The sequence below is a fragment of the Scomber japonicus genome, chromosome 12, assembly GCF_027409825.1.
Source record: "Scomber japonicus isolate fScoJap1 chromosome 12, fScoJap1.pri, whole genome shotgun sequence".
Classification (NCBI taxonomy): domain Eukaryota; kingdom Metazoa; phylum Chordata; class Actinopteri; order Scombriformes; family Scombridae; genus Scomber; species Scomber japonicus.
Genome location: NC_070589.1, coordinates 3,797,875 through 3,942,053, shown reverse-complemented (window position 1 = coordinate 3,942,053; position 144,179 = coordinate 3,797,875). Strand labels below are relative to the sequence as shown.

Genomic DNA, 144,179 nt, shown 5'->3' with positions numbered 1-144,179 from the left:
CGCCCCTGCTGCTGTAGAGATATAAATACATTCAACACACACTACTACTAAAAAGAAATGTTTAGACTCAACAAAAAAAATCAATATAACAGTTTCCATTAGTCTTTCTTAGTTGTGACAACTTAATTTGAAATTACATTGAACCAACAAACTATATTACTTTTCCTTTTCCGTCAAAGATTCTATTAAGTACTTACTGCTTACTTAATAACGGTTAGCCTAAAGGCAAGTTTTTAAGTTGATAACTCATACAAATTAAGTTACTCCAACTGGCTCTACCATATTATTATAAAGTACTTTTATTTTTTGTCTAGTTAATTACAATAATAATGCACGCAACTTTTTAAGTAGCAACAATATTAAAAAAATCTGTTGTTCCAATTAGATTTTCTTCAAGTTTTTTTTTCTTATTTTTTGTAGATTTCTTTTTGTAATGTAGTAGCTTTCAAGAAAGACAGTTCAACCACTGCTTTTGCAATCAACTTCTTTATTATTTTGAGCTACACTTGAGATGGCAAAAAACAAAATAAGAAAACAAACTTAAATTTCAACTGCTCCTCAGTGACAAAAGCATTATGTAATTCCCTATGTGTTATGTATTCCTTAAGCATCTTAAATAAGTGTGACCACCTCAAAATCGCTGTCTCCATAGACACATAACAGCAAAAGCCAAGTAGTAGCCATGTCATGGAACTTTGCAAGTGTTACGGCAAAAGACTGACTGCAAGTGACTAAAAGCTGCATAGTAACACAAGTATAATCGTCACAAGTAAGCCCACATCATTCATTTCAAAAACACATACAAAAATATTCTCTTTGGGCTAAAATATGGATATATTTCTTTAAACAAGACCTTTGTTTTGTCCACTGTCACGACAGGATTGAACAGCATAACATTAACTAACCTGACAGAAACATTCTAAGTTTTTGGTTGCTTCATCTGAAGAAAATTGGATGGATCTGAGATCTTTAGAAAATAGTGTTTTTCAGACGCATGACTTTAGCACTGCATCTCAGCCCACCCAGGCCAAGGAACAACTTTTGAAAAACTTCAAAAGTGTATTTAAGTTCCTTGCAGTAGCTGATGTTGAGGGCATAAATTAAGCCCATCAACAAGGCACAGGACCTTGGAATATCCTTCTCAACCAAACATTTGGTTCCTTCCACGACAATTGTTGTCATCCAGTGATCTGATCCAGGGGTAGACCTGTCTCCAACGATGGCAATTTTCATCACGTGACTTTCAAAGCTGGTTTCAAACTCTTCATTGTCCTTGTAAAGCAAAAAAAAAGAGGGAATTATTGTCTTCCATGATTTACAATTGACCTTCAGTTTGTTTGTACATCTTGATATTTTTCTTGATGCTTTCCAAGTTGCATAAAATAACTGAACCAGTAAACAGTCATTTAATTGTCTTTTCCTTTACATTGCCATTAACAGTCATTTACCATGCTGATGTGGTATGAAGTACATTTTACTTAAAGGGAAGAAATTCCAACTTAATTTTAACCTAAGGTCTCACAGACTGTGAGTATGAGATCAAATAAGCCACTGATAGCCACATGCTCACAACAGCACCATATTTCAGTATTACTAGTACTATAGTACAAATAGTGTCCCAGCCCAGTGTGTTTGACCCTGGGTTAAGATTATGCCGGAATCGAACTGGCAATGTGTAGCGCAGGAGCAATCTTCTGCCTCTGCGTTTACACTATGCTCAATAGGGATTTATCTCTATTTCATTACATTCATTACATTACTTACAGCAAACTCTTTGAACAAAAACAATCTTGGTGAATACATGGCAAACGTTCCGCACCGTGGCCATGACGTAACCTGTAGTGCCGTAGCAACCCAGTTTGTGTGGAGGTTTAAAATTTGCACAGTTTGCACTCAAAACCCATCTTTGAAAACAATGGGAAATTTTGCAAAATGTAAATCTGATTAGATTGTCCAAAGTCTTTTAAGATTACATCTTTACAATCACATGGCTATTACAAACACATGACTAAAATCTCTTTCTCCAGATTTTAAACAGGCAGACAAAATAAAAGAAATAGTTTGCTTACCTCTTTGATTCCTTTACAAAGGATTGATTGATTCCTTACACTTTGTTCTCAGTGGAACAACACAGCTATACAGTACAACAAAAACAAAAAATTAATTGTGGTTGTGACAGTGGGGTAACATAAGAATGTAGCTGGTGGTTACACAGTTAAACCGCAATCACATGACTACAATATCTTTCCCCAGATTTTAAACAGGCAGACAAAATAAAATAAATAGTTTGCTTACTTCTTTGATTCCTCTCACAGAAACATCAAACCACAATTTGGAACAACACAGCTTTACATGTGAATGAATAAATTGTGGCTGTGACAGTGGGTAACATTAGCATGTAGCTGGCGGCCGCATGCAATGAGCTAAATGTGAATAATCCTTTTCCCAATAGCTCTGTCTTGCTGGTCACACACTTTTATCTGAATGAAAGTCACCGAAACAAATGTTAACCCAATACTTCAGTAGAACTATTAGAATTAAATTTTACTCACCATGAAATGTTGCCTTTATCAAGGTTGTTCAGCCTCCTAACACACCGTCTCTACTCAGAACAAGTCCAGGCACCTTGTGTGGGTAGGAGAGGGAACTTAAACTTGTAATGTCAATGTTGAGAAAAATTCAGTTATCAAGCTAAGTTTTTTAAGTTACAACTTGAATGTTGTTTTAAACCCACCAACAATGAAATTTGAGTATAATTGATGTACAAAATGAATGTGATGTAATTACCAACATTATTATTTGAACACAACTTAATAACAACACAACTTAATAAAATAACACAACTTATAAAACTTAAACAAAATAAAGTTTGCAACTTAGAAGGTTTATCTAAATTAACTAATTACAATTTTTTACTTGCGTCCATGTATTAAATCAAGTGGTGTTAACAGGCCCTCTGAGTTACTTTTTAGAGTGTACTACAGTCTACAGTTAGCCAGTTAGCTGAGTTAGCAGCTGAGCTAGCAGCCGAGCTAGCAGCTCAGCTAGCGGCAGAAAGCTCTCAGACATAGCATCCATGTTTCTGGAAGAGGTGGTGACTTTGATTGACAGTTGACACTTGGTAGGGGGCGGGGTTTCAGCGAACTCGTCGGGCACTCCCACAGTGTTTGGGATTCGGTGAAAACGGTTGCTTTTTACACAACTTTGAAGCCTAATTTCATATATTTGGTGATTTTTTTAATCATTCAAATTTGGCAGGGTGGTTAACAACACACTTTTCTGTGGTATTTCAAACACAGAACACATATTTATTCTTACTTTACATGGACTTTAAATATTGTCTTTGATATGCATTTGCTTGTTGCTAGATAACAAGAACAGACTGTCTTTCCATAACTGTCAGACTTAATATTCTCTAAGAACATTTTTACATGTAAAATACTGCTATTAACTAAGGGATGTGTCTTGCTATTGGTCATTGCTCTTCAGAGCATGGCATGAGGAGAAAATCTCCATGTTTCCAGCTCATGCTGTTTACGACAGCATGAATGGGAATAGCTCAAATGCTATCATTTTCTCCCTTTGAAACGAAGCTAATGAAAGTGCAAACTTGCGTCACACACACAAAGATGTGATATCAAAAGCGCACCTGCGTTAGCATGGTTCTCACCCCCTGTGGCCCTTCTCATCAGTCTATGTGTTTGTGAGCGTGTGTGATGGTTTGCATTAAGAAGATTGCCGGTTTCACTGAGGTCATATGACACTGACCCATTATTACTGTCTTTACCTAATTAACCATGTTGGTGTGTCCATGTGTGTTAATCTAAAGATAAACTCTCTCTGTGTGTATTTGTATATATATATATGTGTGTGTGTGCGTGTGTGTATTTGTAGATTTAGGGTTTTAATTAACTTTTGCTGTCATCCATCCCCTGTCATCCGTGGACGGTTATTATTGTGACTCACACACATATTGTAAACGTATGCATGTGGAAACACAATGACTCATTCTTGCTCACACACATACACACATTTCTTTGTATAGGATATTGGGAAAACTGCACAAAAGATCATAAAAGATTATAATTTACGTATCAAGCTCATCATGATAAGCAAGCTGTCAGAAGCAAGTCTACATTTGTTCACACTTTAGCTTATGTAATGAAAGCATCATCTCCTCTCATTACCATCTAACACTTCTCTGATAAGAAGCTTGATCTCAAAGTTTTATTATATTTAAAGGGACAGTACATGGCACAGGTATTGATTGTACTCTACAAGGCCTGTACTCCATGATGTGTATGTTTGTATGTGCAGTTGTGTTTTTTAGGGTAGACAACTTAGTGATATCAGTTTGTAACATTTCTGCTTAAATATGAGGTGGATACAGAAGAAGGAGGAGGCTGAAGAAGGAGAGGGGTCAGTGGATAATAGGTGAAGGGGAATGGTATATGAAGCGTCAGCTGGGTGGTGGCTGAAATAATTTTAGATAGATTTTCTTTTCAAAGAAGGCAACAGAATCCTCAGGGAGGAGAAGTTGGAGGTTTGGACGAGGGCAGAGAACGCCTCAAAGAGATTGAAATGGTAGGAAGCAGAATGTAAAGGGGAGACATTGGACGTTGAGAAGGTCCTCCGAGAGTTTGCTGTTCCCTCTACCGTTGCTCGGTTATTAAGTCTCTCAGTGTGCAAAGAGTCAGATTGTCGAGAGGCAGATGGAGTTGACTGTGCAGGCCTGGAAGTGAGGGAAAAGAGAAGAGGACAGAGTGAAAAGAAGAATTATGGTAGCAGTTTCAGGGTGTGTACAAGAGGACTCAGTACAGGGCAGGCGAGGGGTGTGAGAACAGAGGCCAGTAGGGAGAAGATTAGTGACAATGGGTGAAGATAGTGTAGGAGGAAGATAGAACAAAGTAGTGATTGTAGACCAATTAAGAATAAGATTAATTGTGATGACTGCAAGGATGGCAGTATTAGATAAGGACTATGGCATCATTTGGGTTATTTTTTTTATCTCTGAACATTGTCCTTGCACTGTCCAGCCACCACATTCAAGAGGAGAGATGTGTGCCCAGAGCAATGAGCTTAATGAGCAGCAGCAGGTACAGCATGTGACTCATGTACTTTTTTTGCACTGGGTTTGACCTCTACATGCCTTTCTAGATGATCCACAGTCTGCTATTGCCTTCACCTTATTGGTGAAGGTTATTGGGACTGTGTAAGGAATACCTTAAGGCAGTGGTTCCCAAACTTTCTCTGCTGGGTCCCCCTTTGGTTGATGGGAAAATGTTTGGGCGTCAGGGAGTCGCTATCAATTTACGGGAGAGTTGGGATGTCTGGATTACATTCTGTATATAATATATTATATAATATAATATAACCCCCCCACCCAATTGCTCTGCACCCCACACTCTGGGAACCAATGCCTTAAGGCAATATTCAGGTATTGTGGTTTCAGCAGTGAAATAAATGACCTGAATGCAAGTTCCTCAACAATAACAAGTGTATGAAATTACCTGTGAACCTTGTGACATTCATCTGGCTCCACTCACATTCATCAACTTAGATATCTTTGCTTGCTTTGCTGTTTGTACCTCTCCATAGTTTTTTTTCCACTGTCTAATTTCAGGCTGTCAGTTTTAATGGATGTTTCTCTGTGGACAACATGCTCAGTATACTGTGTACACAGTGCAGCATATTAAAAAAAATCCTATCAGTATGAAGGATCAACATCATCAGTAATTACACAAAGAAACACACATCCACACCTAGTGCTGCATTGATTGAGTTTAAATGAGAACATAATGGCTGTAAACAGAAAATACCAATGTATCCTTATGAGTACATGACATATATGTTCATCAAATGAATCTCCAATGATTACACAGTGGGAGGAGCAGACCAAGCTTCCATCCAGCAGCTTCTTTGATTGTTTGATTGGCTGTCAATCTGCCCACTCTTGTGTGCCTTTGCCAAATGACTATTTTTCTTTTATGCTGCAAATGATGCTTGACAAATTCAACAAAATAGAATGCATGTACTAAATTAATTAAGTAAAAGGCAAGGCATGTTTATTTGTTTGGAACATTTCAACAAAAAGGCAATTCAAAATGATTTACATAAAATATAAAAGACATCAAGACAGGATATAAAATCAACAGATTGCAAAATTAATTAAAATATGATTAAAAATTGTTAAATAGGAAATTAAATTAACCTTCCTCCAGTGTCCAGGTGAAATCTGGCTGATTTAATTAATTAACTTTAATTAATTAAAAATATTGTGTTTTTCACCTGATTGCCGCATGGTCTCATGATTTCCTCTACATTACACCTTTTAAAATTTCTGATCACCACTTTCATTGAATTTTGAGTGGTGTAGTAAACCATTTTGCAACTTTGGTGTTCCCAGTCAAAAATAACTGCCATGGGAAATTAATTGGTAAGACTTTATGGTGTTCATCCATCAGATGGAAAACATGTCAATACACATACCCACACATCCATAACTACAACCCCCTCATCCAGCTCCACCTTCTCATGCATTCCCCCATGTGAATTACATAACCTATGAGGTGTTAGTTATGGGAAACTAGAATAGAATATCCTTTGTTGTCATTGTATAACAGGTGTCACAACGAGTTCGGGATCTCTTCCCATGGTGCAATAAAAAGTCAAAATAAATATTATACATAAAAACAATAAAATACTTTAAGAGCTAATTACACACACACACACACACACACACACACACACACACACACATACATACACAGTTTATTGCATATGTTACATGAGGTACATAGATGTTGGATACTGTTAGGTATACAAGGTGCTGAGGGTGGGGGTGGGTAGTTAATTGTTCAGGAGCCTGATAGCCCAGGGATAAAAGGTGTTTCTGAGCCAGTTTGTGCGGCTCCTCAGGGCCCTGTATCTTCTGCCAGAGGGCAGAAGTGTGAAGAGGCCTTGGCCGGGGTGAGATGGGTCAGACAGGATTTTCTTTGCCCTGTTAAACACCCGAGAGTCTGCAATGTCCTCCAGGTAGTGCAGGGGGTAGCCAATGATTTTTTGTGCCGACTTAATGACCCCTGCAGGGCTTTTCTGTCGTTGGCTGTGTAGCCAGCATACCACACCGTGATGCAATACGCCAGCATGCTTTCTATCGTGTAGTGATAGAAGGTCTGCAGCAGCTTTGCCTCCAGGTGGCATTTTTTCAGTAGTCTTAAAAAGTGCAGTCTATGCTGAGCCTTGCCCACAACCGTGTTGGTGTGCCATGTTAGGTCATCAGCCACATGCACACCAAGAAACCTGAATGAGGAGACTCTCTCCACACAGACACTGTCTATCTGTAGTGGGGCGGGGTCCACTCTCTTCCTATCCCCCCACGTGAACCACACCTTCCAGAATTAACAATGTATCATACCCTCTCACAAACCCCATATATAAAGCTTTATTTGTGCCTTGCTCTCATTTTACTCAGTGAACACAATGAGTAGGTGACTGATTAGGCGATTTTCTGTCAGTGCAGCTCTGGACCATATTTTTGAAGCAAATGATAATGGAGAGGAGATTGAAATTGAAGAAGAGATAGAGGATGTCTCGGAAATGGAAGACAACATCTATCCAAACTATTGTGAGACTGACCAACAGTCAACAGATGACTGGGAAAAAGGCCTTGAGGAAGAAGCCCATGACGTGACATTCCAGTGCAAGGATAGCAGCTTGCTCTGGTATGACCATCCCTGGAAACAGGAAGCAGAGTGAAAGTGGAAAACATAGTGACACTGACGATGACCCCGGGGCCAACATGGTATGCAACATCTCATATGGATAACACAAAGTCCAGCTTCTAATTTTTTTTTTTACCAGAGTCCATTGAGAAAACCACACTGGACATGACAAACTTGGAGGGGAGGTGTGTGTTTGGGGACAAGTGAAGGGAATTGGACCACCAAGCAGACCTCCAAGCCTAAATGGGTCTTTTGATTCTGGCAGGAGTGTATCAGTCAAACAATGAGGCTGCACCAAGTCTGTGGGATGTGGAGTCTAGGAGGTCTATTTTACAGGCTACTATGTCCTTACAACAGTTTGATGTCCTATATAGAGTTATCCAATCTGATAACAGAGATGGACGACCTGCCCGCTGGAGAACAAATTGACTGCCATCAACAACATTTGGGACATGTGGATGGAGCAACTGCCACTGATGTACAATCCAGGCCCTGAAGTAACAGTCGCCTAGTGCTCAGTGCCTTTCAGAGGGAATAAAGATCTGGGACCAGCTATGCCTGCAATATGCAGGTCTACACAGGGAAGCTTATTGATGGAGGACCAGAAAAAAAAAACAGGAAAGTTTGTTGTGCCGGATCTGACACATGGTGTCAAGGGGCATAATATCATGTGATAACTTTTTCACGTGTTTGGTCACCATGAAGGGGACTGTGAGAAAAAACAAGCCTGAACTTCCCTCTGCATGGTGTCGACCAGAGGGATAATCTGCTCTCACTGACGCTCACACACTTGTGTCATATGTTCCCGAGCAGAACAGAAATGTCATCTTGATGAGCACACTACACAAAGATGCCACTGTTAGCACCAGTGAGGACAGGAAGCCAAATATCATCCTGGACTACAACAGCAACAAAGGAGGAGTTTACTGCCTTGATAAGGTAATGTACATTTTCATCTTCTGCCACTTCTCTTCCTCCCAGGGTGTCTGGACAATAATTACACATAATTCTGGACATAATTCCCCGTGGGTTTGGACACCTTTTTATTAGTGCCGGTAATTCAAGAGGGATGTACCAAGTGGGAAGTGGTCAGAGGGAAGTTTAAGTTGCTTGTTTTAAATGTAAATATTTGTGTAAATTGTTTATGGGTATTTATCATTTGATAATGTATTTATATTTGGTAGTGGGTTTTATGTAAATATTCATTGTATACTTATGTGGGTGTGTGGAAGGATGTAAAAGATGGTACGATCATCAGTTAGTTTCAGGAGGGAACCGGGTGTATAGATATGAGTCATTCGGTTTGAATGAATAGGCTTACATTACTTCTAACTTTTTTCATGTCTATTATGTGTTCAGAGTAATTTAATCATGGACCTTATTGTATTCTAGTTATCTGATTATATTGTATAGTTCTTGGTCACATAAGTGAGCTTGTAGCTGGATTGCAAAATCCACAGTTAACTTAGTGATGAGTTATTCGGGATCATCATTGATAGCCTCAGTGCAGTCAGCCAGTCTAAGGTTTTCACACCTATAGTTTGATTGTTTGGTCCGCAGCAGGCTATAAATTGTTCCAATGTAGCGTACCGACTTTGGTACGGTTCAGTTCTATTTCATATCACTCTCTTCGAGGATGAGCTGTTTGAGGAGACAATGTAGCAAATTAATACCTTCACCCCCGAGCGCAATCAGAGCCTATCAATACAGCTGTGTCATCACCTGCTCACTCTCTTTTTCTCCTCCTGGAGTGCGTGAGTATTTGTTCAGACTGATACATGTTATGTGGCTTATGAATATAAGATATACTTATCTGCCTTCTTCCTACAGGAACTGCTTGTTGCTCGGAAGAGTGCGCAGATCTTTGGATTGTTATCTGGAATAGTGTGGCACTGCAGGGAGCCTCTTTTCCCATGAGGGAGCGAACACTACCTCACATGGCTGGGACTGCTGTTGTGGTCTTCGACCAGGTGAGTTGTGACTGTTGTTTTTCGAGCCAGGAGGTTTTACGCTACCTGAGGCTTTATTCCACACCTGTCACTGCTGAGTCCAAATGGCAGTCTTGGCTTGCCAGACCATGTCACAAGACAGCAATGGTGAGATTTTTCCCTCTGCAGTGAGCTGGACACAGAGTCGAGTGATTGGCCGCTCATGGGTAAGTGCCGCACGTGGAAGAGGAAGCATTCGGAGACGTAGATTGGACAGCTACAGCTGCAGGTGGAGGCTATGCAGAATACTCTGCAGGAGCTTGTACATGCTCGTCGTCCTTTAGGGCTGCATGACATGGGCAGGCCAGCTCCTGATGTCTGGGATAAGGATCCAGATGTGCTTTCCAATTCTTTCTTGCTGCTTTATTTGGAGGGCCTGCTGCAGGATTCAGCAGCCCCAGGTGATGAGATGGCTGAGATCCGTGTGGTGGACATGTTGCCGCGGGGCACCAGTGCACATGCCCAAGCCCTTGGCCAATCAATGGCCTCCATGGTCCAGGCTCGCCGCCAAGTCTGGCCTTTCATAATCCAATCTGTCCGACCAGGATTACATTGCTGTGCTGGCAGCTCCAGTGTTGCCAGGAGAGGTCTTTGGTCCACCCTGTGAGGCAGCCTTGGAACAGTCTTGAAGGGCAAGGGAGCTGACCTGCTCTGTGAGGGATGTGCCTTGCGTTGGGGTCGTGGGTCTTTTCCAGTCAGCTCTACAGCCTCCAGGGCGCTGAAGCCTGCCGCCCGGGTGTTCCCAATCAGGGGCAGCCCGGCTGGCCAGTGTTCATTTCACAGTGACCGCAGTGTAACCTCTCATCGTGGGGGCACCAGACCCCACGATGAGAAGGGAGCAATAACACCTGTCCCCAGTGGTGAGATGCACCAAGGGTTTTATTCAACCTACTTCTTGGTTCCAAAAAAGGATGGCAGCCTCTGTCCTATCTTGAACCTGAAGGGGTTCAACGGCTTCCTAAAATGCCTGCTTTGTCTGTGCATCCATCTTGTTTGAGGTTGGGAGAAGAGGGCTCTGCCATCTCTCTCCTGCCAAATACAGGAGTTCACCCAGTGGTTGTGTTGGTTTATTAAGGATCTTCTGTTATGGAGACCTTTTTCCTTTTCAGTGGAAAGTGGTTTTCTTTCACAGCTGGTGGTCTTCATCGGCCTTTGACTATTGTGCCACGAACCTGGAACCACGAACCTGAAGATTAATTTTCTTCATTAAAATGTGTTCTGATCTGTGAACTGGTTGTCCTGAGTGTTTTGTACCTCACTACACCTCCTCCCTGACCCTATTTGCTATACTGTTGACCCATACGGTGGCGTGTTGACCAGATATGAAATAGAATGGATGGTTACAGAGGTAACCGTGGTTCTATGAATGAAGGACAACACAGCAGCTTGCACTGTCATTCACAAGGCTATTTCAGTCGAGAAAAAGAGAGTGAGCAGATGATCGCACAGCTATATTGATAGGCTCTGATTAATGTTCAGTTAATAATAAAATGTTAATTTGCTACATTGTCTCCTGAAACAGCTCACCCTTGGAGAGAGTGACCCATACGGTGGCGTGTTGACCTTCATTCATAGAACCACGGTTACCTCTGTAACCATCCGTTTCACACACGCATTTTTCTAAACTAACCAAAATATGTAATGACTACTCCTCATAGGTCACTTTGGTGTTTATCTCCTTCATTTTCCTCTTTAGTCAACAACCTGCACAGAAAAAAAAATCACTGGACACAGTCTAATTTTTGCTGCAAGCCAAATTTCAGACAGAATATATATAAATATATAACATAAATAATAATAACTATATTTTTTTTGCAAATATGAAAAATAATCTGATGATGTTGGAGTTGCTGAAAACGCATTGCACGTCACTTCAGAAAGAAATATAAATGAAATATAAAATATATGAAATTAAATGTATAATTCTATCCACAAATCAGTTCCCCCATACCCATAATTCATTACAAGTAGATTGTTTTTACCTATTTGTTTCAGGTTGCTTTATCACCACCGGAACCGCACCAGAGTTCAGCAGCGGATTCAGACCCGTTAATTTGGTGCGGACCTGAGTGCGATTGTTGCTTTCTGACTGACGCAAACAAACTCAAACAAGGAGTCAAACGAACTACGGTTTGATAAAAGCGCACTAAATGCTGTTGATGTGAAAATGCCCTGAGCTGAACTTGTTTTGTCTTACAGGCCTCTGATCACTGTAGAAGACATGATAAGTGTCTGTAATTTTGCATATATTCTCTTCGGCATATTGTGCTATGTCCTGGCCATATTATTTGGTATCCCAGTGTTTGTGCAATTTATTTCCATTCTGTCCATTCATGTTGGTGTAAATCCAGAATGTGGCACCTCAGGTAGTACAGGACAGGTGACCTATTTTATGTTTCAGACTGTCCAAACAGATGAACCAACCAATCAAATAGAAGATCAGATAAAAATACTGATAGATTTTCAATAGAGCCTGCAAATCACAGCCATCAGAATTAATCGCACAATCTTACAAACACAACAGACAACGTGGTTGACTTACCCTTGACAGAATAGGAACTCTTTCAGCCAGCGACCTTCCTCTTATGAATGTTGTTTGGGCAAAATGGTTCATTTATTTCTGTTGCAAAACAAGTTAAAAAAAATTCCAGACTCTCTCATCAGTGGAGCAGGCCTTTATTTTGTTCTTATTGTTGTTGTGGTACTTTCAGGAAATGTGCTCTCCCTGTATCTGATGGAAGCTTCCAAGGTTGGTACATTATGTCTACCGCCTGACATGCTTACCTTTGTCACAGCCCAACACATGGCACCATGTAGAGATAGAGGAAATGGGAAGGGTGATGAAAGAAAGCATGAAAAAACAGTATATAGGAAGGTGGAAAATAATGGAAAGAAGGGAGCAAGAAAGAAAAAATAATTTCAGGCTTAAAACAGTGTGTGCCACAGCTGTGTGGTTATTCAAGCACCACCTCCTTCAAGAAGACAGCCCACAGGGGTGCTGCAGTAGTATGCTGGTTAATACACAGCCCACATTATTGCACTGTCTGCATTTTGAAAAAAACAAATCCTTACATATACAATACAAACGTCAGTCCTTTAGAGAACTGGAGGCCAGTAGGATGGACCAGCATCTCCACAAGTTAGACTTTCTAGCCTTGCAGAGACAAGAACTAATGCCATGTTCAAATCATATATGATGGATGCTAGAGATGAACCCTGTCTCCTAAAAACTTTATTTATATACTAAATTGTTTTTCCAAAGAACATTGCTTTGACAAATTCAGTCTTTTGGCTGCATAATGTTTATAGGCAATGCTTTTTTTAAATGAATGAAGCACTACATTTATAATCCAGACAGTAAATATTCAGACATTCTGTGTTATTCAGGTTATGTGTTTCATTATGTAGCATAATAGATACTACATTAAAGTGCCACATCTCTCATAATGCCCAAAGTTAATGGGGTCAGCCTGCCAATCAGCCATCCCAGAAATTCCCAGAGGCACCTGCAAACTGTTTTGAACTTTTTTGGTCTTACCACCTATCCAATATGCACCCACTAGTTTTGTATATTCACCTCTTCTGGCATCCTCTGCCCCTCCACCCCTCAGGGACAAATAAAGTGTTTTGAATTGAATTGAATTGAATCCTCTGCCCCTCCACCATGGCAAATGGTGCCAACCTCTCAGTCTTGCTTCTATCTCCCATCATCTCCCTGATGAACAGTTAGTAAACCTTTCACCAACATCCTCTAAGGCCAGACTCCCATTCCTTTGACTCCTAACATTCAAAACCCCCATGAAACTGCCATCTGACACTATAATCTCCTAAATTACAAGATGATGCTTTAGTGACTCTGTTTTTTGCTGTTATCACATAGTCTTCTCACCTAAGCAGCCCTGTTTCATGTAATGTTTCAGCTGTTTTTACATGGTGAATCTGCTCCATGGAGTTACATTCTGCTCAACACCTCCAGTTTACACACAGGCTTGAATACAACTGTAAAAGATCAACTGGCTTACTTTTATTGGAGAAAATATGAATATTATATAATATGAACCACAATCTGAAGCATTTTTTCCCCTATGATTTCACTGTGGATTTACTGATGTTTCTCCTTAACACATCACAGAGGAACTGGTATTTTTTTAAAGGTAGGTTCTGCTGAGTTATGATGTTGGTAGAGGTACAAATATTTAAGCAAAGTATGTCCCTTGGGGCCAAAGATTGGCCAAAGTGGTTCAAGTGAGGCATATTTAAATGTTCTGTGTATCTGTCATACATTCCTGTATGTATGAAGATGCTGGAATTTTTGGAAGCCACAGCTAGTATTACTCATGAATATGTGTCAGTGTGATGCCAGCGCAGGTCACGACTAACACTGCCTCTGGGATAAAAGACATATTGGAACTCAGTTGCCAGTCAAGACTTCCGATCGTCTTCTTCACCACTCAACTCCTGCTCTCTCTTCTTCTCTCTGCTTTTCTGTTATCTAACCAATCTGTTTCTGTTCTTACATGCTCTCCATCTTTTTCTTTCCTCTTCCTTTGCGTATTCTCTCCGGCTTTAACCCCTTTGCTTTTTTTTACTCTTCTCCTCTGGGCTTTCCCGTACTTAATCTCCTTCCATTTTTCCTTCAACTCTTCCCTTCTTTTACCCTATCAACCTGGTCTTACCTTGCCCTCTTTCATTTCTCCACACCATTTCATATCTCTTTACTTCCCTCTCTCATCGCCTCTCCTCCTCCTTCTCTTTCCTCCCACTGCTCGTGATCTTTTTCCCTCAGGAGCAAAAGAATAAATCATTTCCCTTATTTCCCCTGCCCAGTATGGGGAATATGAGGGGGAACTGTGTGATACCACCTCCCACCTCTTTTTGCTTATCCACCCACCCACCCACTCTGTTCCTCTCATCTCTCTTTTTCTGCCCCTCTTTCTGTGTGTCTCTCTAACAGATTGCTGGTAAACAGCATTACGCGAAGCTTTCCATCAGAGTGAGGAGTGGGCTGAAGGGGCATAGAACAGCGCGTTGTATATGTGCACATACTGTACAGGGGGGGGGGGGTGTTGGGGGGGCTTAGATGGCACTTAGTTGAGAGTCAAAGATAATTTTCTCTGAGGTACGGATGTCTAACATGATTCCCTGAATGACGCTTATGTTTTTAGAGTCAAGGATAATAACATGTAATTATCCAACTGTGATGTGTGTGATAATGTCTTACCATTAAACAGTGCTTTTAGGCTACACTTGTTTTTGTCAGAGAAACACTATACCATTAAGACCTGCAGGCTTACAGTAAAGAGCAGGGGTATTTAATTCAAATTCACTGAGGTCCATTTAGTGAAAATGTCCTTAAGTGAAGGTCCAGATCATCATAATGTTTGTGTTCTTTTTCATTGTAGTTCCATCAGCATCTGTGTCTAGTGGCTAGATTGTAGACTGTTACATAAATACAGTAGAATTTATTTATATATCAAATAAAGATGGCATTTTAAAATAAAGTGCATTACAGAAAGCCTTTGTCACAGTCTGTTCTGCTCTTCTCCTGCTGCTGGTAACTTTCCATTCACCACACCCCTGCTCTACTCCTGCTAATCAGCCACACCCACCTCATCAGTTATCTCTGTTCATCCAGGCTTCATCAGTAATCACCTGGACTCTCAGCTGCACCTCATCTGTAATCAAGCCAGCATATACAACCCCTGGCAAAAAGTATGGAATCACCAGTCTTGAAAGAGCACTCATTCAGACATTTTATTCTGTAGAACAAACTCAGATCAAAAACATGATACAATAATAAGGTCATTCCAAAGTGCAACTTGTTGGGTTTCAGAAACACTCAAAGAAATGAAGAAAAAACATTGTGGAAGTCAGTAAATGTTACTTTTATTAACCAAGCACAGGGAAAAAAATATGGAATCACTCAATTCTGAGGAAAAAAATATGGAATCATGAAAAACAGACCAAAAAAATAACATTCAAAATACATCACTAGTATTTAGTTGCACCACCTTTGGCTTTTATAACGGCTTGCAGTCTCTGAGGCATGGACTTGATGAGTGACAAACAGTATTCTTCATCAATTTGGTGCCAACTCTCTTTGATCGCAGTTGCCAGATCAGCTTTGCAGGTCGGAGCCTTCATGTGGACCATTTTTTTCAATTTCCACCACAGGTTTTCAATTGGGTTGAGATCTGGACTATTTGCAGGCCATGACATCGACTGAATGTGTCTTTCTCCAAGGAATGCCTTCACTGTTTTTGCCCTATGGCACGATGCATTGTCATCTTGGAAAATGATTTCATCATCCCCAAATATCTGTTCAATTGAAGGGATAAGAAAACTGTCCAAAATGTCAATGTAAACTTGTGCATTGATTGAAGACTTAACCACAGTGATCTCCCCAGTGCCTTTGCCTGACATGCAGCCCCATATCATCAAGGACTGTGGAAATTTGGTTGTTTTCTTCAGGCAGTCCTCTTCATAAATCTCATTGGAACGGCACCAAACAAAAGTTCCAGCATCATCACCGTGTCCAATGCAGATTCTTGACTCATCACTGAAGATTACTTTCATCCAGTCATCCACAGTCCATGATTGCCTCTCCTTAGCCCATTGCAGTCTTGTTCTTTTCTGTTTAGGTGTCAATAATGGTTTTCTTTTTGCTTTCCTGTAAGAAAATCCCATTTCTTTCAGGCGATTTCTTACGGTTCGGTCACACACATTGGCTCCAGCTTCCTCCCATTTATGCTTCATCTGTTTAGTTGTACTTTTTCGGTTTCAAGACAAATGGCCTTCAGTTCTTTGTCTAGACGCTTTGATGTCTTTCTTGGCCTACCAGTACGCTTGGCTTTAACAACCATTCCATGCTGTTTGTATTTGGTCCATATCTTGGATACAGCTGACTGTGAACAGCCCACATCTTTAGCAACCATGCGTGAAGAGTTACCTTCTTCGAGAAGTTTCACAATCCTCTCTTTGGTTTCAAGAGACATTTCTCTTATTGGAGCCATGGTTCTTGCCACTCCACTTGGTCCAGCAGCTCTCCAAGGTGTGATGACTGCACTGTTTTTAACTGCAGACTAACGAGCAGATCCAATCTGAGGCAGGTGTCCATTTAGGGAAAGAAAATTGACTGGGTGTGTCCTTATTTTCTACCTCCAATTTGAGTGATTCCATATTTTTTTCCTCAGAATTGAGTGATTCCATATTTTTTTCCCTGTGCTTGGTTAATAAAAGTAACATTTACTGACTTCCACAATGTTTTTTCTTCATTTCTTTGAGTGTTTCTGAAAGCCAACAAGTTGCACTTTGGAATGACCTTATTATTGTATCATGTTTTTGATCTGAGTTTGTTCTACAGAATAAAATGTCTGAATGAGTGCTCTTTCAAGACTGGTGATTCCATACTTTTTGCCAGGGGTTGTATATACTCTTGTGGTCCACTGACTCTTTGCACTCTGTTATTCACTTCAAACCAAGAGAGACATGCATGCATCTCTAGTGACATGCTAATGACAGTTGCGCTTAATCCACCAGAAAGAGCTACATGTGCTGCCTTATTCTGAACCAGTTACCCTTTCCTGATATTACCAGATGCAGTACTGGACCAAACTCCTGAACACTAATCAAGCTAAAGCAGCAACTCAGTCTGTCAAACTCAGACTTGCTAGTTCGGACTTGGCAAGTTAGATTTGGGAGTACAAACTTCTGAGGACAGGAGGAGGCAGTTTGAGTCATTCTGCAGTTGGAACAGAAGACACCAAGATGACAATGCCAGGATTCATTGGGCTCAAATAGTGAAAGAGTGGTTCAGGGAGCATGAGTCCCAGACCTTAACCCCATTGAGATGTGCTGGAGAAGGCTTTGCCCAATGGTCCGACTCTCCCATCATCAATACAAGATCTTGGTGAAAAATGAATGCAACACTAGGTGGAAATAAATCTTGTGACATTCCAGAAGCTTACTGAAACAATGCCACAGTGAATGCGTGCCGTAATCAAAGCTAAAGGCGCTACAATGAAACGTGTGTGTGTGTGACCTTTTTTTTCCGGCCAGGCAGTGTATATGCAATAAGAATCTCAACTGTTATCTAGCTTAATAGAAAAAACAAATTAAAGACTGACTGAAAATGAACATTTTAACACATTTATACTTGAAATGTGGTAACATCAGATCAACATTAATCCTCCAAAAGGAATCCTATAGCTAAATGCTACAGAGATATCAGTGATAGCCAGCAGTAAAACATACAGGTACATTATAACACGTACAACAATATAAATCAGCATGTTTCCTAAAATGCTTAACTACTGCTTTAATGTCCCTGCTATGGCTCACACTTTGCAGACAGAATTAAGTATTCATGAGCTGGCTGTCAGTTTCACTTGTCGTTTGTCTTCTTTATCTTTTAACACAGACCTGTGGTTCAACTAACTTCTTTGCTGTTCCTCCAGACAGCTGATACAGCACAAGACAACACGGCTTTGTTATGCTAAATAGTTTTCTCTGTGTGTTGTGTCAAAGCTGATAACACTACATCACCTGTCATTTCAAGAAACACAGCCACAAGTGGCACTTACCAGAGTTCAAAACCTATGAGACAAATAACTTGACAGCGAGGATGTTTTTATTATGTGCATTGTAAATGATCAAGAACATTTACACCTCAAAGGCAGAGCATGTCTGTGGGTTTTCTGCAGCTGCAGGTGTTGCTGAAATCTTACAATATGAAGGTTAGCCAAAGTGTTCAGCTTGATTTAAAGCTGTACTGCACACTGTTTTATTATCATCTACTTTGATGGAGTTGTTTTCAAGGATTTGCCTTTTATGTTGGACTACAGCCCACATGCGCTTCTCAAATCAGTTATAGATTATTCTAATATTATAGTTACTCTTTAAAGTCAGTGTAAAGTAAGAATAAATGTGTTCTGAGTTTGACATACCACATAGAAGTGTGTTGTTAACCACCCTGCCAAATTTGAATGATTAAAAAAATCACCGAATATATGAAATTAGGCTTCAAAGATGTGTAAAAATCAGCCTCTTTCTCTGCTACCAAATGCTGTGGGAGTGCCTGCCGAGTTTGCTGAAACCCCGCCCCCTACCAAGTGTCACCTGTCAATCAAAGTCACCTCTAACAGAAATATGGGCACTACTTCTGAGAGCTTTCAGCCGCTAGCTCAGCAGCTAACTGGCTAACTGTTGTAGTAGTAGTAGTAGTAGTAGTGTGTGAGCTGAATGTATTTCTACTTCTACAGCAGCAGGGGCGGGTTTATGCTAATCACCACTGTGTTATGTAATGCAGCAGTGATTTTCAGACCCGCCCACTAAATCCTGAACACAAATCTTGAAACACAGTTTGTGAAGCCTAGCTCCACAATTCAAATCTAAATGGTTGAAATGCTTTTTACACCTTTTTTAGAAATACATTTATGACCTATTTAATGTGTTTAGAAGAAAATGTCACTTTACACAGTCTTTGATCCCTGATCTTAATTTGGGGGACTATGATCATGCAATGTGTGTTTTTTTTCGGCTGTGTGCAAAGTTTGTTCACAGACAGAAACTTCAATAACAGAAACTATGCTCATGTGCAAAAGATTATTCTTGATTCTTGAACTGAAAAGATGGTCCTGGGTCCTGCACACATGCATGTTTCCTCTTGTTGCTGATTATAGAGGGTTAAACACACTTTTACTATAGGTTGATTCTACTTCCAATTTCCAGCTAATGAAAGCCATCGTTTCTCCTTCTATGACATGTCAAAATAGGATATAGAAATTGGTGACCTCTCCATTGACTCTACAAACCTGGGTTTGTTTGTTTTTTCAGTAATGTCTGCATATGTCTGAACACTGTCAGTGAGTAGCAGTGGTTTAGCAGTGTTTAACACATTTGTTTAAGGGAAGAAGTTTAAATCAATTGTGACTATGTCACCTATTGTAATTTAGATTCAGTAGTAAGTATCACAGGATATTTCACAATGTTTTGCATAATTAAAGCTCCTTACCATCTCATAAATGAACAAATATTACCAGTTGATGTAGATATATGAAAACAGACTGGAGCTAATTAGTGTGTTCACCATAACAAATTTGCCAATAAGTAACTTAAAAACTTTTCTGTAGTGTTGGTGATTTTTGGAGGTGGTAAAATAAAATAGGAATGTCCAGAGATGCGCAGCATAGCATGATGCCTAGTATTGACCAGTAATATCACTTTGATATAGGCCAATAGAATCATTTTTTAAAATGTGTAAATGAATAATATGAAGAATATGGTTGTTTTAAGTAGTTTTACCACACTGTCAGTCTTTTACGTGACATTAGATAAACATTGTTAATAAAATATACTGTATGTTTGCTAGTTTAAAGAGATTAATTTTGACAGTAACCACAGAGAACATTCCCACATGAGCAGCACTTGGCAACAGTGACAAGAAAAAACTCCCTTTTAACAAGAAGAAACCTCAGAGCCAGGCTCAAAGTGGGAGAACGTCTGCCTCGACCGGTTGGGGTAGAGAGGAGAGAGAAGGACATTGAAAATCAACATTGAAGTGAGATGCTCCGGGACTGGAATCTGTCATCCAGACGTCTACAGGTCCAGATTACCTGTGAGACGAGAAAAGCACAGACAACTCCGGGGAAGAAGTTTAGGTTATTGAATGCATTAATAGTACATGAATGTTAATGGATATAGATGGATGGATAGAGAGAGAGAGAGAGAAGGACGAGGAGATGGGAGTTCAGTGCATCATGGGAGTCCCCCGGCAGTCTAAGCCTATAGCAGCATAAACTAGGAGGTGGTCCAGGACAAGCCTGGCCGGCCCTAACTATAAGCTTTATCAAAAAGGAAAGTTTTAAGCCTACTCTTAAACATAGAGAGGGTGTCTGCCCCCTGGACCCAATCTGGGAGATGGTTCTATAGGAGAGGAACCTGATAACTGAAGGCTCTGCCTCCCATTCTACTTTTAGAGATACTAGGAACCACAAGTTAAGATATGATGGAGTCTGATCATTAAGAGCTTTGAAGGTAAGGAGAAGGATTTAGGATCTAGATTTTACAGGAAGCCAATGCAGTGAATCTAAAATAGGAGTAATATGATCTCTCTTTCTAGTTTTTTGTCAGAAGGTGTGCAGCTGCATTCTGAACCAGCTGGAGAGTCTTTAGAGACTTGTTAGGACAGCCTGATAATAATGAATTACAGTAGTCCAGCCTAGAAGTAACAAATGCATGGACTAGTTTTTCAGCATCATTTTGAGACAGGATATGTCTAATTTTTGCAATATTACGCAGATGAAAGAAGGCAGTCCTTGAAATTAGTTTTAAATGGGGGAATTAAAGGACAATCGTGCGATCATATATAACTCCTAGGTTCCTTACAGTGGTGCTGAAGGCCAGAGTAATGCCATCCAGAGTAATTATGTCATTATGTGTTTCTAAGGTCTTTGGGGCCAAGCACCATAACTAAAGCTTAATTATTTACTCAGCTGCAACAACAGCCACCAGGTCTCCCGCACTTCCGTGTTTTCGCCAAAGCCAATCACCGCCCGGATCAGCACGCATGACGTCACAGAGCCCTGTAACCCCATGGACACAGCACCCCCTGGCGGAGGCCAGGTAATATTGCATGGCAATAGTTCCTCATTCTACTCAGACTTCTCAGTATTTATACCAACACCATGAGACATCAGTTCTGCATCATACGTTATCCATCTCCACTATTTTGTAGTAAAGAATTCATAATTAATTTAACGTCACTTTGCTATCGCACACCGTTACACGCACTTCCACATAACAAACACTGAGTTGCACATTGCTAGTACATCCAGTCAATCATCATTTAAGCATCAACCTGCCATTAAACGCATCATGTCGTACGTTACTAATGCAGCTTATCGCAAATACTAACCGAAATTGCTCCGTATTGTCCACATTAAAAGCACCAGATCGCAAGCTACTAACACAACTTATCACAAATACAACTAACCTAATATTGCTTCTATATCATCTGTGTCATAAGCACCTAGCATCGGGATGACATCGCCCCCTGTTTTTTTCCTGCTTCAACCACAGCACTTCCCTGCGACCACACTTCAGGCACCGAAATGTCTGTGACCCATGCTGTTTCCTTAAATCCAACAGCAGCGCTTCGCTTAGTCATGGACATCAGGCACCGGGATGCCAATGACCCCTGCCGTTTACTCAATCCAACCTTGGCTCCTCGCCTAGTTCAACAGCAGGCAGCTTTTATCAGGGACATCCAGCTCCATTTGCCACAGCAGCATCCTTTAGTCGAGGCTCCTGGCACTGAGGGCTGCCAGCACTCAGCTTCAGTCAGAACATCCGCCTCTGGGAAACCAGCGTCCCTGCTGTCTCCTCATCGAGGTATCAGGATCACCCATATTCGCAGCTCCACTGATCCCTGCAGCTCATTTCTCCCGGGCAATGCCCCCGGGATGTCATTGCCCCCAAGCGCCACTGCCAAAACTTCAGCAGACAGAACCATACAAGCCAGTTTTGGGGGTTCCATAGTGGAGGTTCTCCGCCAAATGGCCAGCTGAGACCACCCCCTTTCACATGTTCAACGTAACCCACCTGTCGTTCTATCCCGTCACTACAACCATTTCATTATCAACGCCCCTTTCACATGTTCCACGCAACCTACCTGTCGTTCTGTCCGTAACTACGACCATTTCATTATCAATGCCCCTTTCACACATTCAACGTAACCTACATGTTGTCCTGACATCTTGTCACTATAACTATTTCATTATCAATGCCTCTTAGAGCCTCTCTTCATCTCTGAATTCAGACAAGTGCCTAATCATTCCCGGCTATACCAGCACTTTCTCCATGTATCATCGTTGCACCATTCTTAAGATCCGCTCAGTATTTGGTGGAGGTTTTTTGGGGTCCTCGCTGCCCAGGTGCTGCGGCGGACCTTCTACGAGCCTCCCCACAATGCAGTCGGCAACAGAAGAACTATGCTCATCAATCATTTTCTTAATAAATTGTTCAAGCACATCATGTTGTGGGTGTGGTGCTCGCTAGTGGAAACTCAACGAAATACTGGGTGAATGTTATGACCATCGGTTTAATTATTTCATCTTTGATTGTGAGAAATACGTTTTGTTTCTGCTGTTTTGGAGAAATAAACGTTCATGGCTCAAATCTTCTGCTAATAGTTGTTAACACCTTCTGCGGCTCAAATACACACTATGAGGATAATAATAAGACTGTGAAACAAGAGTTTACATCAGTAGGCATTTCCAGTGATGTCATGCGCTCCCAGAAGGGAACACCCTCCGCTCCCTCCCAATTGAATTTGTTTACAGGGAATGACAAACTCAAAACAGTAATAAATATGACAGGTGACTTTCTAAGAGATGCTGTCCACATCATTGTAAGTCCAATCAGTGTAATCAAAGCACTCTGTTAACACTTCACAAATGTACTCCAACCACATATACGCAGAGTCCAAACCACATGACAATATTTGGATGTCAAAGATACAAAACAATAGCAAAAAAAACTCTCCTTAATATTCAGTTCAGTTTAGTTTATTGTCATTCAAACATGTTAAACATGAAGGAACAAAATTTAAAATTATTTTAAAAATATTTTCCCGGTTCCAGCAGTGTACAGAATAATTAATATTTAAAAACAGAGAGGCAGAGAGAGCAGTGATTAAAATCCATGTTAATAATAACATCTGAAGAGGAGCGTTGCAGGTTGTGGGTGACTCTCAGTATTGTGTCAGTGGCCAACTTCCCATTAGCTGATGGAGGAATGTAAACCACTTGGACAATCACAGTAGAGAACACCCAGGGCAAATAGTAAAGTTGGCAACTTACAAAACGCAGCTCAATGTTTGGGTCACAAACCTGGCCAGGATGACACCACCAATCATTATTATAGAGGCAGACACCTTCACCCCTTTTTTGCCATGCCTCACTGAACCTCCATCCTGTGTAGTGAAAATCCCTCCATTTTCACATAGGATTCTGTTACTCTGTCCCTCTGTGACCTTCTTTAGAAGTAACATGGAGCTGCAGCTTTTTTGGGGCCAATTTACCACCAAACTTTCAAGTGTTTCTAAAGCTTGAACTTAAATCTAAGAATAAGTAGTAAAACCAAGAATATAGTGACAAGTTAATGATATTAATTGTGTCTACTTGGTTTCTGTCTCAGCACCAATTATTAGGGTAGACACAATTATTGTAGTCTTTCTTGCCCCATTTCCCATAGGTAAGAACATAAACAAGCAAATCTCTCTCTCTCTCTTGCTATCTCTCTCTCACACACACACATACACACAAACACACATCATGACTGGCATTGCTGCTTAATCTTTATTGAGGCTCTTGTTCCTGACAAATAAGTGCTGGGAACAAATAGTGAGGTGACTTGGTGATGTTAGCTGAACGCCTTTTCCTAATTAAAAAGGGTGTCTTTGTTATACCTGCACCTATGATAACAGCGATCTGTGTGGTGGAGATAAGGGCAGTGGGGGAGTGGGGGGGGTTGTATAAGAGGAAACAGAAGGAATGACACTGTCTGTCCATGTGTATATGTGACAGATAGCTCTTTCTAAACTTTGTATTAGTAATGCAGTGCTTTGTATGAAATGCATTGTGTCTAGATACCTAATCTGTATGTATGCAGATGTAATGTAATATTGAGAACGAAGATATAAACAATTTTATTTATATAGAGTCATAGTATCGTGATAGATGATCCTGATGACTGTCATCAAGGAATCATGAGAGAAGCTTTGGTAAAACTTAGATTTGGGTGTACTGCTGATATCATTTTTGCAAATTACTGGAGCCACATAATTTGATGAAATTGGAGGAAGTCTAGCTGGAACTAATGAGATTAGCAAGCAATCAATAACATGCATCAATTTGAGGCCTTTACATCTCCTAAATCACCCCTTACAAGAAACTGTGAGAATTAGACTTCTACAAAAAAAATTAAAGCTCTTGCAGTTTATTTTGAATGTACACAAATCTTCCCCCAAGAATGGTCAATAATGGAAGAAGACTATTAAATTCATAGCCAATGTCATGAGACAATCATTTTGTGTTAACTGCAATGAGATGACTTTGTTCCCCACAGGCCATGGTTGTTAATTTGACTATAAATTAACCAAAAAAGTTCAGTTTTGCCAGAGCACTGCACTCACTCTTACTTGAGCCGACTGTCATCTGCTTCATTTATGTTTCAACATCAATGGCTCTTCACCTGTTGGACTACCAGCTGACTGCTAACGTCCAATCAGGTGTACAGTGCTGACACTTCTCCTGGTTCATGCCAGCTCCCTCCATCACCCTAACCTCCTCTTTATGTGCTAAGCTAGTATTGATGATTAAACTAAGATCTATGTTGTTGTCCATGTATGGATTTGTTGAAGGGGCATTAATTCTCCAACCCTTGTTACTGCTTATATTTTTAGAGCTCAGAGCTCCCTCAAAGAGTGGAATATTATCTGCCAAATTTAGCAATATAACCACTTGCTATAAATGATCATTTTCTCTATGTGTTTCTGTCTGAATTGAAGTATTTAAAGAGCTTGCTGACCACACTACAGCAGTCACAATAGTCAATTCATTTCTGTCTCATCATTCATTCTTGCCATTTTCACTGTGATTAACCTCTCATGTTGTTCCAGATCCTGCCTCTCCACTTGTCCTGCAGTTCCCTGTCTTCCTGCCATTTCCATCACGACTTCCTCACCTACTTCCACTCTCCCTCTCAGTGTTAGTGTTCCAGCACTCAGCTCCGTTTTTTGCTTGCCTGGTTTGAACTCTTAACGCCTATTCTTCTGTCTGTTCCCTGACTGATTTGTTTGCCTTCACAGACTGATCACCTGTTGCTAAACCTTGTTTCTAACCTGAGTAAAGAATATTTGCTTTCATCTTCTGTTTTTCTGTTGTGATTTGAAGACGAGCTTTCTGTTTTTAGTTGTACTTACAGTACTGTACTGTATGGTTCCACCAGCTTGCCTCCCAGGTCCATCAGACAGTGGTGTCCACCAGGGTTCCCTCCACCAGCAAAACCTCCAGCTCTCCAGCCACATCGCCTGCTCAACCATTCCCAGGGCTGAACTACTGTTGTCTCCTTTGAAAGACTTTACTGGGGGACTCTGGTTCATGCTTCCCATTCCTGACACAGTGTTTCCTAACTTCAGCCATCATTAACAATATAATGAGGAGGGCTCAAGAATGCACCACCATAGTGTGGGGAGGCAGTCTATGACATGCTCCTCTAAAAAACTCATAATTATAGAAGGTAAACAACCATACCTGAAGATGTGGGTCATTAAAGGTTGAATATGTAGAATATTTATTAAAAGGTATATATATATTTTTTTAAATAATACAGCCATGGGGCGTTTTGAGGGGTAAAGAATGAAAGTATTGCTTTTCCATAAAAAATTTTTTTTGTCTGAATTAATCATTTTAAAATTTTTTGACGGGTTCGACAATGACGTTCTGACACGTTCTGTGTACATTGTACCAGCCATTTAGCGGCCGGAATTGCGGGTTGCCAGGGTTGTCTGTTGTTCCGGTGCAGCTACTGTAGGCTGGCACTGGGTGAAATGGAGTTGTAAACAAGCAGAGCCCTGTTGGACTTACTAAAACTAGCGTTTTTTGCTCTCAAGTACAACTTTTCATCACAAAACTTCAAAGGTAAGACAGAATATCTGTTAGTCGCTGTAAATAAGTGGTTGTTTACCTTTGTATTCTTTGGCTGCTGGTTCACTGCAATAATAATAATAGTGGTAGGCTACTGTTGAACTCGCCAGGGTCTTAGCTGGCTGCTTAGATGCTATTTGTTTGTGTACCATGAAGTATCAAAACGGTAGCAATGGAAATGTGGAGAGTGGGTTGACTTTCTGACGCTACTCGGATTTTGATATTTGATCATTAATATGCTTGGTGTTTGAGTTGTGTTTGGTGTGTGTAAAAATGACGTGCTTGTAGCGGAGTTTCTCCTATTTAATTTGATGTGCAGTATGACTGTATTGCTACATAATTAGGGGATCATCCCTATGTTCCCCGGGTCCTATGTTCCCCGCTTTGTATGTGACCGGGGAACATAGGGATGATCCCGTCTACAGTTAACCAGTTAGCTGAGTTATTCGCCGAGTTAGCAGATGAGTTAGCCGCCGAGCTAGCAGCCGAGGCAGCAGCTGAATTAGCAGCCGAGTTAGCCGCCGAGCTAGCAACCGAGTTAGCTGCGATCGGGGAACATAGGACCCGGGGAACATAGGTACGCTCCCCAGGTTTAACTGCTACTCCCACTGGCGTTACAATGTAATGTACCTCGGTGGTTTCAAGTCAGTTACAGCAAGGGTATGTGTTTGCTTCCTGTTTTCAAAATAAAAGCACCAACTCTATCGTTATGGTTTTCTTAATAATAAAAGGCAACGGGTGTTTTATTTTGTGAAAATGACCGGAAGTGACTCGCTACGGCTAACTTGAGTGGCTCCAAATTCAATGCAATGCCACAAGTCATATGTACATGTCATATTTATACATGTATAACATCATCAGCATGGCTAATAACACTGTCACCATTGGTTACAAATTACCTTGGTGAGAAGTGTCATTGGCCTAAATAGATGTCATCATTATGAGTAGAAGAATGATGATGGCACCACATCATATTTGTGGACAAAAATTGTCATTGTGCTGCTGTAGAAACATCAGTGAAAGTACAGGGTAGAAATGTCAGTAAACATTGTTACCATTGGAGGAAAGACATGCTTTGGCTATGAGTAGAAATGTGGTTGCTACTGTCATAACTTTAACATAGTCATCAGGACCATTCACATTACTGCAGTGATGTAGCAGTGTTGATAGCTTATGGTTATGAAGGCAAGATGAGTTGTTCCTTCAATCTGCGGCAAATACATTTTGGAAAGCTTAGACATTTCGATAAATAAACTTGATGAAATCTGCATTTTTGTAATGAAGTGAAGACCTGGTGAGTAATAATTACCATTTTTTCTTAAATGTATTCTTCTCCGTTCCCTCTATCTTAGTTAGTGTTGCATTTTAAATTAATCCAAATGTATATATTAAGTAGGGGCTTTTCTCAACACACACACATACACACACACACCAGTCATCGCTTAAGAAATTACAATACCAGTACCAATTCAAGTAACCTTAAAGTGATACTGATACCAATTGAGTACTTAATTTCACACCAAAAGCCTAGCAGGATGGGTTTCTCAAATGATGCAAGGTGGTGGCATCATCAGCTGACAGATCCATAACAACCAACAACGGGAGATTAATATAAAACCATAGAGCTGATCGTTTCCTCCAGAATGTCCCCAAACACACAAAATAAGCTTTTGTTTGGTTGCTCCACATGTAGCGACTGAGAGCTGACAATATTAGAGAGGCAATGAGATATCTCAGCTACTGCTCCAGGACTGAGTCATCATGTACACGTACTGTACTCTAAGGACCCTTTAGTTAAGACGGAGTGGTTGCAAAATATGAGGCCAATTCTGGTTTAAAAAACCCATATCTACCAAACACTAAAGACTTCTGCTGGCTCATGTCACTAGTTCTCTCCCTGCTTCACAGTTACAGTTTCTGATACAGTACTTGACCTTTTAACTTCTCATTTCTGTGACTCATGGTGAGCACTTGACTGTTAATTTATCTTCAGTACTCTCTCTTCTGATGTTGAGTCTAGAAGAGCTATGAATTTTATGAGCAGTCTTTTCTGTACCTGATGGAAAACTTTGAAGGAACAGAGGTCACCAATGAGTTTACTGTAGGTTCAGGACTGCTCAGAAAGCCCATTGCCCTCATGAAGCATCCATTATAGAGCACAGACCAGTTAAACTGTCAGTAAAAAGGCAAACAACCACAGTTCAAACATGACTCCTTTTTGCTGATTTTCTCAGTTTAATATTAAGTGTTTTTCATACATTGGATGCCAGTTTTAATTGCATAAATAACATTTGCAGTCAATGCTATACACAACTGAGCCCACATAGTCTGAGTATGATGTAATTCAGAGTACTCATCAACTACTTTTAATATAAATGTAGCTTTTTATTTATCTGATTTTATTTAATCACGTCAACTCTTGCGTAGTTTCAGCTCTTGCAATCTCAGAATATCTGTGAGTTGAGTTTAAAGGACAGGTTCACAACTTTTCAGGTGTGTCTTGTGCAGTCAGATGTTTATATGAACAATGAAGAAGTTTTACTCTCTGTAATCATTCCTCCTGTTCATACTGACTATTAAAAGATCTCATTCAAATGTGCTTTCAATGGAAGTGATGGAGGACTAAATCCACAGTGTGTCCACACAGTCATTTAAAAGTAGATGATCAGCTTCTATTGAGCTTCATCAGTGTGAGTTAGTCATATCAAGTGATACCTGACACATTTACAGTCTTTTTACCATCAAATTCCCTCTTAGTGTTTCCTGTTGAGCTGTGGTGGAAGTATAGTAACAAAAAGACTTTGCTACTGAAAACACTGTAACGTTGAAACACAGAAGATGAAGATTTGACTTATTTGGACGAAGCTTCATATTAGTTTCAGATCAACTTACATTTTTTTCCTCCATCAATTACATTAAGACTGACTTGAAATTGAAATTGTGAACCTGTCCTTTAACACTTTGAGGTCAAAAACTAACTGTTTAAAGCTAATCCATGTTAGTCCTTTCCCCACAGTCTATATGCGATACTCCCTTCTACAAACCATTCAGATATCTCTATATTTGAAGTGAATACCTTTGTAACTGTAGGTAGCTGGTAAAGGGGTTGGCAGAGATCATTTGTTTACAAGCTGTCAAACTCTTTATTTTCAGACACAAACATGTCAGCCCACATATATTTTCACTGCATTATCACAAGGATCAGCGATTTATTGATTATTTATCTTTTACATTGATTACGTGTTTATTTTCTCAGTTCAGATCAAGTTTGCATGATGAGATGATGATGATGATGATAAATGTTCAAATTTGGAAATTATGCTTTTCATTGAGCTAAGCCTGAGGCCGAAGCTCATTGGTTAAAGGACACGTTCATGATTTATTTGTCCTCATACGGTTGTATGGACAGTCTTTGCATGCTGTAATTGCCCCCTGAAGAGATCCCTTCATAAAGCAATTTTAATAACTGATGGAGGATAAAATACAGTTTCCAAGCATGAGGCTGTCTGAATTAGACAAATGAAGTGGATATATTCACAGTTTACAGTCATTTTAGTTCCAAATTTTGAGCTACCTCAGTTAACCTACTGGATAAGTGGTGGCAACTGAATGGATGAATCTCAACAGTGGTTTGCATACCAGTACTGTGAAGAGTGTGCAAAGTGCTGCAGAGTGAGAAACTGCACAGCTCTCTGCTATCAATGAGAGGACTGAATGTTAAATTGGCTGCCCTCCTCCACCTCTGCAGTCTGTAAAAGCAGAACACCTGTCCATCTCTGCCAACACCTGGAAAACAAATGCATGGAGCTATGTCCATTTCTACACCTGTGCACAGTCGCTACAATAAGCAGCACCTCCTTTTACTTACTTTTTACCACTTTATAAAGTATACTTCCCCCTTAGCTCAGCAGCAGGCCGGATCTCCAGTATGACCCACCAATAGGAGCTGAAAGGATGCTTACCAGCCTGTCCCCTGCTGACTTGTATAGGCTCTAAAACTAAGAAATTCTACTACTTTGCAAGATGTGGCCTTCACTGTTATTTATACTCATTGATATCAGTAAATATGAGCTTTTACTGATTATATGACATTTGAAAATATATCCTATTGTCAACCCGGGACACATTTCCTCTTATTCCAATCATGTCACAGGCATGTAAAATAAAAACCCTCACAACAGATCTATACAGTGTACAGAACTGTAGGTGGGGGGTCAGTGCAGGTTTTACAGAGTGTGGAGGGACTGTAAAGCACATGAATGATTTTCCCATCTCTGATCAGAAAATCATAGGAATAAAAACATTACGACCAGCTGCAGTCATGGAAGCAGTGACTGGAGAATATCTGATTTTTCATAAAAAAGCAGTTCATGAACCAATATGTCATATGAGCCTGTACCCTGCAGACCGGTTTCTACTGGCACAGTGACATGACACAGCGGGGAGGCTATGTGTTAATTAATCTTTGTTAGGGAGAAAAAATCGTGTGTCTCTCACACACACACACATGAAATATTATTCCCACACTGAACCTGCATGGTAGACTGCCATTTATTATCTAAATCGAAGACTTCCTTAGAAGCAATAAAACAGAGGACTTGTCAGAGTAAGTGTGTGTGTGTGTGTGTGTGTGTGTGTGTGTGTGTGTGTGTGTGTGTGTGTGTGTGTGTGTACGAGAAAGGGGGGAAAGCTGTCACGTCACATCATCACGCTTATTAACCCCTCCACCCCCTCCCTATTATAACCGGTGACGTAAACCAGACAAACTACTTAAACGCGCCTCAGAGCAGCAGCCGCAGCGCTTCGCCGGACACTTTGAGCGGACTCCACAACAATTAAACGGGTCTTTGTGTTTTTTCCCTCCGCTTTTTCTCAAGATACAAAAACACACACAGAGAGAGGAGAGAAAGTAATCTATGCGCTTGTGAGTGTGTGTATGTGTGTCTACTGCCAGCCGCGTGCAGCACAGGGAACAACGCGCAAATATATTGGGAGCACAGGCTCGCGCCACTCAACAGTTTCCCACTCCGTGTGCACGCGCGGACGAGGAAAACACCGAAAGGCTTAAATACAGTTTAAAATAATACAGAGGTAAGATTATAATTTTTTTTTTACTCAAAGTGACTTCTGTTGCTATTATTAATGATAGTCTAATCAGAGTTACACGTAATATATATGGAATGCTTATGCAAATGACATTGTTTTAATTGTCTGTTATTAATTATATTTTTGATATTTATTATAGGGGCTAGTTGTCGGTTAGTAGTTTTGGTACTTTGTTGTAATGATAAAGTAATTTCTAGAAATAGAGTAACCCACTTTCTTTTCTGTCTTTTTTAATCTTTAAAACGGTTTTGTTATTTTACATTATTGACAGACTTTCTGTGATTTTTCATTAGATTTGTATTTTTGATGTGAGCTTTAATGTTTACAATCTGACACAGTTTTGTAATTGTGGTGTTTTGGTCCTTTTCCCCTCTCAGTCCATGGCTGCCTCCGCACACAGCAGCTGCGTGTGGATGCTGGTTCTGGGCGCGTGTGTGTCGCTGGTGGTTGGATCGGACTGCGGGAAGGAATGTGCACTATGTGTGTACCGTCTGCTGGGACAACAGTCTGGTTTCTCCTCCATGGTAATGTTACTATATATTCCATTATGATAAAGTAGCCTATGTATTTTCTTGACATTCTTAGAGATGCACTTGTAATTGATGTTAATGAGGCTGCAGAGAAAGCAGTGTGTTGCCTCACCTCACCTCTCAGTTTGATCAGATATGAGAAAGGATACAAAGTCTAATCAAGGCCAACAGCAGTGTGGTTTCTCCTTCATACAAAGTTATATTAATATCATTTTATCATCTATAATACATGCAGGTATCAGCTAACAGCACCAAACTGTAATCATATAAAGTCTAATATGTGTAGACTCATCTTGAAAATAATTAGAAAATAGAAAATACCTTTCAAGTTTTAGAGATTTATTTCCTTTCCTTTTATTTATTCTTCTATGTTCCTACTCATTTATTTCATTTCATGCTCGATTCCTCTTCTATTCAGTGTTTTTTCCTTGTCTTTCTGTTCATTAAAAAAATCCATTCTTCCTCTCCTCTCCTCTCATTTTTTTCCCTTTTTCATCATTGCGCTCAGTTTTTAGATGATTATAAAGATGTTAACTGCTCTGTAGACTAAATGATAAATTAAACAGAGTTAAGTGTTTGTCTTTCCTTTACTTTCCTATATCACTAATTCCTCTTTGCTGTGCTCCTTCTCTCTCCTTTTATTTCTTCACCGATCCCCTTTTCCTAGTTCCATCTCTACTTCAGTTTGTGATGATAATCATGTTATTATAATCATTCTGTAGACTTAAATTCAATAATTGCAAAACTGGCAGATTAGTTTCCTTTCCTTTTCTTCCCTCGCTCTCCTTTTATTTCCTTCACTCCTCTTCTCCTCATTCCATTTCACATCCCTGCTCTCTTAATCTTTGAATCACCACTCACATTAATATGATTACAATTCAATTTCCAAAACAAAATAAAGCTTAAATACAGGTACATTTCAGTAGTTTTTCAAAACTGAAATAACTGGCATGATGTTCCATTATGGATTATTATTTTATCAGATTCACATTTTTTCTTGCTCCTTTCTTCTCCATCCATGTGTGCCGCATCAACAAACATCACTCCTCCACACACACACACACACACACACACACACACACACACATACACACACACACACTGGGCTTATGATAGACTCATTTATACATCCCCGTTTGTTTAACTGTGGGTTTCATGACTGCTGTGTAATTTCTCATATGGTATACGACTGTTTTAATTGTGAACACAGTAGAATGTGCTAGAATGTTCCTTTTTTAAACTATATACGTTTCAGAAGACTAAATGAGAGTGGGCATGTGTATAAGCAATGAATCTGTAACTTTAGAAATTGGGGGTATTTATACAAAAAATGTTTCAATATCACTGAGAAGCCTTTGATTGTCAGAACAAGTAAAAAGTTACAATGAGACAGCAGAGATTCCTAGAGTAAAGAGTTTAAAAGCAAACACTTTCTTTAGGCTGAAACTCTGAGAAATTGTCCATGTGTTGGTCTTTATTGAGCTACTACCTAATTTATAAAATAACTTATTGTGTACTCCCCATCATGGCCACGAGAGGGAGGTGCTGTCCTCCACCCTGCCAGCCCCTCAGGTGCTCAGTATGTCCTCAATTCAATTTGTCTGTTCATTAATTCTGCCTTCATAAGCCAGCGGCACTGAAAGCTCAGCAAGAATCCCTCCTGTTTGCCATCAAAGTTGAATTTCCGATGGCTCCAATAAATGAAATCCAATGATACATATGAGGTTGGGAGCAGGTTATTCTAGTGGTATTCAGCACCCGGGGGCCCAGCAGATGTCTTTAGTCTGATTATGCTCCTTCCACTGGGGCTATATAGTGAAAGAATGACTGGGTTAAGTGGGTGGTGGGATTGGGAATACGCAACGTTTATAGGGAAGGCTTCCATTAGATGCATTGGATAGTGTGTCAGTGGGTGATGCTGGGGCAGATGGTTTTAAGGAGGAAAGTGGTTGTTAAGGGAGTAAGTTAGGGATGTTGGAAATAAAAGGGGGTTGTTGTGTTTTCCCAAACCATCTGTTGACTGTTGTAATCTCTCCCTCTTTGACTGTTTCTCTCTATTGAAAGTCTTTGTCTGTTACTCTCTGTATGAACACAATCTACAAGTGTCAGATAGATGGAAGACATTTCCCTGTTTCTCTGTCTGTCTCCTTCTCTGCATTTCAGTTTCAGGGATTATTCATTAAGCTTTTCAGGCATGGTTTAATATGGCTACGGCAGCTGTAATGAGCCACATGGAATACATGATTGAAGTCTTTTTTTATTGAAATTGAATTTCTTCTCACAATTACAGCAGGGGGATTGGTCTATGACCATAAAAGTCTCCTCTATTGCAATTAATTATAAAATACGCTATTTTGTTTTGCCACAATCTATTTAACGGGTTGATGGAAAACACTGTCTACCCATTGAAACACAAAATTAAAATTTAAAATTAATATAAACAAAATTGTCATGGCCATGTTCTCATTTATTTTACATCTCAGATCAATAAAGTGACATTTTAGAGTCAAATGAATGTTTATGAAGTCAAAAGTAGACGGGACAGACAAATACACCAGTTGCACACAAACAGAAGTATAAAATATTAGTCATTACAAATTATAAATCTTTTCACCTTTATAAGGATAATGTATTAGCCTAACACAATAATCTGAGGGAAATTAGGCATGAACGCATTCATATTGTAGATACTGAACATTAGGTCCAATTATTAGTTTGAAAAAAGCAGTAATGATATTGAGGATATTATCATCAGGGTTAGTTTCACTGACTCAACAACACTCTGCCAGGGCTACAGAACAGATTGCACCACTGTTTTCACATATTAGGCCTAGTATTTCCCAAAAACTGATCTCCATGGAGTACTCTTTTAAATCCAGGTGGTGGAACCAGCTACTGTGTCTCTGTCCAAAATGTTTTTTAAAATGCACAGACCAAAACCTTTAAGTTCACATATTAACATGTTTTATATTGCTTGTTTAAACAATAACAAAATGTAAATCTAGATTTGTGGTTTCAGGAGGAGCCACATGACACAACAGCAGCTAGGTGCAGTAACAGTCCCTTGTATTGAGCCTCATCAGTGTACAAAGGTGGTTAAAACATTAAATGAGCCACATTTTAACCTAATATGTTAAGCATGACAGTCTTTTAAAGTAACAATGGAGTGATTTAGATCCTGATGCAGTTACTCTCCAGAATAGACTCAGTTCATTAGATAGGTCAAAATGATCTTAATAGAGACAGAGTGTTTGAATATAATCATGAAAGTCATGGTGATCATTTTCATTTTTCCAGACATGCTCACTTGAGTGTGACGGTGGGTTGGACAGTCAGAAGCTTCGCCTGTGCCAGGAAGTCCTGTTGGAGGAAAACCACATTCCTCTGGATGAGGACCCCCGTCAACAGCAAGAACAGGAAGCAGTGAGCACCATCCCGGCTGACGATGAGGACGCAACATCACCGGAACACCAGCTGGCCAAGAAGTACGGCGGCTTCATGAAGCGCTACGGTGGCTTCATGTCTCGTCGCTCCTCTTCACCAGAGGGGGCAGCAGAGGATGCTGAAAACCAGGACGAGGAAGAAAATGTCCGTCTGGAGATCCTAAAGATCCTAAATGCAGCAGCTGAGCACAACAGCGATGGGGGCGAAGCGGTGAAGAGGTACGGAGGCTTCATGCGTAGGGCTGAAGGAGGGGTCGCACAGAGCGACCTGCTGGAGGCGGTGTTGGGTCGTGGCCTGAAGAAGCGCTATGGAGGGTTCATGAGGCGTGTGGGCAGGCCTGAGTGGCTGGTGGACAGTAGCAAGAGTGGGGGGGTTTTGAAACGTGCATGGGAGAATGGCAACGAGCTACAGAAGAGGTATGGGGGGTTCATGGACTAGGACACCACAGTTATGATCCCTTCACTACCCCCATCCTTCCAACTCTCTCTCTTCTACCAATCACCTTGTAGTCTGGACTTGGTGTCTGAATCAACTACCCTAATTACATTGCATCATCTGGCTTTGTATAACGTGCTGCTGCCTACTTCTTTGGTTCAATCGGTCCTGTAATGATAAAAAAAAAAAAAACGACAAACATATACCATACAGATGTTCAAAAATAATTTTTGGCTGACATTTTTGGTCTGTTTTTGGTTTTCATGATGATATTATTTATTAAAAGAATATGTTGATCGAGGTGTGTCAGTCGAGTGTTTTAAAATGAATAGAATGTGAGTCTAATGGCTGAGGTTTAGTTTCAGAAATGGGACAATACAATGTGTTTTACAAACCTGTTGATCATGTCAACACTTAACACATTGTTGGTGTGTTATTGCTATAAACAAAAGTTACACTACACATGCTACTGAATGATGAATAATGTTGTATTTGCATCTTCACTAAAAACAGCACTGTCTGTAACTGCCCTACATTGGACTCATTAATTCTAGTATATTACCTGAACATCAGAATTATAAATTCATGCAAAGAAAGTACAAAAGTTTTAGCCCTGTGTAGGTCTGGGTACCTGTACTCAATACCTTTGAAGTTTAGACTGAAATAAATTGATGCCAAGTAGTATCAATCAATCAATCAATCAATCAATCTTTATTTGTATAGCGCCAAATCACAACAAAGTTATCTCAAGGCACTTTACACATAGAGCAGGTTCTAAACCGAACTCTTCAGGTTTTAACTTCAAAACATCTCCCGTCAAACAGTACCTACAATCAGTAGAAAATAGGACTATTTGTATGGACTTACTCACAGCCAATCAACGCAAGAGTTCTATGATTTAATGCGATGGGTATTGATTCAAGTACAGTTGGTATCAGTATCACTTTAAGTGTACATGGATTGGTACTGGTATCATCATCTTTTAAACAGTACCCAGTCCTAGCCCCGTCTGATATCTGCAGATCTTCCTGTCTCAAAAAGACCCCCAAATCCTGTCAGATAGTCTATGTTTTCAATCGTCTTTCCAAATTGCTCCCATTAACTGTAAAGGTGCAGTTGCTATAAAATGTATTCTTCAAAGCAAAACTAACTAACTGCTCAAACTGTGAAGTAGCTGACCAAAATTTCAGACATGCCAGAAATACCGAAAACCAAATCTTTAGTTAAACCAAGTTTTCATCTGCTCCTTAAACTTTGTTGCTGTAGGTACACAGTAATATTTGAAGCTGAAACCAAATGAACCAACATCTTCTTCGTCTTCTTCACATCTCACGTGGAATGTAAAATTTTTAATTTAAAATATTTGAATTATAACTCTATTTTAGTTAGATTTTTTTTTTACAATCAAATTCTCCCCCAGTATCATGTGGAAAACGTGCCTCTGTGTGTCATCCTTGTTATGTTGTGTGTCTTACTGTGAAGGCCACAGTAGGCTGGTGAGAGTTCAGGGATAAACAGTCAGCAACTCCTCCTGATAAAATGCTGTGTTTTCCTACACCTAACTTAATCGGATTACATTTAACATAATCATATGGTATTTGACTTCATAAGGATCTGCAGCCACAAAGTTAATGAGTTGTGTGACACCACCAGTTTACAATAGTCTCACACAGTTACGACTCTAACTCTAACTGCTGGGGAGAAAAGGAGTGAATAAAATGTAATAATGTAATACATGTCACTGAGGCTGAAACTTTTAGATTGAAGTAGGTTCATTTTTTGTGTTGAACAAACAGAGAAACATTAGGAAGTTGTTATACATGAAGTCTCTTTGGGAGAGGGTTAGGGTTAGATACATTTGGTTTGGGTGTGATGCAGGACATTAGCTGTGTCCCCATTCAGGATCTGGATCCCTGGATGTTTGCATTTCTAAACTGAATATGTCAGAACAGGTCAAAAAGGATTTCACATTTGAAAGTGTTCTAAAGACACAAGGAGTGTATCATTTACAGCTGCCAGTATCGAAATACTGTGCACTGGTCATAGAGTTTCATAGAATCAATACTCCACAGATCTAGCATTGCACTCTCATAGATTTGTCAGACTCACAATGGACAGTTTCTTCTTAGAAAGGGTCAGAATCAATGCAGCAGAACCAGAGATATCTTTTTTCTTCCTTATCAAAACCTGGCACCTACATCACCCACAACTTGGCCATCAGTGGTTCAGTTAGAAATTGACACCTGGAAATATGCAAATGTTTAAGATTGTTTCCTTGTTAAGAAAACAAAAGAGGAAAACTTTTCAATTTTAAAAAGAATGCAGGCTACAAAGGCTCAACAGGTAATTGATGATTAGATATCAAGTGAATAAAGGAAACATTTTTAAGCAGCCATTGTGACTATGTTGAGCACCAATAAAAGCATTTCTTTCCAGGAAATGTATTTTCAGGGGACACCCAGAGAAGGAAGATGTTTGAGAGCTTCAAACGTCTCTCACTACACTGTTTCACTTCACTGAATACAGTCCACTTCACCTTTATTTCCCCTTCCAAATCACTGATTCATATAACTGGATTATAATAAACATGCTTCACAGATTATGATAACAATGAGGTTATGTTAAGTTTTAGACTGTGGTTAAAGGTTAGACACAAAAGTAATCACTACAAGTCTAATCAGTTCAACATGGTCAGATGAACACTGTGTGAGGCCGCGGGGCAATGATGAGCAGTGGGTCCTTACTAACCCCCATCACATTATGTATGTACAGTATGTACATATGTATGAACATACATCAAGTACGCAACAAGAATTTCTGATCGTGTGTGTATGTGTGTGTGTTTGCCTTTGTACTTTCAGACTTTCATTGGCTTATTTAAAGGTAAATCATAGTTGCACTTTATTGGAATCATTTTTGAAGCAGCTGAATCAAACAAAGATCTGAACAGTGAGGTTGATTATGCCATCAAATGCAAACAGGCCCATTACATCAGCAGTGGGTGATTGCGGAAATCTACAACAGTTTCTATTGAATCTTAAATGACCTCCTATTTCAGAGCCAGAGGAGCCACTTATGTGTTTCTAAAATAATTGGATACATAAAATCCAAATGCTGAGCAGTCACAGTAGATGTCCATTCATGTAGAAAAGGAGAAGCAAGTTCAGTAAAATGAGAGCTGGGTAAATCAATACAGTCTATATCTGAATTTCCTTCAGGCTGTTTTTCTTCGCAAGACATTACTTTCAAATCTGCACTCACTTCATCTGGTGACAAATAAAAATCTTAATCAATTTATCTAATTTAATATACCTGAATACACAGTTAGTTTAAATACCTTAATTTTGCAGTCAGTAAGTTTCTTTGAGGTTTGACAAAAACCTTGCAGCTCTGAGGATATTGGACAGGAAGTTGCCAACCTTCAGTAATTTCTGGACAAGTGAAATGTATGAGAACACACACTCTCTCCTCTTTTCTCCGTGTGTCAGTATGCACAGTGGTCTGTGAGTTTCAGAGGGCGGCTGGAGAAGCTGTGCCTGTTAAAATAGAAACGATCTGACAAAATGTTATTGAATCAGTTACAGGTCCGTTTATTACTGACTTCTGGCCTTCACTATAAACAAATGGTTTTGAAACCTGGCTGCAGGCATACACTCCAATTCAGTCACAATAGCATCACTCCTGTCCACACATTCTATGGCAAGTGTTTGTAATCACAGCCAGTTTCATTTTGATGAAACCTCATTGTCCACATGTTATTCACCTATAGGGTTGCAAAGATGAGCGAGCTGTTTCAGGAACCCTTGGTATGAGTAGCACAGGTTCCATTAATTTTTCTGGTGGGCAAGTTTTTTTTTTTCTTTTTAATTTTTTTAATTTAAATCCTCTAAAAAAAGCATACAATAAGACTAGACACAGCACAGCAAATAAAATCACGAAAGAAAGCTAGGAGGTACTGTAGTAATAATGGAAGAATAAATTAAAAAGGTCAAATAAACACTTTTTTAAAAAGGTAAGTGCAGAAAGTGACAATGGCACAAATGGATAAAACAATAAGGACAATTAAAAGATTAAATTATTAATTAAACCTTGGAATTGTCTCAGCAGTACAATATAATACAATACAATATACTTTATTGTCCTGCTTAGGGAAATTTGTCTTGGACTCAGGAACTACACCATAAATGCCTTGACAGCCACAATAATAATAATGATAATAATAATAATAATAATAATAAATTTTATTTAAAGGTGCCTTTCTTGGCACTCAAGGACACCGTACAGAATTAAAAACATTAACATTAAAAAAAGCAACAATACATATAACATTTAAAATAAAGACAATATAAAAGTAATTGACATCAGATGGAATGGGCAGTTTTAAACAATGACAACAAACAGTATATCACCAGCCATGCCATCCCACAACTACTACAACAAAAGCACTATAAAATTATTGCACAATCTTCCTCAAGCAGCATTGTTTAGGAATTTGATGGAGGTTGGAACAAATTAATTCTTAAAACGGTTGGGTTTGAGTTAGGATGGCTCAGTCACTGTCCTCTGGGCCTACCTAAGAACAGTCTGTTCATAAATACACTGCAAGGTCTGATAGTCACTTCTTCTTATCACCAGTATGAATTAATATGTTTGGGTGTGTGAGCTGGTGGCTGGCTGGTGTTTGCACTGAGATGCAGGGGAGGAGTACAGGAAGAGGCTTAGCAGAGGGAATCCCAAAGATTTGAGCTGACTGGTGGGCAAGTGAGACAGCCGAGCAGGCAGGTAATCCAGGACACAGAGCTAAAAGGGGGCTCTACTAGAGCATGATCAACATATCCAGGATATCTTATCAGCCTTATTATCCTTTCAGCTGCAACCCCGGTGGTCCAAAACAGACGAGGGAGCAAATAAAAAATAAACATAATTCAAAGTCGTAGACAGGCTTACAGTCAAATACTATAAGTACAAATCAATCTCTGTTTTAGGATGATATTGTTATATGAAGGCACAGTGACATGGCTTTGATATTGCTTGCCATCATTGCACAGATGCTGAGGATGTGGATACTTAGCTGTGATTGATTTATCTGTACTTATCTGCTAATGGTCTGTACATGGAACCACTAACCGTTTCAAGTGCTCTCTATACTAAAAATGAATCGATTGCATCCATTGCTATGATGTTGATTTTGCAGAAAGAGAGAACTCTTCCTCCTGAGCCTGTGTCCTCCACTTAAACGCCAAGATGATCACAAGTGGTAAATCTTCATTTGAACAGGGGAGTCAAATGTGACTTTTGCACCTTTGTCAAGTGAGCCCTGTCAAGGGACAATGCTTGATATTAAAGAAATTATATTATGTGTTCGTTTCAGGTCAGTATTTTGAAGGTGTTTTAAAAGGAGGTTCAGCATGAATAGACTCTGCTCAGGAATAAGGGGAAGTGTCATCTGCTTAAAGATGGAAGATATAATTGTACAATGAGGTCATATCACTTACTGTATATAAATGGTGAATAAGACTGGTACAAGGACAGAACTTTAAGGAAATCCCTTTACAATGAAGAAAAAAAGAAGTCAGAGTAAGAACAGAGTGGTCAACTGTGTGAAAAGTGTTAAAAATAAATCAACAAAAAGCAATGTTTTTTCGCCAAATGTAGGAGACAGATGGCAATAATGTGTAAGTTAAGTTATAATATCACTGTCCCACCATTAAGGTAGATTTGACTATAATTACATTTGTGTATTACTTTAAATCAGTGTCAAAATGTGAAACTTAGGAGGTAATATAAAACAAATATAATTCAAAGTGGTTATTAGGCTTATTTTCATATCTTATACGTACAACATGTACAAGCCTTTAGTGCTTTAAAGGTGATATTTGTATTTGTATACAAAAGCACAATGAAAAGGCTTTGACTTTGCTTGCAGCCAACAGGAAAAGGAATGAAGAATGAAAATAGGAACGCATTCCTAGCCCTGAATGGAAGATGATGGGTTCTCTGCATTACCTACATAAACATAAGCTACATAAAGGAAATGGCATAATTACAGCTCAAGAAGATGACACAGTCAAATCATGAATCTATATCTCTATAAAAATATATTTAAAAAATCTCGCTCTCCGAGGAGATCCTTTCACAATCTGCATGCTGACCTCGACAGGATCCTCTGAATGGTGCACATCTATCGATGATTTGTGCATTGATCTGATCTGTTCTGGACTTGATGTACCCCAGTAATAAGTCAACCATGGCCTTAACCCTGAAAAGCCAGTGTTAAACCTCAAGTTACTTCACTAATCGCAAATCCTGGCTGAAGTTACCACTGTGTTATCTCCATTAAAGGTAAACCAACATTGTGATACTGGAAAACCTGGGTAAAGCCTAAATATAACTGCTAACACACTACCACTCAATTAGTGGTAGAAGGCCCCAGCAGCAAACAGCATATATAGACTAGCTGGTGATAACAGTGGAGCATTTAGCAGCCAGATATATTCTCAGGAGTCGGTTGACACTAGAATTAAAGACTGTGTGAAGTGAATTCAGACATTTTCTTCTAAACACATTAAATAGGTCATACAGTAAATGTATTTCTAAAAAAGGTGTAAAAAGCATTTCAACCATTTAGATCTGAATTGTGGAGCAAGGCTTCACAAACTGTGTTTCAAGATTTCTATGTTCAGGATTTAGTGGGCGGGTCTGAAAATCACCGTGATTAGCATAAACCCGCCCCTACTGCTGTAGAGGTATAAGTACATTCAGCACACACTACTACTACTACAGTCTACAGTTAGCCAGTTAGCGGAGTTAGCCACCAAGCTAGCAACCGAGTTAGCCGCCGAGCTAGCAGCTGAGCAGAAAGCTCTCAGACGTAGCGTCCATGTTTCTGGTAGAGATGGTAACTTTGATTGACAGCTGACACTTGGTAGGGGGCGGGGTTTCAGCAAACTCGGCGGGCACTCCCACAGTGTTTGGGAGCAGAGAAAAAGGCTGATTTTTATACAACTTTGAAGCCTAATTTCATATATTTGGTGATTTTTTAATCATTCAAATTTGGCAGGGTGGTTAACAACACACTTTTCTGTGGTATGTCAAACTCAGAACACATATTTATTCTTACTTTACACTGACTTTAAAGACAGAATGAAGAGAAATAAAAGGAGAGTGAATACTGGACTCACATTCATCAAGTGGACAGAAAATCTCCAAATGAATGTACAGTAACTGCTGTACATGTAGAAAACGTTTGGCCAACAGGTTCACCATAACACCTTCATAAGGTTATGTCAGATGTTATGATTTCAGGATGGCCATAAAATGTTACCAATGTAGCTTTCAGTATCCAAACCAACTGTACTTAGAAGAGTAGGAAGGACAGAAATCTGGGAGTCGTTAATGACAATGAAATGCTACAAATAAATGTCCATAAAGCTAAATGTAGAGAGGGTATTACCCCTCCCTGAGCTACTACCGTATCGTGGTGGAGGGGTTTGCGTGTCCCAATGACCCCAGGAGCTCAGTTGTCGGGGGCTTTTATGCCCCTGGTAGGGTCTCCCATGGCAAACAGGTCCGGGGGGAGGGGCCAGACAAAGGGTAGCTCAGAAGACCCTAATGATGAGTACGAAAAATGGTTTTCCATGTCCCTCGCCCGGACACGGGTCACCGGAGCCCCCCCCTGGCGAGTGCCTGGTGGCCGGGCCTTCGCCCATGGGGCCCGGCCGGGCACAGACCAAAGAAGGGACATGGGACCCCGCTCATACAGACTCACCACCAGTGGGAGGGGCCAAAGGGGTCGGGTGCGCTGTGAGCTGGGCGGCAGCCGAAGGTGGGGACCATGGCGGTCCGATCCTCGGCTGCAGAAGCGTGCTCTAGGGACGTGGAACGTCACCTCTCTGGTGGGGAAGGAGCCTGAGCTGGTGCGCGAGGTTGAGAAGTTCCGGTTTGATATAGTCGGCCTCACCTCGACACACAGCAAGGGCTCTGGAACCAGTCTCCTCGAGAGGGGTTGGACTCTCTTCCACTCTGGAGTTGCCACTGGTGAGAGGTGCCGGGCAGGGGTGGCAATACTTATTGCCGCCCTGTATCCACCCTTCTTGGACTCCTTGGAGGGGGTGCTGGAAAGCACTCCCTTTGGGAAATCCCTCGTTCTGCGGGGGACTTCAACGCTCACGTTGGCCGCAACAGTGAGACCTGGAGGGGTGTGATTGGGAGGAACGGCCCCCCCGATCTGAACCCGAGTGGTGTTCTGTTATTGGACTTCTGTGCTCGTCACAGATTGTCCATAACGAACACCATATTCAAGCACAAGGGTCTCCATATGTGCACTTGGCACCAGGACACCCTAGGCCACAGTTCGATGATTGACTTTGTAGTCGTGTCGTCGGACTTGCGGCCGCATGTCTTGGACACTCGGGTGAAGAGAGGGGCAGAGCTGTCAACTGATCACCACCTGGTGGTGAGTTGGCTACGATGGTGGGGGAGGATGCCGGTCAGACCTGGTAGACCCAAACGTATTGTGAGGGTCTGCTGGGAACTCCAACCTCCGGGAGAGCATCGACCATGTACCGGGGGAAGTGGGGGACACTCCTCAGCCACCCTGGTAAGGTCTAGAGGGTCCGTCGGATAGTCGAACCTCGGATTCAGGAGGAGCAATGTGGTTTTCGTCCAGGCCGTGGAACTGTGGACCAGCTTGGAGACTTGGAGAAGGCATTCGACCATGTCCCTCGGGGAGTCCTGTGGGGGATTCTCCGGGAATACGGGGCACCGGACCCCCTGATACGGGCCGTCCATTCCCTGTATGACCGGTGTCAGAGCTTGGTCCGCATTGCCGCTAATAAGTCAGACTTGTTTACGGTGAGGGTTGGACTCCGCCAGGGCTGCCCTTTGTCACCGATCCTGTTCATAATTTTTATGGACAGGATTTCTAGGCGCAGCCAGGGCATTGAGGGGGTCCGGTTTGGTGACCTCAGGATTGGGTCACTGCTTTTTGCAGATGATGTGATCCTGTTGGCTTCATCAGACCGTGACCTCCAACTCTCACTGGAGCGGTTCGCAGTCGAGTGTGAAGCGGCCGGGATGAGAATCAGCACCTCCAAATCCGAGGCCATGGTCCTCAACCGGAAAAGGGTGGAGTGCACTCTCTGGGTCGGGGATGAGATCCTGCCCCAAGTGGAGGAGTTCAAGTGCCTTGGGGTCTTGTTCACGAGTGAGGGAAGAATGGAGCGTGAGATCGACAGACGGATCGGTGCGGCGCCACTCTGCAGTAATGCAGACTCTGCACAGATCCGTCGTGGTGAAGACAGAGCTGAGCCGAAAGGCAAAGCTCTCGATTTACCAGTTGATCTTCGTTCCTACCCTCACCTATGGTCATGAGCTTTGGGTAGTGAACGAAAGAACAAGATCGCGGGTACAAGCGGCCGAAATGAGTTTCCTCTTTAGGGTGGCTGGGCTCTCCCTTAGAGATAGGGTGAGAAGCTCAGTTATCCGGAGGGAGCTCGGAGTAGACCTGCTGCTCCTCTGCGTCGAGAGGAGCCAGATGAGGTGGCTCGGGCATCTAATTAGGATGCCTCCCGGACGCCTCCCTGGTGAGGTGTTCAGGGCACGTCCCACTGGTAGGAGACCCCGAGGAAGACCCAGGACACGCTGGAGAGACTATGTCTCTCGGCTGGCCTGGGAATGCTTTGGGATCCCCTGGAAAGAGCTGGACGAAGTGGCTGGGGAGAGGGATGTCTGGGCTTCCCTGCTTAGGCTGCTGCCCTCGCGACCCGACCCAGGATAAGCGGAAGAGGATGGTAACGGTAACGGTAGAGAGGGTATTATCAATAGTGGAGAGCAACACTTTATTATAAGTCAAATACACTTTGTGAAATGTTAACAGCTCAGAAAAAATGCTGCAGAGGTCTGACCTCAAATAGTGAAAAAATTAGCTGCTCTGCAAAAATATAATATATAATATAAACCCAGAGAATGACAAAACAGAGAGGAAAATCAATTGGAGTATATTGAAAAATCCATTCATCCATATATATTTAATATAGCTTTTCCTGCTCATGGTCTCTCTGGGCTGCAGTCGTACCCACCATGTACTAAAAATATTTCAGTCTTGTTTTTTTCTTCACATAATACAGCAGTAGCTGCAGCGAGACACCAAACAAGCTGTCTGCAATGTGAAGAAGAAAATGTGCAAAAATGCAGTCAGTGGCAGCTGCTGTGCACTGGATCAACAGTTTCAAGCTGACATTGTATATCAAACAAAAATACACAGCAGAACAGACACCTGCACAGATGTGAAAGATATTTGTTGCTGATGCACGCAAAGTGTTTTGTGTCTAGAGGCAATAGTGCTGCATCTTCAGTCGTGATACTCTGCCAGGACTCCTTATGTATTTATTTGTATGCAAACACAATAGACCCTTTTAGTGCCCACGTCATGATTATGTCACTGTGTTAGCTGGAGGCCAAACAAAGGAAAATCGGCAAACACGAATCACCTACATCACATACCTAAAATGTCACCTTGCTGTGTTGTTGGGTCTGAATTGAAGCAGTAACGGCTCCAACTTTGAATTTTTATAAGACAACTATTGTTAAACAGGAAGGTTAAATGACACAAAAGTTAATTCAATTACAAAACCCAACATGTTTCCTCTTCTTAGGATGGAGGAGTATATAGACAGAGAAGGCCCAGCCAAATTTGTAACTAAGTTGGACTGGCAAGTTCTCTTAACACCAGGCTTCTCAAAATGATCTGCCTTCATCACACACATCAGTTTCCTACAGTATATCGTTACACCATTGGTGTTGCGCAACGCTCATCCCACATTCCAGTGACTCATCCATAACGTTTTAGCTGGAGTGGACAATTGTGAAGCATACTTAGTTGAAGTGGTTGCCTATTCCTCTACCTGGTCCATCTAAACACACCGTCTCTCATTTTTAGCTCTCTCTCTCTCTGCAAGACCTCCCTCACTCTCAACCTGCCAAAGTGTAAATTTGGCAAGGGTAAAGTTACTTATTTAAACAGGGGAGATAAGGGCAGGTTAATGTGGTAATGGTAAAAGTGTAAGCAATAATTGATTTTCCAGTCCCACAATCCAGCATGATGCTGTTTCCTGGGAATGTGTAGCTGTTATCAAGATGTTTGTTCTTCTTCGTGGTGGCTCCTCTCACAGATCTGATTAGTCCTTTGATAAGCTTTGTTTGGTCCCATGCTTACCAAGTTGTTTTTGAATCCACTAGAGCTTTATTGTATTGTGCAGCTTTCCTCACTGGATACTAGCTTGTGGCGCAGGTGATCCAAACATCTGGATTTGTAGAATGCATTTGATGCTCTACAAAAAACCTCAACATCACTCCACAAGATGACTGCCCTTAGTCTTTCTCCAGACTTAACCCTTACATACTGTTCATATTTGGGCATTTCAAACTATCACCTCATAACTAGTCTCTATACATCATTACAGAACCTCAAATCATTCATAAACACCTCACCAGTCATTATAAAACGGGTGATTAATCTTTAATGAAGGTTTCAGAGACCAAAGAGATTGTATTCTTCAGTTTTTACACTTTTTGATGAAGAATTTTTTTTTTTACAATCACAAGATCTATAATTATATAACGGCCCAAAGTTAACACTGGAGAACATAATGCTTTCAGTGAATGATATTAAACATGAATAAACAGTATGAGTTTTTATTTATTTTTGTATGAATGAGTCAAAACGTTTATCAACTGCAAGAACATGTTTTTTTTTCTTCTTTCAAATGTAAAAAACCCAATCCACGTTTTTGTCTAGTAATTCATGAGAATTACATCATTTTTACTTGCTTACATACACATATTTACAATTTGCACTTGGTCTAATATTGTAGACTTTAAAAAGTCAGATTTTTGAAGTGAATTGTTTTAGTCCAATATCTATAAACTGTTCTTTTTCCTTCACCTTCACAGTGATTTCATTTGTTGAGTTTAATCATATTGCTCTACCTAATTACTGCACTATTGCAACAAAGAATTATTCCCTTAGAGGCAACAATGTTCCAAATATTTTGATACATGTACCCCAGTCTAATAGGAAATCATACCAAATGAGCATTATTTATTCATCAAGTAATTTCAACTTTAATAAAATGAGAGATTCTCTTTCATTAGAGCCTCTCAGTTTCCATATGAATATAATCCCTCACAGCCTCTCCTCATCTCTCAGTTATGTTATTATCTGAGACAGTAGCTGATGGAAATTAGATGAAAGATGCCAGTCTGCTCAGTTTAGGGAATACAGATCAGATATGGATCAGACTTTTAATGACACCAACTGCATAAGAGTGTTTTATGCCAGATTTCCTGGAGTTTTCTATGACACCCCCCTTGTTAGACACACAGCTTTCAGAGTGCACAAAGCAAACTCTAAGTGATCACACAAGCTTTAAAGTCTGTGTAAAGTGATTGATTTACTTCTCAACATATTCTACATGTTGGAAAATGGTTACAGAAAACATGTGAAAAGGCTGATAACTATGCAGTACTGAATTGTGGAGATAGAGCCTTAAACTGTTTCTCAGCCTCTCATTTTTTCTGATTTTCTGAGCCTGCAAAAAAGGGCTACTCCATGATGTATTGGCGTACTCTTGGCCCCTCCCCTACTATATAAGACCAAGAGTCTGTTTGAAACTGCATACTTTCCTCCTACTCGTACTAACTCTGACGTTATTTGAAGTATGTAGTGTGTTTCAACTGTGTAGTATGTGATTTAGAGTATGTGAGAAGTTCCCGGATGATATACTAGATTTGCCAGTATGCATCAAGAGCTGACTACTCACACTAAATTACCCAAGATGCAACGTAACTTCTGAAAAAAAGCGCCACATTGTGGATCTAAAGGGCTACTTTACTTTCTCACCAAAAAAGGTTAGACATGTAGATAAAGTGGTATATTTACAGAGTTAGAGCTAAAATGAAATCAGCTTCAGCCTGATGATTTCAGCTCGGGTAGGAACGAAATGCATTGTGGGTTATCATGTAGTTTACTACAGTGTAAACGGTCTGCTTACTATCTGGTCGTTTAGTGTAGTATAGAAGTATGTAGTATGTAGTATGCGGTTTCGAACACAGCCCGAGAGTCCTCTCTCCTCAGTGGTTAACCTGCCTAGTGGCGACTTATTGTTACTACATCTAACAATATTACCAATACAATCTACAGCCAGTTAGCTGAGTAAGCCACCGAGTTAGCCGCCGAGCTAGCAGCTGAGATAGCAGCAGAAAGATCTCAAACATAGCGTCCATGTTTCTGGTAGAGGTGGTGACTTTGATTAACAGGTGACACTTGGTAGGGGGCGGGGTTTCAGCGAACTTGGCGGGCACTCCTACAGCGTTTGGTAACAGAGAAAGAGGCTGATTTTTACACAACTTTGAAGCCTGATTTCATATATTTGGTGATTTTTTTAATCATTCAAACAACACACTTTTCTGTGTATGTCAAACTCAGAACGCATATTTATTCTTACTTTACACGGACTTTAAACAAGTCAAGGTTAAAGTAACAGTCTAAACTGTTTGGTTGAAACAAACCAGAGGGGAACATGCAGTGTCTCAACCCCAGCTGCTCGCAATTGCCCTGATTTCTTCCCAACAACTTCTCATTGTTGTTTAGGACTTAAAGCTGCATCTCCTGCCATCCATTGAGCACAACTCATTGGTTTTAACTGTCTCCTTCACTTCTTCTTTTACTTAAAATGTGAGGAAGAGGGACTCAAGGAAACACATGTAGGAAAATCAGACATCACCTGCCTCTCAAACATGGAATGATGGCGAGGTGTAGCATGGCTTACTGTTAAACTGTCAGTTTATGGTAGGAGTTTTTCCTTATCCAAATTAAGGGTTGACCCTAGACTGTTGAGGAACCATATATGGTAACTTCATTGACCTTGATTTGCAACATAAAAATGAAAAAAGTCATGTAATATCCCCAAATAACTCTTTAGGGTTGACATTTCAACCCTATTTCAGTATTTCAATGAGTGGGGTAACCATAACTATAAAGGGTTATATGTAGATGGTGTTGTAGGTCAAATTTGTGATAGTGGTGAGGGCGGATGTTGTTATTCAGCACGGGAGACTTTTAAAGGGATGTTAAGGAAACAGGTCCGCAGGCTGGATTACATGTAGAATAATAATTTTAAAAAAAAGGTGTTAACAATAACTGATGAAGCATGCAAAAATGAACCCTGGAAAATGTACAAATATTCAATCTAAGCAAACAAGAATCTGCAGCCTCACAGGAAGCTGCCACCTACTTTTATCCTTCCACACTAGTTTTTCATAACTGGTGTTGTAGAGTGACTATTGTTCGGTTGCAGTTGAATACCTATAGGGGGCGCACCTGGCTAGAGTATCTCCTGATTAGGCAGTCTGTGTGTATGCAAGAGAAGACGCTACTAAAACGTTGGTCATGTACTATCCCGTGATGGGTCTTGCAAATAAAGTCAGCTCAACGAAGTATATGTTGCACTTCTATTAATTGATATCCGACGATATCACATATGGCGACGAGGATAAAAGCCTGAAGTGAAACGGCGAGTTAAGACTATGGGCGCGGTGCTGGCTGAGTTAGCAAGTGACCTGAAGCTAGGCTAGTGCTAACAGTCCGACCGTGAACTACAGACGTTGTGCCGACGGCGTGAAGAAAGCTGGGCGCTCTCTGTAAGAAAAAAACATGGCTGCCACGGTGGGGTCGGTGTCACCTTTTGATTGCAAGTCACAGACTTGGGAAGAGTACTGTGAGATTCTGGACCATTTCTTCGTGGCAAATGACATCGACAATGCAGAAAAGAAACGAGCTGTGCTGCTGAGTGGAGTAGGCGCGCAGACATATGCACTGATGAGAAACCTGCTCAGCCCCGACAAACCCGGAGATAAGTCTTACAGTGACCTGGTAAGGCTGTTGAGAAATCATTTTCACCCTAAACCTAGTGAAATTATGCAACGATGGAAGTTTAATACACGAAACAGAAAGTCTGACGAGACTGTGGGTGACTATGTGGCAGAGCTAAGGAAGCTAGCGCAGGACTGTAACTATGGGGAATCTTTGACGGTGATGCTGAGAGACCGTCTTGTGTGCGGCATAAATGACGACAGGATTCAGCGGAGGCTGCTGTCGGAGGATGGTTTGACTTTTGACAAAGCCCTCAAGTTTGCGCAGGCCATGGAGGCGGCAAACAGAGACATTGTGGATTTACATGGCATGAAGGAGCAGGGCAAATGGAGCCGTGCGGCGGGCTCTGTCAACAAAGTGAATGACACGCGTTCAAAACGTCAGCAGGACATGAAGAAGTGCTACAGATGTGGAGGTGACAACCATCTGGCTAAGGACTGCAGGTTTGCCAATGAAAAGTGCCACGGTTGTGGTAAAGTGGGACACATAAAGAGGGCCTGCAGGATGACAATAGGGGGAAAGGAAAAGGCTAAGCACTTTAAAGGGGATAAAGGCAGGCAAGGAAAAAGGGCTAATTTCATGCAAGAGGAAGGAAGTGATAGTGATAGTGAGGATGTTTCCACTATATATCACATTAAGGATAGGGCATTGACCATGTACAACATAAATGAAGAGATAATCATCCCCAGAGAAGAGCCCATAAAAAAAGTATTACAAGTAAACGGGAAAAATGTAACCTATGAGGTAGATACTGGCTGTGGGTACACCATTATGTCGAAGGGAGCATTATACAAACTATTCAGTGAGGGTGACAAACCTAGACTAGCCAAGTGCAGGATAAAACTGAGAACATACGGTGGCCATAAAGTGCCCGTATTAGGAGCGACAAAGGTCAAAGTTGAACACGAAGGCATTGCTAAGATGTTAGCAGTGGTGGTTGTCAAAGGTTCAGGGACAAGTCTACTGGGACGAGGTTGGCTTAAAGCTCTCAAAGTGGACTGGCAACCTGTACACAAGATAGAGGACAGAGAAAACAATCTACAGGAAGTACTTTCAAGGCATGAAGCAGTGTTCAAAGCAGAGCTAGGGATGTTAAAAGGCTTCACTGCAAAAATACATGTAGCTAGTGATGCCACACCCTGTTTCTACAAGCCAAGGTCAGTACCTTTTGCAATGAAAAAGAAAGTCGAGCAAGAGATAGAGAGGCTCTTACATGAGAAAATCATAGAGCCAGTGAAGTTCTCAGAATGGGCTGCACCCATTGTACCAGTCTTAAAACCAGATGCCAGAGCGAGAATTTGTGGTGACTATAAACTCACCATAAACAAAGTGTCACCTATTGAGCAGTACCCCATTCCAAGAATGGAGGACATGATAGCCTGTTTAACTGGAGGAGAGACATATACCAAGTTAGACATGAGCCATGCATATCAGCAAATAGTACTGGATGAGGAATCACGAAAATATGTCACAGTGAACACACATAAGGGACTGTTCGCATATACAAGGTTACCTTTTGGGGTGAGCTCCAGTCCAGCCATCTTTCAGCGTACTATGGAGGGTGTGCTGCAGGGATTGGCAAATGTGGCAGTGTATTTGGACGACATCATTCTGACAGGAAAAGATAGTAAAGATCACCTGCAAACACTGGATCAAGTACTACAGCGACTGGAGGATGCAGGACTTCGCTTAAAAAGGAGCAAGTGTGAGTTTATGGAGAAAGAAGTGACATTCTTAGGACATCGAGTGGACAAGACAGGGTTGCATCCATTGCCAGCAAAAGTGAAAGCAGTTCAGGAAGCTCCCACTCCTACATCAGTAACGGAGCTAAAAGCTTATTTGGGACTGTTGAACTTCTACAATAAATTCCTGCCAAATCTGTCAACATTACTGGCACCTATGCACAAACTGTTGAGGAAGGATGAACTGTGGTCTTGGGGACTCGAGCAAAATAAAGCTTTCAAGCAGTCAAAAGAGCTTTTGCAATCGAGCAGTGTGTTAGTGCACTATGATGAACAAAAAGAACTGATACTGTGCTGTGACGCTTCTCCATATGGAGTTGGAGCAGTGCTGGCTCACCGCATGTCAGATGGAGCAGAGAAACCTATAGGGTTTGCATCACGCACACTTTCAGCGGCAGAAAAGAATTACTCCCAGCTCGATAAAGAGGGACTAGCTGTCATTTTTGGAGTACAGTACTTTCACAAGTATCTATATGGAAGGAAATTTGTGATTTATACAGATCACAAGCCCTTGCTAGGCTTATTCCATGAGATGAAAGCGGTGCCACAGATGGCATCCCAGAGGATAATGAGATGGGCTGTGCTGTTAAGAGCATATGAGTATGTTATCATGTATAGAGCAGGTAAAAATAATGGTAACGCTGATGCTCTTAGCCGTCTCCCACTACCTGATACACCAAGTGTTCCAGCACCAGAGGAACATGTGTTAATGTTGGATCAGGAGCATCCACCACTGATGACTTCAGAGCACCTAAAAAAATGGACAGATAAGGATCCTATACTCTCACGAGTACGTGAGTATGTACTGAGAGGATGGCCAAAGAATCAGGACAGAGACTTTGTACATTATCGACAAAGACAACATGAGCTGAGTGTACAAGATGGCTGTGTGTTGTGGGGAGCCCGCATAGTGATACCGGAGAGGGGACGAGCTCCTATGTTGGAACAGTTACACCAGTCACACCCGGGAATGAGCCGCATGAAAGGCCTGGCACGAAGTTACATGTGGTGGCCACACATGGACAATGACATAGAGAATAAGTTAAAGTTATGCTCCACATGCCAAGAACACAGAAAGGCACCTGCTTGTGCACCACTCCACCCCTGGGAGTGGCCTGAGAAGCCGTGGAGGAGGCTCCACATAGATTATGCAGGTCCCTTTATGGATAAAATGTTCTTAGTCATTGTGGATGCGCACTCAAAGTGGTTAGATGTGTATCCAGTAGCATCAGCTACATCAGCAAACACACTAAATTGCTTGAGAAACAGTTTCAGCACACATGGTATTCCAGAAATGATTGTGTCTGACAATGCACAGTGTTTTGTCAGTGAACAAACCAAAGAGTTCATGACACGGAATGGAATCACACATGTCACATCAGCACCGTACCACCCTTCATCTAACGGCTTAGCAGAAAGGGCTGTACAGACTTTTAAAGAACTCATGAAAAAGAGCAGCGGTGATACACTGGAGACAAGGTTAAAGAGGGCTCTGTTTAGCTATCGCATCACTCCGCAGTCAACTACTGGACTTTCACCTGCTGAGATGATGATGAGTCGGAAGTTGAGGTGTACATTGGATCTCATACATCCTGACTTAAAAAAAAAGGTGGAGTCAAAACAAGCAAGCCAAAAAACCCACCATGACAAACACGCAAAAGAGCGCAACTTTGCAACAGGAGACTCTATCTATACCAAAAACTATGGATGTGGACCTAAATGGATACCAGGACTGATACAGGAGATCACGGGACCAGTGTCTTATACAGTGCTGCTGGGAAATGGTAAAGTTGTCAGGAGACACGTGGATCAACTGTTCAGCAGACAGGAGCAAGATCTGCCAATTCTGATACCGGATATGACACCTGAGGAGCATGTGGTACCTCCAACAGTAACCAACATAGGACCAGAGGACACAAACACTACACCAGTGGATGACAAAGCTTCCCTTACTGTGAAGCAAAACAAGGAGGACAGTACACCTGGTGGTTCGCCCACTAAGGAGCTGTTCAGATCTCAAAGACACAAGAGACCACCAGCTCATTTCAAAGACTTTGTTGTTAAGTGAAAAGGCATGTTTAAGATGCAGAGACAAGATTGTGTTTTCTTTAAGTTGATTACAGTAGTAATGTTAAACACACAATTGTCATATTTTGGGCTGAGAAGATTAAAAAAAAAAAAAAAAAAAAAAAAACAGGATATATTTGTTATATGATTTATACATGCATATTGTTGGGACATGCTGTATTTTATTCTCTTACAGGATTAGAAGAAAAGTCATAAGAGAATGTTTGTTGCTGTGCTTAGGCATACAGTGATTTATTATAGTTATGTGGTGTTGGATTACATACAAACTGTGGTGTAGTTTGAATTTAAGAGGGGAGGGATGTTGTAGAGTGACTATTGTTCGGTTGCAGTTGAATACCTATAGGGGGCGCACCTGGCTAGAGTATCTCCTGATTAGACAGTCTGTGTGTATGCAAGAGAAGACGCTACTAAAACGTTGGTCATGTACTATCCCGTGATGGGTCTTGCAAATAAAGTCAGCTCAACGAAGTATATGTTGCACTTCTATTAATTGATATCCGACGATATCACAACTGGCCTTTTAGCTTCTCATACCATCGACTCAGGTAGTGTTCAAGCTTTCAAAGCATATAGAGCAACATTGATGTAGAGTTTCTCTTACTGTTAACAATCTCAGTTTTCTATGGTCACAACCCGCAGTCATAAAGACACCAGATTATACAGAATGGAATTTACTACAGAACGCTTTTATCCTTCCTACCTCAGCTTGACAGAGTGGTGACTCACTGCTTAGTGCACCTCATGATGCACATCTGTCATCACCACAGCAGGACTGAAGCAACAATCTGAAACTAGAGTTCCATTATTTGTCTTGATACATAACAGTGTGGAGCAGATGACAGGAGGACAGCATTATTTGAAAGACAAAACAAGGATAATTCACTGTCATCACAAACACACACACACACACACACACACACACACACACACACACACACACACACACACCCTTGAAAGAAGGCAACTGAAAACCATCCTACTCTCAGCAATTAGCAGTGAGGAAATAGCAGAGATTGGATAAATCCAAATCAATTAAATTAAATAATTAAGGAAAGAAATAAAATGCAAAGTTTATTTTCAAAAATTAAAAGATGACAACTTAATAAAAATAAATTCAAACCAAAATTAAAAAGTTAAAACAAGCACATAAAAATATAAACAACTACAATTATATAATAAATAGGCTAAATCATCTGGAACATAATAAAATCTGTAAATACTAGCCAGGCTAAAAAGGTAAGTCTTATGTTTGCTTTTAAATATTTCTCCTGATCAAGTGTATTACATTACATTATGGCAGAGATAGGGAAAGGCATCTATGGATGAATGTTGACCCAGTGTAGGCAAACACATACAGCATAATACATTTGATGGAGTACATTTCACATGGTGGGATAGAGTTATTATATCAGTGATATTCCATACTGCTCAAATATTGCTCCAGATGTCACTTCCAGTGGAGAGATGGAGGAATGTGGCTGTTATGTAATTTATTAGAGCTACATACTGATCATGTCTGTCACATCCAAACATGCAGCCCACAAATCATTTTCTTCTTCCTGCTGCTTACATTGGAACTACTTGCATGAACAGATGATACAACTTACTGTATGTATTATGTAAGTAATGTAAATGATGTGGGAAATGTGTGGATGATGTATTTAAACCACAGTTATAAAAAGCAACACATACAGTACCTTTTAGATAAGTTGTATTAGACACTGGTTTATAAAAGATTTCAACAATTAACATTCTTTGATCCCTTCCCTCCCAGCCAGCATGTCCATGTGGGCCCTATAAGGGTCCACAGTTTCATAGTGGCTCCACTTGTGTTTACCCAAATGGGCTCCAACTGGGTACAGACTGGGTTCAAGGTGGGGCCCAATTGAGTGAGACCCATGTAGGCCCCATATGCTTGCCCATATGGAGTCTAAGGGGCCATCCACACGGAGACGCTTTTTGGTTTAAACGCAGATGTTTTGCATTGTTTTGGCTGATCGTCCAAACGAATACTGTAAACGCATTGCCTGAAAACAAAGCTTTCTGAAACCTGGTCCCAGGATGAAAAACGCAGCCCTTGAGTGTTCGTTTGGATGGTGAAAACGCATACCTGCGTTCGATGATGTCATCGCCACACCCCTCGAGTTTAGCCTTCCACTGTGATAACATACAGTCAACAGATACAGCCTCAGCCATGGATGTACATCCAAGGCTTTAATAGGCTGCGCGCGTTCCCCCGGACGGTTTTGGTGGACGATCACGGGCCCTAAACACACAGTCTTTGAACGCACAACAGGCCCTTGAACGCACCGTGTGTTTGAACATACAGCGGGGAAACAGCTGCAATGGAGTAACTATTGTGTTTGTGTTAGCAAACCGAGTGCTGCCTGTTAGAGTCTGTGTAACTCCGTTAAAATGACACAGTCACACTTAAACAGAAAAGACTGATTGAGGATGTTAGATTTTGCGCCGCCTATAGGCTGGAATATGAAGGAGCGTGTTGAGTCGTGTTCAGATGGATCCGTTTGTACGCAAATATTCTTGAAACGATGCCAGGGAAAACAGAGGGGGAAAAGATCGTTTTGGTACATGTGGACTTGGCCTAAGTGGGATCAGAATGGACCTTAAATGGGGCCTATTTAGCCAGCCCACATGGGCTTCAAATGTGGGGCCCATGTTTTTGAAACAATATGGGGCCCATACTATTTTCCCTGTTTATGCCCATGCCCGCTCAGCCCACTTACATACCTTATGGGGCTCATACAGTCATCCCACATGGGCTTCACATGTAGGGTCCATGTTACTGAAACCATGTGGGACAAAATTTGCGCAGTTCGAGCCCATTCCCTCTCAGTACCCATGTAGCGCGCATTTAAAGTCTGTGTAAAGTAAGAATAAATATGTGTTCTGAGTTTGACATACCACAGAAAAGTGTGTTGTTAACCACCCTGCCAAATTTGAATGATTAAAAAAAATCGCCAAATATATGAAATTAGGCTTCAAAGTTGTGTGAAAATCTGCCTCTTTCTCTGCTACCAAACACTGTGGGAGTGCCCGCCTAGTTTGCTGAAACCCCGCCCCCTACCAAGTGTCACCTGTCAATCAAAGTCACAACCTCTTTCTGCTGCTAGCTCAGCGGCTAGCCCGGCGGTTAACTCGGTGGCTAGTTCGACGGCTAACTCAGCTAACTGGCTAACTGTAGACTGTAGTAGTAGTAGTGTGTGCTGAATGTATTTATACCTCTACAGCAGCAGGGGCAGGTTTATGCTAATCACTGCTAACCCACCCACTAAATCCTGAACACAGAAATGTTGAAACACAGTTTGTGAAGCCTAGCTCCATAATTCAAATCTAAATGGTTGAAATGCTTTTTACACCTTTTTTAAAAATACATTTATGACCTATTTAATGTGTTTAGAAGAAAATGTCTGAATTCACTTTACACAGACTTTAACCAATGTGGGGCCCACATGGACATGCTGGCTGGGGTGAGTTTACTTCCAATCATTAACTGCCAATGGCTGCTGCTAGATATTTAAGCACTTTCTTTTATATCCAGGTGTATCACACTCAAGCCTTAATGATATTTTACTGATATGAACAGATTGTTGTGCTTGTTTGAGAGAGTATTTAAACACTGGGATAATGGATGCTATTTGTAACTGGCTTCTTCAACACTGTCAGAGTGAATTATATGCATGCATTTAAAAACACTTGTTAAGATTTACTGTGAATCAGAAAAAGAAGAATTTCAGTTATTCAGTCAGAAGGTAGAACTGAAAACAAAATGAAATCATGGTTTGTGCAGAAGCTCTAAAATTAATATTTTGTGGGCAAAAACAGAATATGATTGTTTTGCTGCTGAGCTGAACATCAGATAGAAACTGAGGTCTTTCAATTATAGATCACAATTATCACTCTCTCATCCCCCCCTTCTCTTCATCCATCTCTCACTATACCTTCGTTCTTCCCCCGCTCTTCCATTTCTCTCTCCAGCTGTTCATTTAGCTTTCAGCTGTGAAATGGGGATCATTCTGTCCTGTTGGGATGGAACATAACAGCATTTTACTTCAATTAGACTGCACAAAAACACAATCAAGCCTGCAGATAGAGCACAGCAGGCCTCAGATCACTCCTGTAGGTGTGTGTCACATGGTGCTGTTGGGTTTGATTAGGTTAGTTTTGTGGTTATGATTTAATGATCTTTACTTTGATCTTTGCATTTTTGTGTTTGTCCATTTGATTCCCTTCTTTTGTCTGATTTTTCCCTAATTGAGCCTCAGCTGGGCTCTGCTCTTTGAGCTCGCAAAAGCAACATGTGAGAACTTCTACCTGCCAGCATCACATTCACACATTGTGTTTCACAAATTGCTGATAATTTTGCCTACAGGGCTCATGCACAGGTCACCAAGTATGCATACTGCTAATTGCAGCGTGTATGTTGAAAATGTTGATGTTATGTCAGTTATGGAACTTGCTGCCTGAGTATTTCAGTTTTATCTTTTAACCCTCACATTGTGTTCATATTCTAAACCCTCACAGTATGTTCCAGGTCAGTTTTGACCCGGTCTAAGAATCTCCTCGTAAAAAGTGTCTATATCAAATTCTGAACCACAGATGTGTTTAGAAAGCATCAATAGTCAATCTGACTGATCAATAAATGTGATTAAACCTTGATTCATGTTTCAGAGAGCAGAGAGAGTGTATTTTTTAGCTTTTACAATATCAAACAGCTCCTATCACACAATATCATGTCCTATTTGACCTAAGACATGAAAATATAATATAGCAATAATGATGGAAATGTATTTAATGTAAAGGTAAAATGAGCAGAACTTTATGGAAGTGTGGGGTTTATTGTAGAACCATTAGAGCCATCAGTCTTCACTGCTACATCATAAAAAGAATTATTAAAACTATTAACTATTCATTTAACATAAACACATGGCAATAGATATGGAGATCATTTGACCCAGAACAGCCTCAATGGACAAAAATTTTAAAAAAAGTTATCATTTGACCCAAATAGTATGTAAGAGTTAAATCACCTCTTAAAACTCACTTCTTATAGTTTTACTGACTGTGTTCCTCATCCATTTTTTATATTTTTTTAGTTCTTTCTTTTCTTTTATTGGTTTAACTGTTTTATGATTAGATGTTTTATCATATTAATTGCCTTTACTTTGATCAGAAATATAAATTTTGCTCTTTCTATGTTTTACTTGATTTTATGGACAGCACTTTGTAACATTGTTTTGAAAAGTGCCATATAAATGTTTCTAGATTTTGGAGTTAGAGATAGTCTCACATATAGTTGAGCCATGCCCAAATATGGGCAGATCCAACACATCTACACAATATAGAATGTAGTCTATTGGACTACAGATAAGAACAGTGTTTTCCATCCTGCACGGCCCATATGTAACCTCTGACACAGTTACCTCTACTCTGTTCAGAGACAGGATAACACATTGTGACCTCGGCTGCCATAGCAACACTATCAGGGTACTTCCTGTTTTCCCCAAAAGGAGCAGTTGTACTGTCTACTACTGTGTCAAGATTTGGTGTGGCCTTGCAATGAGCTCAAGGCGTAGTTTGACCCAGTGTGTGCCAGTGTATGATGGAAAGTTCTAACATAAATAAAGTTGTTTGTGTACTTATTATTCTACATATTATTTATTCTTTCTATTGCTGCTCTTCTATTTTTTAAATATCTAATCTTATCTCACCTTAACACTTCTGCCATAAACAATACAATACTGGGATGAATTATATTAAAAAGTGTTTTTAATATATTTATGTTAATGTAGAGGACAAAATATTAGAAACACTGTTCTATATAATGAATAAATGGGTTAATTTTTTATTTTCATGTCATACTAGGCCACACACTGACTGTACCATTCCACATTTGCACTCTCTGACCCAAACAGCTGGTCTGTAGCATGAAACTGTGTGCAGCATGAGTAGGAATACACATGATGTTCTACTGATGAGTGCCAAAGGAAACAGCTGTCTGACAGCAAGGTAAAGCAGTCAACACATTCTAAATATAGCAAATAATTGATTTTTAATAGATTTTTTAGGTGGTCAAAATACATTGTGCTTGTGTCCCCATCCACAGCAGTACAATAGTAGACTATACTGTAGCTTCTGAATGTCATTTATAATTTATTCTTTATTTTATCTGTCTTCTTCTCTCACCTGTTGCCTGCACTGCAGTAACATGAATTTCAAAATAAAAGTTAATGCAGTTTAGAGAAGAAAAACTATTCATGTAATTTCACCCACCATATTATACTGGAGCATCTGGCATCTTATGTTTACTGGAATACTGTATCTATACACACACACACACACACACACACACACACACACACACACACACACACACACACACACACATACACACAGAAGTATTGGCTTCCTTTGTTTCAAGATGTTTCATTATTTGAATCTGTCAGCGCTGGCCTGTGTTAGTCTTGTAAAATGTGATCACTTATCATTTTTATGACTTTGTGGCTGACGTTTAGAATCACACTCACTACTAATTCATTTCAGATAGCAAAGCACAGCAGGGAGAGAACACATGAGGGTTATTTGCTGCAGAGACCTGAATTCATTTTGAGTCATTTGATGAAATTTATGCTTATTGCTGCGCTAATATAATATGTTGCTTATTCTGCCTGTGACAGCACACACACACACACACACACACACACACACACACACACACACACACAGAGAGAGAGAGAGAGACTAGTGTGAAATGTAATTCAAAATATAGTATATATAGTGATTTATGTAAAAACTTTTGTTGAACAAACTTAAGACTTATGCATATATGTGTCTGCTTTCATAACTCTTATGACCTTATCCAACTACATTTTAAAAATAAAAATAGTGGTATACTGTGTATGTAATTACTCAAATTCATAAAAATGCTTTCACAACCATAGTTGTGCTCCATTGTTGTCCAAAAATGATTAAAAACACATCAGTGAGCCACACGGTTGCACTGGCTGATATGTTCCTTCATTACCATGAACACACACACTGTACTTTATTCTGACTTAGTCCCACACACACTACTCTGCTGCCAGAAATACTCACTAGAGAACAAAATGTACATTCATCCACCACTGAAAATAGTCCCAAACAAAAGGACTTTTTTTTAGTAAGGTTTGTTACAAGTTTAATGTATACCATCAGTAGGAATAAACAGTCTGAGTCTTTTCATTTGATTTCCCAACAGAGACGAAACTATGGAGTTGTGCTTCATCATTCATCATTCAAAGGCTTTGTGGTTTTAATCTGCACTGAAATAATCCAGTGGCTGTATATATCATTGTATCATATAATACCTAAATTGCTCCCAAAGGCTGTGTCATTGGTGTATGGATATGTGTGTGTGTGTGTGTGTGTGTGTGTGTGTGAGTGCGTGCGTGCCTGCATGTGTGTGTGTGTGTGTGTGTGTGTGCATGTGTGTTAGGTGCCTCCCCATCTGACATCTGTTGATAAGATCAGAATGTCTCTTCAAATCAAATCAATAAATCAATCGGCCATTTCCTCCCTCATAGCATCTGGAGAGTGATTAATTATCATTATTAAAAATGAATATCTTGCCATCAGGTGTGGAATAGGATTGATGATATCTCCCACCAATATAACTTCATATTAAATGTTCAATCAAAACATAGTTAAGGTTAAGATAGTTTGATGTAATGATATGAAACAGTGCATGAAGTCATTTTTCTTGTCATCCAAACTTTCTCTTAAACATAAATAATAAGGTGTTTGTGTGAGCCAGATATGTGTGCTTTTTCATCTAGATGAAGTTTTATATTCAACCAGGTTTTTCTGATGTGAGTATTTAACTTTGTTAATACTGTTGATGGTATCAATATTGTTTCATCAGGTTTACATTTAAATCTCATCTTTGACTAATGCTTTTCTAGTTGGGCAATGTAAATGTCAATTTTGTATTTGTAAGCACTGCAAAAACCAAGTCTTTTAGGAGATCAGAACACACACACACACACACACACACACACACACACACACACACACACACACACACACACACACACACACACACACCTTTATATAGTTGAACTAATAATCACTTGATATTATAACAGCCTACATGCATTATTTAAACATTCCTTTAAGATATGTTGTAAGATATATAAATAATACTCTGCTTACGTAGAATAATAATATGCATCTAATATGTTTTTTCCCTCTGAAAAAGATTAAATCTAAAAACCTTAAAATTGATAAATATGTAAATATTCATTTTTAAAAGTTTAACTGCTGGACAAAAGATGTCTTCTACTTATTTAAAAAGCCCATTCTCACTGAATGTGTGCTCCAGGCTTTAAGTTTCCACATCACATTTTTCGGTAAGTTGCATAGTGGAACACGATTTGCCTCTAGATTAGTTGTGATGTCAGGAAGCACAGAGGAAAGCACAGAGGAACACACAGTGAAGCTCGAACATCTAACTACAAAAAACATTTTTCAGCCGCTGACTTCAGAACAAATATAGAGTACTCCTGTCTAATCGGCAGGTTTGATATTGATGGTTCAGTGGTTTGATCTACATTACATGCAAGAGGTGCAAGAAAGATACAAGAGACACATCATTATGACAATCTGAATGGTTCACCTCTGTAGTTGGTGGTGTAGTGGTGCTAATATCTCTTCTTTTCTCTTGACAATTTTTCCATCTATAGCAATAGATTGATGTTTAATTATGGGATACTTGTTAAGGGGCTATGAAGCTAGTGAACCTATAGATGCAAACACAACCAGGTAGGCCAGATGTTGGAGTATGCCAAGAGCAGAGAGGGGCTGAAGGATGCAGGTCTGGGTGAGTGCCAAGTCAAACTGTGAAAATGTGAAAAGAGAAAATCAATATCCAAACCGGAAGGAACCAATCAATATCACTGAGCTGCAGGGAGCATTAAGAGAAGGGTTAGGGTTAGAGCAGCAGCCCAGCTGGAGACAAGGAGAAACAAAAGAGACTGCTAACTCATGCCAACTTGAAAATGGCCTGAATCGGATTTGGAAATGTCAGATTCAGTGCGACTTGTGCTGTTCACATTGTCAGAAACAAATCAGATATGGGTCACATCTGATCTGAGCGAACAAATCGGATTCAGGTCACTTTTAACTGCAGTGTAAACGTAGCCTTTCAAATGTGGTACTGAATCAGATACATATCGGATGTTTTTGAACATATCCTGACTAACTAGACAGTGAGCTGAATGTCAGAAGGGAACGTTACAGTTTATGTGAAGCTGCGCTGATGTTACTCACCTGTCCAGCAGAGCAGTGTCCGCCTTCACTCTCCGCCGGGTCTCCGTCTGTCCCTCCACCGTTAGAAAACCACACTGATGTGTCCGCAGGTCCTTGTCTGGTCAAAGTCCTTCTTTTATATGCTTCTTTTATGTCCTCTCTGGATGTTTCTTGGTCACCTCTCCTTCTCCACTATGTTTGTACCAGACGTTTCTCTCTCCGACTGCGTACACTAACACCCGCCGCCCCCTCTGTCTGACCGTGAACTCGCATGAATGCTCCCTGTCTCTGATTGGCTGGAGCACTGTTGCATTGGCTCGCTCCGAGTTTATCTACTGAATCTCAAAGCCAGGCTGTGTGTTGAAACCCGACTTATTTTCAGTGTTTTATGGCTTTTCCACTATATAGTTCTAGCCCTACTCGGCTCGACTCGGTACAGTACCAGGAACGACCTTTTACATTACAAAAAAGTACCTATTCAACATGGGCGGGGTCGTCATAGCACGGCTCCGCGAAACTGCTGTGAATTGGTTTTATACATGACACAAACACATAAACAATGGAGGACATGGAGGTGATGGTGTACTTGCTGCTGTATGTGGCTTTCTGTCACACACAAAGCAACAAAATGGAGCCGTATGGCTGTAACGCTGTTGCTGGTATTTAAAAATGTCGGGTTTGATTCTCGTGTGGGACGGCTCATGAGTCTTCCAGTGAAGACTCTCTGACCAATCAGTGGCCGGCAGTCTGTTGACGTCACATTTATGGTGCTTTTCCACTACACAGTTCCAGCACGACTTGACTCGACTCGTTTTTTTTGCGTTTCCACTAGGGATAGTACCTGGTACCTGCTACTTTTTTAGTACCTGCTCTGCTGAGGTTCCAAGCGAGCCGAGCCGATCGGATACTAAATCTATCGAGTCGAGTAGTGCTAGAACTGTGTAGTGGAAAAGCACCATTAGAAGGGACAGCTAGCGGATAGTGAGATGAGATTCAGTGATTTTGACAAAAGGGCTCCTTGTGGTATCAGTCCATCCTTGACCAAGATATGCTGCTGGTGGGATTGATCTACGCACTTAACTGTGAGCATCACAAGAAGTATTGCAGAAACTTTTTTTGGACCTTGAAGAAGATCCACATCCTCAAAAGGAAGCAATTGATTGAAGTGAAGTTCAGGCACAGACTGTTTCCGTTTTCATCATATAACACTTTAAGGTCCATATCATTTCTGTAATTTTAAGGTTTGTTTTGGTGTTTGATGAGTGATGCTCATTGTGAAATGCAATCAGCCAAATTCATCTCACTGGGACAGTCAGAAGTTCAAATTGGATCTGATGTTATGACTGAAAAACCTGTAGACCTCCATCTGCTTAAAAAAAAAAAAGAAGTTACCTTAAAAGGGAAACTGCTGGAGTATGTTCAGGCACAGATTGACTGGTTCATCCAACAATCCCAGAAGACTTTACTTCTTTACTATGCATATGTTCCTCAAACTGATTGATAGATCTTAAACATGGGTGACATTTGATAAATAATGACTTCATCTGAAGGAGAATAAAGAAGTGATCTTCATGTTGCTGTTGATGATAGACTGACGGAGCAGTTTTACAGAAGACACAGTCATTCTTGTTCAGCTCTGAATTCATTCCTCTGCTTTCTGGTTCAGTAGAGCACAAACACTCTTGATTGCACTGCTTTGTGGCATGACTTGAACCAATTGTGTGACTGTGACCTTTTAATGGATGACAGAGCTTTTATACTCTTCTAATACTTCTACTTTTAACTCTGATGTTTCTTATAAAGTTTAGTTGTGCAGTATGCTACCATGATGTTCTATATCAATGTTTATTAGTTGTTCTTTGTATTGTCACTGCAAATCAAATTTCCCTGTGAGGAACAGTAAAGCTCTGAACTGAAGCATCCTGTATCTTTACTGCTGGTCAGGAACATGCTCACTGAACCATGTGTAACTCCTTTACTGATTGTGACAACACTGAGTTGAAAACATGCATACAAATAAGAAGGATGCTTCTGTACTTGTATAATTATATTATTATTGTAATTTTATTTGAACCATCTTAAATATCCCAAACTCACACATTCTTGTGTTCTTTTGTGATCCAGTAATTCCACTATCTTGGAAACACATATGAAGCAAAACACTTGAAGTGTGTCAAGAAAGTGAGGAGGGTCTTTTCTGAGCATATAGTAACATGATCAATATGACCTCCTGTGTCTGTTAATTAGTACTGATTAATTAAGCCTAGTCATATTCATTTGTATTTACTACTACTAACAATTACGAGTTAGGCCTAATATAATTGACTTTTTTATGAGTAATTATTTGTGTAATGTGTGTATTATGAAAAGTTAGGCAAGCTTTAACTCATTTCTTTTAGTGCATCAGTCAATAAGTCACATGACAGCAGCTGTGGTAGGAAGAATAACACAAGCGCTCCTGCTTTGAAAGGAACCGCCCTCATCAGGTGCAACTACTTCATTTAATCAGAGGCTTTATATGTCACCATCCCTCTGTTTGTCCTGTAAATGGTTTTCCTTATTTAACTTCCCTGACTGCAAACAATTTCTGTTGATTTGATGTTAATATTCTTTGTTCTCTCTTGCCGAGCTTAAACCACACAGAGACACGTTGAAAGAAAGTCTACAAAGTAATGCAGATAAGAGCTGTGCAACCTAAAACTTGGATTCTTGTCTCGTCTATGAGTCTCTCTCACATCTACTCTGTTACACAATTACATATCTACACACATCTACCAAAACAATGAGAATGCAAATTATTTCTAGTCTATTGAGCAGATTAAATCCTGGAAGGTTTTCTTCACTGTAATCATCCCTCCTGTTCATACTAACTATTAAAATATCTCCTTCAAATGTGCAGATAAACACGTTTCATAAAAGGACTGTGGATTTTGGCCTCCATCACATTGTACATACATTATTACTTATCTTCTAATGGTTAGGGTGAACAGGAGGAATGATTACAGCAAGAGGAACATGTTTCAATGTTCATTTTGGCATCTGACTGTTGTTTTAAGACACACCTGACAACCTGTGAGCCTTTCCTTTAAAGGTTATCAGTTTCATCTGTGCTTTTACTGGTATAACAAATCAAAACGTCAGTGCAGGTTATTTAGGCAGTATCTACAGAACACTGCAGGCTTGAGACCCTTCTCAAGCCGCGTGGGTTATCCAACACCGAGGGCGCGCGCACTACAACTCCCACAACACCTCGCGCAGCAGAGGAGGCGCGCGGGGCGGGGATTGGTTTATTGCTCGTCACGTGGAACATCTGGCGTCTACACGCTCATTGAGCAGCATTCTCTTGTTTCTAATGAGCTGCTTTATCCCGCTGCAGGCTACACAAACAACTGACTGGGCGAGCCTGTGCTGAGCAGCGACAACACACACCGAGCAGACCCGCTCAGAGACGCTGTTATCCGGCCAAGCTAGCACCACGGTACGTTCACCGCCTCTTGGAGCTCTCTCTCTATACACACACGCACACTATGTTGGTTTATGAATATATTTGGCATTATTTGGAGCGGTCTCTGTGTGTTGTAATGTTAGCTTGTGAGTAGAGCAAAGGTCTTGGTAAAGGCTGATGCACTGTGTGTCAGCAGAGACAGAGTGTGTCCGCTGTTTAACACACTGAGTTAGTAACGTTAGCGCATAGTATTATCAAACATAGTCCATTAAATAGACTGCTGCTGTTTTTCTGTTATGTAACAAGTGTTTGTTTGTGTTTGTTTATCGTTCACTTTAAATGGTCTAAAAAGTCAACTAATAATTAGATAGGTTAACTCACCAAAACAAATAATACAGATGTTAGTGCATTTATAACAAAAAAAGAAAACTGTAAACTATGTTTTTTTACCATTCACAGTTATTTGGTTTCATGTGTATCACGCTAAGTCACTAAGATTTAAAATCAACTTTTTGAGACTCATCTCAAGTTTCCTTTAAAGGAACTTAAAAAAAAGAAGGAAAAAAAGTGTTTCTTAAACCAGCAGTCAGGTGTCTATATGAACATTAAAGAGGTTTTCTTCTCTGTAATCATTCCTCCTGTTCATACTGACTATTAAAAGATCTCCTTCAAATGTGCTTTCAATGGAAGTGATGGAGGACTAAATCCACAGTGTGTCCACACAGTCATTTAAAAGTAGATGATCAGCTTCTATTGAGCTTCATCAGTGTGAGTTAGTCATATCAAGTGATATCTGACACATTTACAGTCTTTTTACCATCAAATTCCCTCTTAGTGTTTCCTGTTGAGCTGTGGTGGAAGTATAGTAACAAAAAGACTTTGCTACTAAAAACACTGTAACGTTGAAACATAGAAGATGAAGATTTGACTCATTTGGATGCTGAAGCTTCATATTAGCTTCACATCAACTGTGGATTTTGTCCCACATCACTTCCATTGAAAAAACGTGTATTTGTGATTATTTTAAATGTTTGTAATTGTGATATGATTTATAATATTAGAGGGAATGATACAATTCACATCATCATTCTAATTGGAAAACATTTAAATGATTATGGTGTGATTTTTTTATTTGATCTCATTTTAGATCTTAGTGTGTAGAACAGAATGTTTTTACAGCACAACTGTACTTGAAATGGTATTTTGACACACTTTGCCTTTCACAAATATTGAGCCTCAATATGCAGTAGGCCATATTGTGATTAAAATTTTGATGAATTGTTCAGCCTTTTACATTATGAAGGGATCTTCTCATGGTCAGTATGAACAGGAGAAATGATCACAGCAAGAAACACAGGTTTAATGTTCATTTAGGATCCTGACTGTTTTAAAACAGATAAAAACTTTCAAACTCATAGTTGAATCCATTGGTGAAATTGTTGTTTAAACCTTTTCACCCTGCTGTCTTTTTGTATTTTCCTTTCTTCCTGTCCTTTTTTTATTTCTAGAACTCTGTTCATCAGCAAACATGAATTTCTTTCTGGAAACACTTCAAGTCCTCCTTCTGTCCATCTGGTACAACCTGGAGGCTTTCATCTACGTCTTCGTGCCCAAGAAGAAGAAGAACATAGCGGGCGAGGTGGTGCTGATCACGGGTTCGGGCAGCGGGATCGGACGCCTCATGGCTCAGGAGTTTGCTGCTCTGAACACTGTGCTGGTGCTGTGGGACATTAACCAGGACGGGATGAAGGAAACGGCTCGCCTTGCTAAGCAGAGCGGAGCCAGCAGAGTTCACTACTACCTGTGTGACTGCAGTGATAAGAACGAGGTGTACAGAGTGGCTGACCAGGTAAGGACCAGTATACACCTGAGTTCTAGAGCTCGGCGATTATGGCAAAAATCAAAATCACGATTTAATTGAATTTTTAACCTGGATTAGGATTAATGAAGGATTATCTCCATCCTTGATGAACAATGATGTATTTTCACAGTTTCTTTAGTTTAGTATTTTACACTGCTGCCCTCACACGAGTATCTTTAGGGAGGGAAAATAAAGATTCATTCCCCAGCCCTACTGTGTTCATAAACTCACTCATGTTCAAAAATACACAGCGGGGTATTTTAATTATTCTGGATATTTTAAAATACATTTCATGCTCTTTAAGGCAAACACAAATATGTCTGACTGATACATTCTTACAGTTTATAGAGTGAAGGGTGCTGAGCCCAAAAAATATACAAATAACAAATGGAGTCAACAGCACTTACAAATCTGTGCAGCATGAAAAGAAAGAAGTGATACACACTGATCTTGCAGTAGTTGTTGATGGATGAATGAGGTGTGATGCATGATGTCTTTACAGCCTTTACTTGGCTCCTGTGAGTATGGGTTGGCAAGGATGCAACTTATAAGAGTTTGATCCAAGAAGAGTTTTTTTAATGTCTGGGGAGTTGAGTCACTCTTTAATTGAGCTGCTAAAAGCTGCACCTAGTGTTTATTTTTATGAGGGTTTCCCCCGTCGCATCTACACCTACTGTGTTCATTAGAGCCCTCCACCTTCTCCTCTTAAAAACATCCAGGTCTTTAGTTTGACACACACACTCAGTGTTTTTGAGTGTGAGACTCTACAGTAAAGTGTTAAAAGATGCTGCTGTTTGGCTGTAAAGTTTCAGGGATATGCAGAATTTCAACTTAACAGTCATTTAATTCAGTTTGAACATGATGTGATGAAATTGACTTTGAAATTGTCTTACTAATAATCTATTAATAAGCAGTTTCAGTGAATGACTTCCTGTCTGACAGCTAATGTCAGTGAACTGTGTCTATATATCAGCAACATTCAACACTTTTAAAAGAGTTTGAACACAAGCAGAACATCAGCACTTTTAATACAGGTAGTTGATTAGTGTTAGTGAGGTGGATGTGATAATGAACAGTGTGTTTCTGTACAGTGATGTATGTAAAGCAGGGAATCATGGGAAAGGTCATGTAAAGGTCAGCAGAGCTCAGGTCTGAACAGCTGTGTGATTATCAGGTGTGTCCTGTTACTGCCTGGAACAAATGTATTCAGTTATATTTTCAAACTAAAATCCCTCCAAATATCTGCTACATGTGTAGAAAGTCAGCTCAACAGAGAGCAACAGGCTTTTGTTGGAAGCTAACTTATATGTCATTCCCTCTGCTTGATAAGTATATCAGTATTTATTCATATTTTTGTACCAAGTCTCCTTTTCTTATCTGCTTCATTAATGGTAATCCACTAACTCCCATGTGAGGAGCAATAAATCTAGTGCTTGAGTTCCACTCGGCTTAGCCAAATGACCTTTGTTACCTTGGTTACCCATGTTTATGTAGGTCAGTTCAGTTCAGTTCAGTTCAGTCTTTATTAAGTATAATAGTATAATAATAATAATAATAATAATAACAATAGGTTGATTTATGTAGCCAAGGACACTTTACAACGGATAAAACAAAACAAACAATTAAAAAACAAAACCAAAAAAACAGATCAAATCAAGACTGAGCAGAAGATGAGGAAGAGAAGTGTTCATTGAAGAGAGAGGTTTTTAACTGGGACTTGAAAATGGAAAATGTAGACGGATAGATTGAGGGAGAGCATTCCAGAGCTTGGGGGCTGTGGAGCTGTGGAGCTGCAACCGCCAGACAGATAAACATGGAAACAAACATATGTCTATGAAATACACCTAAAAACTTTAACCCTTTACATCCAGTTCTTATTCGGACTCATAATTATTCTATACACTAATTCACATCCATAAATTCCCCGTCAGTTGTTAATAAATGTTTGATTAATAACATGAACAATCAGTATTTTATGGTCCAGGAGAACATTTTATAGAATATGATGACTACAACATATCTGAATGCTGATTAAAATAAATAAATAAACACAAGTCAAATTTGTACATTTGCACATATAATGTATCAGCTGCACAGGAATAAAGCGATTTTTTTTGTACACTGTGGAGCTGGTTAAAGAAATGTGTACATGGTGTTTTTAAAGCGCTCAAATGTAAAAAAAAAAAAGGGTCAAATTTGACCCTGAACAGTATGTATGGGTTAAAAGGCTGCGTGTCTTTGTGACTGATTATCTAATTGCAGTGGGAACAAACAAGGACGTACGAGCCTGAAGGCAGCACAGTGAACTCTGGATAGAGAGGAGAGCCACTGTCTGAAACAACAGCTAGAGCTCCATGTAGTGTCACTGCTGTCATTAAAATTAAGATACGTGACTACAAGAAGAAGGCTACACATGCACTCATAGATATGGAGTTATATCTATATTACCACTACTAAGCTACTTCTGCTTTTGTTGGTTTTCTGGCCCATTTTTGTGGGCTGCCTTTGTGCCAACCTCCCTCATCTTTTAAGGAAATAGGTTAAGACCAAAATGTGGGCATTTTCTACTCAATAATAGCTCATAATGCTAAAAAGTGACTGTATAAGTCATCATTTAAAACTTGTGTAAAAGCAGCTGAATGAATAAGTAATGAACATTCCTGGGCTCACCACGCCTCTAGCTGATGTGTATTGGTAGAGAGCCAGCAGAAACCTGAGCTCAGCAGACGGATGCCCTCCAGCTAAACTAAATGCAAACTTCTTTTGAGCAAGAGAACAATACAAACACCTCGAGCCAAGCAGGCAGCCGTCTGACAGTTATAATTAGTCATAACTGACAACTGCTGTGTGTTGAATGGTTTGTGTGCCTCACAGCTCAGAGATGCAAATTGGAGATTAAGCAGACAAGAAGCTATCAGTAGTGTCTCTGTTGTTTTGACATGGCAACACACTATACAACACATGAACTGAACTGAAGCCAGCAAACCTAATAGAATCTTGTGTTCAGACCTTTAATGATTAGTTGATTATCTTGATTACTGATCAATCGCTTATTTCATTCAAATTAAATAAATAAAATAAAATGCCCAACAGCTTCTTTGGCTTTTTGACTGTTTGTCATATAAAACAAGATATCTGATGACATCACATTTGTTCATAGACAATTAATTGATCAATAATCTGCAGAAAAGTGATGATAATAATAATAATAATTTCTTGCAGCTTCATTAGATAATTTACAGATTTTGTATGGTTAAATGTTTGTTGTGCCTCCTACAGATCCACTGTGTTACCATAGATCATACAGAATATGCACAAGTACATTAGACTACCATATATAGGATTAAATGAGATGATGTAATGAGCTCTCCCTGTGGTAGGCATCACATGATACACCTCAAAAGGTAGAGAATTCCTCAGTAGTGCCGTCAGTTGGAATGTGGTGATGGGAATTTCAAACTGGAGAAGACTTGTGATGTTGATGCATGACTTAGCAGTTTGATGTTGTGAGGTAAACACATGTTCCAGCCTGTTTACACTGGTTTCAGCCGTGCTCCCCCGACCTTTGATCATTCAGGCAACCTAGGGCTCCAACACATGTTAATTTTGTCATGGATTTGTCTTAAGTCATGATGTCATGCAGGGGTGTCGTATTACCTTTCACTCTTTACAGAGGGGAGTAGTGAGGGTTAATACAGGGAACATGGAAATGACTGGATGGGCAGATCAATCCTCTTCTCAATGTAGATGATACATTGCTTGTTTTGAGCCATAACCTTCTCCAGGAAACAGTCCTATCTCAGTTTTGAAATAAATAATAATAAAATAACTAAGACATGTTGCTGTGCCTCACGCAGGTGAAGCGGGAGGTGGGTGATGTCAGCATCCTGGTGAACAATGCTGGCATCGTGACAGGAAAGAAGTTCATGGACGCTCCTGATTCTCTGATTGAGAAGACAGTGGAGGTCAACACCATGGCTCACTTCTGGGTAAGTTATACTCAGCAGACATTACACTATGTATGCATACTTTAATTCCAATGTCTAAATAATGAATAATCATGCAGCTGATTTGTCTGTCATCATCATGCAGTTTTGTTTGTCTCTCCTCAGACCTACAAGGCCTTCCTTCCTGCCATGATTGCTAACAATCACGGCCATCTAGTTAGTATCGCCAGCTCTGCCGGACTCATAGGAGTCAATGGATTGGCAGGTATGTGTGTTTTCTGCTCCTTTTTTAAATGTCACAAGCCCCTGCTGTGTGTACAGTTCTTAGGTGATTATTGCATCTCATGAATACCTCTGATGTTTGTTCATGTGATTTGTAGAAATATGAAACAATCCTGATAAGCTTTTGGAGGTGTGGAACAAGACTAAAAAAAAGCATGTGTTGAGTTCAGCCTGCTCTCATCTGCTGTCAATGAGAAAATCCTAATTCTAAAGAGAGAACGTGTAGCTCAGTTTGTAAAAGTCTCTCAGTACGTCTGTAGCTTCTAACTGAAATGTAGCAGTTTGAAGTTCAGTTGGTTTCCTGTGTTCCTGTTTGAACTTTCAGTCTTACTTTACTCTTTCAGCCTTATCAGAGCTGTGTTATAAACCTGCTGATGAAAACATCTGCTGCTGCTTCATATGAAAGGCTTTCATCTAACAAACTAATGGAAAGCTTTTATTGTGAAGAATTTATAGGAAATGAAAGCTGTTTCTAGCTAAGTGGAGCTTGGCTATCAACAAGCAGAAACAGCCACACAGGTGTTTTAAAAAGAAGCAGACAGGGCTCCACACAACTGTCCTAAAGTAGATGTAAACTGTCCCAAATCCCCATTTGGTTTCTTTGCTTTTTACTAGCTGAAATGTTGAAGGTGAAAAACACAAAGGGACACAGAAAACCACAGTCTCAGTCTTCATATTGAGGTTTTCCTCTCAGGAAGCCACTGTTTGTAGTGCACCAGCATAGCTCAATTTACTCACACCATGAGTCTGCACAACTCACTAAAACCATACAGGTTCACTCTTTGATACATACAGGAACAAAGGACACCATTGTGTCAGTGAATAGATGTCATATCAGAATGTTTATATTGTACTACGCTTGTGCTGAAGGGATGATCACTGAATGTTTTTTGTTTTTTTATGCACATATTAAGGTGATTTATTATATGCTATCATAATTTAAAATGCTATAAACAATGATCTATAGAATGTGCACCGTACTGTGCATGTACAGATGTGTCCACCCACTGAGCCCCATCAATCAGCACAAGTCCATTTAAAATCCTTTATTGTAAAGCAGTTTGCTGTCTCTTTGTCGAGGATCATCTCCATTCTCCACTCACCTGCTCACCTGAACTTTGCTCTGCACTGTATGAGCAGTTGATTTGGATTGTGATATTAAAGATAAGATAATAATGTTAAACAGAAGGTGATGTAACTCCCCCCCCCCCCCCCCCCTTCCCCCTTGGCAATTGGACCCGCCTATCTGGGATCTCGAGTAACCACGATTGGACAATATGAACATATCAACCAACCCTAGACTGCACAGCCACCTGTTGCTCCTGAGCCCCTCCAGGACAGAATAAAGTAGCTCTACTACACATATCTGTATTTGTGCTGTGTCAGGAGCCTGATCAGCACAATCTAAATGTAAGACATGTCCTGATCGATCAGGGCTGATGGGTGTTTGAATTGGTAAATGTTATTTTTTATACAACGAACCCATTTCCATTCTGTTGTTTGTTGTAAGTAGGGCTTTAACAGTATGGATTTGTTCTTACACCAGTGAAAATGCAATGTTTCTCCGCAGTGCTACAGTCCCCCCCCACTCCCCTCCCCCACATTCGTACAGTAGTGTTTGTCGTTATAAACACACATGCAACAGCCTCACATATTCAGTGACAGTGAAACCATCCTGTTGGATGACAGTTGGTTTATGTTAAATCAGAACTGGTTCATATGACATGTCGTCCAAACACACACACACACACAATTAAAGTCAGTGTAAAGTCAGAATAAATATGTGTTCTGAGTTTGACATACCACAGAAAAATGTGTTGTTAACCACCCTGCCAAATTTGAATGATTAAAATAAATCAGCAAATGTATAAAATTAGGCTTCAAAGCTCGGCGGCTAACTCGGCTGCTAGCTCGGCGGCTAACTGTAGACTGTAGTAGTAGTAGTAGTGGTGTGTGTGATGAATGTATTTATACCTCTACAGCAGCAGTTTATGCCAGTCACAATGTCCCACCCACTAAATCCTGAACACAGAAATGTTGAAACACAGTTTGTGAAGCCTAGCTCCACAATTCAAATCTAAATGGTTGAAATGCTTTGTACACCTTTTTTAGAAATACATTTATGACCTATTTAATGTGTTTAGAAGAAAATGAATTCACTTTACAAGGTCTTTAAGTCTTTTATAGTTGTCCAAAAGCAGAGATGTAATGTCTTTATATACAGAGATAATGGTGCATATTTTCAGCCAATGAGCCTCATATATTTGGTAAATGGTAAATGGACTGCACTTTTTCTAGTCTCTAAAGCACTTTTACACTACATTCACATTCACACATTCACACACATTCATACACTGATGGTAAGGGCTAACACACACACAGTGTACCAACCTGCTCATCAGGAGGAAACTAATATTCACACACATTCATATACCATTTGAAAGGCCATTGGGAGCAATTTGGGGTTAAGTATCTTGCCCAAGGACACAATGACATGTGGACTGAAGGAGCCGGGAATCGAACCACCAATCATCCAATTGGTAGACGACCCGCTCTACCTCCTGAGCCACAGCCACAAACTTCATTCACAAAAAATAAAAAATAATTTCACACTGAAAAGCCTGAAACAGTTAATATGACGTGTGTGACAGTAAATAAAGAGGAATGCTTTGACATGAAGTCAGATGCTAAAATATCATCTGAAGCAAAGTGCTCTGTGATGGGAGGTAGCCATGTGACAGTCTGAGAGCAGAAATATTGACAGTAGCTTTACTGCTCCACCTGACGTAGGTGATGTTGCACTGTCAGCTAATTTAATGAATTCTCTTAAATCACTTGTACATGCCTCCTAAAAAAAATATGTGTTGGGAGTGCTTCTTTGGTGAGGCACATGTTCTGTCAGATGAGCTCCTCTGATAAAGTAAACCAGCCCATTGAGACTATATTACTTTAATATAGTGCCAGCTGAGTGTGTTTGATATATAATGTCACTGTGAAAAGTTGTCTGGTAAATAGGTGCATTTCAGTAGATGACACAATATTGGAAGAACTGAAAAGAAATAGTCTATGCTGACAGATGAGGATAAAATGAAAGTAGAGGACATAATTCAGTATCAGTGTTGTGCTGTCACTGTGATAGTGATGCTGTGCATTATGACTGTCCTTTCTCTTATTAGAAAATGTATATATAATGTGTCTGTCTGTCTAAAAAAGAAATCCCTGTTGATCCTGATCTCACTCATTTATGATTCTAGGCATATTTGTTTATTCATGTTGATCATCACTTATGTTGTACATCACTTTATTGATGTGAACGGTCACCCTTTGTAGTTTTTTTACTGTCAAAAGGAGGAGTTATCTTTTATCTGTGACGCCTGTCATCTTATCTTTATGATAGTTGTGTGTGTGTGTGTGTGTGTGTGTGTGTGTGTGTGTGTGTGTGTGTTCATATGTGAGCGGCCACTACCACGTTGTATGTGTTCTTTTGAACTCTGCTGTGCAATGACAAAGTATATTTCCTGACTGCTCATCAGAAAGATAACTAAGTCTTTGCTTGATTTAAAAAAGATTCAAAATAGTTAAGCAGTTATGAAATGATTCCTGTAAAGAATAAAATAATGACTTTCAAGTGTTCAGCCAAGCTACTTCTCTCTGGTCAGTTTTGATGAGGTCATATCATTACTCATTACATAATAGTAGTATGACCTAAGTGTGATGTAATATTAATGAATTCAACCTGTAAACATTGAGCTATGTGGTATGGGGCCAATACAGAGCCACTGCTCATACAGTGTCCTGATTTTAAAATAATTAAAATGTGCTTTCAACTGGCTAAACACAGAAATGAATACAAGAAGAAGGGGGAAAAAAAGGAAATTAAATGAAATGAACAAAAACATGTTTAGTGCTTTAATGGCTTCAGAGAGAATATATGTAATTGTCTAAATGAAAGTGTTGATGTAAGGCTAGCAGCTGATAGGAGCATTTAGGGACATTGGGTGCTATAATTACATCACAGTGCGTGCATTATTTTCAAGCTGAAATAATCAACTTGTGCTAAGTATAGCATAACAAAAAGAACATTAGCAGCATATTTGTCAGTTTATAATTAACTAAAGCCTTCTGTAATAAGGCTTCTCAACTTCAAGTAGACCTTCAGAGTTTCATTTTCTGGACAAGTGTGCTGGTTGATGAGAGCCACGAGAGTGAACCAAAACAGTCAGGTTAATGCTAACATGCTTCATGAGTCACAAGAGAGAACTAGTACTTTATTTAACTTTAGCATATCATCAATCATTAAGTACTGTTATAATGAGGTTACAAAAGTACTGTTACAATGAAGTTTAATTACTGTTATAATAAACAAAGTAAAGTTACATAAGTACTGTTACAATGAAGTCAAATAGAAAGTTAGATAGTAAAGTTCTGTTATGATAAAGTACTGTTAAAGTTAAATAAAGAACTGTTAAAGTGCCGTCATACTAAAATTACAATCCACTTTTGCTATTTTAACGGTGGAACCATGGTCAGTGCGACAGGAGCATGGTCTAAAAGGGTTTAAAGGACTTAAGTCCCCTCATTAATCATATGTGTGTTTTGGGGGTAACACGTGGTAAACCAATCAGAGTGTCATCTCTCATTCCCTTTAATATCCAGGAGCGCTGTCACCTTGGCGGATTGTTAGTTTGATGGCAGATTTACCAGGATTGGTCACATGACTACATTGACAGTTTCATTGATCATTACTGCCATTGACTGATTCTGATACATAGTGGCGTCATTGTGACTTTTTCTAATATGTTGATGTTCATCATAATATGAATTCACATTGTGGTCCTTTTATTAGTGATGTTTTGCATGTTTGTGTGCTGCTGCATGTCCGTGTGTGTGTAACAGGCACAGTGAAGGCTGTCTAGGAGCATATTGGACTCTTGATGATGATCCTTTAATAACAGTAACATATGCACCAGTGACTTTAGACCTGTTTTTTTTTGGTCAGTAGCGCAATCACTTTCCTCTGCCTTCCATTTGATAAATCCCACTCTTCAAGACTCAGCTGTCCTTTCACCCAGATTTGTCAGAAAGATTGAGTCACATCACTTGTAACTGATCTGTAGTAGGTGTGGCCCTGGCACAAAATCATTACTGTTATATTATGATAAGCAGGCAGCATGCCACATGATGGGGAAACGTGGAAGGAAGGTGCATACGAGTTCACTCTCACTGTTGTATACAGTGAAAACACATTGTAGAGACTTTCAGATAAGATACCAGAATGTGATATATGTATTTATTGTCCTATCTTAATTTGTCAATATGGCCCAAAAATCACATTTATTATGTAAAATACTGCAGTAAAACAACAAGGACAATCATCAGAGACACCTAGAGACTCATTGTACAAGGATGTGTAAGGATAAGCCAGGGTTTACTGGTAACTACTTCATTTTTAAAGAGCTGTATTTTTGTACTGTTGCAGCAGATAGACTACTTTAATTTTATTTTGGAATATGTTGTCCAGCTTGACTAAAAGTCATTTGTTTTCCATGGCTTGCTCTAACGAGAAAGCTGTTTGAGTTCATTAACATAACAATTCATGTGATTTCCCTGTGGTCACACTGGCCTTGCCTCCTCTCTGACAGGCCATATCTAAAGAGCACATCCACATCCACATCAGGAGAATGAAATACTGCATATCATTATTGGTTTCCATAATAAAAATGATCATTACTGTTGAAAGACCCAGCAGGATGTAATTGGTGAGCATCTTTCAAAGCCCCAAATGCACAAAGGCACATGAAACAGAATCATAAAATGTCCATGTGACTGGTGGCAGCAGCTTCTAAAGGACAATACCGTTGTCTTTGACCACTGCAAGCCAGCTACGTCCTCTACTTCTAGCCTGTGTATGTGTTCACAAGTGTAGTCAGTACCAAACTAAAACTAAAACTAGCAGTAAATAAATAATTGATAACTACAATAAAAATAAAAACGATAGACTTTTAAATATAAAAACTACAATGGACAATACAAAATGAACTAAAACTAAACAGAATTGCAGATGAAATCAGATGAATCTTTGTTATCTCGGACCATTTTGTTTTTGATTTAGCTCCAGGTGATAATCACTGAGCTCTGCTGTGGGTTAAGCATTGTTAATGGTTAAATAATAAAGTAATAAAATGGTTTTGCACAATATGGTACCTGACTTATGAGATAAAATGACTGACTGGAGAGTAAACTGTTAATAATTGATCATTATTTTCCCCCATTAACACACTCTTTTCCTGTCCTCTGACCTCTCTCCTGCAGACTACTGTGCCAGTAAGTTTGCAGCTGTAGGTTTTGCAGAGTCAGTTGGTCTGGAACTGCTGGCAACTGGGAAAGATGGCGTCAAGACCACCATTGTGTGCCCTTACTTCATCAACACTGGAATGTTTGATGGATGTCAAACTAAGTAGGTCCCTTAAGTAATTTTCACCCAATTGTTTTGTTTTTTTGTTTTTTTGGTGAATGTTAGCTTGTTACCAGACCTGTCACAATAACTACTTTAGTTGGATGATATATTATCTCAAAAATAATTGTGACAAACGATATTATTGTCAATTGAAGATCATTTTACACCACTGAGATAATGATAATATTATAGCATAATAATGCAAAGGGGGGTGGGCAGGATTGGAGAGTGGGTGCTACACCTGTGTAAAAACACAGACTGTCATTATGGTTGGTGACAGAGTTATTTACCTTTTAATTCTTCTGCAGTCTCCACTCAGGACGTACACAGTGAGGAATGGAGGACACTACTAGCTTAGCCAATGTAACATGAATAGCCTCTTAGCTTCTAATGTGAAGTCTGCCGAGAGAGAGAGAGAGAGAGAGAGAGAGAGAGAGAGAGAGAGAGAGAGAGACCTAGTTGGTACATTAGCTTAGCTTTTTATAATTGTAGTAATGCATACAGTTTGCTCACCTGTTTTATCATGACTTCTTAATTCTCAGTGGATTGTTCATGAATCTGTAACAGCAGACAGCATTACTGCTTTGAGACCTGGACCAATAGGTTCAAGCAGCACTAATGACATGTGGCAGAACGCCATTAAACTGTAATGATGATGCTCTTTGATCAGAAAGCCAATCTTTTCTGTTGATGACTCCGATGTCTTCAAATGATTGGCTATTATCAGCTTGGCTTGGCTTAAATGAACCAATCGCATGAGTTCTCTCAATCTCTTTTCACATCGTTTTCCACATTCTAATCATTCTCTCCTCCATCTGTTTCTTTTTCTTATGTCACTATGTCATCATGTAAATGTGTGTCCTCAGCGTCCTCTTGCTGTCTTTCTCTTTTCACTCACTTCAGTCATTTCTAACTGAGCCATGTGTCCTTCAAGTTGTTTTTCTATCATGTCCTCGACTCTAGTAATAGATTCTTATATCACACGACCTGTGATAATAGATAGCTCTAGATATTCTTGTCCTGGGTGTATTGAGGTAAGTGTAACAGTTCATACAGAGGTCCATTAAGCAGTGCTGTCTGTGGGCTTTATAGCCTCTCTGTGATGGCCAGTGCTCAGACTACTGTGATATTGGCTGACTTGTCATAGCAGAGGAGAGGAGCGGGTGAACAGGGAGAGAGGAGGAAAGAGGAAGGGTTGGAATCATAGTTTCTGCAGCTTGGCAAGTCAATTAAGAACAAAGACTTGTATATAATGACTGCACAGAAAACCAAAGACCTCAACTGCAAGGAAATAAAAGAAAAGAAATCAGGGAAACGAAACATAAAAGAATATAAAAAGAGAAGGACTGAGGGAAAGCGTCATTTTTATGTAGCATGAAATGGAGCAATAGGATTACACTGGCAGACTGAACAGAGAGTTCTGCCTTTATTTACTAAAAACATTAGTAGAGACAGGCCTTGTGTCGAATTCCCCCTACTCTAGTTAATCAAGTTTGGTGAGAAACCTGACTGTTTTCTCATTTGCTGCTATTTGTTGATGCAAACTCAAAACTTTTTTTTTATATTAATATGCGGACATCGGTTCAGGTGGCATCAATAAACTTGCAGAACTGCACTCACTCCAGAGACCACATCTCACCAGCGCTCCATGACCTCCAACAGCTGCAGATACAACGTATTTGTGCTGCTCGACAGGATTGAGATGATCGTTAGCCTTTGTTGTAAGCTAACGTTATCCGGCAGAGCACAGCTAACTCACAACGCAAATATGTATGAATTTCACCATCAGTCAAATGTTCAAGGGATAATTCATTCCTTATCTATTCACCACTATGCTTTCTTGTTGTGGTTGGTCTCAATAAACCCTAACATAAGCGGTTCGTTCTTCTAGTCCAGCAAAGAACTGGTGCCGCTCTGGAACCAGTTTTTCTGGACGGGAGTCGGTTCTTTGTCAGCCGAAACAGAAAAAATGGTTCCAAATTAAGCACTGGACCAGAACCAGCACTGGAACTGCTTTGGTGGGAAAGGGGTATCATTGCCTCAGGTCCAGTGCTGTCCAGCTCTCACAGATCTGTAGGTTTCTGTTGCTGCTCCCTCTCTGTGGAATTCCTTACCAACCCTCATTAGAGAGGCCCCAAACACACTGTCAATATCCAAAACTCATCTCTAAAAACTCACCTGGTCTGCTTGAAGAGAGTTACTCACAAACTAACAGAGAATAATCACCAACTGTTCACTTTCTCTTAGCTCTACAGAACATTTGAGCTCATTGTATAGGTTTACTGTTTTAGGTCACTCTCATAACTCTCAACAACATGGTTACTTTCAGTAAAAAGCAGCTGTGATAAAGCCACTGTGCACTACCTGCAGACAGTTAGACATTAGCTGAAGAACATAGTGGAGCATTTACAGTAGCAGCTAAAGAAACATGTTGGTGGAGACCAAACCAGAGCTAAAAGAGAGTGGTTGTTGAACTTGCATTTAGGCATGGGCCGGTATGAGATTCTGATGGCATGATAACCTTAGGTAAAAATATCACGGTTTCACGGTATTATGATTACAGCTATAAAATGTGATATTTTGAAATGTCTGTATTTAAAAACAACAAAAAAAAGAACTTTTCCATTGAACAGTCTTTTATTTTTATATATAGAACATGATGGAACATTAGTAAATATGTATTTAAAATAAATAATAATACAACATTACTGAATTCTTTCTAAATAAAAAAAAATAAGTGCAGTCTTTTTAACTGAGGCTAAACCTGCAACTCAAGTCACGACATAAATGAATTATTTTTAGTGAAAAAAACACAAAATGCAAATAAATGCAATCAGTTAACCTGTGGCTCAAGATATAAATGCAGGCAGGAGCTTAAAACTGAATCTCAACAGTTTTTGGAGACGTGCTCACTATCATATTGGATGTGTTGCCTCCTCGCGCTGCTACTGTCCGTTACCTTCTTCCTCCAAGCCGCGGCCGTCTGTCTTTTTACGGTAGCTGAAGTATTCCCATACAGCCGACTTGGTCCTTTTAGACGGGGGGAAAGTTCGGGAGGCTCGCCTCCTTCAGCTGTAATACAGCCTGCAGAGCTACCTGCTTGTAACAGCAACCGGAGGTGCGCGGGAGGAGGACTACTGTACGCTGCAGCTGCACACGACCTGAGGGACCTCCACTGTCTCTCTGACGAGACGTCACATTAGAAAAAACCCGCTCATACCACAGGAACGGTATGACGGAACATTTTAGTGGTTTTGAAACCGTGACTTTTTCATACCGTGGTAAACCTTGAAACCGGTAACCGGCCCATGCCTACTTGCATTACAATAATTAAGTACACACAAACAGAACTTCAAATTAATGCTCTGTGTCAAGTCAGTTTTATGTCACAGTTGCTGATTTGTCTCATGGGACTTTACAGTCAGTACAGCATACATTTGTTTCCTGCTCAAATCTAATATTTAGGTTGCTAGAGGTCTTAAACAATAAAGGATGAGTCTTTTCATTGTCAGCAAATTCCGTGAAAAATTCATACCAAACAACTCCTTTTGAGTAAAATGTGTTAAAAACTGGCTATGGTGGAAGTATAGTAACAAAAAGAGGAACTTTGGCACTAAAAACACTGTAACGTTGAAACATAGAAGATGAAGATTTGACTCATTTGGACGACTGATGCTTCATATTAGCTTCAGATCAACTTTTAAATACATTTTTGCCCAGAGTAGGACGGGATTTTGGTTACAATACCAATTTTGCTTGTGTATGAAAAGATTCTCAGGACTAATTATGTAAATTGTACAAGGACCACTCTAACCTCAGCATTAATCTACACATTATTAAAATATTAATCTTTACATTAAGAATTTACCCCAAAGTTACATTAATGTGCTTTTTGAACAAAGTTACTAGATAAATGCTTTCTTTAGAACAGTGTACATACAACAACTTTAGATTTTAAATGGTATCAGTAGGTAGCCAGTGTCAATATGGTGGCCACAAACATACTAAATGTAAGCAGTTCCCTCCATGTTTTCTGATTCAAGCGAGGTTGAAGGTTCAGTCTGACATGGCCAGATCTCATTGCACAAAGAACCAAAGGTTGGCCACGCAAGACTGAATAAAGCAAGTGCATTATGAAGGGATCTTCCAATGATCAGAGTCATTATGTCCTTTTTAAGCAACAGTAAGCAGTTTATGCATTTATATCTTTGGCATAATTATCTGTGTTGCAGTAAAGGTGTTCATGCATGAATCATCACCCAGTCTGTTAATGATCTCTGTTAAACATCAGACTAGTTGCTTGTACACCACATTTGACCATCGCTAGACATAGAAAACCAAGCAACAGACTGTGAGAGGTTATTTATATGTCCTACTATCCATTCTTTTTCCAGTGCTTTCTTTTTTACTTATTTAATTTAGTTAACTCAGGCAGAGATTAATATATTTTTTTATTAAAGGTGTTTTCAGTTATTCTGGCTGATTATACCTGTGCTCAGGTTGGAGTTTGATGGGGATGACATGTACAGTACTTTTCTTTAGATCAAAGCTAATGGGTGCTAACAGACAAATAAATAACTACTTAAAGTGATAGTAAAGGTAAAATTTGGTTTGAGTCCCAGCCGGCGGACCTTTCTGCATGTCACTGGCTCTAGAGATGACCTTTTCATGTTTTTCATGAGTTTTGTAACCTCCACAGGTTTTCCTACATGCTTGGAAGGAGGAGTTGGGAAGGGAGTGATCAGTTGTTCAGAAGATTTCTTGTGGTTCAGTGAAATAAGCAGTATAGTCAAGTCAAGTCAAGTTTTCTTCATAAAGCACATTTAAAAACAACCTCAGTTGAGCCAAAGTGCTGCACAGTTATTAAAATACAATATAATCACACAATATAATAATAAATAAAACAATAAAGGAATAGTAAGAGATCAATTTAAAAACTAAAATTAGAATAAAAACAAATAAAAAAAAAAAGTAAAATAAATAAAAAGTAGGAAGCCAAGCAAAACAGATATGTTTTTAGTAGTGTTTTAAAATGCTCTACAGACTGTGCAGCTCTAACGTGGAAAGGTAGGCTGTTCCACAGCTTGGGGACCGCCACTGAGAAGGCCCTGTCCCCCCGAGTAGAGAGTCTGGACCGAGGTACAGCCAGGAGCAGCTGGTTTGTTGACCTAAGTGCTCTGGATGTACTGTGAGGCTGTACAAGCTCTGATAAGTAAGATGGTGCCAGACCATTAAAACACTTAAAAACAATTAATAAAACCTTGAACTGGATCCTAAAGTGAACAGGCAGCCAGTGCAGAGATGCAAGGACAGGACTGATGTGGTCGCGCCGTTTCTTTCCAGTCAGCAGGCGGGTGGCTGCATTTTGGACCATCTGTAAACGGCGCAGTGCTGACTGGTCGAGACCAACAAACAAAGAGTTACAGTAGTCTAACCGTGAGGTAACAAAGCTGTGAATGACTTTCTCCAGATCATTCCTTGGAAGATAAGCTTTTGCTATTAATCTTAGCTGGAAGAAGCTTGTTTTCACGATGGAGCTTATCTGTTTATCAAACTTGAAGTCACTGTCCAAAATAACACCAAGGTTCCTTGCAGATGGGTGACAGTGAGACTTCAGGGTGCCAATGGCGCTGTCATAGCCATCTAAGAGATTTTGTTGCCCGAATAAAATAATCTCAGTTTTATTTTTGTTCATGTAGAGAAAGTTCACTTCCATCCAAGATTGAATGTCCGTGAGGCAGTCTAATAAGACCTGGACAGAGGCTTGCTCATTTGTTTTTAAGGGCAGATAGATTTGCACGTCATCTGCAAAGCAATGAAATGAGACATTGTGCTTTCTAAATATGGATCCCGATGGCACCATATATATCGAAAAGAGGAGGGGGCCCAAAATGAAACCCTGAGGCACCCCACAGCTCAGGGGGGAAGTGGCCGAAGTATACTGGCCCATCTGGACAGAGAAGCTTCTGTCAGAGAGATATGACTGAAGCCACTTAAGAACTGTACCCTTAATGCCCACACAGGTGTTTAAGCGAGACAGGAGGATGTTGTGATCCACTGTGTCAAAGGCAGCTGTCAGATCCAGAAGGACCAGGACAGCAGAGTTCCCTTGTCTTAATCTTCCTTTTATGTGTCTTCACCAGATGGCCGTCACTGCTGCCAATCCTGAATCCAGACTACGTAGCCAAGAAGATCATCAATGCTATCCTCACAGACCAGGTCTTCCTGCTGATGCCCAAGAGCATGTACCTCATTACTGCTCTCAAGAGGTTAGTGTTCACCTTCTGCTCTCTTTCACATTAGTGCACTGAACTTACACATTCAAAGTACATTCAAACAAAGGAGTGATGAGTAAGTTTATCTCTTTGAAATGAATTACAAAAGTGTGTTAAATGTTAAAGTGTAAGTGCTTAGAGATCTCCCCTAACACAGAAGTCATTATCGAGTAGCACCTGCAGTCCGTCCACTGACAGATAGATGTGCAAGTCAGATATGAAAACCACTATCACAATATTCTACCACGCAAACACATTTCCTAAAAACTTGATGTCCAGACCAGTCGAACAAAACAAAAGAAAACTGTTAATCTTTTTTTTCTTTTCCTCTGTATTTTTCACCAACTACTAAACTATGTGTGACTGACTCTTGCATTGAGTTTCAGTATAGCCAAGCATACAAGACACATCTCATCACTGACACATCTTTCTGTGATCATATATACTTGACATGCTGGCATTTGACCAAAGCTAACCATATTTTCTGGGTGGCTGTTTTGACACTCTGCAATCAAACCAGGATATTACATCATAAATGTCAAGAGCAAAGGATACAAGATAAGTTAAACTGATTGTACTTTGCGTCACAACTGCTGTGCACCCTCTTTTCAGTCATAACACAGATATTATATGGTCCTGAAACCAGTGCAGCTTGTGTTGTCTTCGCAAATAAACGTCTAAGTACAGTTGTACAATTAGATTCACTACTAGGAGCAGTGGGCAGCCACTATCCAGCGCTCCAGATATGTGGCAGTACCTTGGTCAAGGGCACTGACATGAGAATAAGCCTAGCGCATGTTTTTTGACAGGCTATAACTCTGCAACTATTTAATTGTTATCATGAGTAGCACTGTTAATGTCTTCAGTACATCTGTTATTAAAGAGCAACTGAGGAACTGTGCATTAGTATTAACAGTTTTCATTTTCAGCTTTTAATTATGGTGTTTCACCACAGTGTCAAAAAATGTATGCTAAAACAAAGAGTTAAACTTGTTGCCATGGCAACATTTATATTTCTTGTAACATAAAGTTCTTCATTACACCTGGAACAGCTGGCTATAACAAACTCGATGTATCGGCCACAGGTGATAATATCTCTGTAGCATTAGTATAGAGGCTAGTGAGCATGCTAACAGCTGTCTACATGTATTGACTGAAGTTGGGCGATAAAGCAGTAAGGGAGTTTACACTACAATGAGACAGATGCAACCTATCTGATACCATTTGTTTTATTAGTATTATTATTCAGTACCACTTTGAGCCAGATGTAACATATCTGACCATATGTGGTGTGATGATGTAAAGGTTTCAAGTCAGTCCTCAGTTCATTTTATTGGTGATGGTACCATGGTGACATTATGGTCCTGAGCACTGTGTGACCTCTCTCAGACTGAAGCTGTTGGTCACATGAGGGGTCAGAGGTCAGCCTTGAATAGAACAGGTGGTCTATAAGTATCTAAATATAATTCCATGTAGCCTTCAAGTTGTAACTCAGTGTCACAGCCTTAATATATCATGGAAAAATAACCATTGGAAAAAGACCTTTTAAAGTAGTCAGTATAACATTAATTTTGGGTTGGTAAATGGTGCTACTAAACCTGCTTTCACTCCCAGTTTGTGGTGTGGGAAAACGGTCACAAAGAGGCTGACGTTAAGACCCTAAGGGTGGTGACCCCTTGTACTTTGTGACCAGTTCATATGCCTTTTTTTTTTTTTTTTTTTTTTTGCCTGATCCTGCCAGGGGGTTTCACATTCCACTTTTTTCATTGGCTCACGACACAATAGAAAGTGTGTGTGTGTGTGTTTCGGCACAAGACTAGAATACTTCTGTTGGTTTTCCCTCATTGAAAGCCTGTTTTTAGATGGTGAAGGATGAGTCATCTCAGCATTTTCAGGGGTCCAGGTCAGGAGCCCCTTATACCAGGTCGTATGATTCTGTGTGTTGGCCTTTGGTTACAGTCGGTCTGTTAATGGCAACACTGCACATGAATTCCATTTAGCTGCTCATGACGCACATGTTTTTATTGAGATGGGTCACAGAGGTACTGATTCAGAGCTGTGTAATTTTCAGCTTGTACCTCTACGGTCTTTATCTACAACATTAACAGCATCAGCCTGTGTGTCTGTATGTCTGCTGATGAGCTTTTGTTTGTTACCACTGTCATGCAGTTCCATGTTAGGTCAATCTTGTCATGATGGAATGAGAGACTGTTCCCCCACAAATGAAATAATAGTAGTACTCTGATGTGTAAGCCATTCAGACACTGAAACTAACTGTTAGCCACTGTATATAAGGAAATTATATTATTCGGATAATGGAATTTCATCCTATTACTGTGACTGATATTATGGGGCCTCATTTGCAGAATAGGGACACCACTCTTCCTGCTGAATGAGTATTTTCTCTTCTCTTCTCTTCTCTTCTCTTCTCTTCTCTTCTCTTCTCTTCTCTTCTCTTCTCTCTCACTCTCGCACACACGCACACACACACACATACACACACACACAGATTTGCTTAATTCCCTTTTGGGGTATTTACATAGACTTTACCCTAACCACTACCTGCCTAACCCTAACCCTTACTATAACCACAGGTGGCAAAAGTACACTGATTCAAGTACATGCTCTGAAATGTATTTAGGTACAAAAGTAAAAGTGAATTTTTACTGTCAATGATACACAATGCCTCTTTTGATAACTTGGCAAAACGAAATAAGTTCTTGACATGCAAAATAGGATAGTTTTACTCTTTTGTTCACAACCTGCACAGAAAAAAAGTCACTGGACACAGTGTAGTTTTGCTGCAAGCACATCATGTCTTGTTTTTATAATGTCACCAAGGTTGAAACAAGTAACAAGCCTGTTTTGACAATGTAAGGAGTAGAAAGTACACATATTTGTGTTCAGATTTAGGGAGTAAAAGTAAAAAGTCATCAGAAAAAGAAACACTCAAGTAAAGTACAGATACCTGGAGAAAACTACAGTATAGTAACGAAGTACAAATACTTCATTACTTCCCACCTCTGACTAATAATCTTAACCACTGACCCAAGAATCAGTGTTTTACCAATTGGGGAAATTACTTATGTTACCAATTGCACAAACCATCCCCAATCAGCTGGTCTTAAGTCATACACAAACACACACACACACACACTCTTTCTCTCTCACTTTACTCAAATCTACGACAGCAAGTACAAACTGTTTAACAAGCAGCACATAAACATGCCGATATGCAACATCTTTGACCAGTCTGCCCACAGTTCACTCTCTGTCCCTGATCCACAGCCAGTCCCACACTGAGTCTCTGACTATCATCAGCAGAGGACAGTCAGACAGATTTACGTATTCATTAATCAGTCTAACAGTGGAAATATTCTGCTCATTTCCAGCTCTATATTATTGATCTTATGCAGATGTGATGAGGCCACTGTGTTCTGTTTGGTAAGCTCTCTGCTGTAACAGAGGTTACATGAATAAACAGTGATAGGATTTCACTTCTTTCCTTCTTTACTCAAATCGGCAACCTCTACAAATACATCACAGCACAATAAATGGAACCATAAAGTTATGGGAAATGTGATGTGTATATTTAGAAAAACTAGCACTAACAATATCAATATCTGTCATTATGACACAAATACTGTGTCCTGACTGATTGAAATGCTATATACGTATAGCTATACAGAAGCTAAATGACTTCCCTGTCCTCATCCTCTCCCTGCATCATCCTCTCAGTGCTTTGCAGTGGAAGCTGACCGTCCTCCTCGGCTCCTACCTGGGATTCTCAATGGAAGTAGACTGCAACACTAACCTCAGTCTGCACTGCAAAACGCACTAGCACACATTTAAGATCAGCCCTAACCAACCTGTTCTGTCATCAATTAACCTCTCCTCCATGTGTATCCATTAATGTGTGCATCACATGTGTATCCATTAATGTGTGCATCACACGCTGTGAGATTTTCAATGATGTTTTCGGCAAAGATTGATTGAATATCTTGTAAATGTTGTTACTGTTTTGGTTCAATTACACACACTGTACCATTGCACTATACCATAGCAGTATACATATATGCTATAGATACAGCAGCAACCTTTTCTATTCAGATAATATTGTCATAATGTATCTAGGTGTGGAATGTAGACTTATAACCTCAAACCAGCAGCATATGGTGTGTTCTCAGACTACACCAGGTCTTTTCTGTTACATTTACCCTCATTATGAGTATACTTTAAGGACAATTCCACTTTGTTAAAACTACTTTCAAGCTTTTCTTTTTGCAGTTTTGGCTACTAAGATGTCAAACTGTGACATCATTATAACTATAAGCTCTACAGTGCAATAAACATGAGAGCAGAGGACTGAAATGACTTTATTTGGTGGTCAAAGTGGAAGTAAATTGGAAATATTCCCTCATTGCACAACTACAATCATTTCCCTTCAAATGGATTTCGACAGTGGATAATTGAATCATTTTACTGTTTCTCTTTTACATATGTTTGACTAACCTGAAGGTTTGTTTCAGTCTGACTGTTGCTGTTTTTTGACCCCTCTGACTTATTTTTAGTGATGTCACCGTGTTCGTAGATCTCAGCTATTAACTCAGTAGATATAATGTTATTGTTACTCACAGTAATAGTCTAATCTATGAAAATAATAAAGTAAAATGATCCTTTAAGGACTTACTCTCTAGCTCTACTTGGTCTTAACTATGGAGAGCACTGTGTGTGTGCTAGTTGTGGTTAGCATGTAGCACAGCCTCAGGAAAGCTTTACAAAGACATTTTATCACCAGGATTATTGTACTCTATTGATTTTCAGAGACAGTGCTCTGTAGATAGACATAAACAACTCTCACTGTTACCCTGAGACCAAACTGAGCCCATTTGAAATGTCACCAAGAGACAAACACCGCAGAGAAAGTGACAGCTTGTGTAGATTTAGTGACTGCAAACAGCACGAGGGTGTTTGTTTTGTTTGTACCCAGGCAGGTACCTGTACAGTGGAATGATGATTTTCTTCAGGGTGTTGAAGCTCACATATTCTGAGTATCTGTCATGTCAGTTGTCAGTGTCTGTGGAGCAGCTGCAGGTGAGGTGTCATCATGTCTCTGCAAAGTTCTCTCTGATTTGGCAAAAGCTTGTGCAGGTTTTGATTGAAAGTGAGTGTCAACTGAATGAGGGTCTGTTATTTATCATGCTGCTTATCCAGTGTGACTCAAGAAACTTCAAGAAAGTTCAGATTTTAGCTTTAATAAATGTCTAATGAATGTGTTGTGCTGGTCAGTTGTCTCTGTAAATGGAGACATTGAAAAGTGTTAAATAAAGATGATGTATTTTGTCATGAATCTGAATTATGACCGTTTCTAATAAAGCCAATGCTCACATTATAGTTAACACTACTGTACTGTCACAAGGTGTGTTCAACATTTGAATTACTTAAAGTCTGTGTAAAGTAAGAATAAATATGTGTTCTGAGTTTGACATACCACAGAAAAGTGTGTTGTTAACCACCCTGCCAAATTTGAATGATTAAAAAAATCACCAAATATATGAAATTAGGCTTCAAAGTCTTGTAAAACTCTTTTACTCTGCTACTAAACACTGTGGGAGTGCCCACTGAGTTTGCTGAACCCCCGCCCCCTACCAAGTATCACCTGTCAATCAAAGTCCCCACCTATACCAGAAACATGGACACTCCATCTGAGAGCTTTCTGCTGCTAACTCAGCTGCTAGCTCGGCGGCTAACTCAGCTAACTGGCTAACTGTAGACTGTAGTAGTAGTAGTGTGCTCTGAATGTATTTATACCTCTACAGCAGCAGGGGTGGGTTTATGATTTTCAGACCCGCCCACTAAATCCTGAACACAGAAATGTTGAAACACAGTTTGTGAAGCCTAGCTCCACAATTCAAATCTAAATGGTTGAAATGCTTTTTACACCTTTTTTAGAAATACATTTATGACCTATTTAATGTGTTTAGAAGAAAATGTCTGAATTCACTTTACACGGTCTTTAAAGTAACCATTCTATGCTTTATCTGCACTTCAACTTTAATGATTCAGTCATATTACTATTGCTGACAGTGCCATCTTTATTGGAGTGCAATGTCACTACTGGTGCCAGCTGCCGATGAGGAGCACTTAAACCCCAGACTCTGACTGCCAGCAGTCTCCATCAAAATATGACTGAGTTCTTGATGCTGTTGCAATCAGTGGATTCAGTCACTGCAGCAAAGTAAAAATGGATCATTTGGCACACTGATGAGAATAGCAAAAGTCTAAATAAAAGTTTTAAAAGTTATCTAATTACCAATCAGTAATTGAGGGTGTGTAAAGTATATTATACTTTATTACAAATTCGTGGTGTTAATGCATACACACCCTGCTGGACAAAAGGTTATTTTTCATTGCTTTCAATATTAGATCATTATGTATTAATCATGGTTTGAGTCTAGAGATACACATTAGTGTTAGTCAATCAACAATTTATGAAATACAGTGGATGTAGTAAATGATAAAACCATGTTAACCTCTGACGTACTGTTTGCTATAAAATAAGGTAACCATAAATAACACCAAAAAAAAAAAAAGATTCTCGTATGTTAATATTCAGTGGCTGGCCAGACAAAATCCAAAGTATTAAACACAGCTGCACAACTTCCAGCTTCATGAGAGGACAGTAGTTAGATCAGATTTTACTCTTCTCAAACATGCTATAGCCTTCAACATTAAATCAGCTGCAGCATTATTAATGAAAACCCTCTGCTCAGCTGGAACAGGAGGTCCAGGAATGCAAAAGTACTGCTGCTTTTAACTTTATCAGTACAGGAAATCTTTCAACATTTCCTGCCAACATAAAGAAACATTCTTACTCAATCAATCTTACACTTCAGGGATGATTTGGAGTCAAGCCTGTCCTGAACATTAGTGGGTCAGCTACAGCACAGAGCTGTTCTCTGCTGTCTGACACTGAGCCTACCTTAGCTGAGCAGCTGCTTCTATTGTATGTTAGTTTAGCAATAGCTAGCTAAGTGGACAGCTGCTACACAACAACTTTGTGGAATTTTCACAGCTTTATGTAGCAGAGTTAATTTCTCCCTGGAACAGCAGGGAAGTTTGTTTGTTTTACAGTTGAATGCAAGTTGACTGAGGCGGTGACATATTTGATCACTGAGTCAGCTGATCCTCTGTGGTTTTACTGGCTCAGGTGATAACTGCCAACTGAACCGTAACAACAAGAACAATACAAATGACAATGTCAAACAATACAGTGCAACATTATAATATCAAAATCACAATATTTATAACTTTTCAGGAGAGCAGGATGTCTGACAGGAACATTTATTGATGCTCGATTGAGGAGATCAGACGGACAATACGAGTGAAAACACTGTGCCACTTCATTCTGCTGACTGCTTCCAGACATGATGTTCACTGAAGTCATATAGTCTGAGGAGGCCTGTCTGAGTGTCTGTCTGTAAAAAACACAGCATATCTCCACCCAACCTTGCTTGTGGCTTCCCTTATTTAGACAGCTGCTTATCACAGCCAACCACAGCCATCACAGTAAACAGAGAAATGAAGTGAACTGCTCTGAAATAGACAGGTCATGATCTACTGCTCCAAGGATAGGAAATGACCATTCTATATTGTTATCTACAGTTATTATTTCCAGATAAAAAAAAAGATCTTTTTCCTATTACATTAATGATATAATCTCTCACGTTCATCTTTTTTGTTTACATGTGACATATTATAGCCTATGAGCTACCTGTTTGCCTTGGCTACAGTAAACTACAGTGCTGCTAATCAGTTGTTGGGCTTCTAGTTCTAACGTCTACATTCTGTTAACTGTTAGGAGGAAAAAAATGAACCACGTGGAGAAACTGAATAAAAACAAAGACAACATAAACTAGAAAAAACTAACATTACATCTTAGGCATACTTATGTGTCAGTTGAGTCAGGAAAACATTACATGTGACTCCCTACAACATGTTATGACAGGTGTCATTTGACAACCTCTCATGTTAAATGACAAGCTAGCGCCAACTGGTTATCAGTGGCTTTACTGGTTCAGTTAACTGCCAACTTAAGAGTTATACCCACAGCTGATCTCGTGCCTTTTCTACTTGAAATATAAATGTTTGAAATTGAATGTAGACATGTAAGATAAAGTGCATAAATATAGAATATATTTAAATGAAATATGTCAGCACCTATAAATATCCTGTGTGTCACACAAATGCAACTGTAATTCATCACGCAACTGAATAATAAGAGACGTCACCTAGTTACACTGTATGTCCTCATCTTCTGCATTTTCAGTTGATAGATTTGTCATCGATTTAAACTATTTGTGTGAAGCCATTAATAATCAATCAATCATTGGCATCTCTAGTCTGAACAGAATTTTTTATTTGTTTATTAACATTAATGATTAATGTCTGATGGCCAAGCAAAGGTTCTGTCTTCACTGAGCATCAAACGTTGAAGTCTCCTTGGATGATGTTTGCAGCTCTCTCCATTGACTGTGTCTCTGAATAAGTCTGTTATGACATTAGATCCCAATATGAGTTACCAATAAGGATCATACAGTATGTAGTGCATGCAGCTGGTAGCCTAAACTGTTTCTTCTGAAGGTAGAAGGTCTGATGAGAAGGTGGTAAAGCCATCTACACAGCTCTTCATATTTCTCCTCATTGTCTGAGCTTCTGGTCATTGGACAAAACTAAAGATACAGATTGGACATCTATGTGATATACATAGACATTAATACAGAGTTATTGAGGGCCTGTGCCACTACACTAAAAAAATGACCTCTGAACCGGAGATGGATACAATCAAGCATTGGAGACGGTGTAAATCACCCAAGGGACCCACTGTCTTTACTGTATTAGCTTTATTATCTATACATACAGTACACGTGGCTTTCAGTTGTAGCAGTCACAAGGTAAAATGTTACCAGCCTGTTTTCTCATGGATAAATAATCACCAGGACTAAGATGTTGTTTAAAATAATGTGATTATCATTTCAGCTGCAACATCAACACACTTCTATTTGTACAATTGTAATATATTACAGCAAGCGTTTGGTTTGGCAGTGATCTTTATATCTTTGTGCTTTAACTGTAATTGTATAGTCATAATGTGAAGTAATTTGCCAAAATAACAAATAAGACCAAACTTCTGCCTCTGTCAGTGATAAATAAAAGGTGTGAACACATGTATTTGTGTCCTAGCATGTCAACACATTTCCTCTGCACTTTTTTTTATCAAGAAGTTGTGTTCAGATGTCAAATACAAGTTTTGAGGTCATGATCTGAGTAAAGCTACTGTCTAGTCTTGTCTCAGTGATCTTTGCTCACTCAGTGCTGTTAATGAGACGGTTTGATGCTTTATTAGCTGACATTGAGTCATGTTCTCAAGCATCACCATGAATGGATAAATCCCACATTTTCTTTTGAAACGGTCATGAGCACAGTTACGACACAACTGTGTGCAGGCACATAACCCAAGGCTGTCTCAGCTGGACCTTTTTTATAACTTGATCGATGTGCAGTGATTCACTGAGCAGTGTCCTTTTTCAATTTTCACTTCACTTCTAAAAGCGTTTCCCTTTGGTCTATTTAGTTTTTTTTTTCTACACAAAGGCCATCCATTTGTTTACCTCATTATCTTTACACACATTTAGCTAAGTGTCTGCTGATTCTCTGTTGGTGTAATCATGTTCAGGCCCAACTTTATAACTTTTATTTATACAACCTTTTATCACAAGCAAGGGGCTGAAACAGGGGTAATAAACAGAGGACAGACAAGAACAGGAAATTACAATTGACCCATCCAGATCTAATGAATCCCAGCTGTGATACGAAACATACATAACACACATATTTAAGCATACAAGAAAGAAAAAGAAAGAGTTTACCAATTCAAGTCAAAGGGAGAACCGTGAGCATGCAGCAAATGTTAGACAGCATAAAATTATATTGCTGGGCTAGTGAGAGCAGTGTTCCTTATTCATTTCAATGGAATCACTGCATTGGTGCGGTAGGGTTGTTGATAGAGTCTCTGACAGGAAATGCTGTCCATTGTCCGAGGATTGTTCTCGGACTTAACCATAAATACTACTACAGTTCATTCCAGGTACTGAAAGATCAATCCATTAAACCGTAAAAACCGAGACTCAGTTTCAGTTATTTCCTTGCTCAGACTACTGAACGACTACATTTCACATGAACACATAACTGCAACTATGCAAGAGTGCATAAGTCAGTTTAATGAAGTCTGATCAGAATAAATAGACATGCATAGTTGTCTGTCTGTCTTAGTTATTGCATGTATTTGTTTCACCAGTTTTATGAAGTCTGATTGTTCTTAACTGTGTACATGAGGATGTATGTTGTATGTATATCGGGAAAATGACGGAAAAAAGTGAAGGATCACCCTGAAAAAAGCTGAACGCAACTGTATATTATATTCCTCTGTGTGATAGAGCTCCACTGTTGTCCAAAAGCTAATAATACTATGTAAGTGAGTCACACATGTCCCTTCATTACCATAAACACTTTTATTATTTTGACTCACTCATTTAATCACTCGACCACCAAATTTGGATTTATCTACCACGTAAAATAGACTCCAACATATGCACTTTCTTTCCTCTATATATTCAGATGTGTGACAAATTAAAGGAAAAACATGAATACATGTGTAAAGATACAAAATATCTGCAGATGCTTACACAAAAATGCACTGCATAGTACAATCAAGCAATTAACATCCAGTCATGCTCTGTGTAGCATGTATAAAAATGCTGAGCAGGCCCAGTTTCTAATTTTGTATCAAGATGGTAAGAGGAAAGTGACTTTGAAAGAAGGTTGATTATTGGGGCATGGATGGCAGGAGCTGAACTGGCTGCTCTTTCAATAGGAGCAGTGACTACAGACATCTACATTTAGATCTATGGGAAAGACATCAGGAAATTGGATCAGAAATTGTGATCAACACATTCGGTTACAGTGATGCTGGTGCATTAGTGTGATAAGTAAAAAAAAAAAAAGAATGTCAGTGCTGGAGGTGATCAGACTGTCACCAACAACAGTCCGCTGACAATGACGTAGAGAGGGATATTATAATAGGGCTGCAGTGCAAAAACCTCATCATATTACAGTTCAGTGGTGTTAATACCACAGGCACTGGTCTACAGCAATGTGGAAGAAAGTGATCAGATAAATCTTCCTTCACCATATACTTTACAATTGGGCTTGTGTGGCGTACACCAAGAGAACGGTACAGGTCTGAATGCAGGGGTAGACAATAAGGAAAATTTGCCTGCTTGCTTTTGAAGATCACTGGCCCGACTATTGTAACCACTGGCCCAGGTCAACGTCAGGTATAGATCCCAATAATCATGAAAAAGAACAATTCAGTAAATGGCTTTTCTTTCTTCAGCACATAATAGGCTGTGTGGAACATGTTTTCCATTTGTTTTTTGAACCCTGCTGCCATTTCACTATTGACATGCACACAAGCTAACACAGGAGATGTTACATTCTCTGCCTACTTCTTTTTAAAGCAGTTTTGGTGTGCGATGCTCTTTTCATGAGGGTCAAAGCCAGTAGCCCGCTCTGCTACATGGCCCTTGTAGAGTGGAGAACTCCTCAAATAAACAAGCAAGAAATAAAAAAATAATTTTTACTGCTCATCCTTTGTAAATATATGAAACTAGCCACTCTACATTTCTATAAAGCAAGTGTCTATCGTTAATTGCCTGTTAAAATAATAGCATCCAGGGCTTGAAATTAACTTTTTGATCTACTAGCCAAGTGGCTAGTAGATCAAAAAAGTTACTAGCCAACCAGATTTTGACGTTGCTTTACTATTGTATTTGTATTTCATAGGGGTGTGACGATACACTCAGCTCACGAGACGAGGCACGATATTGGGTTCACAAGATCAAGACGAGACTTTAACTGTATTTTTAAGAAAACTTCAATGAGGAAATAAATGACTGTTCTTTTATTTGAAATTCACAAAATGGAATTGAAATGTTTTAACTAATCATCTTATAATGAATCACTTCAGTTCTACTTTCTACATATATAATTATCCTATGCAGTTTGCAGCACTGTAAAAGGTTTCCCCATATAGATATTTTATATATTGATAATTTTGATATTAATGGAAATAACAACCATAAATACCTAAGTTAGATAAATCACAAATACTAAAAAGTAAATTATAAAGAGTAGAAACAATTCTAATATATAAATATAAATTAAATAAAGAATCTAATTCTCACAAATTATAACATAAAATAAAATAAATATAAAATAAATAAAACAACACAGAAATAAAAGTAAATTGCACAAATCCTGTATCACATAAATACACAAGTAGAACAAAATATAAATTGTGTTATAATTTGTTAGTGTGACTCATTTTACTTTTGGCATCATTAGGCTTCCATAGCTGCGCTAGATTCCTCCGCTGCTCCTACCTCAGGCTCTCAGTGTAGAGACCTGAGGTTAACCTGCTGCTGCTCCTCTCCTCATCTCATACTTCTGACTGAGATCTTCTCAACAGGTAGAAGCTGTAACAAGCTTAATGATCCACGAAATACACGATATCAGCAGCTGCACTGAGCGGGCGCGCGCATTCTGCGGGAGCGAGCAAGGTGTGTTTATGTCCCACGGAGAGCACAGTCTGGTTGCATTGACGGCTGGATCGGGATCACGTAAAGTATTAGCGGTATAGTTACCGAGACGATTTAACAGAAATCATCGCAAAACATTGGAACCACGGGGAATTAATGTGAAGTTAGATTTTTTTTACTTGTTTTTCTTTTGTTTGTTTTTTTTTTAATCAAGGGCATTATTTTTACTGGCCCCATCGGGCCAGTGGTTGGAGCGTTCTGGTGGCCCTGACGGTTTTAAAAGTACGTCGGGCCACCGGGCCATTTATATTGTCGACCCCTGGAATGCTTGACCCCTACAGTGAGGGGGACTAGGGTCTCTGTTATGCTGTGGGGTTTGGGTCCACTTGACCTCTTAAGGCCCATTTATGCTCAACGTTAAATACAGATCCAGACACAGACGGAGCCTTCTGTCCATGCGTTGTGTTCATTTCGTCCGTATTTCTGCACGTTTCCATAAAGCTTACGGATACGGACCAAACGGAGCAGTACCACCAGAAACCGTGGGGGGCAGTGTTGCTGTCACTAACCGATAAGTAGCTCTAGTGAGACACGAAGAAGAAATAAGAATGGCGGAACTTTTTGAGGAAAGTTTGAGCGAGTTGGTTAGAAACTTTAAACATATCGTTTTTATCTTTTATGCAAGAGGAACATGATCAATATCTCCACAGTCGCCATGTTTGTTTTTGAGTTTGTTGTTGTCATAAACTTTTGACTCTGCAGTGCCCCCTGGTGGATGTATTGGTTAACATCCATGCCAACGTAAAGGACACATGGAAGTATGTGAGCAGTGACCGTAACATCGTTTGAAAAGGACGTACACATTTTCGTATGTACGTTGAACATAAATGGGCCTTTAGAGGGCAGGGTCACTACAAATCAATTCAAAGTAGTTGTGAGTGATCACCTTTATCTTATGATGAAACTTTTTTATCTTGATGGGTATGGTCTCTTCCAGGATGTCAATGCCCCCGTCCATAGGACACGAGGAGTCAATGAATGGTTTGATGAGTATGAAAATAATGTGAATAATATGCTGTGGCCTTCACAGTCACTAGATCTTAAACCAACTGAACATCTATGGGAGATTTTGTACCAACATGTCAGACCGTGCTTTCAACCACCATCATCAAAACACTAGTGAATATGTTTTGGAAGAATGGTGTTCATCCCTCCAGTAGAGTTCACACACTGTAGAATCAACAACAAAGAGCATTGAAGCTGTTTTGGCAACATGTGGTGGTCCAACACCTTACTAACACACTTTACGTTGTCTTCTTCCTTTCATTTGTCACCTATCTGTATATAATCTACAGTCATTTTGAACTGTGCACTGCTTGACTGAGTGCAAACTGGACAGAACCCCAGCAGAAATAACAAAGACATAACACAGGAGTAAATCAGCTGGCAGCAGAGTGCTTCAAGCTGATGTCTACACAACCACAGCAATTAAAGCCATTAAACACCATCAGTTTTATGCAGACACTAGATGTCTTTATGCCAAAATATCTGGCAAGATGCAACTTATGAGGCATGATAATGTTCCTGTCAGGAGCAGTGTTTTACTTGGCGTAGCACAAAGCAGTAAAATGTACACATCAACTGCTGTTTTATTTGCAGGTGTTGTCTATCACACTGCATAACTGCATGGTAGATTGATTCAGAATAGCAAATAAGTCTGAGTAGATTCATCAGATGTGGTTTTTACACCCAGTTTAGCTGTTAATTCTAATTCTGATGGATAGTGATAGTTTGTGCACTGCTGGCTGGCAGTGCTAATGGAATAGCACCAGGTCTTCTTGTCTTCTCAGTAGTATATTACATGTTGTACTATTTTGATTGCATACCAGACTGGAGGGTGGTGCTTGTTGATTTGTGTTCATTCCATGTTGTACATGACAAAACAGTCTTGTCTTTTTGCCTTTCTTTGCCCCCAAGTTCTAAACAAAGCAGTCTCACCACTGTATCCAGCTTTGTCACCACTGTACCCAGCTGTGGATCCAGTTGTAATACAGCTGTTGATTTCACACAAACACATTATCTGCTAATCTTGAAAAGGCTTAAAGAGAACTGTTGATTTTCTTCAAAAAATGCCCTTCAGAGGTGTTAAAAAGACTAAAATGTAATGTATACAGGTCAGACTGCACATTTCAGTCCAAACTGTTGGTGGCTACATGTAATTGTCCTTTCTCACCGGGTGTCTGTGACCCTTTGATGTCTCTCACTGCGATGGCCTGCCCCTCTGGATTTGGTGCTTGGTCACAAGGTACGGGATCCAAAGCTGTGTTGCGAGATAGCTGGGAAACAACTCCTCCTCAGAATTTGCTTGACTATGTCAATGGGTTCAGGCATAGGTTGGTTTTGGCAGTGGATAGTGCAAAGGAGAAGTTGGTAAAATCACAGCACAAAATGAAAACTCTGTATGACAGGCGTGCAGAGCCTAAGCAGTTGCAGGCTGGTGACCAGGTTTTGGTTCTACAACCTATTGTGACTTCTCCCTTTGAGGCAAAAGTCTCTGGCCCGTACACTGTAGTACAGCAGGTGTCAGACCTGAATTACATCATTGCCACTCCAAACTCCCTTTTTGCCACTAACTGGCCCGGCGTGTGACTTCCCTGGGTGGTGATTGACACAGGTCGTCAGGCCAATTTGCCTCAGCTGTGGGTGTATGGGGAACTGGGTATTTAAGGGCTGTCTGAACATTTGTTAAGTCACTTGCTGCCTCCAGACGGAGACTTGGGGTCTGTTAGAAACTGCATACTTTCCTACTGCTCGTACTAACTCTGACGTCATTTGAAGTATGTAGTGTGTTTCAACTGCGTAGTATGTGATTTAGAGTATGTGAGAAGTTCCTGGACGGTTTACTAGATTCTCCAGAAATGCAAAGTATGCATCAAGAGCTGACTACTCACACTCACATTACCCAAGATGCAATGTAACTTCTGAAAAAATAAAACAAAATACAAACGTCACAGATCACTAACTCGGTGGTTTCAAGTTAGCTACAGCGAGGGTATGTTCTCTTCCTGTTTTCAAAATAAAAGCACCAATTCTAGCTTTTCTTAATAATAAAAGGTAACGGGTGTTTTATTTTGTGAAAATGACCGGTGCGTTACTCGCTACGGCTAACTGAATTCGCAGGAACAAAACTTTAAACAGGTGTTATTTGGACAAATTAGCATCACATTGTGGATCTAAAGGGCTACTTTACTTTCTTCCTAAAAAGGTTAGAAATGTGGATAAAGTGGTATATTTACAGAGTTAGAGCTAAAATGAAATCAGCTTCAGCCTGATGATTTCAGCTCGGGTAGGAACGAAATGCATTGTGGGTCATCGTGTAGTTTACTACAGTGTAAACGGTCTGCTTACTGTCTGGTCATTTAGTGTGTAGTGTGTAGGATGGAAGTATGTAGTATAGAAGTATGTAGTATGAGGTTTCGAACACAGTCTTGGTTTCAGGCTCCCACCTGCCATGTGGAACTAAGTATCACTTCCTCCTGCATTCAACACTTCACACAACATACTCCACTCATCCATACACTGCATACATGACTGACCCTTAACATAACATTTCATACATACTTTTGGTTTATTTTTATCTAAGTTTATATTATATTTGTTTAGTATGATCTAATTTCTGCTTAACTAATTTAACCATTATTTACTTTCCAGTTAAACTTGCCCGGTTTGTGACACTCACATTAATGTGATATATTTACATAAACGTCCTGCCTCCTCCTCCTGTGCACAGTCTGATGCAGCCTTGGGAGAAATTTGATGTGAATCAACATTGATAAGTTGTGCAGCCCATTTTATTGATATATTGGTGCCTTCATTTAATTATTTGTTCGTAATGGTTGAGATTTACCTTATTATTCATGCAATTATGTTTTGATTTAATTTTGATTTTGAAATGTATTTGTTCATATACTGTGCTGTTTCTGGTGACTTTTAAGTTCTGGTTGTTTAGACATGTTTATGTCTTTAGTTAAGAAAAGTGTATTTATTTCAGAGTTCCTTGTTGTCAAGGAGGACACCATTCCTACCAGTCAATCACATTCATCCATTCTTACCAGTCAATCACATTCATCCATTCCTACCAGTCAATCACATTCATCCATTCTTACCAGTCAATCACATTCATCCATTCCTACCAGTCAATCACATCCATCCATTCCTCCTCCTGTCCAAAGCCATCCAGAGTGCAGCCATTAACCATTACCTTTGAGTCCTATGTGTGATGTTCAGTCATCAGGCATTGTGCCACTGTCTGATGTCCTACTAGTCATCCACCTTTTGAACACCTCTGCAAACAAAGACCTCCAGATTGCTGGACTGTCAAGCTGTTACACATGTAGACTTGTTCAGTACCTGAATGACAGCTGATTGGTCAACAATTGTCTGTCACTCTTTCTGTCTTCCCTTTTTTTTCCTTTTCATCTCATTATTTTCCCCTCTCTCATTTCACTCCTCACCACCTGCTCTCACATCATCGTTATTCCTCTCATCTTACACTGTCCTAGACTTGATTCCTTCTGTCCTTCTGTGATTTCCTCATCTCTATCTTCTCTTTCTATTCTCCAGCTGAAACATTCCCAACCTAAAGATTGTATTTACACTGAGATGAATCGGAAAAAAACCTGCAAATCCTCAGTAGTAAATTTAAGTCAGCAACTGTTTGAGATTTTTCTTTTTTTTTCATAATGACATATAATGGCATTCATCATTCTGATAGGTATGTTTTTTAAAATATCACTCAAATTATAAACATGTTTGAAGCCTTTAGGATGTGCAAAAAACTATTGAGTATTTCAATTTGATATCGCAGCCCCTATTATTTTATCAATGTGCAGCAATTTTCAATGTCTCACCATGAAACAGGAATGAATGTAACTAATGTACATTGTCTTATCTGCAGCAAACTTTGATGTTTCAACATGACGAGACAAACCAACTGTTATAACTCCACATATCATCAGATCATTCCCAAATTTCACGTAGATAAGAGTCCTGAACTTAGAATATGTACAGGCCAACATGGAATTATAGCCATAGACCCCATACTTTTACAAACCAGTGTTGTGGTGAAACAGCAGATTTGCAGCTGCTGTAACTTGACTCCACATCGTATGTCTTTCCTAAATTTCGCGTTTGATAAGAGTCGTGCCCTGAACACATCTGCATTTTGAGGTCAGTCACATCAACAGGGAGTCAGCCTCCTGTGACACATGCCATATAATCAGTGGTTCTCTAGCGCCACATAGTGTGTCCTTCCAATCTTGGGGGTTTGGACTCCTGATTCAAACCATTTGAATTATTTTATTGAGAAAGGACTCATATACTTGACCAGTGTTGAATCAGTAAACATATTGTAACCTGTATCACAGCAGAATGCCTCATGGATGAAAATGCACTGACACAGCTTCTTTAGTCACAGACTGTGGTGAGACTGTGGTTGTGTTTCTTAAATCCATGCATGCACCATTCATGTGACGCTGCCCTGGCTTCAGTGAAAAGAGGGAAGTGTGATTTACTGATGACAAATCACATCACTTGACCCAAGTGATTAGAAATGTGTAACATCTTAGCAGTAAGATCAATAATGGAACATTTCTTTGATAAACGTGCCTCAGATAACTAAACCCCTCAGTGCTCCAGCTGAGTTGTTTTATTATTGAATTATCTCTAATAAGGAACGTCTTCTCTCCTTTATTGTCTTTTCTTTCTCTGGTCCATTTGTCTGAGGACAGAACTATTATTCTCTATTAGAAAGCTTTTTGTCTCTGGAACACAGCTCACACAAATGGAGATAGTGCTTCGCCTGTCACCTCTGTTCATTTTACATAAAAGCCATTGTATTGAAGCTTTTAATAACATGTTGTTGTGTTATCCAGCGTTCTCTCTGTTCCTCTTTGAAGACAGTCATTGTTAGTCAGAGGATTGTTAGTCATCCAAAAGCTGCTAACATGGACTGATTTGAGAAGAGATGCAGAGTAGCATCTGTCTGGTTCTAACTCATTATTTGACTAAACTCATTTACATTAGCACATACAGTCAAGCCCGAAATTATTCATACCCCTGGCAAATTTTGACTTTACTTCAACCAGCAAGTTGTTTTTTGACCGGAAGTGACACAGGCGTCTCCAAGAAGATAAAAAGACGATGTACAAAAGGCATCATTGTGGTAAAAAAAATATTTCAGTCAGCTTTTATTTATATTTGAACAAAAAGTGGCATGTCCAAAAGGGGTATGAATAATTTCGGGCTTGACTGTATATGTAAAGTACCACTGAAGAGTTTAGACACACATATTTATTCAAGGGTTTATTTTCTATTTTCTACATTGTAGAACAATACTGAAGACATCAAAACTAAAATAACACATTATGAAATCATGTATTAAACAAAAACGTGTTAAACTGAATAAAATGTTTAATTTCTTAGATTCCTTGAATCCTAAACCACACTCAGCAATAACTCAACCAGCTTCATGAGGTTTTCCAACTGTCAGGAAGCTGTTCCCAGATATATGCTGAACACATGTTGGATGCTTTTCCTTCACTCTGCAGTCCAGCTAATCCCAAACCATCTCAAGTCAGGTGATCGTGGAGGCCAGGTCATGTGATGCAGCATTCCATCACTCTCATACTTGGTCAGTAAGCTTTTCCATAGCCCAGAGGTGTGTTTTGGGTCATTGTCTTGTTGGGAAAACCAAATGATGGTTCTACTAAGCATAAAGCAGATCAGATAGGATGGCTTGTGTCTGCAGGATGTTGTGGTAGCCATGTTTGGTTAAATGTGATTCACATCTGTTCACCTTCTCCGCATCTCACAGAGACAGCGTTGGGAACCAAAATCTCACATTGGGACTCATCAGACTGAAGACAGGTTTTTTCATCCTTTGTGTTTCTTGGCCCAAGTAATTCTCTTTTTCATATTGAGCTCCCTGAGTTGTGGTTTCTTTGCAGCAGTTAGACCATGAAGGCCTGATTCACACAGTCTCATCTGAGCAGTTGATGTTGAGATGTGTGTGTTGCTTGAACTCTAGGGAGCGTTATAGTTGGTTCTAATCTGAGGAGCTGGTAAATCCAATGAATTTATCCTCAGCAGTAGAAGTAACTCTTGGTCTTCCCTGTCAGGGCCAGTCCTTATCAGAGCGAGTTTCATTGTAACAATTGATGGTTTTGGAGTAGTGGAATAGTGTTAATTGCTTTATAGTAATCAATCAAAGTTTGATCGTGATTACGATTTTGGGGCCAAACAATCTCAAAACTAATAAAATTGGGGGGAAACGATTTTTGTCATTTTCCGTTGTGCCACGTTGTATAGAAACGGTCTGCAAAAAGCTGTGCATGTGTATTTCCGTCCCTCCCCCACAACTTGTACTGTACACCAGAGCTGTCAACACCCTCGTTTTCCTGGGTTTCTCCCGTATTTTAGACTCATCTCCCGTCGCTCTCCCGTTTAGTTTTTTCTCCCGGGAGTCTCCTGTGGTGTAACAGGTAGACACTGTGCAGACAAAACACCAAACATGGCACAGAGGTCCTCAGCTGTACATGAGCAGGGAGATTTGGTTCATGTTTTTGGTTTAATAAAATATTTGTATTTGTTTGATTATAACTTTTAGATATTGTAAAGCCATCCTGCTGTTAATAGGACAACACAATGTAATCATTAATGTAAAAGTGAATTTAAAAGTATTTAGTTTGTCCTTAAAGTCATCCCCGCTCCAGTCGTGTCTAGTGTTGTGTACTGCAATTTTAGAATTACACAAATGGAGATATGACAGAAGATTTCAAAAAGGATGAGTACATGTAGTGATATACATGATATATGAAGTGATGTTGCATGGAACTATGGCATTATATAATTGTGCTTCCATCCTTACCCTGTCCTTTACTACTGAAGTCTTCCCATCCAAATCTCTGTACTCAAACTAATCTGCACCAAAACATTTTATTATCCAGCTGATTTCCTTTTTGTTTCCCTCCACAGCATCCTTCCTATGAAGCAGGGCATTATGCTGGGCCAGTACCTGGGAGCCTTTAACCTCATGGACACATTCAGGGGCCGTTCCAAAAAGCAGGAATGAATGAAGACAGAGGAGAAGGACTGATGAAGAGGAGGATGACTAAAATGGAAGGAGACATGGAGCATTAAAAAAATCCATCTTCCAATCTTGATCTTCACTGTGTTGAGGAGTGCAGGTCAGAGGTTGGATTTGAATGCTTGTCTGACTTCAGTGATTCATACTTGAACACACATAATTGAATTGCCATTAATCACTGTATATCATACTGTATTATCCATGTTTTATGCCTTCATATCCTTAAATGACACTATATTTACATCTTATTGATAATTGTTAGTAATTGAAGCAACCAATATAATGTTGACAATGAGGTGATAGAAAGGAGCCCTCCTCATTGTTCTATAAGAATTTTAATGTTTAAATGTTAAGTGTGATGAATGTAAGCAAGTGCTGCCAAGGCCTTCCTAAAAATCCAGCCAGCCTTTGTTCTTGCTTACTTCCTGTTCCTAAACATATCATTTTATAATAATAAAAATAATAATAATCATGATATAATGATATCATCAGTCATCAGTGGGGTCACCCATAAACAGCCAAGTCTAATGTTCATTTACAAAGAGTAAACAAGGGTCAAAAACTGAAAATGATTCTTAATACAAATATTCAGATGAAGATGAAGTTATAAAAATACAAACATTAGTAAAAACCTTGTAAAAGTAGAAACATAATTTGATCTGTACTGCTCTTATTTTGAAGGTGAAAATCTATTGAAATCAATACACACGATACAAAGTCAAGTTATTATTTGATGAGGCCTGGCTGTTGTCACTGTAATTACTCAATATGTCCCTTAAAATATCATATGAACTTTATTGTGAAAAGCGTGATTATCATATGTGTGTGTGGGTCATTGTTTTACGGTCCAAGTCATTTCACATTAAAAGCCAATGTGCCGGGGCCAAGCGCTCATTCTCAGGAACAGTGAACTCAGCTGAAAGGGTTTGTTAAATGTTTGATACCTCTTCCTTGTAAAGCTCGGTTTCAAAGCCGTTAAAAGTTTGAAGTTTGTTTTTATCCACAAATCACAAAAGTACAGAATGCACAGAAGTAAGACATACAAATATAATCATGAATTGGAGCCATAAAGCAATTAAGTTCTTTGCCTCTAAAGTTAGCTTTGGTTAGGTTTTGAACTCTCATCATATAAAAGGCTTGTGTCATCTTCAGACTGTGCTCTTACCATACAGACAAACATAGCTATGTGACCAGTGAAAACCACAGGACTGGCTTAGCAGTGGCTAGATGGAAGTCACTTTTTTATAAACTGCAGTGTTATTCATCTTGTTGTGTTAGGTTGTCTAGCTAATCCTAATTTAAAAGCCTCTAAGTTGTTTACATGCAGTTTACTAGCAACATCCCAGCTGTGTGTGTGTCAGCATTCCAGTAATGACTCTGATTTCAGCAACATCAGTATCCTTGCATTACAAAAAGCCATAAAGAACATGCACATGGAAAGGTGTGTGTTTCCCTGAGGATAAAGTCATTTTCAAAATTCAGGAAAAAGGTGAAAAAACACTTATTTTTTGAAGTAATGTTCATACACTTCCACATGGTCCACAAACGTTTGAATGATCCAATCATGACATTTACATCTAAGACCAACTCTGTAACAGTGATTTTATATAATAATAATATCAGGTATTGTTTTAATCTAACAGTGTATCATGTGACTCATATATATATATATATTATATAGCCAAAGTTTCATATTCTGCAAAAAAGAAAATAATAATGTATCTAATAATGTAATGGACTTGTACACTTGAAGAAAACTCTGAAAATGGGGAAATAGAATGTGAGTGATGCAGAGATGATTTAAATGTGTACTAATGATACCTTTTAGTACATACTCTGTTTTTACAGCCATCTCTCAGTCTTTTAATGCAAACCACCTGGAACTGATATTGTGAACATTGTGATCAATAAACTGTCCCGTTCTAAATGTTTTGTCTCTGTGTTTGGAGTATGCAGTGAGGAAACTGACAAATCTCATTCCCACAACATCTGTCACCGTGTAAAGCCTTGTTTGGTCAAGTTTTTACATTGTTACTGCTAAAAAAAATGAGTTGAAAATATGGATGACTGCTGCATTTAATGACAATATTTGGTTTGTTTTCAATGTTTAATACATCGTCTTTCCATTTTGTATACTCCATACTGTGAGATCACAACAAAGCCCTGTCATGGACTTGAGATGCATGATTAAGTTTTTAAAATCCAGTTTAAAGCACATTTATAAAGCAATCACAGTATATTAAGTTTCCTGATAATCATATCCACTCAACTGTAACGCTCATATGGGAATTACAGTCTATTATATCTTCCTGAGAAGAATATCTGGTTTTAATCTGCTGCTATCATCAAATTTCACACCAAGGTTATTAAAGGCTTTTTTTTTTCAAAGTAAAACGGAAAGAAAAGGGGAGAAGATTATGATTATGGTAAAGGTAAGGATAAAATTTAATGATTGCCTGAGGGGGGAATTAAAAATTGACACAACAGTATTGTTGTAATAAATGATAAAAAAATAAAATACTATATACAATAAACAATTTCTAAAAACTACATATAATAAACAATCCCAAAATACTATATACAATAAAACATTTCTAAAATGATCTGCAGTGTTCCTGAGATTAAACAGTAAAGACAGCTTCAGTCTTATTAGTGGGGGTGGGAGGTACAGGAAGCTGTGCTGTTGTATAAGAAAAGCTAATAGATATGGTGCCTTGAACCATGGGGTTACATTTTTAAGATATTTAAATGTAACAACAATGTGTAGCTGAATCTGATGAATGTCTTGATGTCTTCACAGTCAGCATTGACCTTACTCCACTTCATGCCTCACCTCCTTTAAAAGGACTTGAGCTGCGTAGTGACAGCCATTACAGTACTGGTTAACATTAGCTGCTTATCACAGAGTCCTGACCTCTGCCAGACATAAGACCTATTTTTGTGACTCATTTGCATGTAGTCCTTGTCAGCATATAAAAGGTGTAAACTTGCAGATTTGCCTCCAGTTGCCTGTAATCATCCAGTGTTAAACTCAGGTTATTAGCATCATACGAGTTTACAATTTGTGAATACTTCAACACACAGACAACTAACAAATGATAAACATGCTGTTCTGTGGAGTTAACTTGATGTGACTGTTGATGATTCATTAAAAGCCAGTTGACTGCAGCTGTTGCCAGAAAAAAAACTATTCATCACAAACACAGACTTATTGTCTCTTGTGATGAAAGACTTGTCAAGGTGTGAAGATAAAATTGCAACCGAAGTTAACCATCATCATCAGTACTTATGATTGGTTGCCATTGCACTGTGGTTATTTCAAAATAAGAGCACACTATTATTCTAGATTAACAAATTAATTCACCAACTGCACTGAACCAAGTTAGCCGGATGAAAATGAACATTTTCTAGATGGCAAACTAAAGGACAAAAATGACACACATATGGAAAAATGTCTGGGCGAGACAGTGGCTTCTATTTATATCCTGCAGTGTCTATTGGTCCAGGTTATGCTGTGTAATTAAGAGTGACAGATGGCCAACTGAAGGACTTAATTTGGAAAGGCAATACTTCAAAATTGGTATGAATTTACAAGGGCCATTGAACTGTGTGATCACAATGCATTTTGGGATTACCAGGGCAGCTGTGAAGAAGGCACTGCTTGCAACCTCCAAAGTTCTGTAGAAAAAGAATGATGTGCATCTTCACCCCATACAGATGTCTGTTAGTCGTGACAGAGAGTTTTCTGGAATATATGCAACCACATACAGTTTGAGAAGAGGGGCACAGGTGGAGCACAGCAGCAGCAGATGGCCACACTGAGGAGATGCAGCAACCAAAAAGATGACCAGAACCATAGTTACTGAACTGCCCCACCCTTCCCCCCGTCTCACACACACACAAAAAACCACTGCAGGCTCCACAGAATCTCTGTGATTGAAACATTACACAACATGATTCTGACAGCCATTGTGTTTTGATGTGACGGCTGCACGCCATGACTACCTTTAAAGAGGAATAGAAGAATAGTTAAACTAGTTCAGCTGTGTGTTGTAACTGCTTAATGAGAATCTTTTCACAATAATAGTCATTTATCTTTGAGTATTTTGTTTGATAAATAAAATGCCTCTAGTTCATGACCGCTGACCAGATCCTTGCTTGTGTTCTATGAGCTTTCAGGTGTATATTACTTTGGATAAAAGCATCTGCAAAATGAAACTGAGAAATGATGTCGTAAACATTGTTTCTTTCTTATTTTTATGCTTTCTTGTTGAGTTCACCGTGGTACACTATTACACTGAAGACATAAAGTAAGTTAGAAATGTATGCAGCATTGTGTGAGTTCAGGCAGACTGCAGCCATCAGCAGCTTTGTTCAAGCTTCATCATCAGTAGCGCATTCATCAGCTACTTGGCTGTTAGCTGACTGGTAATTCTATGTGTGGTGGGATTTTTGGTATTGTTGTCTGTAGTGGGGGGGGGGGGCTCAGAGATATGGTTCTTCACTGGACTGCTACTGCCATCCCATGGACAATCTTTGTATTGACAATGAAGACAATGGAATATTTTATGAGTGACCAACATTCAACACATATTGACTACATTACCATGACATCAATAGCATAAATACAATCCTTTCATGATTCATGACGTAATATTTCACAACACAATAGAAAAGTCTATCTCATAATTGAGACTGAGGTACTTTGTTGTTTTCAGTTGTACAATCCAATATTCTGTTTATTTAATAATTGGATCAGTTTCCACACCAGTTTTGTTCTTCTATTTCTAGATGTGGGCTGCATTTGTCATACCCAATGTGGACTAGTTTGGTTATCCAGCACTTGACACTCGAGTCCAAATGTACACCAGATGTCCCGTGCCTCAGCCTTTTGTGGCCTGATAGTACCCCGCTAGCTGGAGTGTTTTCTAACCCAATTCAAATGTTCAAAACAAATGCTGTGTTGATTTGATTTTGTTATTATTACTCACGAGTCCCCGGCTGAGCGCCTTTGTGTAGGAGTTCTCCCCACAGAGTGAGAAGGTTGCCTCCCTGTGACTTTGCGTTGCTGGGGGGAAGACTCTGACTGTTGTTTGTGCATATGCACCGAACGGCAGCTCGGAGCACCCAGCCTTATTGGACTCGTTGGGCGGTGCCCTGGAAGGGGTGCAGCCCGGTGAGTCCATAGTTCTGCTAGGAGACTTCAACGCCCACGTGGGCAATAATGGAGAAACCTGGAAGGGGGTGATTGGGAGGAACAGCCTGCCCCATCTGAACCCGAGCAGTGAGTTGTTGTTGGACTTCTGTGCTAGCCACAGATTGGCCATAACAAACACCATGTTCGAACATAAAGGTGTTCATAAGTGTACATGGTACCAAAGCACCTTAGGCCAAAGGTCGATGATCGATTTTGTAGTTGTACATTCAGGTGAAGAGAGGAGTGGAGCTGTCAACTGATCACCACCTTGGATCAGAAACGAGTAGTGAGTGTGAACTGGGAACATCTGGTACGTGAGGTCTTCAACGAGGAACTTCTCCTGCGTTCCTGGGGAGGGAGAGAACATGGAGTCTGAGTGGATCATGTTCAAGACCTCAGTTGTGGAGGCAGCTGCTCAGAGTTCAATCTCAATCAATCAATCAATATTTATTTGTATAGCGCCAAATCACAGAGGCTCTCCTGGGCCTCTGCTTCCAGAGGCCCAGGGGTCTCTGGAAGCAGCAAACCGGAGTTAATGGACGGCCAAGAAGGCAGCGGCACGGGCAATTGGGGAAGCAAAAACCTGGGTGTGGGAGGAGTTCGGTGAGACGGCCTCGAAGAAATTCTGGCAAACCATCAGGTGACCCAGGAGGGGGAAGCAGGGCTTGGCTCAGGCTGTTCTCAGCAGGGGTGGAGAAATGCTGACATCGACTGGGGATATTGTCGGGCGGTGGAAGGAGCACTTCGAGGAACTCCTAAACCCGGCCAACATGTCCTCTGTAGAGGAGGTAGAGCTAGAAGATCCGGGGGGATCTTCATTCGTATCCCTGGCAGAGGTCACTGAGGTAGTTAAACAGCTCCTCAGTGGCAAGGCCCCTGGGGGCAGATGAGATTGGCCCTGAGATGCTGAAAGCTCTGGACATTGTGGGGTTGTCATGGTTGGCACACCTTTGCAATGTCGCATGGAGGTCAGGGACAGTGCCCATGGACTGGCAGACCGGCATCGTGGTCCCCATTTTTAAAAAGGGGGACCGGAGGGTGTGTTCCTACTATTGGGGGATCACACTACTCAGCTTAAAAGCTTATGCCAGGGTGCTGGAAAGGAGGCTCCAGCCAATTGTCAAACTTCTGATGCAGGAGGAACAATGCAGATTCCGTCCTGCCCGTGGGACAGTGGACCAGCTCTTCACCCTTGCAGGGTTACTGGAGGGGGCATGGGAGTTCGCTCACCCAGTCTACATGTGCTTTGTGGACTTGGAGAAGGCTTAGACCCTGTGGGAGGTGTTGCGGGAGTATGTGTTGCGCTGCTGCGAGCCATTTCGGTCCCTACACGACCGCTGTGAGATCCAAGATACTTAACCTGAATTTCCCCCAATGGCTTTACCAACGGTGTGTGAATGTTAGACTCCCTCCTGATGAGCAGGTTGGCACCCTGTGTGGTAGCTCCTGTCATTAGTTTATGAATGGGTGTGAATGGGTGAATGTAGTGTAAAAGTGCTTTGAGTGGCCAAAAAGACTAGAAAAGAATCTACGCAAAAAATTCACTGACCGCCACATCAAACCTTTTGTTCCAAACTTAATCTTACACTTAATCATTGTACACAGACATTGATCATTAAGAAGGTTTACAAGCTATGTAACATTTCCCACAAATGAGAGATGAGCCAGTTCCCCCAACACCAATAAGGGCCTTGTAACTATCTTTGAAATAGAGGAAAAAAGGAAATTTCCTTAAGATGAAAATCACAAAAACAGATGATGAGGATTTACATTTTCACTGAAAAGCCTCTGATTGAACTGCAATCTTAAAGGCCTAAAATTTCCATTCAAAGACTCTTAGAGACAAAATTTCATTCAGCCAGTTCCAATGACTAAGACGAGTATGTTACAGGAGGAAGAGTTTGATGACAAGGCTACAGACACGGCAAACTGCTTCACTGAACAAGGATTTGGAAAAAATAGTGCATAAATATCCATCAATAAAAAACAGTTTCTCCAAACAAAAAAGGAAGTCACATTAGACTTGTAAAATATATTTCATGACACAATACAGCAATCAGTTTTCTCAAATACGAAACATCATTGAATGCAATTGGAGAATTCTTTAGAGCAACATCTCTCCAAACAGTACATGGCATTCCTAATACACTGAAAGTTAGAATAACCAGAGAAAGACATTAGAGTGGCCACCTGAATAGAATACTACTAATGATGTTATGCTGATTTAGTCATCCATACATGCTTGTAGTAATGAAAAGGAAAACATGGACCAGGTTACAGAATGACACATTTATTATGTGTACATATGGAAAGGATTAGGTCCATTTTGACTTGGTATCCACATTATAGCTACCTACACTATAGCTTCTTTCAACATTCTCTGTCCTCTCCCGTCTTGGTCCCCTGCCCTTCCTTCCAACCCCCTTCCTAACCCTTTCTCTTCCCTCCTCCTTCCCTTTCTCCTCCTGTTGATGATGCATCACTTCCTTATTTTTGAACAATAGGCTTGTAGGTTGATAGAGAACCATCCTCCCACTCGACTCATTAGTGTAACACAATAGTTATGTAAGCTGCAATGTGATGGTCATTCTAAATACATATTGTATATTAAGGAATTTTAATGTTGTACAAACCCTATAGTGTGTCTTGTATAATTTTTGAGAGAGATTTGTATGATACTGTGTGGAAAAACATTGACCTGTGACTTCAGTAGGGTTGAAGGGTCACTGATACTTCAACTCTAGGTTTTGACTGGCTCTGTGACAAGGTTGTGAACAATAGCTGATTGAAGCATCTGTTGAAATAATTCAGTCATTTCTTCTTATAGCCCATGCAGCATGGAAACTCATTTCTATCTGTTGTAACAGAACAGTTTGTTTAACCCTTACATACTGTTCATACTCTGACTTATATTTCATCAATCAGTCATTATGTTTAATTAATCTTATTGGGAAAAAAAGACATGGATAATCACTATTTTATAGTGCAGGAGAACATTTTATAAAATATGATGAATACAACATATATAATAAACAAAAGTCAAATTTGTACATTTGCATAATAAAAATGTATATCAGCTGCACAAAAAAAGCATTTTATTTCCATTTTTGTATACTGTACATTAGGAAACATCTGTCTAAAATAAATGCGTATAGGGTGTTTTTACAGCTCTCAAATATAAAGAAAAATAAATTTGACCCTGAACAGTATGTAAGGGTTAACTTGAAAAAGACCACAGTTGACTCAAAACAGTTAAGTCCTGCGTAAGAATGAATCCAATTCATCACCCAGTGCCTCAGAAATGAACTTTCTCTTGCTGAGCTGTAGTTTGAAAGCAGTGTCATTAACTTTTAGTCAGCAAAACCTTGTCGGTGCATCACTGACATATGAAGATAACTGAGAAAAGCACATGTTGTAATAAATGAACTAGAGATGCAGATTATTTCACACATATACTGGTTTGATAAGAGTGATCATTATTCAAGAACTGAGCCAAAAGTCCGTATTTGTACTGTTTTACATTCTGTGGTTTGACTGTACAGCTAATGCCATCTTGTGGATGCTGGTATGACATCACTTGATCAAGAAATGCTTCTTGTTCACTCAAACAGATGTGTGTGGATGTGCTCTCATTTATTCAATTTTAGTTTATATTAAATTTAGACTCAAAATATGAAAATGGTTGATAGAAAAAAAATGAAAACAAAGAAAGAATTTATTTCTAATTTAACACTATTTATTTTTTCATTACAAATGACAATATCAACCTAACAATGTTAGTGAAATGTCAAAAAAAAGTCGGGTCTCAATACACAACCTGGCTCTGAGATTCAGCAGATAAATATGTGGCTCGGAGCGAGCCAACACAACAATGCTCCAGCCAATCAGAGACAGGGAGTGTTCATGCGCGTTCACTGTCAAATGGGGGAGGGGGGGTTGCGTAGTGTACGCAGTCGGAGAGAGAAATATCTGGTACAAACATAGTGGAGAAGGAGAGGACAAAGTTAGAAGAACATTTAATATAAAAGAAGGACTTTGACCAGACAAGGACTCGCGGACACATCAGTGTGGTTTTCTAACGGCGGAGGGACAGACGGAGACGCGGCGGAGGAGCAGAGAGTGAAGGCGGACGCTGATCTGCCACTGCGGTCACGCCAGCTACGCTTCGGAAAGGCTGTCACGCTATCTACACTGAAGATATTAAAGTTATGACAAGTCAAACTAGAATAGCTTTTTGCCAAAACGTAATAATTATACAATTTATAAGTAATCATATCTTTTTACAAATGAAATGTATGCTTTTATGCCAAAACTGAAATGTCCTCGCTCTGAGGTTTAGGGGTTTCTATCTAGAACCGATGTAGTCTATCTATCTATGTACAACATAACATTGTTATTAATAAATATTTTGTTTGCTGTGTCCCATGAATTCAAACCTTTTCAAAAAAGTTGGAGAGTTGGACTGCAGAGACACAGTATGTTTAAACCAATAAAAACACCTATCATAACACATTAAAATACATTACATCTTGGCAAAAGCTGAAAAAAGGGGCAAAATGTTTATTTTGTTCATTGAATATTTTATTGATTGATTGGGCTATAACATGTCCTTATACCTGCTTTAACGCAAAATTAAAAGCCATACAAGATGTTAGTGGGAATTGACAGATATGTTGTTGTTTGCTATTGTTGATTTAAAAAAAAAAATGTCAGTGATTAGGAAATTACAGTTGTAAAGCAGAAAGCCATTATGGGAGTATCTGGAGATCTGTTGCCTATATGTTGCACACATTTCTCACATCTACTGTTGCAAAAGCTCCACAAGGCCACATCACTCAGTAGGTCAAGTGAAGAATCAGGTGAAACCTTGAGTGTCCTTGCTACACATTTTTGTGTTAGTTTCCTTAGTTTTCAGCCTGCTCACTGTCTGGTGTTCTGGTGATAATTTCAGTTTGGTTCAGTCTCTTTCCCGCTTGGCAGTAGTGTTTTTGTGCTTTTGTGTAATAAACTTCAAAGCCGATGAAGAGACTAAATAACTGGATCTGCCATTCATCTTTTTATCCTGATCGTGGGTCCACATCTTCATTGTTACAACATGATAACATGCAGGTATAAGACAAATCAAAGCAGTTTAGGGTGAGCCTGGTGGACGGGAGGATGATGAACTGATAAGAGGTGCAAAGAAGGGGGAAATGACCGGTTGATTTGGGCTGCTTCTGGGATGACTGGATGTCCTGGAATATGGACACACACACACACACACATCAGAGCATCAGGTTATCAGAAAAAGCTACAGTGAAACAACTTGAAAATCACCACAGAGGTAGTTGGGGACATGTAGAATCTGTTTTGTAGAAAACAATTTGATTTCTATTTATAATTAATATTTCAATTTGCCCATGAAAGCAGATTTTGTACTGTATGCTGTGTATGACTTCAGCAAAAGATCCCAAAATGGTACAGTGAAACAACTTGAAAATCTCCACAGAGGTAGTTGAGGACACATAGAACAAGAATCTGGTGGTTTGCAGAAAACATTTTGATTTAAAAAAAAAAAATCAGCCTATATGCCTATAAGCTGATTTTGTTTCATCAATTTGTTTTGATAATTTAAAAGAATGTGGTAAAACAACAACCAGGTAATGACCGATATATGTATTTCAACAAAGAAATACATGTGCCTGAATGCACCACGAAGCCTCTCCCATGCTTTATCGTACGAGGCAGTGTAGACGCTGACTCGATTTTAAACGATTTTAAAGTGTAGATAGCGCGACAGAATCTTTCCGAAGCTAGCCCGTAGCTAGCTTGACCGCAGTGACGAGTGTGGGGGAAATTTTGGGGGGTGAATATAAAGGATGCAGTTGTAAAATAAAATATAGGACCTAATTTTGAAAATAAAGTAATGTGGGAACATAGAGCTGACCCCCAAATGTTACGTTAGCATTAGCTAGCGCTAAAAAAGAAAAGAAAATTACACTCACCGGAGAATGAAACAACTTAAAATATTAATCCTCTCCTCTCCATTGACTTAAAATAACTTTTCCTCTTTTTTTCTCTCTGTAGCTCAGTGTACATGCTGTACTCTGTCTCCTGCTGCGTACTATCTCATACTATCCATAGACATATGTCTATCCTCCCCCTTCTCTGTCTTCCCTTAGCTACTGGAAAAAAAAGCTCATTCTATGTGCATTTACCGCCACACTGTGGAATTTTAATGCAACAACAAAATTAATGATTTAGTTGCAATGAATATATCTGTGAAACAAACAACAGTAAATGTTCAAATGGTAAATGGTCAAATATGAATTTATGTATGAATGTATTGATTAATGTATACAAAAAAATTAATGGTAAGTATAACTGTCATTTTCTTATGATAAGAGTAATCAACTATAAACATAAATAAATTAATTCAAACAACATAATTAAATATATGTTAAATTTATGGGGGTTACACAAAGTAGACACCAGGCAAAGTAAATTAGACACAGAAATGTGTGTATTAAAAAAAAATTTATTATATTATTTTTTAAATTTATATCTGCCTGTCCTGTCACTTTTCTCCATATAAACCTTTACTGTGAAACAAATCACAAGTCTTTATAAGTCACTTTTTCCAAAAGTTATCTATCAGAACTGGAGACCTTAATAAAGTCATGAATCTTGTCCCATCTGGTCTATCACACCTTGTCAGATCGACATAGGAAGGTGTTGATCAAATATAGCAAAATATAGCAATAAATTAAGACGTGAAAATTCTTCACAGACAAATCTGTTTGTTTGTTTGTTTGTTTTGTAAAGAGGGCCATCATTATGATTACCATTATCATTATTTTCTGTTTTTAGCAGCAGTTTGGTGATGTTTTAGGCAATGAAACTCTTTGGTTAATGGTGGCAGCTTTGTACATGCTTTGCAATTCATCTTCACAAACTATAAAATATATGCACTGTGTATGAGACAACATTGTATCTGTCACTAGTGCAATATAAACTGAGCTTTATAGTGAAAGAGCAGCTTTGGTCATGATTGAAGGCTCTATATTACAGGAAATGGCACTGTAATGTGTTATTAATGTAACATTTCCTGCTAAACATCCTCTTACATGTCACTAATATTGCACTCTCACTTTTAAGTATAACTAGGAGCTCATGAAGTCAAATGTGAATAATGTTTTTATCAAAAGTCAATACAGGCATTTATTATTATTTTATTATTATTGAACCCCACTCTTCTAATCTGTAGTCCGGGGTAACAAGCATTCAACCATCATAAAACCTCCCATTTATTGCATGGTTTAAAGTTCCAGATGGCGTAGGTTTATAAAAGCACTGTTCTCGAATTAACTTCTGATTATTATTTTCCATTTTGCCAACACTGAAACTAAACATTTTAAACAAAATCTCTAAAAAGGGTTGTAAATCCATTATTTGTGGTGGTTGTAGGGAGCTGGGAAGAAGGGAGGCTCCTTTTTATAGTAGGTTTGAATTCTGCTTCGACTCGGCTCAGTCAACCATGCTGAATACCGCTGATCGGTGTTACTGCTCTTCTTCATGCAGGGGGCAGTAGTGCTCTGCGACTCAACGTGCTGAGTTGAGGGGGGTAATACTTTGCGGGAGTTTTAATATCTGTTGTTATCTGTAGCCTACTACAATCATGCATGTGCCACTCAAGTCTATACGTCTTTGACTTAATGTAGCCTAGGTACAAAATCATAAGATGTTTTAAACAGGCATGCAGAACGTTTAGGACCTATAAACGAGTGATTTATATTTGTAATTAAGCTTATTTATTCTTACTTCAAATGCATATGCAATATTCAGACCTATATTATTGAGACTATTAATCTGTGGCCGATAGACTATATTGCAGAGTGATTTAGAGAGTAATTTAAATGGTCTGAGCGATTTATTGCAGCCTATAACTACTTTTTATCTAGTTATATGAGATGTGCGATGTGTATTACTATTTGGATGTATTCACATTTAATTTTCAGGCTACGCATATGTTGTTTGATTTAGAAGAGAAGCACTAAATTCCATTTTATTTAATATAATTTGGCGTGACGTCTCCATTAAGAGCACAAGCCGATCTGAGGAGGTCTGACGTTGAAGGGAGGGAGAGAAGGAGGGAGGAGAGGAGCTTACTCTAAACTACTACCACAGTCTGCTGCCTCTTCATTCATCTTTTCCTTTGTCCACCGGCAGCACCGCGCGCTATGGCGCCTCACCGGTACATCCACAGCAGCTCAGCCGCCGTTCAGAGCGAGACAGCCGCAGAAGCTGCACCGCTGGCTCCCTTCTACGGTGAGTACCGGACCAGTCTGTTGACAGCATAAAGCAATTGACAGTTTTTTCCCTCTTTATTTGTTGATTTATACATTTATATGCTTTAAATCACAAGAACGCATGCCATAACATTTTTATATCACAATATCTGTATAAACCCTCAGCTGTTTTTATCTTTTGTCCCCTTTTATATTTTGTGGTTTTACGTTGAATTAAGTGAATAGATGGATGAGTCCATGTTTTAAAAGAACTTGCCATAATTTGGAGACCAAGGCTGGTTCTTAACTCTTGAGACAGAATTCAACCAGTGAATTTAAAATCAATTGAAACAGCAAACAAATCTTGCCTGAGGCAGTGTGCACAGACTGCAGGGTATGTGGAGATGATGATGATGGGCTGACTATATCAGTGAATTATTTTCCCCAAAATGTGGAAATTTAAATATAATAGTAGATTAACTGATAAAATGCCAGTCTTTATCTCAGGCTGTAACTAGGCTATATTCATTCTGTGTTTATGTATCTATGGGTATCTTATATCACCATGCAACATAATGACACAAGGTCATGCTTTGCTATTTTTGTCAGAGTTGGTGTTTTTTTTTGTAATTTAAGCATTAAAAAAAAGAAACATTAGGCTATTAAAAAAAACTGGATAATTATTATTTCAATATATTGGGTAAACAGTAACATTACAGTCAGGATTATAGTTTTAACAGTCATTGTTTTTTAATCTTATAATGAAGTTGGTTTCTCTGTGAGATAATGCTCAACAAACCTGCCACTTAAATCATTAACTTAATCAATATTCACTTCTCACCACATAGGGAATTCCATGTAGAGAACATTGTAGTGTGTTAGAGATCCCTTGTATAACATGGCCCACACACTATGCAGTGGGATATTTAGAGACGAGTGAGTAATTTTGGACACAGCCATGGTGTGAGAGAGGAAACTACTTTTGTGCCGAGCTGCCCCTTGCTACAGGAGGGATACGCATTTTCGAGTTCTCATGGATTGTGGACATCTTAAAAATTGGTATGCTGAAAATATGGTAAACATTTGATAGGAACATCATATTGCACAAGCACTAAATTCATAAACTTAATTGTTGCATATCAAGAGGGGCTAAATGAAGAGGAACTGGACTGGTATTCTTCATGATGTTTCACCTCATACCCAGAAACCTTCTACAGTTGTGACTGACTGGTGGGAAATGCCAGGTATTGACCTCTATGGTGTTTTTGTTAGTCCACCTCGTTAGACTGTGTTCAAATTGAAAACCCCAGTGCAACAGAACAACATGGGGGTCTGCATTGATGTGGGCATGTCACTACAGGGCCCAAATGCATTACATCATGTTGGTAACTCGAGACAATGGACACGAAGCAAAGGAAGCTTCTTGCTGTGCTAATGCTATTTTGCAACGCTGATTGCAAGCCAGACAAAGACACTGACGAAGGGTAGATGACATAATTACTGTTTTGGTTATGAACTTTACCTCGATCCCATCTGGTTTTGGTGATATTTCGAGCAACAGTGGAGCAATTTGGCGAATTAGACCAATTAGTCCATCTCCTTGTCTGAGTGACTGACTGACTAAGTGTTTGTCTTCGGTAAGATTGATAGATTGAATGTATCTGCAGAATTCCTTTGTCACAAAAGACAAAAGCCAGTGCTGCCACAGCTGCACGCAGTGTACACTGTACACACAAACAAAGCAAAAACCCTTATGTGTTGAATAGTACTGTTAATACCTGCTTTATTATTTTATTTGACTCACTATAATATCTAGTGTTAGATAACTGAAAAATACACCTGTAATAGTTGTGTAATTTAATGTATCTTGCAACCGGGGTTCTTACAGATTCATTGCCTTCAGCTACAGGATGGGTATGTCCACTGTGTGTGGCATCGCCCAGCAAGGATCCCCAGGCCATATGGGATTGCTTGGTAGATGACTTAATGCATGTACCCAAAGAAGCTAACTGGAGGGCAATTGCAGAGGGCTACATCAAGCTTTGGAATTTCCTTATTGTGTTGGAGCTATGGATTGCATACATGTTGTCATCCAGGCTCTAGCACATTCAATATTCTTGTTCTACAACTACAAGGGCTTATTTTCCATTGTACTTTTGGCAATGGCAGATACCTGTTACAGGTTCCAACTGGTATAGTAGCAGACAGCAGGAACAGATGGAGGTGTACTGTAGAACTCATTGTTTTTTATTCATACAGTGGTTAGAATAGTTGAATTTACACTGTGCAGCTGATTAAATTCAGTGCGTAGTGTAAGTACTGTATGTACAGGGACTTTGTGGGAGCTTCAAAGGACATCCAGGGAGAAACTGTTCCATATATGAAGAACCCAAGTCATGCTTATTGGAACATATAGTCCTACCCTAGATATAGGGTCAAGCAGTGGCATGAATTTCCATAAACTTTTGGGCTCCGCAGCTGATCCACAGCACTGTGCTCTGTCTGCCTTCACTTTTTCTTAGCATGCTCCTCTACATGTGAAACAAAATCTTTTACTTTATGGCAGGGTTGCACAACTCTGGAAAGATCATCACAGTGAGGATGAGTTTCTACAATCCTACAGTGTTACATGGTAAACACAGTTCTTTTTCCTGTAGGAGTCTTCGGTCTGATTGGGATTGGTTTACTTGATTGGCCAACACACGCAGTGCTAATGTTGGTCTGAACCTGGAGTCACATGAGTCCAGGCGTGAAGTCCAGACGCTTTTAAATAGAGGTGGATATACTGATTTGAATCATTTTATTTAGTTCAGTTTGTTCAGTCAATCACCTGTTGTAAGCTAAGCAGTTGCATCACTATATGTAGCTGTTACCTGTAACCTGCTACAGTTCATATGGCTGTGTTTAGTGTTCAGTCTGTTGTTACTCCAGGTGGTCAATCTTTCAGTTCAGCAAAAAAACAGCTCAGCAGATCAGTAGCCTGGTACTTACACAGATGTATCAGATTACAATTGTTTCTGTAGCTTTTGCAGTCTTAATTCAACATGCTTTCACAAGGAAGCACCACACTGTGAATCACAGCTGAGGTGACAACAATGAATCAGTGACAATGATGATTCAGTTGTCAGTTCTTTGGTAAAGATTAGTTCAAGGTAAGAAGCTGATCAGTGATGTCAGAGACCACCTCCTGGGTTTTTCCACTTTGAAATAGATGGCCTCTCTCATCCTCTTTCAAACCACGTCTTCTCTATCCAATATGTGTGTGTTGATGACCTCAAATGTAGGTAGACTGCCTGAGGAGTTGGCCCTCCTGTGAGTTTGTTTAGCAGTTGTTTTGGATCCAGCTCCTTACTTTTGTCTCCCTGATGTAAAGGTGTGTATACTACACTGCTTTAGGGTGGACAAGCTTCTGTTCTGTTTTGAGAAAGACCAAGTTTGAGTAGCCTCAAGCTTTTAGAGCTTTCTCTTTAAGCCAGAATTGCAGGGTTGTTGTAGTTAGAAGCCAGGTCTCCTTTACAGGCTGCTATGAATTTATAACCTGCTCAAAAAAGTTGCAGCAGAAAACTAAAACAGTGTTCTACAGATGATAAAACAACTTCTAAACAACTTGCATCCCCTGTACTTCACCATGTTTTCACTGTAGTAAAAGAACATTTCATCTTGCTTGGCAACGCTCGTGATGAAGTCAGTGGGTCTCAGAGGATGTAATGTGGTCTTCAGATGAGCATGTGTTCAGTTTTCAGTTTGAATGGGTACAGTAGGGGAGATGGCAAATTGCTTAGTTAAAAATAGCCTATGACAACAGCGCCAACAAAGGTGTAGGTGCTTTGTACTGTAGAACAGACTGAGTCTATTTTGGTGAGCAGCAGGATAAAGATTAGCTGAGTATTACTGTTCACTAATACCATCAGCTGACTTCAGGTCTGTTTATATTAACAAGCTACTGATACCTCTCTCTGGAGACACTCAGCTTCTTGTTGTACAGAGGCTGGCTGCTTTATGTTGGGTCATTGTTTTGAATTTAAAACACACCAAAACTCCTTTACATTGATCTATTCCTGTATTTTTAGTGATACTATCCCAATTTCTCATCTTTCTGCTTCCTTGGCCCCCGTCTGTTCGTACAAGCCTGCGGATATAGTAGCTTGCAACTGTGTGTGTGTGTGTGTGTGTGTGTGTGTGTGTGTGTGTGTGTGTATGTGTGTGCGCATCATGAATAACTCATGTTGTGGGGACATAAATGAGCTTGGGGATTCTCACTCTTTTTTTTGGAGACAAAAAGCAAGTCCCTGCAATGTAAATTATTCCATTGAATGGGTCGATATTTAAGGTGAACTTAAAGGATAGGTTCACAGTCTTTGAAGTGTTTTTAAACCAGCAGTCAGGTGTTCATATGAACAGTGAAACAGGTTTTCTTCTCTGTAATCATTCCTCCTGTTCATACTGACTATTAAAAGATCTCCTTCAAATGTGCTTTCAATGGAAGTGATGGAGGACTAAATCCACAGTGTGTCCACACAGTCATTTAAAAGTAGATGATCAGCTTCTATTGAGCTTCATCAGTGTGAGTTATTCATATCAAGTGATACCTGACACATTTACAGTCTTTTTACCATCAAATTCCCTCTTAGTGTTTCCTGTTGAGCTGTGGTGGAAGTATAGTAACAAAAAGAGGAACTTTGGAGCTTCGTATTAGTTTCAGATATGTCAGTTTTTTGACTCTTGGAACAGAAACTGGACATTTCAGTTTCAGTTTCAGAAGACATGTACACATGCTGCTTTGACAAAGTGAATACATTATACTCTAACCGGTAGTATGTAGTATTTTTGTATGTGCGGATCCCCACATTTTTCTACATGCTATGGTTGTGTAAAAGAGAGAAAGAAAGAGCTCTGTGTGAACTGTGAGTCTATAAATGAACTAACTTCTCTGCAGTTTCTTTTTACAGTTGTGTAAAATTCTCCTGTGATTAGCGATACTGAAGACATTTGAATGACTTTAAAACACTTGTCGTCACACTGAGTTGCTATGAAAATAAACAACACAGTAGAGTACCAATGGGACCGGCACTTAGAGTATATGAACATCACACAGTGACTTTGTATTCTGGTTCCCTTGACTTTTGAATTTAAAAACAGTTCCGACGATTTATCTCAGAGTAAGAAACATAACACAAAAAAGTAGAGTTAAGTAGAGGCGTGGTGAGGTAAGAAGTGAAATACAAAGTATACAAAGTACTTTGTATATGCTGAAGAAAAGTAGATGTGACTACTCTGAAAAAACACTTGAGAAGGGAAAAATAGTAGAAAATTATTAAAAATACATCCCAAAAAACACATAGGAGCAATTTCTGATCCTTCACATAATAATCATGGTTGACATAAAAGAGAGAAATGAAGTTTATTATCTATATTATTTATAGATTGTTTATATGGGTCAATGACATGACGCTACTTTTTTATGTCCATGTGGTTTAGTCAAATTTAAAAGGGTTCAAATTTGAAAATAAACGTATGGATACCTTGCACACATTCTTTTCTTGTGGGCCGAGTATAACATTTCTGATTTTAATCCATTTTGAGAGAATATATGAATATATGTGATCAAAACTGGAACCAAAAAAATTACACTTGCTGAAAACACCTCAAATTCTCAATAAAACACCATATGAACTAGTTTGGCATGATCTTACATTATCATTCTTTCATATAAAGTAAAGGTTAAAGGAATACAATTGTTCTAAATATTAGATATAACTGCTGCCTGACAAAGTTAGAAGCTCTTAATAATTACTCATAAACTGATGTATTTTGGTTTCCTCAGTTTATAGGTCCCATGGTGTAACCATATAAAACATTGTTAATTCATAAGAATTCATTAAAATGAATATTTACATTTGATTTTCAAATGAAATATCAGAATCGTAAGTTACCTTACCTTACCTAACCTAACCTAACCTTACCTTACCTTACCTTACCTTACCTAACCTAACCTAACCTTACCTTACCTTACCTTACCTTACCTTACCTAACCTAACCTAACCTTACCTTACCTTACCTTACCTTACCTAACCTAACCTAACCTTACCTTACCTTACCTTACCTTACCTTACCTAACCTAACCTTACCTTACCTTGCCTTGCCTTGCCTTGCCTTACCTTACCTTACCTTACCTTACCTTACCTTACCTTACCTTACCTAACCTAACCTTACCTTACCTAACCTAACCTAACCTTACCTTACCTTACCTTACCTTGCCTTACCTAACCTAACCTTACCTTACCTAACCTAACCTAACCTTACCTTACCTTACCTTACCTTACCTTACCTTACCTAACCTTACCTTACCTTACCTTACCTTACCTTACCTAACCTTACCTAACCTAACCTTACCTTACCTTACCTTACCTAACCTAACCTAACCTTACCTTACCTTACCTTACCTTACCTAACCTTACCTAACCTAACCTTACCTTACCTTACCTTACCTTACCTAACCTTACCTAACCTTACCTTACCTTACCTTACCTTACCTTACCTTACCTAACCTAACCTAACCTTACCTTACCTTACCTTACCTAACCTAACCTAACCTTACCTTACCTTACCTTACCTTACCTAACCTTACCTAACCTAACCTTACCTTACCTTACCTTACCTTACCTAACCTTACCTAACCTTACCTTACCTTACCTTACCTTACCTAACCTTACCTAACCTTACCTAACCTTACCTAACCTTACCTAACCTAACCTTACCTTACCTAACCTAACCTAACCTAACCTTACCTTACCTTACCTAACCTTACCTTACCTAACCTAACCTAACCTTACCTTACCTTACCTTACCTTACCTTACCTAACCTAACCTAACCTAACCTTACCTAACCTTACCGTACCGTACCGTACCGTACCTTACCTTACCTTACCTTACCTTACCTTACCTTACCGTACCGTACCGTACCTAACCTTACCTTACCTTACCTTACCTTACTGAACCGTACCGTACCTAACCTAACCTTACCTTACCTTACCTTACCTTACCTTACCTAACCTAACCTAACCTTACCTTACCTTACCTTACCTTACCTTACCTAACCTAACCTAACCTTACCTTACCTTACCGTACCGTACCGTACCGTACCGTACCTTACCTTACCTTACCTTACCTTACCTTACCTTACCTTACCTTACCTTACCTTACCTAACCTAACCTAACCTAACCTAACCTAACCTTACCTTACCGTACCGTACTGTACCTTACCTTACCTTACCTTTAACAGCAGTTTCTCTTGTCCACCTTAACCCTGACCTCCTCAGAGCTGATAACAAGCTCATGACATGTCTGCCTGAGTTCCTGACAGGCAGGAGCCATAAATCATATGGCAACAAGAGGTCTTCCTATGCATTGACTGTATATAAATGTGGACATTGCCCAAAAACATCTTGATCGCCCCCTGGTGGCTGGCTGCAGTATAGGTCACGTACGCTCCATGTTAGCTGATGGGACATGAGCCAAACTAAAACATTATTATTAATAAAGTACATGTCAAATACATTTTTCCCAAAGATGGTTTCTATCATTTTAGGTTCTTATCATTTAGCTAGAACAGTGACAGTGTCAATAGTGTTGGCATTTAAAACAAAACCTGAACTAAGAAAGGGAACATTGGCATTAAAACAATTGTATTGGATTTTTTTTAACGTGTGTGTTATTTTTCACTTTTTTCAGTGCCAATAGTTGTTTCAGTGCCAAAACAACTTTCTTTTTCAATTTCTTTTTCAGTTTATGTTTTGTTTTCAATGCCAAAATGTATCTGTCGTTGTTCTGGCTCCATATGTATTAATCATTGTTGTTATCATTATTATTGTCTATGAGGACAGTGTAATAATTGTATACATTATATAAATGATCAGAAACTAGTGTTAATGTGTTGTTGAGTGAACTAGGAATCAAAGAAAACTAGAAGAGTACAGCAAAAGATTGAATGAAACAGATGAAAGAGGGAACTAGAAGATCAGAGGCTCCATCAGAGAAGCGAATATAGGACTTTTCAATATTCAGTAGTATACACAGTGTTAGAATGAGGATGAATCATTATAGATTACTAAAACTCCTTTTAAATCAGTGGAATTCTTTGAGGGGACGGGAATCCTCACAGTAGATGAAGCAGAAGTGAACATTTTGTGTGTATTTACTGTATTCAGTAGTGTGTGCTCGTACTAGTCGGTTCATCCCTTGAACATTTTGATCCTGTATTTCAATGAGTCTATTAAAGTGGTGGTCTATATTCGATGATCATTCTTGGACCCCTCACTTTTCCTTTAGCACTATGGTCAGGTCAACATTTCCCCTGAGCAACACAATGACCTCACCTAAAAAACAAATCTCTTTAATTTATTTTGCATATTCATGGTCATCAGAGGATGAATCCTATTGATTTTTGACTATGCACCTTTCCTCTAATGTCTTAAATTGTAGTTTGTATATTTATGATAAAAATGGACTGAACACATTCATACTCTCTGGAGGATGAGTACTTCCTGAATTGCCTTCTAGTGCTTCCTGCAGACTGTGTCATCTCTGTATATCTATCTATATCATATTTTTATTGTTAAAGGTTTATTGTTATGATGTTTGTTGAGGCACATTCATGCTAACAGGGTAAACACCTTTGAGCCCATAGCCTTTTATCAAGCACTACCGTCAAGACAAACTTTTATTTATTTATTTTCTGTCAGGACATTTTAATTTTTAAAAAGGGTGAAGTGATGTAAGAACAGAATATACCTACATAAGACATTTACAGATACTGTAGTGCTACTGATAGTTTCACTTTCCTTGCTTTAATTGACTTCATGCACAAACAGATGTCCTCCATCTGTCTGTGGGTTCTCACTGTGCAAACAGATCTGATGGAAGCCGAAATTGACACACAAACATTGGTGCACACAGTAGTGCGCTGCCCTTGAATTCTGACAGAGCAACACTATCTGTGTGTCTGAAATATGAATTCCAGATTTCTCCCACTGTATATGTTACATAACTGAACTGCCATGGGAGTAGAAGGCTGTCAGCTCTCTCTGTCTCTCTCTGTCTCTCTCTCTCTCTCTCTCTCTCTCTCTCTCTCTCTCTCTCTCTCTCTCTCTCTCTCTCTCTCTCTCTGTGCGTGTGTGTGTGTGTGTGTGTGTGTGTGTGTGTGTGTGTGTGTGTGTAAAAGTAGGTGATAGGAAAAACAAAGATCCTCAGAGACAGCAGGCAGAGCTACACTTAGTTCTGTTTTTTGATTGTATTGGGATGAGTCATGAAATTGTGTGCAACTTACCTTGTCATCAAAGAACTTAAAGGCTATTTTATAACCTCTCATCACACTATCGCCTTGAGGATAGGAAAAAAAACTAAAGTATATGAAAGAAGTAGATAATTCCTTGCACTTAAACTAGTTTAGTCAAAATCAGAATCTCACAACGAGATGTTCGAAGTACAACAGAGAGAAACTTTTTTTTAGGTCAAAATGTAAGTTAACACTGTGAGAGCTCAGTAGAAGGTCATATACTAATAATAACACAGCTCATTACTGAACCTGATTATTTGTTTGTCTGACACTGACTTGAACAGTCATATTTTTTAAGACAGTTGATGAAGAACAATAAAAGACCTGCATCATGACCTATAAAATCCAGGTTATCCCACACAGCTACTGACTGTCAGGACCAGATGCTTCAGCAGAAGTAGAGCACATCCAGTTTAATATTCAGTGGGAGCACAGACAGAGCAGAAAGATCCATTCACTTACAGATCTGCTGCAGACTGTTACCAGCTAGCTTTATCTACCACAAACTGTGCAAACTGGACCTACAATACATGGGAAAGGGGCCGTCAATGATTGGAGATAAATAATGGGTGTACTTTTTAAATGTATTTATTTGTTGGGCTCCATAGAAATACAACACAAGGCTTGACTTATTCTGTTGAAGATGATCATTATGGTCATTGTCAGAAACCTAGTATGTCCAGAACAACATATGAAGTAACAAGGTGTCCACCTGACAGCGGCATTATCCAATCAGAATAAAATAAAAGTTGTTTGGGGGACATGAGCTTCAGTGCTCAGGGGCCCCTGGGGGTCCTAATCCAGCCGTAACAGACTCACAAACTGAGAGCACAGATCACTGTCAGAGTTATGAGACAGTTCAATTTAAAGTTCAATGTGTTGATCCCAAAGTAAGAACTGAATTGGGAAAGAAAGCTTTTAGGTTTTCGGCTCCTGATGCTTGGAACAATTTACTGAAATATCTGAAATTCAACTTCAAAATATAGCCTTGTCCAAATTTAAAGCACTAGTGAAAAGTCTGGAGTCCAGGCAAGTGTTTTATATGAGTATGTTTTAATGTAGCTCATGTATGTGTTGTCTGATTCTTTTATTGTAAGTGTGTTGCTGATGTCTTGGCCAGGCCTACCTTGTAAAATAGACCCTTGATCTCAGTGGGACTAACCTGGTTAAATAGAGGCTGAGAAAAGAGGAGGACTAGAAGACAGCTGCAATCACCACAGTCCTGTAAACTGCAGCAGGCGACCAGCTGACTCAAAACAGCTGACTGAGCAGCTATCAACAATACCTTTCAACTAATAATAACCTTTTAGTGCATATTGTAGATATGAGATTAACAGAGAACAATTAAGAAACATTTGACAGATTCTACAAAAAACAGAATTTCAATGAATGAAATGAATTAGAGATATCACCCAGCTCTACCTCCAGTTTTAGTAAAGAATGTCTGTATTCATTTTTTGTATTTGTTGTAGAATATCATCTTACTGCCATACATTGAAGGAGCATATATACGATTGATTGGCAGCAGAATCAACCAATGAAAATCCGTAAACTGCTTCTATGGTTCAACCTCAGTTTAGTCTCACTGGTGAAGTTTCTGTCTGAATGTATTGATTCCTTATCATTTTAATTGATATATAATAATAACAAGCAGTCCGCTCATTCTGAACAGGCACAGCGCTAGTTTAGGAAATACATCTAACACACACACACACACACACACACACACACACACACACACACACACACACACACACAGACACATACACACATACACAACTGTATTAGACATCTGTAGAGTCTCCAAGACAAGTTATGTGAAGAACAATTTATTGTGTGTGTGTGTGTGTGTGTGTGTGTGTGTGTGTGTGTGTGTGTGTGTGTGTGTGTGTGTGTGTGTGTGTGTGTGTGTGTGTGTGTGTGTGATCTTGGTTTGACAGGAAGATAACAGACATATTATGTAATATCCTGGCCTTCCTTCTCTCTCTCTCTCTCTCTCTCTCTCTCTCTCTCTCTCTCTCCCCATCTTTTGTACCCATCCTCCTCTCTCACCCCTTTCCTCCTTCCCTCTCTCTCTTTTAGTGCTGAATAATCTGAATATATTTCCATCTCATCTTTCCCTCCACAACTCCTCACCTCTCTGTTCTTCCTGTCTATTTTATCAATTGTTTCTCTTCTTAGAAAAGCCCTATACACACACACACACACACACACACACACACACACACACACACACACACACACACACACACACACACACACACAAACGCATACATTCACAGGCCTGAGGACAGTCTGACAGGCTCTGTTCATCTTTAGCTTCCTTCTCTTCCTCTGCAGACTAGTACTTACTCCACTAAATAAGTGTGTGTGTGTGTTTACATCAAATGTGGTCTTTCTCGTGGTCTTCATCAGGGTCAGCCAGCAGCTCAAACATGTTGGTCATCCCTGCTCTGAATGTATACAGCCTGGCAGTAAAAAAAAAAACAATCTGTCTTGTAAACTCAACATTAACCTTCCTGTCGTCCTCCTGGGTCAAATTGACCCCGTCTGTTTTGACTGTTCCTTCTTTCCTCCCTTCCTTCCTTCCATCTGTCCTTCCTTCCACCCTCCTTCTCTCTTTCTTTCCTCCCTTCTTTCTTTCCTTCCTTCCTTCCTTCCTTCCTTCCTTCCTTCCTTCCTCTGTCCTTTTTTCCTTCCTTCGTCTTTTCCTTTCTCCCTCCCCCCCTCCTTCCTTCTTTCCTCCCTCCCTCCCTCCCTCCCTCCTACCTTCATTTCTTTCTCCCTTACTTCTTTCCTTTCCTCCATTCCTTCCTCCCTCTTTTCCTTCCTTCCTTCTTCCTACCTTCCTTCCTTCTTCCTCCCTTCCTCTTTTCTCCCTCCCTCCTACCTTCCATCCTTCCTTATTTCCTCCGTCCTTCCTTCCTTTCCTTTCTCCCTTCCTTCTTCCTTCCTTCCTTCCTCTCTCCCTCCTTTCCTTCCTTCTACCTCCCTTCCTTCCTTAACTCAAGGACAACAGGAGGGTTAAACACATATTGAACCAGTCCCTGCAACATCCGTAAAATCAGCAGTAACTGAAAAAAATGTAAAAAAACACAAGAGTGTCATTTATTCCAGCTAAATAAAGCTAGTAAATAAAAATAATTCACTTTAAAGCAATGGATTATTTTTGTACATGTCTTTCCTTAGAACTCCTCTTCTTCTGTTTATTACTCCTCTGATGGACCATTTTTACACTTACAAAACAAATCTAAAGCATTTGTGGAGCTGGTTGGCAGGGCTCCTCAGTGTGGCATATACTCATTCCAAGCAGAATTAATTCCCAATTCTCTGTCTGCAAAGGCAGTTGAAAGGCAGACACGCTCATGCAGAGACAGGATTTTCCTCCTTCAAAATCATTTTATCAAATGGTTTGGAAAAATGACAGTAATTTCAGTCACTGTGGGTTGCAAAAAAAATCAAGACATCCCAGAAATTGTTGAAGTTGTGCATTGGTGAAATGGTGAAATAGGTAGAGGTGATTGTACACACAGTAAGACAGATCATGGGTACAATGTTAGTCTGTGAACTTGAGATGAACAATGAATGTCAGTACCAATCCAATCAGAGGAGTGATGGTGTTTGGAGATGCTTCTATCTTTCTCTTTATCTTAATGCATAATTATCTGGAGATCCAGTACAGTTAAATGATACCTCATATTTACTTACTGTACTGTATTATACTGTTCAGGGTCAAATTGAACCCGTTTTGACATGTGACAGCTGTAAAACACCCCAAATATCTTTTAATAAGATAACTTTCCTAAAGTGTCCCAAAATGCAAAAATTCAAATATTTTATTTATTAAAAATCTTATACTTAAGTATAGCTGCTACACATTTTGACCTGTCATATTTGAGCCGTATCTATTGCCCTGTATTTTAGTGAAATTAATAGTTAATAGTTTAAATAAGATAGTAGTTATGAGGATTTCTTTTTATGATGTAGCAGTGAAGACTGATGGCTCTAATGGTTCTACAATAAACCCCACACTTCAATTAAAGACAGTGTAAAGTGAATTCAGACATTTTCTTCTAAACACATTAAATAATTAAATAGTTCATAAATGTATTTCTAAAAAAGGTGTAAAAAGCATTTCAACCATTTAGATTTGAATTGTGGAGCTAGGCTTCACAAACTGTGTTTCAACATTTCTGTGTTCAGGATTTAGTGGGAGGGTCTGAAAATCATAAACCCACCCCTGCTGCTGTAGAGGTATAAATACATTCAGAGCACACTACTACTACTACAGTCTACAGTTAGCCAGTTAGCTGAGTTAGCTGCCGAGCTAGCAGCTGAGTTAGCAGCAGAAAGCTCTCAGACGTAGCGTCCATGTTTCTGGTAGAGGTGGTGACTTTGATTGACAGGTGACACTTGGTAGGGGGCGGGGTTTCAGTGAACTCGGTGGGCACTCCCACAGCGTTTGGTAGCAGAGAAAGAGGCTGATTTTTTGACTTTGAAGCTTAATTTCATATATTTGGTGATTTTTTTAATCATTCAAATTTGGCAGGGTGGTTAACAACACACTTTTCTGTGGTATGTCAAACTCAGAACACATATTTATTCTTACTTTACACAGACTTTACATTCTGCTCATTTTACCTTTACATTAAATACATTTCCATCATTATTGCTATGTTATATTTTCATGTCTTAGGTCAAATAGGACATGATATTGTGTGATAGTAGATGTTTTTTCTCCTAAAAAATACACTCTCTCTGCTCTCTGAAACATGAATCAAGGTTTAATCACATTTATTGATCAGTCAGATTGACTATTGATGCTTTCTAAACACATCTGTGGTTCAACATTTGGTATAGACACTTTTTATGAGGAGATGCTTACTGCGAGAGTGTAGAATAAGAACAGTATGAAAGGGTTAACCTAACATCCGTCTTATGCTCAGACTGAGGTAGAGGTTAACACACATCCACTGCATAAACCTAACCAAGGTGAAATATATTAACTTAAGTTTGAGTAGCAGATCCATAAATTTAAAGATTTATCAGATGTCAAAATCCTGAATACCAAGTTTGCCTCTGTTATAGAGGTAAACAGTAGAATTACCTTGTTCATGCTACAAAGTAATGTATTATATATGTGTGTTTGCATACATTTGATTGGGCAACGCAAGTGTGTCATTAAAATAAATGTACCAAAGAGTTAGTTCAGACATATGGTGAGTAATGCAGTTGTTTCAGTGGCCATAACACACTTTTAGCTGTGTGTCTCTACAGTTTTATTTATATTTTTATATTTATTATATTTAAGGGCTTTAAAGAAAGCACCATATAGACAGAGTGCGCACGAGAGAGAATTAAATTAAATCCAATCCAACTGTATTACAGTGGACCAAAGTACTGTACAGAAGAATAAATAAAAGACATCATGAATAAAAGACATAACAGCTCACATGAGGCTTCCAATAACATATATAATACAAATAAAATACATTAAAAGACATGAGTACACAACATGAGTAAAAATAATAGCCATAGAATAAAAACAATCAAATTATCATCATTAAAGTAAAAAAAACAAAAACAACAAAAAAACAAGTGAGCAAAAGAAACAGATGAAGAGATTCCTGATTGATGCAGGGCTGACCTAGTTCAGAGCAGAGGAGATCTGACTGTAAATCATTAATCAAGACTACTACACTGGAAATACTACTTTGGGGTTATATGTGTGGGTGTGCATATGTGAATGGAAAGGCCTCAAGCAGGAAGGAGAATGCAAAAAAAAAAGAAAAAGTGATGGCTTGAGGACTGAGGGATGAGCATGAGAACAGAATGAAGAGAATGTGGGTTCTGGTTAACCACCTTTGCAACATGAGATCATCATTTGTAGATGTTTCACTAATGAAAACACATCACAACTGCAAGAGCGCTGTAGAACTCACAAATGTATCAGTGTGTTGGGAGACGCAGTTGTTTGTGGCAATGGATGCAGCCACCATTTGTGATCTGCATGTAAGCACTCATGAAAACAGTGTGCTCATGTGAAACAGACCCCCCCCCCAAAGGGAGCCAGGAATGACAAATATATTCACTAACTAACCAATTAACAGTTGCTGTAGATAAGTGTGGATATAAAATAATCATTCCACACACACACACACACACACACACACACACACACACACACACACACAGAGTCTGGATCTATACAGCTGTGCCAGTGTCAGTGAGGTTGAAGACATTTGTTTGGGGCTGCTGTAACATCTCATAGCTCTGTCTCTACAACCTGACAGCTGGAGGGTGAAGTGTGGATTGATCATGATCTTTTGCTATTAGGAGTGCAAGACATATGATGGCTCTGACCAATGAGAGATTGGGTATAAAAACAGTATTTTGGAGGCAGTTGTGTGTAATTCTGTTTGAGATAACATGGCAGACCAGGATTATGTTGTGTATATATACAGAAAGTGCTCTAAGTTTACAGATGAGGTGGAGTCTCTGATTGGAGATGTCAGTGATGTGTGAACTGACTTTATTGTCTTTAATAAATCTAAGATATGAAGTTGTTGACCTGCTCTACTGTCTTATGGAGGTGGAGTTCAGTGTGTTTGATGTGCTAATAACCAGTTATTTAGGTTTGTCCACTCAGTTGGAGGTAGTTGACAGTGCAACATCATGTGAAGTAAAGGTAACACTTTAATCAATTAATCAATAAATCTTTATTTATATAGCACCAAATCACAACAAAGTCATCTCAAGGCGCTTTACACACAGGCACCGTACTCTTCAGGTTTACTTGAAGGTATCATCATAAGAGTGACATGACACAGTCATAACTATTACATGACACATTATAAACATGTCAATAAACGTTTATGACTATTGTCATTAAGTGTCATTTGGTTTTTGTAATGAGAAAAAGTTGTTTTTTGAAAAGAATTTCTTCATTAAACTGTCATAATGGTGTCATGGCAGTCAGTTTTGGGAATCCTGTCGGTATCCTGTCAAACATCTATGACCAAGTGATAGAATTATAACCTTGCATATCTAATTATAATAATCATTATGTCAACTTGCCATAAACACAAAAATAGGTGAATATTCTGTTAATGTCAAGATGTCATGACAAAGACATTTTCTGGTCATGTCACTTTGATTAATGTCAAGTTGTCATAATAAGGACATCCCAAACAATGTCAGCTTGTCAATAAAAAAACAAATGATATTTAATGACAACAGTCATAAACGTTTATGACATTGACATAATGTTTATGACATGTTCATGACTGTGTCATGTAACACACTGTAAATAATTTTCCTGTAAAATAATAAAGAGCTGGCAGCAGGGATGCCAGCTCTTTATATATACTGTATATACAATATATACAATATACTGTAATTTTACGGTGTTCATACTGCAAATTGACTTTACAGTAGTAGTCTGTAAACCAGAAATACAGTATTTTTTGTATTTACACTGTTAAATGATTTCACAGTCTAATACAGTAAAAAAATAAATGCAGCATATTTCTATGATTATTTGGAAATTACAATAATATTCTGTTTAAATTGTTCTCACAGTTTACTGTAGACAGGCAAAGTAGATAATACAATAAATCAATTTAGCAGTGTCCTAAAATATCAGTCTTAAATACAATCAATATTAGAACTTCATTATTTTCAGGGCTATAGACAATTACTTAAGCATAATTGTGAATATTGTGCAAAATAAGATATAAAACTTAGAGAGAATCAAAATCATTTATTTCAAAAGGCAATATCAACATGAATACTGAATACTGCTACTTTCAATGGAAAAAAAGAAAATACACCCTGTTGGACGACACTGAGAAGAGATTTCGAGTAGCAAACAGAAACAGCCTCTTAGTGTCTGCTTTAGACTATGGCCATAAACTTAAATTCTTAAATTGCTTGTCAGAGCATAACGTATAGCTGACTTTTTGGGTCAATGTCAATATTATTTAATATTGTCTTTAACACATAAGTTTGAAGTCAATAACACAATGGGTCTAAGAAAAAGACCAACACAACAAATACAGAGGAAATAAGAGTTTAACCTTTCCTGTGAGGTATACTTATGTTCTTGTTTACTTCTTAAAATAGTCCTGTGAGGTAGGTTTGTGTTTTTACATCTTCGTTCCGGTGGGAGTCTGGTTGGGTGTGAACGGCCCTGATTCTTGTGGATCCAGGAGAGATGACCATTATTCCAGTGCTGCCACTGTCAAACAATAACAAACAGGACATTTCATTAACATTGTGCACCCTTTACCTATAGAAATAGATAATGTATCAGGTAAGAGAGTGAGAGGAAGCAATGAAGGAGTGACCGTTCAATGTAAAAGAAATTGCCCAATATAAAGCATCAATTTGATTTGAATATGATAAAATATGAGGTGGTGTGCCATGGACAGTGTACTCAGGCAAGGGATAGTAATCTAGCAGATTCTCCTGATTAATACAACAGTAGCTTCTCTGCATCAGTGTGAGGCTGTAAACACCCATGTCAGCAATACACAGGGCATGATACCTTTCAGCAATGAAATATACTGTCATCATCATCATCATCAATCACAATGAAAAAGTTTTGGAAAGTCCGACTGCAATCTGGCAAAACACACTTAAAAGTTAAATTAGGTGTATTTTTATGAATCCTCACGTGTCTTACGTATGCCACTATTGTGGCACAGTTATGACATACGGCAAGATATAATTATTCCAGTAGCCTAATGCTATTTTCCTGCTAGTTTAAGATTACCTAAAATTAAACAACAACAAAAAACCCCAAAGTAACCTAATATTGTTTCGGCTAGCTTATTCAAATCTAAGCATCACTGATACATATAAGACAAACTCCTGAAACATTCTTGGCAATATCAATAAGATAGCAAGCCCACCCGCAGGCAAATAAAATAATATTTTAATTAACATACCGTTTAATTTTGTAGCTGTAAGGCCAGAGTGATGGTAATGAAGACTGATGATATGTAACACATGTCTGCTAAATTGTGCGCCCTGCCGTCCTCTTCCGGAAACATTTCCAAAAAATACTGTAGTGTCCTGTAATTTAAAACATCAGCATACTGTTTACAGCCTCTGTCCTGTTGCTCCATGTTAAGAAGCCCACAATGCATTGCTAACTACAGTACTAAACTGTTAAACATGAAAACAGTATTTTAGTGTTGAAAATTGGCTGTGTCATGTCACTCTTATGACGATACTTTCAAGTAAAGTGTTACAGAAGTAAGAAATAGAGTTATTGCCACTGAGTAAAGCCAGTATGACAGCATCATCAGAAGGTGTGTAGTATGTTGTGATAGGTGATAGTGTAAAGGAAGGGACTGAGAGGATGAGGATGAGGATGGTTAAAGAAATGATTCCCTAACTCTTTTGCAGTTACTGTTAAGTGACTCCCATGTCCATGAGATAGCACAGAGTGACTGAAAGGAGGGAGCAGTGCTGGCAAGGACAACGCAGTGAATCAGATAACTAAGATTTAGAGTTTCTGATTGTTTCACAGTGGTTCTGTTTTGTTATTAAGTCAAATTCAATAAATGGCAATGAAGCACAGTTTACGCAAGCCTGCTTCTCTGTCAGACAGGAAGTCCTCTGCTGAGATTCAGATTGGAGGTTACACAAGAGACGTGACTGATGGCTGACAGGAAGCAGGAGGATGAAAGAGGATGCAATGTTGTCCTCCCTCTAAACATTTCCTGTTAGCCCTGAGATGTAAACTTAGAGAGAAAGAGTGTGGATTTTGTCTTTCATTATGTATGCATGCTCCTGTGGTGTTTGTGTGTGTGCATGCATATTACTTTGAGCGTATGTGTGTGTGTGTGGGTGTGAATATGAAGTATGGTGCATCTGATGTTTAAATCTTGACAAGCATCGTCTCATTTCCATATCTTCATCTTCAAGAACACTCAGTGTCTCTGTGAAGGAGGGAGGAAGGAGAAACATGCTCAGTTATTTATTCTCTCTCTTCGCTCCTTCAATTGTCTCATTTACATGTTCAACTGTAAACCTCAACTGCTCCAAATAAACTCTCTAAGCAAAGAGTGTGACATAGACAATACACTGCATTTAGCAAGGTGTGTGCAGGTCCTGAAAAGCTGTTAGAGTCACCAGCTGCAGCGTTTTAAATACAGTTTAGTAGAACGTATTCTAGGTTCCACAAAAGAGCTATGGAGCAGTTTAACTATGAGAGAGGGTCCTTGTTTTATTTATTTTGTCCACATAGACAGTCTCGCTACTATTCTACCCATTCAAACTATTTTCATGTAGTGTAGTTTTACAGTGTATAAAACACTTAAGTACAATAGACAACATAACTTAAGCGCTGAAATGTGCGACCAAAAAAGTGCTTGTGTTACATTTTAAACTTATATTTACCAGACTAATGAACAAAGATAAATTAAATTTGTAAAATTAAATTCTGTGTAAAGTAAGAATAAATATGTGTTCTGAGTTTGACATACCACAGAGAAGTGTGTTGTTAACCACCCTGCCAAATTTGAATGATTAAAAAAATCACCAAATATATGAAATTAAGCTTCAAAGTTCAACTCAGTCTCTTTCTCTGCTACCAAACGCTGTGGGAGTGCCCGCCGAGTTCGCTGAAACCCCGCCCCCTACCAAGTGTCACCTGTCAATCAAAGTCACCACCTCTACCTGCTTTCGGCGCCTAGCTCAGCTGCTAGCTCAGCAGCTAACTCAGCTGCTAGCTTGGTGGCTAAGTCGGCCGCTAGCTCGGCGGCTAGCTTGGCTAACTGTAGACTGTAGTAGTAGTAGTGGTGTGTGCTGAATGTATTTATACCTCTACAGCAGCAGGGGCGGGTTTATGCTAATCAGACCCTCCCACTAAATCCTGAACACAGAAATGTTGAAACACAGTTTGTGAAGCCTAGCTCCACAATTCAAATCTAAATGGTTGAAATGCTTTTTACACCTTTTTTAGAAATACATTTATGACCTATTTAATGTATTTAGAAGAAAATGTCTGAATTCAGTCTTTAAATATTTAGATTTGAACAATAATACATATTCACCTTTTACGCACGTAACTCGTAACTAGCTGGAAATACATTATGTAGAGGAGTTTTAATGTCACTTAGTCCCACTTTAACTAGTGCAGCTGCAGTCGCGCTGGCACAAAATGGCGTCAGCGCAGGAAAACTTTTCTTTTGAACATAAAATAACTCAACAAAATAAACAGATTACAAACTAAGGAAACAGCAGCAGTTGCACTCCCTAAGCGTGACCAGGAGCAACTCCCCCATTTCCAACATAGGACCTCAAGACCATATATGATTTCAAATTGAAAACTATATACAATAACAACAATAATTGTGGTACTCATTAAAGGAATCTTACCACCTAAATGTGGTCACCCATTTTTAGGTGTGCCACATATGCAGGATTCAAACTTTAAGAAAAATCGGCTTTGCAAATGTTTTAAGAAGAAAATGCATTCAAGACTTTTTGCAAGACCTTAAGAATAAACTCAATACAGTTTGGTGAGCAGTGTTGGGGAGTAACTAGTTCCATGTAACAGCCTCACATCATTTAATTACAACATAAATGTAAGTGTAATCTGTTACAGTTACTGATGAAAAAATGTGTCATTAAATAACAGTTACTGATGAAAATATTGATGATTACAACAGAGGTTACATCTGAAGTCACACCTTTAAGATTTTGCTCACGAGGGTTTTTCCTCATTTTTTAATATTTAACATGTTACTGAATACATATATTGCTGTTTTCAATATTTTTTTATATTTAGTAAATAAATCATGACATGGACTTATTTTGGAGCACACATGAGCCTTTGATGATTCTTTCAAATGTAAAGGGCTTTATAAAAAATGTTTCATTATTATAATTATCATCATCATTAGATGATGATGTCACAGTACCAATTAATCTCATGCCAGACTTTTGACTTTTTTTCATCAAATATCTTTATTTAATATTCCAAAATCTACATGAACTAACATTTTCAAATGAGAGATAAGAAATGATCTCTCTTATAAATCATGTCAGTATCCATGAAAAACAGCTGGACTAAGATTTTGGTGCTTCATGGGAACACAAAGTTATCTGTAACCTTCACAACTCTGTTGGTGAGTAATGTTGAATGTAATATTATTAGTTTTTCTGTTTTCTGTTCAGTTTTTAGATTGGTCTTTATAGCTTTTATATCCAAACATTTGAGAAATGCTTTGTGGTTTATAACACTTGTGTGGCGGTTATATTCCAGAAGCCATTAGACTCAGTCACAGTACCAGAGATGGTCAGTTTACATTGTGTACAGCTATATGTGACATACAGTAATATGTGTATGTGGTGTGGTGAGGTACACACTGTCTTTCTAACATTGTCATATTTGTATTTTTAGATAGTTTTTTATCTGTGTGGATAAATTGTTCTCATTTGCAAACTTGCTTGCCTCAAATTGATCTCTGAGGGGACAAATAAAGTATTTTCAGTTTAACTGAATTCAAAATGAACAGATAAAAGTGTTAATTAATGCATCTGTCAACAGAAGTACTCCTGTGGGTAACCATAGAAACAGAGAGTTAATGACAATGTTGTAAAACACGATTGTAAGGATATAAAATATGTCTTCATAGGACAAGGGGGGCCAGGGGGTGCTAGGGGTCCTCAGAAAATTGAAGGGACAAAAAAAATAAATAAATAAAGAAATAGAATCAAATTTTGGCTTGACAAACTGTGTAGGAGCCACCAAGCCCATCCCTCCCACTAGTGTACCACACACACACACACACACACACACACACACACACACACACACACACACACACACACACACACACACACACACACACACACACACACACACACACACACACACATTTCTTTTGTTCTGTTCTTGTCTGTCAGTGTTGAAAACATGTTAGTTAGTTAATAATACTTTTATGCTAAACAAATTATTGAATTTATAGTGAATAAGTAAGAAAATCATTCTAAAAGTTGATGTTTCTTTACATATTTTGTTGGTGGGTTTGCAAAGGGGGTCCCCAGCCAGAAGCTAATGCTGTTTGGGGAGCCATGGCATGGAAAGGTTTGGGAATCCCTGTGTTAAACATTTATATATTGTGTAGAAATGCTAATTCATGATACTTCTAGTAAAGTGTTACCAAATGAAGAAACACATGAACCATTTTGCCAACATGATTCAGTGGGATAATAAAGAGATATTCTACCTAGTAACTGTACAGTACTGACATCAACTGTCCAACATAAGCATCAGGCTTTCTACCAGAGGTTCACCTTGCCTTCTTTCAACCCAGAGAATCATGTCACTTACTGCTGGCTGATTGATTTATGATGTTTCTGTCTACATCCATACATCTACATCCAAACATATTTCCATAGATGTTGGCTATATTATCCATTCAGGTTGCATCCTTTTACTGAGCTGAGCAAAACATTTGTTTAACTTCCAATAAAGGTAAAACCCCAAGTGCACAGTAACCCTGAAGAGCCGTGTTGAATTTGTATTTATTTATATTATAAAACAAAAAAAGTTAGTAAAATGTTCTAATTAACTACATTTCCTTGGCCTGTCTTTAAATGATTAATTACTTATGAATTAATGAATTAATTTCACACCTCATTTAAAAAAAAATATTCATTCACTAATTTGTTTGCTGATCACATTCCCTCTAACAGCTCATTTGTTTCCTGCTTCTAGATGTTCACTTTGTATCACCATTCTGTCATCACTTTAATTGAAAGAGTTGAAGCCACAGATCTACTGCTGTGTAAGGAGCAAGAAAAGAGAATTAGGAAATGAAATCTTTTTAATTATTCATTTGTATTTTTCATATTTTTTTACTTCAAGTTTTATAATGGATAGGTTAGTGCAAATGGATTCAATTTTTAATAGATCAGTTTATTAATTGGTTATAATTAAACATTACAAAAGTGTAATTATTCCAGTGGCCAAACCTCCTCAGCTGGCTCCTTACAATGCAAATCCTGGTGTGTTGAAGCTAACAGAGCCACATCATCTGCAAACACACAGATGTAATCACAAGATCCCCAAACTGGACCCTCCCCTCCCCCCGTCTGCACCTTCGTCTCACCTTGTTCATCTCACAAACAGAGTGTAAACACAGCTATTACAGCTATTATATAATGACTGAATGGCCTGCAATACTCTTTACTCCTGTAGCACAAGGTGCCCCAAGAGACCATCATAAGCCTTCTCCACAAAGCACATGTAGACTGGATGTACACATGTAGGCTGGATGATGTCCACATG

General features: G+C 39.3%; 3 protein-coding genes across 3 annotated transcripts; all 3 read left to right on the top strand.

The window, feature by feature from the left end:
• Window positions 1-31,904: 31,904 nt before the first annotated feature.
• Window positions 31,905-36,119, top strand: LOC128369119 (proenkephalin-A-like). The gene is made up of 2 exons (XM_053330084.1): window positions 31,905-32,048; window positions 35,352-36,119. Exons 1-2 carry the CDS (start codon window positions 31,905-31,907, stop codon window positions 35,934-35,936), a joined length of 729 nt encoding a protein of 242 aa, XP_053186059.1. The 3' UTR covers window positions 35,937-36,119.
• Window positions 36,120-50,646: 14,527 nt separating this feature from the next.
• Window positions 50,647-54,675, top strand: LOC128369178 (uncharacterized protein K02A2.6-like). Its single transcript, XM_053330170.1, has one exon. The coding sequence runs from the start codon at window positions 50,647-50,649 to the stop codon at window positions 54,673-54,675; it is 4,029 nt and encodes a 1,342-aa protein (XP_053186145.1).
• A 12,646-nt stretch (window positions 54,676-67,321) lies between these two features.
• On the top strand, window positions 67,322-108,991 carry LOC128369114 (epidermal retinol dehydrogenase 2-like). Its single transcript, XM_053330080.1, has 7 exons — window positions 67,322-67,476; window positions 68,952-69,292; window positions 73,162-73,293; window positions 73,417-73,516; window positions 79,846-79,990; window positions 86,134-86,259; window positions 106,959-108,991. The coding sequence occupies exons 2-7, from the start codon at window positions 68,972-68,974 to the stop codon at window positions 107,053-107,055; spliced, it is 921 nt and encodes a 306-aa protein (XP_053186055.1). The 5' UTR covers window positions 67,322-67,476; window positions 68,952-68,971; the 3' UTR covers window positions 107,056-108,991.
• The last annotated feature ends 35,188 nt before the right edge of the window (window positions 108,992-144,179 follow it).

What these genes read in the sequence shown, in the direction of transcription:
- LOC128369119 (XM_053330084.1), top strand. Translation starts at nt 31,905, where the DNA reads ATGGCTGCCTCCGCACACAGCAGCTGCGTGTGGATGCTGGTTCTGGGC. An exon ending in AGTCTGGTTTCTCCTCCATG is followed by an intron (nt 32,049 to 35,351) that starts GTAATGTTACTA and finishes TCATTTTTCCAG; the next exon opens with ACATGCTCACTTGAGTGTGA.
- LOC128369114 (XM_053330080.1), top strand. Translation starts at nt 68,972, where the DNA reads ATGAATTTCTTTCTGGAAACACTTCAAGTCCTCCTTCTGTCCATCTGG. An exon ending in TTTGATGGATGTCAAACTAA is followed by an intron (nt 79,991 to 86,133) that starts GTAGGTCCCTTA and finishes TGTCTTCACCAG; the next exon opens with ATGGCCGTCACTGCTGCCAA. An exon ending in CTCATTACTGCTCTCAAGAG is followed by an intron (nt 86,260 to 106,958) that starts GTTAGTGTTCAC and finishes TTCCCTCCACAG; the next exon opens with CATCCTTCCTATGAAGCAGG.
- LOC128369178 (XM_053330170.1), top strand. Translation starts at nt 50,647, where the DNA reads ATGGCTGCCACGGTGGGGTCGGTGTCACCTTTTGATTGCAAGTCACAG.